The sequence below is a fragment of the Microtus oregoni genome, unplaced genomic scaffold (assembly GCF_018167655.1).
Source record: "Microtus oregoni isolate MIOR12 unplaced genomic scaffold, Mior012 000018F_ref0000195, whole genome shotgun sequence".
Classification (NCBI taxonomy): Eukaryota; Metazoa; Chordata; class Mammalia; order Rodentia; family Cricetidae; genus Microtus; species Microtus oregoni.
The window spans coordinates 2,001,224-2,145,402 of NW_024543077.1; the positions used below are offsets into that span (position 1 = coordinate 2,001,224).

Below are 144,179 nucleotides of genomic sequence, written 5' to 3' on the forward strand. Positions count from 1 at the left end.
GTCTTTAACCCCAGCACCGGGGAAGCGGAGACAGGCAGCTCCTGGGACTGTAGACTGCCAATCTAGACTAGCCAGCTAGCTCCAGATCCCTGCTTCAGAAAATAAGGTGGGGGCCAGTCTCAGTGGGTAGAGCCACCTGCTGCCAGGCCTGGCTGCCTGAGTCAGATTCCCAGGACCTAGATGGTAGGAGGAGAGCCGACTCCCACAAGCTGCCCTCCAGACATGTAACATACATAGACATAATAAATACACATATACACATAAATAAAATACATAAAATGTAATTTTTTAAAAAAAAAAAAAACAAGAACCAGGAAAATGGCTTCTGAGCAACAACCTCAAGGTTGATCTCTGCCCTCCACATACACAGACAAAACCACAAATACACACACTGAATATGTGCCAACGAGAGAGAGAGAGAGAGAGAGAGAGAGAGAGAAAGAGAGGACCCCAGAATCATTCCTGCTTCTTCTCCCCTTCCTTCACAAGCAGGAAGCCCTGTTTGTAAGCTCCAGATGGGTAGGATTTTCCATTTGCTCACTGCAGTATCCTTGGTGGTTAGAGCCATACCTGGCACTGAAAAGGGAATGAATATTAGCTCATAAATTCATGCTCTAGTTGAAATTAGAACTATTAAAAGAAAAATAATTAATTCGTGTGTGTGTGTGTGTGTGTGTGTGTACACATGTGACTTTTTAAATGTAGACTTATTTGGCATTTCAGTTGCTGGAACACAGTAAGAATAAATTCTCAGAGGGACACTGGTATGCTATGCTCACAGACGATATGAAACATAACTTGTTCAAGTTTGCTCTTCTTTCCTGATCCACGTGAATTCAAAAGGCATTTTATTTTATAAAAACTTACACCTGTAAGCAATGGATTGACTATAACAGAGGGTTGAACCTGGAATACACGGATGCTCTTGGGAGCCCACAAGCCCCGAAAATTGTATGCAAAATCTAACGTGTGTACTGGCATGTGCATATTTTTGGTGACTGAGTTCATAGTTTAGTCACATTCTTAAAGATGCCTATGACCCGAGAGAGGTTAGATTCTGTCTCAGCTAGAAACAGCCACAGTGGCTGAAACCAATCTGTACAATAATACGCTACCCAACAGCTCCATCACCTGGCAGAAGAGCAGGCGTGTCTCAGGGACGGATGCCCTCGCTCTGGTGTGAGTCATTCACTGCGGCTTCCACAGCCTCTGCTTCCCAGGTGGAGACGCGAAGATGAGGAGGCAGTTGGTAACTTCGACTTACAGTACTTCAGCACCAAAATAACCTGGGCAGTTACGCTGATAAATGTATATACAGTTCAACATCTGTCAGTCTTAAAATGCTTATTTATAGTGAAATTCATATAAAACCGTTAAAAACTTTTCTATTTACACTTTTTAAAAATGAAAAGTATAGTTTCTTTTTCCACAGCTTGTCAAAATTCTTTCCCTCCCATCCCTTACCCTTCACTCAACTTGTGATAGACAGCAATCACAAGACCAAAAAACAGCACGTAAACAAACTGCTCCCTAGAAAAGTAAAAACTTAAAAACATTACATTTAGATCTGCGAGTGAACTTTTCCATACACTTTCAAAGGGGCTTAAACAAAAGTAGTAAAAGTTGTTCTCAAAGTCTCAGTCCAACATGGGTGTGCAACTTGGGTGTCAAGAGAGCATGAACGACAGAGTTCGTTCTCCTCGACACTGCTCAACATTTCCTTTGGGCTAGACACGTCTTTTCCTTTGCTTTGCGACCAAACCTCCTCTAATCCATCTTCTTAAAGGGGGGAAGGGAGGTAGGAAAGCCAGGTGATCTGGCTTCCTAGGACATGTAGGAGAAGGGATTCCGCCTGCTTGGAAACATTTACATTAAATAAATAGGCAAGTGTGGAATACCACAATAAATTAGTATACAACCAAGGAGCATATACAAGCTACCCCAAACACTTCCCAGTCAGCGGTCTGATGTCCACCCTCTGGCAAGGACTCGTCAATGCCAGAACTTCCCTAGGTCTCCATAAACTAACCATGAACTGACCAAATGTAAAATGTTAATCAAATCAATACCTCCAGGGATATGCAAAAACAAATACAATTTTGAAAGAATGTTCAGATACATCATTTCAAAAATACAAACGCTCCACATTTTCCTCCTTTTCCTTTTCATATCCTCTGGTGGCATCTGCCCAGTGGAAGGCAGCTGGGACCCACTCACAGGAAGTCTCTTTCCACTCCCAGCTTCAGCAGGACACCAGGGCTCCATGGGTGTGCACCTTTTCCTTTTTTTTTTTTCTTTTTCTCTATTTCTTAAAAAGTACATTCCTCCGTGAGTTTTATCTTGTTAAAATGCTGCTCCTGCAGCAACGTCTTATTGGAACGCTGTGTTTCTAAGTCCACAGCCTAAACGAGCAAAGTGCTTTTCTAAGTTTCCCTGGACACTTGGTAACCAAGCAGGCTTTAAAGTGCACTCGGGTGTCTGAAGACTAGGAGCGGTCGGCAGAGTTCTGGGAGGGGCTGGGCTCAGTCCCATCCTCCGTGCTACTGTCCACGTCCTGCTCCATGGCCGTCTCGTCGTCATCCAGCTGCTGACTGGTGAAGTTGTTTAGCTCAAGAAGCCCACTGGGCTCTACGACCACGTTGGAGCTGGAGTGACAAGGAATAGCATACTGGGGAATGGCCTGGAAAAGAAGATGCGGGACAGTGTGCTTACAGTGGAGAAAGGTAGCGGGGAATGCACCCCCTCCCCGCCCCGAAATAGGCACAGAAAACAGAAAGCTGGCATGGACCAGACAACTTCCACATGGAGCACTGTGCTAGATCTCACATAGGGCATTCTACTACATTCCGTGGCAATGTTGTATGAATGAGATTATCATTTTCATGTTATAAGTGAGCAACCGTGAGGTGAAAGATGTCCTTCAGGTCACACAGCTGTCAAGGTTAATGCTGGATTCCACCTCAAATCCCATACAACCAATGTGGCCTTTGTACTCCTTTATTGGGGCCTCTTCTAACAAAGAAGGCTAACGGCTCCTGCACATTTAAAAGCTAGGCCTTTTGCTTTGTTTTTTCCATCTTATCTGAATTTTATCAGTTTTGTTTTTTGAGACAGGATCTCACTATGAAATCCTGGCTGGCTTAAAACTCACAGAGATCCACCTGCCTCTGCCTCTCAAGTTATGGGAATAAAAACATGCACCATCGCACCCAGCCTGAATGATACAATATTTTGTTCTTCATCTTCAAGATGAATGACTTGTTGCTGACACACAATCGGTTTTAAGCCTCTTCGGTGGTTCAAAGAGGAAACCAACTTGTTTAGTCACAGCAAAACACTTTTATCGCAACTAAGTAATAAAGGTATGCCAAAAATCTGCCATTTAAATAACAACAACTACAACAACAACAAAAATTACTACGTTAACACTGGCTGGAGCCCCTTGGTAAGCACTTATTGGTGACTTATGGTCCTACCAGAATCTTTTATCTTCAAAGTTGGAGCGGGGGTCTCAAGTATCCCAAACTGGCCTTGAACAGACTATGTAGCTGGGATGACCTTAAACTTCCCATCCTCCTGCCTCTACTCTCCACGTGTGGGGATTATAAGCATGCACTACCACGCCTGGAATATCAGCTATATCACACTTCTGCTCTTAATCCTGGACATGAATAAATTGCATTTTCATTCCTGCTAATACAATGCAGAAAAACATTTCAACTACGCCACCCCAAATGAGTATGGCCATCTAAGCCCCCAGATGTTACAATCCATTTTAGTAAAACCAGCAAGAGTTACCATCTGTTGGTCACACACTGAGGCAGTCACTGTGCTAGGTGTCCCTTACACACACTCTACAAACGAGGCATGACTATTCCCACGCCCGACGAGGAGACTGAGATGAGAGTGACGTCAGTAGTGCAGGCCACAGTCGTGAGTGGCAAAGACCAGCAATCACAACAAAACCTTTTGTTAAGAAATATGTAATTCACTAAATTATTTTTATAGATGGGAAAAATAATTGAATAATTTAACAGCTACTTTTGACACATCTTAATTATCAGCCCTCGTATTATGTCTCATTTGGTTTAATTATGGTTAATCTGCATTCTCGCAAATGGGAAGTTTATTTATGAACTTTGAAGCACACAGCAGTGGCTCTACGCCAATTCTAGATTCTCCACAGGTCCGTAAGTGGGAACTCTCAGTGAACTGAAATGGGCTGCTCTCATACTGTGCAAACTATGTACCAGTTTGGAACAAATAAAAACTGCCAATAACAAGGAAAATTAAGTCTGAAAATCTTGCATTTAGAGACTGAAATAAAACACAACCCCTAAGGGCTAGTCTGACTCAGTCTGAGTCATCAACCTTAACCTACAACACAGAATGGCGGACGGCTTTTAGGACAGACGATAAAGGCAGAGAAGGAGGCTGCCGATGAACTGCCCACGGTGGCGACAACACCTCAACAAGGTGATCAAATGACACTGACATAAGAAGCAATGGTTATGGTTATGCCAAGTTAGACACACACATGGGGAGCGTGTTTCTGCAGACATTCCAGCCGGCTGAAGTTGACTATTCTGGGAACCACAAATTCAGATGAGGAACAAGCAATGTTTACAAAGTGTCCCTGAAATCCAAACACTTATATTCCAGTTTGTCAGACCACGCAGCCCAAAATGTGAGCCTCGGAAAGCAATGACCTTGTGAGTGACATGAAATCGGGGTGACACAAAGACACATGGTCCCTAAATCACACAGTGAGCTGTGTGATCTTATCTACCAAGTTTCTGTGATTGCTCTCAAAACAAACAACAATAAAAAAAAGCTAAATATAAATTAGTATATTGTAATAGTCTCTAAACCAACTCAAAAAAAAAAACCTATCTCTGCTTTTTGTTACCACCTTAGAGTGGCTGGTCTGGTGACACCCCAAAATGTATCAAGCCCACAACCTCCCATCTGCCCAAGGCGTCTGTTTTCCTTCCGGGTCTTACCTGGATGATAATTTCTGTTGGGCTCTCTTCAGCTTTCTTTTGGCCTACATTCTGAATACGCATGAACTGGCCTGTCGCAGGCACTCCTGCTGCTTCCAGCTTTCTGGTCGTTAGGGAAGGGCCAACAGCAGATGGACTTGAACAGGACTCTCTACATTTCGCCATCCCTGCCACCACCATGTGGGTGGAGGGCAAAGCTCCTGCCTCACCAGCGAGCACACTGGTGGCTAGAGCCTTCTTTGGGGGATCCACTACCATATGTTCTACATTTGTATCAATCTGAGCTTCCATCAAAGACATTTGCAAAATGTCTGACACTGCTGTCTTCTCAGAGGCCTGAATGGGAGGTATGCTTGTAACTGGTGACGTCAGCTTAGGAACAGAACTGCCACCAGATATCTTTGTAACTGTGGGAGGCTGGCGCCCCTCAAATGTTATCTTTGTAACAGAGGATCCTTGGGTTATAATTGGCTGCTCCACCTGAAAACAAATTGGGGTTGTGTGTATTATAGCTACATCTCTTTGAGGAAAAACTAATCAAACACTCCAGAAAATATGGTAAAAGAAACATTTGTGCAGTATACTAGAAGACATTTTGAAGCTCCATGTTTTAGTAAGAGGGCTGGATGGGAAGGATCTGTTTTCTTTTAAGGAACCTAGGGAAAGAGGAGGGGTTGAAAGAACCTTTGTTCAGCCAGCCAAGCTTTGAGGCAGTAAAGGAAAAAAAAAAATCACAGCAGCCTAGTTTTTCTGAGATTTACATCCCGAGATACCTTCGACCCGCTCAAATGATTTCACATAATCTACTTTTAAAATTAAAAGTGAGTTGGATTTTTCAATCTTTTCCTTCAAAGTACAACTGTACAAACATATTCTATATATGTATTTGCAATATATAAATATATACATATATATACACACACACATCAGTCCAGAATTATCAATTAGTGCTAATAAAATTTTTCTTTTGATTATCCACGTATTTCTTCTGCTATCTAGGTGATAAATCTAGAGGGTAAATTCATCAACTAGACGAAAGGAAGACAGATGGTCAATTTTGTTCCTTAAAAGCCTGCGGTTTACTTAGCTGACGTGATTCTTTAGAAACGGCCTAGGAAAGCTCAGCTCTCAGAGTGCTTTTCCCCCAACACCAACACCAGCACAATGAGGCTTTGGGGTTCCCTTGCTTGGAGGAAGCACTGCTGGCTGTGATGACAACCTTAAAAAACAAAACAAAAAACCTCACCTATGCCCAAACCCCCACAAACAGAGAAGTAATTTTGCAAGCTATCAAAATTCTGTTACCTGGCTTGCCGGTTGTTTCTCTGATGACGTTGAGAGCGCCATTTGGCTCTGAGGAGTTTGGGGTTGTACGTAGATTTTTGGTTGGTTTGGAGCTTGCTGTAGTTTAGGGAGCTGCTGCGTGGTTTTCACAGCAAGCACCTGTACTACAGTTTGCGGGGGCTGTGCCATTAAGGTAGGAAGCTGCCTGTCTTTGGCCACCACGGGATGCTGTGTGTGCGGTGCATCTGGCTTGGGCTGTGCTTGTTCCTGCTGGAGAGGACTCAGTTTCTGATGTCTGATGGAGAGCTGGGGCATCTGCGTGAGCTTGTGCTGGAGCTGGTCTGCCTGCAGGTGGAGGGTCTGTTTCTGCTTGGTCTGGAAGCACTGCAGAGTCTTCACTTGCAGCTGAGTTTGCTCCAGCTGGGGGCTAAGTTTCTGCTGTTTAGCTGACTGAGACTGAGTCAGGGCAGATCGGTAAAACAGACCTGTCTGAGGATCCAATGTGTCCATCTCTTCAACCTCACCCTCCTCAGTTCCAAGTTCCTCACTGTGTTTGGTAAAAGCAGTGTGACTGCTTAATGCCTAAGTAAAAGAGACACAAAATAAGAATGAAATAAGAAAAAACAAACTAACAAACAAAAACCACCTACAGTGTCACATTTTTCTTGAACTGGAAAATATTAGAGATTCATTCCGATATTTTTAGAGGAGCCTAAAGAGACTACAAAGCTTCATGGGCTTTTAATCAAAACCCATATTTTGAACTCTCAAACAGTAATTACTTCAAAATCCAGTCCACTCATTATTACACAGGAAGTCCTGGAGAACCCCAAATCTATAGATTAGGGGAATGAGGTGCCCTGAAGAACAGGTGGCTCCCCGGGTCAGGAGCCACACTTCAGCCTGTGCTTGAGGGACACTCACCTGTCTAAAGGCTGCAAAACCAAGGCTTGGGAAAGCCCTCTTTAGCCACATGCAAGCCCTTAACCCCAAAGGTCAGCTAGACTGTCTTGGAGATACGTCCACCCCAATCTCCACAGCAGGTCTCTCTGAGGAGAGGTTATGTCACCTCAGAGTCCAGACTCACTAGGCCACAGCTTCCTAGAGACCTGTTTGCTAGAAGGGAGTGAGCCAGGGGACAAGGCATTCCTCTTCGTGGGCAAGGAGACTGACTGCCCAGGGTCAGTTCATCTTAACTGTGCTCTAGCTATCTAACACTGAGGGCAACTGTTAGAGCCAGGCTCTCTGGCCTCTCTGTATATAAGAAAGATCAATGTCAGGACAGACTAAGAGCTCCCACCCAGTGAAATCTTGAGACGGGTGGCTTTCCTTCGGGACACAACAAAATCCACCTTATCCTAGCTTTCCTGCTGCCTTGTCATACAGTACACCATTACTCTAACTTCAAAAGTGGAACGTGCCCTTGGATCAGACTTGATACACACACAGTTGTGGTTCAGCGCCTCTTCACTGTCTTTCGGGTTTGCTGGCAGCCAAGTCACTAAGGAGAGTCACAGCGAATCTGATACCCACAATGAAGCTATGAGGCAGAAATGCCACTATAGGTTTAAATCATGGTTCTGCCACCTGGAGCAAGTTACACGATTTTGGCTAGAAAGAGGTACGATATACCTACCTTTCAGAATCATAATGAGGTGTACTTACAGCTCAAAACATGTCGTCACACAAAAATCAACTTAACAGCATAGCTTTCTTTTTCCTCACTATTTCCTCACTGAATACCAGGTTCCTATCTGATATCAATTCATTTCCTTCCTGTTGAATCTTCTTTTACTGGTCACACATAATTAAAGGAGTAAAATATTTCTTTCCCTTCTTGTTCATAATGGCCTCATGAGGACTCATTATAAAGTATAAAATAAAAGCAAAAACAAACTTAGCAAACAGCCGAACAAGTCAAATGCTACTTCGTTTTGAAAAATCTTACTTATACCATTAGTAAATTCGTCTGCAATAGTAAGAGACACAGTGACCAACTCTGAAGTTAGGAGACTCACCCAGACAGCCCAACCCTTCTGAAATGCCAAGAGTCTCTGCAACGTTAAAAACAAGAAAATACTGCTTTCTAATTATTTCCTGGTGTCCAGACCCCAATTCAGACTATTCGTTCCTCACAGATGGATGAGTTACACATACATTCTACAATTCAGATAGAAAATAAATGAACCTTATTTCGGGAATAAAGAGGTTACAGAACAAAAGAAGAAAAAGAAGAGATACAACCTGTTGCATAATGTGGGTGATTGCTCCAGGGGAAGACGCTGGGATGGACTTTACCACAACTGAAGTCTGTGTCGCAGTCTGTGACTGAGCCACATGTTGGAGCAGGGTCCGCTGGGGCTGGGAAGGCTGTTGGGGCTGGGAGCGATGGCTGACTGAAAATAGAGGAGGTGGGTGATGTTTCCTCAGAAATCACCACAGCAACAGTAAGCAGTGACCATCATTTTAAACACACGCATGAACTTGTATCTAGGAACTCTGTAAACCCTAAGATCTTATGAAACCACTTCCTCATCTGCAAAATGGGAACAGAGCCACTGTATGTGGAGGGGATGTGCAGAGAGGCACCATGAGAACTTGCCTTTAAAGCAGCGCCCTCTTGTGAACTGTTGGGTTTTCTCTAGAGACTTTAGCCCACTGAGCTCACAGGGAAACAAAGCGTTTCCACAGCCCGACACGCACTGCTCCTCTAGTGGAGAGAACGTCACAGGACAAAACGACGCTGCACAAAGGTCCCGTCTCTCTCCTGTGAATCTGGAGCCACTTGGTTTCTATTAAAGCACCAAAACTCAGAGCCTGGCTGCTTACCTGTGTTTCAGTGGAATAATAAAAATTTGCTTTTTTTCTTACAAAAGGCAAATGAAAAAAAAAATGGGTCGAAATTGGTCCTTAAACAAAGGATCAACAGGAAAAAAAGGTTGCTCTGCCTGCCACTTCAGTTTTAGCTCAAACAGACCAGCAAGAGTGAAGCTGTAGGGATCAACCCCACTTCCTCCTCTCCCACCACAGGGCTCATTCACACTACTCATCTTTATAGATGTCATCATTTACCAGCCGCATTTCCTTCTTTTTTAAAATTTATTTATTTTTATTTATGTGCATTGGTGTTTTGCCATGGGTGTTAGGTCTCCTGGAACCAGTTTCACACAGGTTAAGTGGCCATGTGGGTGCTGGGAATTGAACTTAGGTCCTCTGGAAGAACAAGTATTCTTAACTGCTGAGCCATCTCTCCAGCCCCACATTGGTCTCAACTTCAAGTTTTAACAGTATAGACACTTGCCACATCCAAACCCATAGAATACTCAAATGCCTTTAGTTACTGGGAAGGAAACCCTTGAATCAAGAACAGGTAAAAAACAAATCTGTAAATGAGCTAAGAGTTTTGAGAGTATGAAAACTCCTCCAATAACCCATAACTGTAAGGTTATATAGCTTAGCTTCAATTTCAAGGAGCACTGCTCCACGCTTAGAAAGAGTGAGCTGCACCTAAGATCAAAGCGTGTGTGTGGTGGTCTAAGGACTAGAGTCCAGCTGTGACTGGTCACAATGCTCTTCTTTATACACTCACAAATGCCGCGGATGCGCCATGAGGTTACAGACAGCATCCCCTGGACTCCTCTTATGCTGCAGTGGACTACCTCACTGCATTTCACAGTATGCTTTTATGTGTATTTTAGATTATATGACTTAATAATCTTCCACATAGTCTCAGCTAAACTGAAAATAAAGACCCAGGATTTAAAGTACTACTGAAATCATTCACAATAGAACTAAATAGGAAAAAAATTATGACATTAAACTCAAGCAAGCAAATCAATGAAAATTTTAAATGAAAGCAATATAAAAAATGAATGACATCTGAAGCATAACAATAAATTTCTGATGAAAATGTTTAATTATATAGACCATTTTGATACCCATACTAGCTTTCATAATTATTACAGTAAGCTTTTTTTTTTTTAAAGATTTAGTCATTCATTAATTTATTTATTTTGGAGTGTGTGTGTGTGTGTGTGTGTGTGTGTGTGCGCGCGCGTGTGCACCACATATATCTGGGTGCCTACAGGGACTAAAGGAAGGTATTTGATAACGTGGATCTTAAGTTATTACAGGGGATTGTGAACCACTGAATATGGGTACTGGGAACCAAACTCAGGACCTCTGGAAAAGCAGTATCCATACTTAACTGCTGAGCCATCTCTCCAGTCCCAGTAGTAAGACTTTTTAAATTAAAGAAACAAATTAGACTTAACAAAATATCAAAAAATACTATGTAAAAATAATTCTCCTTCAAGTTTCTATTAGTATTTTCTTACCAAATGCTCATATGTAGGTCACTAAAGTTCAGTGACCCCAACACTAGCACTCACAGGGCACAGAGCAGCTAGCTGCCCGACACTGCTGTAGGCGTGAGTGGTGGGGACAAGGGATGGAGGCCGCGGAAAGGCCTTTACGAAACAGATGGCGCGACCTTAGCTGGCCCACAGAGGCCCCACACAGTCATCCATTTCTCTAGACAATTCTTTTTTTTTCCTTCAGCAAAGAGTTCGTTTTCCCTCTACTTTGCAAAATAACCTTTCTTTCCCTTCGCTAAGTGGAGCTTACCTTCCCTCTACCAGAGCAGAGCAGAGCAGAGCGCATCCATTTAAGTAGTTCCCCATAACTAATCATCCTCTACCTTTCATTATGTTACAAATGGATGCACACCACTTACCTAGAAGGGGAAAAGTAATCTCTGTCCCCTCATCAGTGCGTTCTGAAAAGGATAAGTAAGGGAAGAAATCATAGGTCTTTCATCTATTCACTACGTGTTTGTCTAGACTTCTGGAGGCGCCAACATTCAGTGCTCCAGCACACCGGCCTCTGCACCAATGGCTTTCTGCTAAGTATCTGTGAAGTTCATCGTTTTCTATTATCGTCACTGGATTTTCTTTCTGGGCAGTTTCACCCATGAGTCGCAGTATCTGCTCAATAACACTAAAGAACTCCCGTTTCCCTATGGCCTCTAGAATCTTCAGATACCGGAAACTTTACCTTCTCCCTTAACCACTGCTTAAACAAACCCCGGGTGTCTGCTCTCTTTTACCCTGGGTTACTCACATCATGAGCTTCACCAGTTCTCAAGCTAAGTAAGTGTGCAATATTCCAGGTGTGACCTCACCTGAATGCAAGACAAAGAATTTCACTTCTCCATGAGTACCATCCCCAAAATCTCATTAGTATTCGGTTGCTGGACCATAGGTAAATATCTAATCTGCTTCCCATGTGTGTGTGTGGGGTGGGGGGGGAAGAGAGAGAGAATGATTGAGATTAAAAGGTCAGGAAAACCCCCAAAGATGCCGATCTGCTCTGAAAACAAACAGAAGAGCTAAGATATAAAGCTATGACCTCCCCCACATGAGCACCCAGGAGATCCACAAAGGCAGCACTACCTTAATACTACGTTGCAAGAGGACACCTACCAGTGGTGATGTATTCAGCAACTAGTTCTGACTCTACCACAGCAATGGATGGACTCTCAGGAGAATGTCTCTTTTCCTGGGTCATCTGAATAGGTACTGCCATTTGACTCAAGTCAATAGTGGGTTGTCTTGGTTTAGATTCCAATTTTTCCTTTACTGCATAAAAAAGTCGGGGAAAAGTTAACTTTTATTATAAACAAACACTAAAACCAGAGTTGTCTATGGGAATAATGAACCAGACCTCTGGGGTGCCACAATGCAGTGACTAGAAAGACAATGAACTGAAAACTGCAGACTGCTCAGTGTGGTTGGATAGCCTGCAGCCTGCATAACCACGCCCAGCAGCCTACAATACTTCCTAGTCAGTCACACTCAAGTCCCCCTGTTACTCCAGACAGCCAGTTGTTTCTCTTTACATACTCCTCCCAGGATGCTATTCCTTTGTATCCCCAGTACACAACAGCACTGGGGTATACTGCTCTGGGGTACACCCCAGAATAGCACCTCCCATTGATTGATTACTTCATCTGATCTACTCAAAATCTAAGGGCCGGGAATGGCACCCAGAGGTCAGGTGCTTGTCCAGCACACACATGGTCTTGAGTTTGATCCTCAGCACAAGGGGGAAATTCATATAGCCTTTACTGAGGGAGGACTGCAGAGTTCAGTGTTGACCTGGGCAATATCCAAGCCAGCTTGAGCTATAGAGTGAGACCGTGTGTGTGTGTGTGTGTGTGTGTGTGTGTGTGTGTGTGTGTGTAATTTAAGGTATGGCCAAAAAAGTGTTATAAGTCTTTAATGACTTTTAAAGAATAAAACAAAGTTTTTCACTGTTAGGATAAAAACAGGTTCTCTGCTTATGTGTCTGATAAAACAGCCTCTAATTAATACAGATAGTGCACATGTATAAATGTATTTAATTTATACATATAGTAGTATATGTATAGATATATTTTTTAACTTCTTACCACTTTTTCAACAAAATCTCTTTACTCAACATTCCTATCTATATAAATGATTGATGGAAATGGTTGAATCTGTCAAAGACAAGCAGCTACAAAATGTACCCAAGGCTAAAAAATAATATTACTAGAAGGAATCATCTACAATTTATATCAAATATAAGTATACAGTTTAGCATAGAATTTACAATACACAGTTTTCAGTAACTAAGTCCACTAAAAGACAGCTCCCACCAAGAGCAGAATCAGAAAAAAGAGAACAATCATTTTAAACAAAGAAGCCAAACCCTGCTGTGATCCTGGCCCTGGCCAGGATCCTGCCACTGAACAAGTGGGTAACCTTTCTCAATGTCAGCTAGCTTCTCCAAAACATGAAAGGGTTAGATGAGATCATCAATACAACCCCCAAAATATTCACATAAATGTCCTATTATAGCAGAAAACTCAGTGTAACTTACATAGGGGTGTCCTAGAAGATATCAAAGATATTTAGTAACTACAAATATCGACAGACTCTTACTACACACAGACACTCTAGTGGATAACCTACACAAGAAGTAAATAAATCAATCAATCTGAAAATAAGGTGAGAACATGAGCATGTTTACAATCAAGTCTAATGGCATTTTATGGTGCAAAATTGCTCCGGCAGCGTCAATGAGGACAGCAGGGACCCTTCGATCTGTGTCCCACTTGTGCTTACAAGTGACAAGCCCATCCCTCCTGCTGGCAAGAGGACTGTCCATCTGAAACAGAAGTCAGCCCTGTCTGTCTGTCTGTCTTCTAATGACAACTCTCCATCTATACATCGTACTCCGACGTGTATCTTAAGGAACAGTGATTACAAACAAGTCCAGAAGGGGAGAAACTATGCAACAGTGGTGTATTCCAGCACAACCCATCTCTAGAGAAAACATGCTTCATCAGCTGAGCATGTGAGTTCATACCTGTTGTCTGTTGGAGTTCTAACAGAGCTTTGATTGTTGAAGTAGCTGATTGTGATTCACTGGATACATCCTGATATATTATGGTAGGGCTAGTCTCCATTGCAATCTCATGTTCTGACCAATCCTGACGCCGGGAAGCAATTACATGAACTACAGGCTGGGAATCTGTTTTATATTAGTTAAAAAAAAACAAACCCTATAAACAAAGTTTCTCTTAAAATAAAGCATTTTTTTTTATCTTCGTATTTAATGTAAACGTCACACTTGACTTCTCTAAGAAGACTGCAGCTATCAGAAGGCACACTGTCTCTCACTTCTGAGCTCACTTACTCATTCACTCACTTAGCTTACACTGGACACCTAAATATCAGGATCCACATTTAAAAGTTCAAGAAACCCACAGAATAATCCAAGAATGCTCAAAAAGCACACAGTCTATTTGAGGAGACGAACATGTAAAAAGACAGTACAATTCAATATGCTAACTGCTGCCTACACAGGTGTGCATCTATAAAGGTGAATGCTTGTTTGTGTTTACCAAAAGCAAAACATTCTAGGAGACTAGCTTTCCCCAGTGCACATGAAAACATTTCTATACACAGCCTGAGTACTTGGGACAGTAAGGAAAGAGAGTCAGTCTAGAAAGATCATGACGTAACACAAGTCTAACAGGTCAAAGCCAGGTGAAAAGCTTCAACCCTGTCAGTTACTAGCAAGATGATTCTTCGGGTCTTAGCTCTACTGTTGAATAAGAACAAGACTGGTGGGTATAACACATTGATAGTCTGTGATGCTAATGCCATTCCGAGGAATACCTTAGGCAATGGTGTCACTGTGAGAACACACTTCCATACTGAGAAGAAACAGCTTGCTACATGTCAGCGACACAGCACCCCAAACTGTCATCATATATTTACAGTCCACTGCAGAGCAAAACATTATTATAAGGTGTATGATGATATATAAATAACCTTAATGAACTATAAAGGTCAGCAGAAATGTGGTTGTTGGGAGGTGACTGAAAACTCGATTTTATTTAAGTTGGTTGGAAAATAAATTTCAGCACTAGAAGTTCTTTATGTCCAAGCTGTGGAGGCACACATAGAAATACAGAATGTGCATCAGATTAAGCAACACATACTTAAGAGCTCTCTATAAACCAAATAAGCCAGAGCACTATGTCTAAGACACTGCATAAAGAAATGCAGAGAACACAAAGATAAGACCCCTAAGGCTCAGATCTGGACATCGCAATGGGGGAAACAGAAATGGAGAGATAGCTTCACGTCCTGGGGTAAACATCAAATGATTAGAACAAGGAAAGAGACTGCTTTTCCTTGTGCTGCTTAGTTAAAGCATCAGAAAGTCTTCTGGTTGCTCAAAAATACAAGAAAAAACATGGAAGTCCACCCTCTGAAAACATTACATCTGAAAGTCAGGAGGATGCCCAAAAATACTGGAGCAAGGGAATAATTCTTATAATGAAACAATTTTCCTGAAGAAAATATACAAAAGGTTCAGAATGCGTAATCACCATTAGACAGGTCAGGGGTGGTGGCACAGGCTTGGAAGCCAGAATATGGGAGGTGAAATAAGAGGAGCAGGAGTTTGAGATCAAACTGGACTATCTGAGACCCTGTCTTTAAGAAACAAAACCCCTGAGTAGAAAACATCACACCAGAGACACACCAGTTCTATTAAGCTTCCTACCACATGTGCAAGACCAGCTGTTGTTGCCTATAATACCAAAGGCCATGTGAAAAATACTGTAATTTTTCTTCACATAATAGAAGAAGAAATACAGGAAATTGTGTTTGTTTGATTAGAGACAAGGTCTCTAGCAGTCAAAATGGCCTTGACCTCATGAACCTCCTACTTCCACCTCTCAAGTGCTGGGATTTGCAGGCATATATATATGCTGTTTATATAGAACTGGGGATTGAACCCAGGCCTTCATGTATACCAAACAAGCACTTTTTCAACTGAAACACATCCCTAGTATCCCAATAATCAAAATTTTAACTTGAAACTGATTATACTAAGAAAACACTATTTTATATAACTTAAGTTCTTAAAAATAAGAATGATGAGCACAAGCCCTTTGTGGAACAATGTATTTGTACACTGTGAAGTTGTGTTGCTCTTATTAATTTAATAAAGTGCTAAATGGCCAACAGCTAGGCAGGAAGAAGTATAGACAGGAACTCTGGGTCCAGGGGGAACTCTGGGAAAAAGAAGGGAGGAGTGGCCAGCCAGATGGAGAGGCAGGAAAATGTCATGTGGCAGCATGTAAACGGGTAAGTATGGGTTAAGTTGTAAGAAGCAGTTAGTAACAAGTCTGAGCTATTGGACCAGCTTTTTTTATAATTAGTAAGTCTCTGTGTGGGTATTTGGGAGCTGGCAGGTGGGAGAGAAAATTCAGCTACAAATGGCACCCCATGGGGGTCCACATACATCCACATAAAGCCTGAGAGAGTTTGAAACAGTAAAATGTGTCTTTCTGATGACCACACACTCTGGGGTAGGCTCAGTGCTATCAACAAGCAGAGGCATGGCTCTTTTTAGAGGCTCAAGCACCTGCGTGGGGTTTATGAGCAGCGGTCGGCACACTACTCAATGGCACGCGACTAGGCAGAAACACCTACAGCACCGTGGACCCAGAAACTTCCCAAAGCTGGAGCGAGAAACATGGCTCCTGTCAGTACCTCCACCATGCGGTCAGGTTCTCAGGAAACAAAGGCACCCGGGTGGAGCCAGCAGCCAGCAGCCATTAGCTAAGCTGCATAGCAGTTTATAGTCTTTAAAGAAAGAGTAGCTATTTAAAAAAAAAGCCATGTAAAGATGAAAATTACAGGGAGTCAGCATCCTGTAACGTAATAAACCTTTTGATGGCTGATGAATGGGTGACAGTTGCTGAGACACACTTGGTTATGGATGCTGCTGGATCAAACCAACCTCTATGTTTTAAGAGTCTTGACTTCAAAATGCAAAAAGTTATAGTTTTGTCCCCACAGAAAACAAAAGGCTGAGGATTCATTCAGGGTTGAAGAAGATCAGGTTTGAGCAAGGAAGATCCCCTGGAAATCCTGGCTACAGACATAAAACATAAACCTAAAAAAACTACAGGAAAGGTGATGTATATTTTATCTGCTCAAATATAAAACAAAAAATCATCTTTGGCTGACTTGTGTACATTTGAAAGTTTATGTGTTTTCAGAGCAAGGAGATGAGACAGCAATAAAAACGAAGGCCAGGTGGTCCAACAGCTCAGATTTCCTCAGTTGCAGTTCCACCTCCAGTCAGGACTTGACCATTATCCTGATCTCCCAGAGTTTCCCCCAAAGATGTTAGTGGCCCCTGACAACAGAAAGCAGTCTAGAGAAAACAATGTCCACATTCCCAAGAAATGGGTTATGGATGTTTGTCATCATTTGGGGAAGTTAGATAAGTTATCATTGGTCATGGTCAGAAAAAGACCTAAACAAAAGAGTTAGATACACAGATCTCATTCTAAAGGAAAAAGGGGGGATATAGTATAGAAATGATGGGTTTATTATTAAAGGCTTTATTAAACATTCTTTAATCCAAAAAGCAACTACTAATCTCAAAATATTTTACACTGGTATTGGTTTTGGTTTATTGGTACAAGTTTAAAGTTATTTTTGTTATATTGTATGGACATACTCTACTCTTGTTTGGGGTATTGTGTTTATGCTGCTCATTTAAATTGCAATGTATAATTAAGAAATACATCTCTAATAATAAAACTTGTAGTCATATTAGGTATGCTTTCAAGGTTAAACAGATATTAGATGACAGATGGTCTTCAAATACTTCAAAGACATACAGATTATGGTATTAATGATGTTTAATAACCTGAGGCTTTTCATGACAATGAGACAAATCTGCTACTGACAGCACCAATCTACTTCAGAGAAGATGATGGGCATTGAAGAACCTCTATATGGAGTTTACTTTCTTTGTGGCAAACCTAGCCACTTGGGCAAGAAACTTCTCTTTCCAAATTGGACAAATAGAACACAAAAGAAAGTGACTGCTGAACTTTACCAAGACAAGGTAGGTCAGGCCTTCAAATTTTCCTCCTTCTCAGAAAAGCCTGTCAGATATTCCAGGCCTGTATATCAAAGATGGATGCCCCAACATTGCAGAAGAACTTTAGGTGACTGTTCAGGTAGTCAGATGCCCCTGCCATTAGGTAATATTATTTCCTTTTGGCGTCTTTGATGGAGTTAAAGACTAAATAGTTAAACTTATAGTTTTCTTTAGTTATGATAAAAAGTAAATTAGGTATGAAACTTTAGATCCACAAAGACAAGATAGATAATACAGAATTTTTTCTAAATTTGCCAAAAACAAATGGACTGAATATTGTAACTCTAACTCTTGATAACTGTTTTTGTTGTATAAAGTTTTACTATGTTAAAGTTAAAACCTTCCTTTTTATAATTAGACAAAAAGGGGCAAATGTTGTGGAACAATCTTTTGGTACACTGTGAAGATATGTTGTTCTCATTGGTTTAATGAACAGCTAAATGGCCAATGGCTAAGCAGGCAGAGGTCCAGGTGGGAGGGCCAGACAGAGAGCACTCTGGCTCCTTGAAAACTATGAAAGTCTAGTTCTAGACTAGGGCAGAGGTAAATGTCATGAGTTATGTGCCAACACGTAAACTGATAAATATGGGCTAATTTAAGTTGCATGAGCTAATTAGTAACAAGCCTAAGGTATCAGCAAAGCTTTCCTAGTTAATAAGAAGTCTCGGTGTGGTTATTTGGGAGCTGGCAGGCAGGACAGAATAATGTGCCTACAAGCCTATAATCTGAGCACCCAGGAGGAACATCAATTGGATGTCATATAATCTGAGCCATATAGTTTCAGACTAGTCTGGGTTTCTGTCTTCTCATTGGTGATATAGGCAAAGAGAGTCTCTTCAACCCAACTCTGAGATACACTGAATATTGAAAGTAGGGACAGTGTAAAAATACGGTGGAAAAGATAGAAAAAGTAACAAATTTCTATACAGGAGTGCTAACCACGTAACATCTCCTCAAATACAACCATTCCATAGGGACTGGGAGACTGTGCTATCTCTTTCTGTCTACATGGAACAACCCCAACCATTACGATACAAAATGAGAATGTGACCCTAGGAGAAAACCCTTCACAGTCTCCCCCTCTTGTGCTCTTTTGGCTTAGGCTCAGACCTAGTGATGATTTGATCACAGGACACTTGGAGGCTGATCTGACTGCTACTACTTGTTTCTGCAATGTGCACTCAGGTGTCCAGCCTTCCGACACTTTAACATGACAATGTGGTACTGGCATGCCTAGAACTAGCCCTCCATACTTCTCAAGGATGGTGGCCTGCTGCGGATTTCCCTTACATGTTATAACAATTATTTATTGAATGTCTTCTATGTTAGGTACCAGAAATACATACTTTAGTGTTACATTCAAAGGCAAACCCAGGCATCTCTATGCCTTTGTCATAAACTGTCTATATCACACTTCCATAGTCTCAAGACCTCTCGGTCAGAAGGGACTTAAAGGTCAATGTTACCATCCATTCACCCTACAGTCCCACAGGACCCACGGCTCTCTAACAGTTCCTTCATTTCTCTTGTGCTGCTGTGATATAAAGATCTCCCTGTGGTTTCTACAATAGTACTATTGTCTCTCCACTTACCCACAGAGACCCAAACACTTCCTTCATCTATATCACAGATTGCAACATGACTAACGGTTCCCAGACTACTCCCAACTAATCTATCCCCCCCAATCCTTCCTCACAGAAAATGATTACCAGATGTTTACCTCCCTAAGCCAGCTCTTCTAAGCTAAGCCCAAGTTGGTCTATATTCCTTCTATGTGACAATATAAACCTTCCCTCTGAAGTATTACCCTAATGTTCTAGAGAACATCAATTCCACAAATTTTCTGCAAAAGAGGGTTCTGTTGTCAAAAACACTGGGAAACATTTTATATTATGTAATTATATATCCTAGTTTTCATCCTTAACAATATAAATTACCAAATAAATTAGCTAATGAAGTTCTGGGCGGGGAGGGGGGCGTTTTTTTTAAATTGTCTTCACTCTAAATGCCTAAGATGATGGCTCTCCAGGGACTGAGTTCTGACGTAAAACAATGTCTTTATGACACTTATTCTGCCTCATGCCCAGTTCCTTCTCAACTCTGAATTCTCAACTCTGAATTCATCTCCCTGTTTTCTTCTGGTTTGCTTAATATAATCTTGCATTTAATCCACTTTAAAACCTTTTAGATGGACGGTGGTGGTGCACACCTTTAATCCCAGCAATCGGGAGAGAGAGGCATAGAGATCTCTCATGTCAGTTTGGTCTATAAAGCAACTTCCAGGACAGCTAGGGGTACATAAAGAAACCTTGTCTTAAAAAACAAAAAACAAACACACACACACCCCAAAAAAAGAAAGAAAAAAACCTTTAGAGATAAAACTGGATATAAATGAACAAACCAGTACTTTTTAAAAATCTGGAAACCAGTAAGGATATCCTTTATAAATATAAGAAAGAAAAAACAGAAGAAATGTTTAGGAATGGGAAAAAAGCACTGAAAACAAAAATATATGGTCTGATTTCCAGTGAGTGACCTAGGCAAAAGTGTCTTTGATCTAAGAGTCTTGGTTAACTCACTGTCTGTTGGTATCCAAGCAACAGTCAAGAGCTCCTGCAAGGTTAGGAGAAACTGCAAAGGGGATACAATGGTTTGGAATGAGGGAATTAAAATGAGTTTATAAGCATGAAGCTTACTCATTCCCTGGCTATTATTATCCTTGAGACAATAACAGAGAAGGAAATAATAAAAGTACAAAACAAAGTGATTAACATTTAAAAAGAAGTATCAGAAGCATAATGTGGTATGATGAGCCCTGCCAGGGTGGTCAAGTCTCACATCAGGAGGACGTCCATGGTGTCTACCCTACCTATGAAGACACCGTTCAGGATTCAGCTATGGGGCTGAGATGTCTCCTTGTGGGGGTGGATATACTAAGAAGGAACCTTAGGACTTTTGAAGCAAAAAAGAAAAAAGAAAAAAAAAAAGACTGATTCTTCCTTAGAATAGAACAAAGAATAATGAACTTTAAAGAATCATCTACAGATGTTACATCTGTGGATAAGTGATTAATGAGGAACCCTGTGGGTACAGCCTCAGAGTAACTCCTCCCAGAGAGGGATGCGCTAACTTCACAGTGGGGAAAACCAGAAGCAGGCGTCCTAACCAAGTGTTCATCTTATCAGTGTGGCAAATGACTAATCAGGGTCACACAGTGACAAGAAGAGGGGCAAACGGAAGAGGATGGCTGCATGCAATACAGCGGAGCATAATGTGTGACCCTGGCTGGACGTGACTAGGAGACACACCATAGGAGCATCACTTAGCAACTGGTAGTATGGCAACATGAATTATAAATTAGATAATAGTACTATTAATGACATTAAATTTCTTGACTTTGATAATGGTGATTTAGTAGCAAAAAGGATAGCCTATAACAAACAGAGACCTAAAAATGTAATTTAGAGGTAAAAGGATTTGGTACCTATAACTACTCTCAACTGGCTGAAAGAAAACTTTAAAATTGTACACACATGCAATGGACACAACAGAAAAGAAACTAGAGACAGAAGCAGTAATGCAATGGTGTGGATATTGTTCACTGGGAGAGCATATGTTTAGCCAGGTATAAGGCTATAGGTTTCATCCTCAGAACCAAAAAATAAAATACAAAAAAAAAAAAAAAAAAAAACTGGAGAGATAGCTCAGTGGTTAAGAACACTGGCTGCTCACAACTGTGTATAACTCTAGTCCCTGAAGAATGAATGCTCTATTCTGACCTCTTCCAGAACCAGGCAGGCACATCAGTACATAAACATACATGCAGGCAAAACACTCATACACATATAGAATAAATTAAAAAAAAAATAAAGCCTCCAATCAAGCAAACAAAACAAAATATAAGTAAATAGAAATCAGTGGTAATAAGAGCTACACATAACTAGTTTACATACAGATTCACACTCAGCAGGAAGATAAAACAGATATCAGTAAAGGACGTTGCAAGTTATTATAATCCCTGATGACAGGCTGAAGAAAACTATCTACTTTCTAAAATCGGTGTTGTGGTGTTTACTGAAATCAGCAGCTTCTTCTGTAATTAACAAGCTTTCAAAGATCATCTTAAAGTCGACTTGTTTTGTGAATGAACGTTTCTCATTTTCTTGGAGTGTGGACTTATAGCCTTCGGAATAATTTTGTTCGTCACTAACAAAAACTTGTATGCTGCAATTGTAGGTAAATCTTTTTAAATCTCCTGGTGTGGTGGTACCCCTGTCCGTCCAGCACTAGGAAAACAAAAGCTGGAGGAGCACAAGGCCAAGGTCACTACAGAGAGGAAAGGCAGGTTGGGCTGTGTGGAACCTTTTCTCTAAGGTAGGAGCAGGAATGAGGCAAGAACTGTATTTTACTCAACATTTATAGGGTCTAACACAGTTCTTAGTGCATAGTACAAACCAACAAATAATTTTCAACAAACATCAAACTATGTAAAACAAATATGAAGGCATCGTTAAAGAATTAAAAATAACGAAGGGTATGATATCAAAAAAATGTGCTTTCTAACAGTGTTTAAAAAAATAAAAAAGCAGCAGGCATGCCAGCAAGGCTGATGCAGAGGAAGAGAGGAACAAGGACTAGGAGGAAAAAAAGAGTGTATAAGCACAGACATAAACATAAGCAGAAAAACTCTAATCCAAAATGCTCCATGAACTGAAACTTTCTGAGCTAAGTGACACGACCAGCAGAAAATCCCACACCCGACCTCACATGACGGTCAGTCAGAACATGTGCAGGAAAAAACCTGGAAACTTACCCTCTGACTAAGTGTATAAGGTTTATAGGAAACATATATGAATATCATGTTTAGACTCGAATCCCATCTGTAAGATCTCTCCACTCTCTCTCTCATGCATGCATGCACACACACGCATACACAAACACTAACACACAAATACAAAATCTGAAATCAAGACACTTGTTATCCCAAGTATTTCAGACAGGATCCTCAGTTTGTAGCACCCAATAAGGGCAGTCAGGATAATTGAGTCATATGAACAGAAGACAATGTCTCAGAGCTTCAGAGTAGAGACTTCCTAGATAAACGTCATAATGATGGTAATACTGAAAATTATCTCCTACTGTGATATTCAGTTTCTAATAACTTTGAGGGTTAAAGGAAATGTTACTCATAATTAGGCAGAATAACAAACATAAACTAGGACTCCATACAAACAGGATGCACAGCTACCCACCTACTGCTCACCTCTGGCCACCCTGACTCTTTCTCAAGGTTCAGCAATAATCAATTCTAAAAGCATATTCCTTTCTTATATACTTCTTCTACTTACCCAAACCAAAGAGTAGAACATAAACATTACCATCTGGAAACTACAGCTCTGCCCAGATCAATACTACCTACCTGATAAAAACATCACCTTTAATCTATCAACAATTTGATAAACATTTGACACGAGGTAAGAATGGTAAGCTATATCAAAATGAAACATCAACTCACTTATTAAACAGGCAAAATCAAATCAAATCAAAAGAACTACGAGCATACAAGTTTGGTCTGGAGTCCCTAGAGGAAACTGAGGCACAGTGTTATCAGGGTTTGTGCAATCAGAAGTACAATAAGTCTTACCTTGGGAACTCTGGGAGGACTCCGTGGAAGAGGAACTACTGTCTGTGTAACCCTGTGGTTCTTCTTTTCCTTCCTGAGCAGATGAATTACCGGCCTCTGCGACCCTGGATGCTTGCTGTAATGTTTCTGTTACCAGCTGCCTTGTTTGTTCACTAACAACTGTAGCTTGAAATGTCACTGGTTTGGGTTTAATGAGAACCTAGAAGAAAATCAGAAACATGCCCAGATGAAATGTCAGAGCACCATTTAAATACTAAACTAGCCAGGCACAGTGCTTTATGTCTATTACCCCAGCACTCGGGACGGGCTAGAAGACTGTCACTAAGTCCAAGACAGCTTTGGCTAGAACGAAATTTCAAAAAGAAACAAAGAACAACAGAAGCTAAACTTGTAGGCCATTTCCAGATAAAGAAATTATCATCATGCATATTTATTATTAGGTTTTGGGTCCGGTATTGCTTACCAAAGACTATTTCACTCCACAGATGAACAAGAAGCTAAGCTATGCACAATATTTTAAATGGGACATGCTAAACTGCAACAGATATGGTTCTTTTTATTTTTTTGTGTGTCTGTGTATGTATATGGATGCCCTCAGGGGCCAGAAGAGGGTTTTGAATCCTCTAGAGCTGGAGTTCCCAATGTGAGTACACAGAATAAAACTCTGATTTTCTGGAGAAAAGGAAAGAAAATTTCTACCTGAGAATTTTAAATATTCAAAAGGTTACCACATCTTACAACATACCTGCGTTTTTCCTTGTTGTCCATAGACAATTTTTGTGGGGATGATTTTAGCTGCTGGCTGGACTGTGGAACCTAGTCCTTTGGGCTGTGTTACAATCATCTTGGTGATGGGTCTTGTGGCAGTAATGATAGCTGGTTTTGCTCCAGCTGGCACTGTCTGCAGAGTCTTTTCTCCCTAGATTGAAGCCAATCATTATTCAGTAGATTTATATGCATTTAAATTATTAAAACAAACAACTGCCATTTTACTGAAAAAGGACAGAAAGATTTTGCCAGGATGGGAAAAGGACTGTAGATTATGCAACAAAGTACACAAAAGTGATTAAAAAATCCTGGACTTAGTTAAATATTGTAAGTCATCTGACCAACTTTCTAGCCAGAAGGGAAAAAAAAAAAATTAGGTAAGTTTTTAAAAATCACCACATCTGAGAACATCTAAGAACTTATACTGCCCTACTCATAGAATACCTATATTAAAACAGAAATTTCTGGAAGAACATACACTAAAACCTTAACAACTGTTATATCTGAGAGTTGAAACTGTAAGTCATCTCCCACACTAATTTTTACTTTTTAATAACCTGAAGTGAATTATTTATGTAACAAAAAAATGGTGCAGTATACCACAGATAAACATACACAGACAAATAAGGAGCACAGAGCAGGATGCTGTAGAAAGAACTATGGAGAGATAGAAAGACAAACGATATTGACATTCTTTCCAAGGCTCCATGGAGGGAAGGGGGAAGAAACTTACAGCACTTCTCATGTCTTACCAGTACGTATGAATACCACTTTAGTCTATTACAGATTCAAGCCCATTAACCTTTCACCGTCTTCTGAATTTTCACCTGCTTTATTCTGTCTGTCTCTCTTTCTGTGTGTGCGTGTGTGTGTGTGTGTGTGTGTGTGTGTGTGCACATGTGCTGCTAGAGCCTGAACCCAGGGCTTCAGAGATGCTAGGTAAATGCTCTACCACTAATCCTTACCCTCAGCCCTTTGTTTTCTTCTGAAGTACCAGTTTCTGGTCACAGTTTTAATATCAGCACAGTTTTATTTTATAATTTTCAAATTAAATTTCATAAAAGTTAGCAGTTTTCACAGTAGCAGTTTTTTAATTTTAGCTATCATCATCATAGATGTGTAGCTTTCAAACTTAGCAGGTGGTAAGCTGAAAGCAACCGGTGAGCTGTCTAAAGAGTAGCCATTCAGAACTCATATCTACATCTGGGCCTAAGAATTATAAACCTAACTATCAGCTACAATTATCTAAAGGAAACAATGTGTCTTATTTCAGCTCACATCCTGACTGCAGCAGTGTTCCCAGAAAGAGCTGTGATTTTTCCTCCAATGGCCACTAGTTTGCAAGTATGCAGCCTGTCCAAGCACGGTGCACGGTGACCCACATAGAACCCACGTGCAGCTTGCAGGATGTCATGTGGGAACGCTCCTCTGATGTAAGTGGGCCTGCATTGGATGCAGGTGGGGAGTAGGAGCATGTGCTGTGTGCTCCGTGTGCTGATGACAAAGGTCCCATAGACCGATACACTTACTTACTGGCATTTCCTGCCAAATTACTGCTCAGTATCTACTAGACAAAATTCAGACATGACTCTTAGATCTCCAATAGCAGACAAAATACCCTGCGGGAGGGAGGCAGTTTCAAGACAGGGTTTCTCTGGTAACAGCTCTGGCTGTCCTGGATCTCACAGAGATCTGCCTGCCTCTGCCTCCCAAGTGCTGGGATTACAGGTGTACATCACTACCACATGGCTATACCCTTTTTTGTCTTATAAATTCAAATACTACAGAATCCTGGCTTTCCTACTGAATTGCTATGTAAATTCAAAAAGGCCTAATGCGGACCATTTTCAACATTACAAAAGATGTGGTGCATAAGCTTTTAGGATCGACTTCTAGTGAGGTCAGAAAAGGTAAAGATGCTTCTGAGCCTGAGTGCTTAAATACCAACAACAGTAAGAAGCCAGTGACTGAGAACTTCCCATGTGTTGTTAGACACTGTTCTAAGCACTTTCAAAACACCCATCATCACCCCACTGTAGACATGAAGAAATAAAAGATTGCAGTGGCTAATAAGCCACCCAAAGTCAAAGAACAGCGAGACAACAAAGCCTAAATGTGTCTAAGTCCAACCTCTTGACAACTGCCTTCAGAGTTTAAAATGGGAAAAACGCAACAAATCCCCATCTATCAATTTTATCTTAAACTCAAATATTTCTGTTTGTCCAGAGTAAATCAAACACTAATCTACTGGCCATAAGCAGGAATAAAATTGTTCCAAGTCTCCCTGCAGTTAAGCATGAAACTGAGCACGCAAGCCATGGTCACAAGCCACCTTCGCTATGAGCAGTTATGAACAACATGCTTTCAGACTACTGTGAAAATGGCATCAGAAGACAGATAGAGGTGATTCTATCACAGCACTAGAGACTCAAGCTGGTCCACCCACTATGGGGTTCTGACATTGGATGGCCTTTAAAATATTTAGTGGAGGGAGCTGGAGAGATGGCTCAGAGGTTAAGAGCATTGCCTGCTCTTCCAAAGGTCCTGAGTTCAATTCCCAGCAACCACATGGTGGCTCACAACCATCTGGAATGAGATCTGGTGCCCTCTTCTGGCCTGCAGTCATACACACAGACAGAATATTGTATACAAAATAAATAAATATTTAAAAAAAAATATTTAGTGGAGTGATGGAGGAATGGCTCAGAGGTTAAGAGCACTGGCTGCTCTTCCATGGGACCCAGGTTCAATTCCCAGCACCCACAGAGCAGCTCATAACTCTCTGTAACTCTGGTTCCAGGGGATCCAATACCCTCACACAGACATACATGTAGGCAACACACCAATGTACATAAAATAAAAATAAATTATTTTTTTTAAAAAATGTTTATTGGACTACTGAGTGTGTTCAAGGTCTTACTTACTCCAGCATTTAGCAATGTTGTGACAACGTTTTTGCCAGGGAGGCCTTGAATGGTCGTTCCTTTTCCTGTGGTCTTTTGAACAACAATCACATTGGGCTTGGAAGTCATTGGGATTGTAGTGATTTTGGTAGTCGTTCCTTAGAGAGTGGGAAGAAAAGGAGGCCTGAGTTAAGGACTAGTGATACTTGGCTGTTCCTATTCATGATGTATACAAGTAATACAAGACTACATAATGTCATCGTTAGGTGATGTGCGTGTGATCCTAAGGACAAAAATGAAGGCTTGGAATAGTAAATTCTAAATCACCCCAGAATAATAAATATTAAGAATTAACTTTTTTTTTTAAAGGTTTCTAAGACAGTTTAACTATGTAGCCATAGCTGGGCTGGAATTCACTATGTAGACCAAGCTGGCCTCAAACTCAAAGAGATCTATCCTGCCTACCTCTGCCTCTGCCTCCCAAGTGCTGGGATTAAAGGCGTGCACCACCACAGCCCAGCAAGAAGTGAGTCTTAAAGCAACCCTCTTCTGAAAATCTGAGGACCTACACCAAATTCCAAGTCTACAACTATCGCTGTCCATTTCTCCATCAGCACTCTTTCCTGACTGGTTTAAAATTAAGCAGAAATCTTATGACACGTGTTCCCCTCAAATCTAATACTAAATTTATGTGGTCAGCATGATGGAAAAACTCTTCAAAAAAGGAACATTAGAGGCATATATAGAAATTCAATAAATTGTAGAAAGGATTTATGGAAAGACATAAAACAGTTGTGTGTAGTAGTCAAGTATAATCCCAGCATCTGAGAGGTGAGGGCAGGAGGATTGTGAGTTTTAAACCAGCTTGCACTAGAATGAGACTCTACATTAGAAAAACCAAAAACAAGAAAAAGCGAACACAGATACGCAGATCAAGTGACAGTCAGTTTGAGCATCTAAGTGTGCACAGCTCTAGAGACCGAAAGGAGGAAGTAGACTTCCAGGGCAAATTGTTTTCAGCCATTAAGATCTACTTTCTTATTATACTAAGAGAGATAATTCAACCTCAGGAAAACAAGCACCTCGCGCTCTCCCTCATATTTGGATCCTTTACGCATGAAAATAAGGGAATGTGAGGGTCAACAGGTGTCAGCAAAGGAAGGAGAGCAGTGGTGGTGCACGCTTTAAACCCAGCACTCAGAGGCAGAGGCAGGTGGATCTCTGTGAGTTTGAAGACAGCCTGATCTACAAGAGTGAGTTCCAGGACAGGCTCCAATACTACAGGGAACCCTGTCTTGAAAAACCATTTAAAAAAAAAAAAAAGGAAGGCGAATGAGCAAAAGGGACATCAAAGTGGAAAGGGGGCTACTAGTGGAAGCAGAAGGGAAGAAGGGAAGGACAGGGATGGGGCACAAGAGGGTAAAGAAACAACAAAATAATAGTTGTTTGAAAACAGCATAATGAGCCGAATCTTCTATAAGACAGATAAAAGATCTAATTTCTAAGTGTATATGTAACTCTACTGACAGAAATACAGTGTCCTTCCCTCTAGAATCTGCTTCTCTCCCACCTATCAAATTTGTGCTCTATATTCTAACTGTCCAAGTTAAAGGCCAGGTACAGACTTTGGATTCCTGCCTTGAGTCCCTGTACCTGCCAAAAAAAATATGACCTTTTCATGTCACTGATGGCTCGGTGTGTAGCTGAGGGTTCACCAGCAACTCGGCTCTAAACATAACAGCCACACAAGCGCACTCAACACTGCTCTCCTCTGCTTCACTACTGCTCCTCCGTTTCACGCTTCTCCATCTCCCAGTTTTGATATTCTACACCAAACCCAGCATCCTAAATTAAACCTTTACACCAAGACTCTAACAGGTTAACTTGGTTTTAAAGAGTATTCCTAATCTCCCACTCTTCCCTCTTGAAAGTCACAACCCTACGTGCGGGCTAACAGGGTGGCACAGCAGGTAAAGCTACTTGCTCACCACGCCTGATGACTGAATTCAATCCTTAGGCCCACAGGGTAGAAGGAGAGAACCAACTCCTGCAAGTTGTCCTCTGACCGCGGCACCTCCATTCCCCAAAATAAATATCAAAACCAACCAACAAAAATAGCAGCTTACATAACCATATTAGTTCCTCCTGTTCAGGAACACAAACGGACGACAAACTATGAGGCTTCCCAGCACTGATCCACTAGGTCCACACTCCTGTGCAGAGCTTCCGAAGTTCCCACACTGATCCACTAGGTCCACACTCCTGTGCGGAGCTTCCGAAGTTCCCACACTGATCCACTAGGTCCACACTCCTGCGTGGAGCTTCCGAAGTTCCCACACTGATCCACTAGGTCCACACTCCTGTGCGGAGCTTCCGAAGTTCCCACACTGATCCACTAGGTCCACACTCCTGCGTGGAGCTTCCGAAGTTCCCACACTGATCCACTAGGTCCACACTCCTGCGTGGAGCTTCCGAAGTTCCCACACTGATCCACTAGGTCCACACTCCTGTGCGGAGCTTCCGAAGTTCCCACACTGATCCACTAGGTCCACACTCCTGCGTGGAGCTTCCGAAGTTCCCACACTGATCCACTAGGTCCACACTCCTGCGTGGAGCTTCCGAAGTTCCCACACTGATCCACTAGGTCCACACTCCTGCGTGGAGCTTCCGAAGTTCCGAAAGATTTTAAGATTCCTCCATCTACCTCTTTCCCTCAGTGTGCTGATCTCATACTGAGCATATTAGGCCCAATTCTACTTTTGCTCCTTAAATTTTCTGTGCCTAAGGAAGCAGGCAGATTCTACTTTTCTACAGGCCTGTGCAGTGAATGTTTAAATACAGAATGGGCACTCAACAAAAACACAACTTATTTGCAAAAATATTACATAAAGTTATATTATTTTCCACTGGAAAAATACTAACATTCCTTACTAGAATTTCAAATGAACATATTTATAGGAAGTAATTTTACACCAAGAATAATAGGGTTCTAGTTCTAAGATTTATTCAGAAGGGGCCTGGGAGATGCTGTTCTTGCCAAGAACCTGAGGTCAGCTCCCAGCACCCACACGGGGCCTCATTACCATCCATAATTCCAGGTCCAAGGGATCCAGTACCCTCTTATGACCTCCATGGGTCAGCCCAGGTCCAAGGGATCCAATACCCTCTTATGACCTCCACGGGCACCAGGCACATACATGGTGAACAAATGAACACAAACACACACACACGGGCACACAGACAAAACACTCATACACATAAAATAAAGCTAAAAAATGTTTAAAGAATTACGAAGCAATCTGCTACACTGGGGCAATCCTGTTATAATTCTTCACAATATACTTGCTGTTGTGTAGGAATATTCAATACCCAAAGCCTCATCTGGGCGTATGGGAAAAATCGTTTTCTTCCTTCAACTACACTGTTAATACATGAGCCACTATAAATCACAGGAACCAAGCTGCTCATCGTTCAGTTAAGGCAACTTTAACTCTTGATTAATTCTAATCTGTCACATATGATATGTAGGCCTTTTTAGACACTGGGAAATTATCAAATATTTGGTAATGGAAAAGTGGGTTTATAAAAATGATCTCAAACAATCATAAACTATGCTTTTAAATTAACACCAAAATATAAGGGTCTTTTGGTTTTAAGATAAAATTTGCTTAACAACTGGTTTTATTTACATGTACTAAAACATCTACTGAGTCCTTATAAAGGTTTTGCAACTTAGGAGACAGTCATAAATCAAGTCTACCAGTTTAACAAGGGGGATGGGAGGGGGTGTCAATAATACCAAATGGGAGGAGGAGGACTAAGAGGAAACAACAAGTATAACATTGCTTTAGTCTGGAACATCAATCTTTTCTAGAATGACCAGTATTAAATGCCTGAAATTCCAGTGTACATGTCTGACCTACGGAGAAGTCTATGCGAAAAAAGTTACACATCCAAAAAGAAAAGAAGGCCATGGCTGGGCTTTTGCAGTAGAGGATCTGCAGTTCTCATAATACAACAGAACCCGCACAAGCGGGCTAGCACCTTGTTTTGCTTTAGTTTGGTTTTTAAGATTTGTTTCTTTTGCAGTTCCAGGAATCAACTCCAGGACCTTGCTCACTCACACTCGGCAACTATTCAGGTACCCGAGCTTCACTGCAGTCAATTTAGGATTCTTTTTTTTCTCCTAGTTTTTTGAGGCAGGGGTTTCTCTGTGTAGCCCTGGCTATCCTGAAACTCTCACTCTGTAGATCAGGCTGGCCTTGAAGTCGGAGGGTTGCCTGCCTCTGCCTCCCAAGTGCTGGGATTAAAGGTATGTGCCACCACAACTGCCTTATGTGGATATTAAAAATGAAGCACATAAATCTTTTTCATGTGCACTGGTGTTTTGCCCACATGTATGTCTGTATGAGGGTGATGGATTCCCTGGAACTAGAGTTACAGAAAGGTGTGAAAAGCCATGTGGATGCTGGGAATTAAACCTGAGTCCTCTGGAAGAGGTTAAGAGCCAGTGCACTTAACCTCTGAGCCATCTCTCCAGTCTCAAATCTTTTTGTTGTTTTTTAAGATAGGGTGTCTGTGTAACAGCCCTGGCTGTCCTGGAACTCACTCTGCAGACCAGGCTGGCCTCAAACTCACAGAGATTCACCTGCCTCCCCCTCCAAAGTGCTGGGATTAAAGGCGTGTCCCACAACCTCCCGACCCATTTACCATTTTTTTTTTTGGCACATGCTAAATCCTGTACATGTTTATATATCATAGCAGAATCCTGTACATGTTTATATATCATAGCACGACATACAGATTCTGGCACTTCAGAGAACTACCAACAGAGACAATACTTAAGGGTAAAAACAATGGAATCAAATAACAATTACATTACGATCACAATGGGTTCTCCGATAATGATGATGAATTCCAAAAATCTTTACTTTGGGGGTGTATGGGATGCTTAAACTGGAGAGGCAAAAGAACTGCAGGCTATATAGTTGTAGGTTAGGCCATATAGCTGGTGTGAGGCTAGCCTAGAATACACAGTGAGATCCTGTCTCCAACAGTAACAACAAACTATGAAACAAATCAAAACTATTACAGCCAGGTTTGGTGGTATGAGCCTACAATACTCTGAAGACTAAAGCCAAAGAATCACAAGTTCTAGGTCAGCCTGAGTAACTTGGGAAAAGCCTGGTTCAAAATCTGAGGCTGAAAGGGGTGAGGATAGGGGCACTGAGAGGTGTGCTCAGCTGGAAGCCAGGGCTGGGGGTGGGGAGTGGAGTGTGAATATTATGGAATGCTGTCTTAAATTTATTGGCTTAGATCCTACTATCCACAGACTCTTTTTGTTTGTTTGATTTGGTTTTTCGAGACAGGTTTTCTCTGCATAACAGCCCTGGCTGTCCTGGAACTTGCTTTGTAGACTAGGTTGGCCTCAAACTCACTGTCTCCTGAGCGCTGGGATTAAAGGCCTGCACCACCATAGTCCAGCTCCACAGATTTTTAAACCACTCTACCTTGGTTTCTGTGTAATATTTTATGCAGCTTTCCCCAAAACTAATTCAATAAATAAGCAGAAAAAACACGCAAGCAACAGTTCCTTGTTAGACACTGGGAAGATAAAGAGCCATGGCCAAGTCTTGCCCCAGGCCTGCAAAATGCCCTGAGAGTTAGGACAATTAATTCAACCCAGAAGGAGCCAAACTTCTGCATAAAAGGAGCATTTTTCTACAGTCAAAATTCAACAACATTCACAATATATATATAATCTAAAAGTTTTGTGATACATATGCATATAAATAACATGATTTCCATTTGTTTCTTCCAATAAAAATGAAAATACAACTTTTCTAAAAGGTACCATGGAAAATTTAACCTGCCTTCTAAGGTGTTATACAAAGGAAGCAAGAGCTTCACAAATAATATATATGTCCACCACAGGATTATTTATAATAACCAAACAATAAAAACATCTAAAAGCCAAAAATTCCACATCTGTAAACAATTAAATCACTCAATAGTAAGAATATGATTAAATTATGGCACACAAGAGAATATTACATAACCATGGGGTAATCAAAATACATTTACTGATATGGGAAAATATCTAAATTGTTAACTAAAAATTGAATTTTAAATTACACAAAACATTATAGATTCTTAATTTTGCTTGTACCTTTCTAAATTCTCCCACAATTAGAGGAAGATTTTTTTTTTGTTTTTGTTTCAAAGTCTTACAGCTCAGTGTCTGAGAATATTTTATCAAAAATGATTCTTTTGTATGGAGGACACAGGAATCAGAACCCACCACCTGCTCATAAATGAGGGCAGAAATTACTCAAATTTGTTCAATCAGGCTACCAGCTGATGCTGAGATTTTTTTTAATTACTATACTATAATCTCACTGTCATAGGACAGCAAGAATATAAAGTAAAAAAAGCACTAATTTTTTTTAAAATAAAGATTGTGAAATGGGAGCCAGAAAAATGGCTCACTAGGTAAAAGTACTTGCCACCAAGTTAGACTGTTTTAACTCGAAGTGAATATATCCTACAATGCTGGAACCACCCACTCACTTCAAATAGCAACTAACCTTGAACAGTTTCCTCTTGAACACAAAGATGGTGTGTGTGTGTGTGTGTGTGTGTGTGTGTGCAGATAGATAGGTATCAGATCAAACCTCTGCTTCTAGGATGTGTGTACAATCTAATCTAGTAGAGAGCAGCAATGCCATAAATAAGGTCCCAAAAGAGACCTCCTGACATCTAGACACACCCGCAAGCTATACAGTACTATGAACTCAGACACAAGTAAGAAAGCTGCTCTGGGTCATAAAAAGCTACCTTCCACAGAAGTCAACTCTCTGAAATGTGTTTGAGTGAGAGCTTTATACTGTTGAAAGGCACTATCAAGTGATACATTAGAGTATTAACTGTTTTACTTATATATCCACTTAGAAGCTACAGCACAATGATCCCGTCCTCCTCGGGTTGGCAAGCACTGGGTTTTCTCACTCACACTCAAGAGTGGAGCCAAAATTAACAGCTTTGAATAGAGAGCTCTGTGCCAACGCCATGCTCTGTTCTGCTTTTTTCCATTCTCTGAGTTATCAGCGACATCAAATTACTGCCAGGAACTTTATTCCTCTCATTTTAAAAGTTAGAACAACTCACCTGGGGCAGACAAAACATGACTTGTCTACAAAAATAGTAGACAGCCAAAATCCATAAGGCTTGCTTAATCACATCATTTACATAATTTTAATTAAAAATAATAATCAATGAAAACAAATGCCACATTAACATTCCACTTCAGAATCTGTAACCCATATACTGTAAAGATTAATGTGCCAATAAAAACCAGGTACTGTTACAGCATACCAACAAATAGGCAGAGGCAGTTCTACTATCTCAGTAAAATATTTCTAAAAAGCAAATGGTACAAATGGTGCAGAAACAAAGATGTTCACTAAGCTAAAGTGGTATTAATGACTGAGACATTCAGATGCACATACAAGCTCTTCCACCGTCCTCTCTGCAGGCACTGGACACTATGTTACCTCTAAATCCTCAGGTCTCCTCTTATAAAGCTGCCACAACACCTCACGTTATACAGAGTCTAAAGGGGGTGACAAATGTGAGACTATTCTTTAAGTGAAAAACACTATGCAAACATAAATCATAGCTCTGCACTGTGACTTACAACTAAACGCTCTTCCAACTTGAGACTTACCAACAGCTATATTTAATCACTACATATACGGTCTGAAAAGTGTCAAATTTTGAAGCAAAATCTGGTGTTAATAAAGTCCTGCTGTAGAGAAACATGGCCTTTTTAAAGATTTATTTATTTATTATGTATACAGTGTTCTGCCTATATGTATGCCTGAGTGCCAGAAGAGGGCACTAGATCTCATTACAGATGGTTGTGAGCCACCATGTGGTTGCTGGGAATTGAACTCAGAACCTCTGGAAGAACAGCCTGTGCTCTTAACCTCTGAGCCATCTCTCCAGCTCCCAAACATGGCTTTTCTTCTAAATGAAAATCACCATTTTAGAGTGTGCTTTTAACACACTCTAGACATACCTACCAGAAACAATATTGCTGCTAATCATCTTTAACACACTCTAGACATACCTACCAGAAACAATATTGCTGCTAATCATCTTTAACACACTCTAGACATACCTACCAGAAACAATATTGCTGCTAATTATCTTGCCTCCCAAGGTAGCTAATGATTTGGGTACTACAGTAATGATGCTCCCACTGGTAGTTTTCACATAGGTTGCAGCTCCAGGGGTTGTGGCTACTCGACCTAAGGATGGGCTCACTGTTGGCCGGGTGTAGGTTGCCTGAGTACCTATAGGAAGCAGTGAAAAGAAAAACTGATCAAACTTTTCATCTAATAAAAAGAACTGTAACTGTAAATTTCACCATAGTTCAATGTCATATGTCACTAATAAAAAGAACTGTAACTGTACACTTTCACCATAGTTCAATGTCATATGTATCACTTTAACTTGAAAATGGAACCGCAAGGCGTCAAGATGTCCATTTACAACTTTATAGCCAGTTTTCAATGTGAACAGCAAGGACCAATGCCAAGTCTATGCTAATTAGTTCTACACATAAAATTTTGTGACGTGTTGCATCAAATTACCAGCCCAAGGAAAGGTAGAGCATTCCCTTCCCTTCTCCTGCTATCATTCTTCCACTAGTTTTTACCTCAAAGCTTAAATGTAACCGCCTTCCTGTCAAAGCCCTGTAGGTGTCTCTGTTACAGATATCTACGGTCCCTGAGTCTGTCTGATGCTGTCCCAGAGCTAAACTCAGTGACACCATTTGGCCAATTAAGGCAATATCTGTCTTATACCCTGCTATTCTCTAAAGAGATTTTCATCTTTTCAAGGACCAACCCATCATTCTACTAGAAATACAGCTGAAACTGCCAAGAACTGTCAGGAAGTTAAAAGGTTAAAATCACCTCTATTTGAGCATTTCCTCCACTTCAACTGGCCAGTTAGAAAATCTGTCTTTACATCTCTCTCCAAAGATTTTACACCTCTCCTACTATTTCTACTTTTCTCTTTCCCAGAGGATTGAAAACTCATCAGATGAGCATGATGCCCTTTCATATAAACACAGGAACTCTGAACAACTACTCCTACAAGAAGGATCAGCCTCAGGGAAAGTGAAGAGGAAAAGGAGAAAGACTAAGATGGCATTTGCTTAACCTGAAGTGAGATTCGGAAAACACTGTAACAGTTATTTCCAAAATATCCCACCTTGAAAACAATACTTTTAGGGCAGGAAGTCACATGCTGTAAAAACTTAGAACCACTACAACCACAAAAGGAACAGTAAGAAGAATTAGTCTGATCACAGAATACATTCGAACCAGGAAAAAAAAAAGTCTAGTGCAAAATAAACATGGTACAGGGCTATAAAGTTTGAATGTTTTGAATTATAACAACAACAACAAGCAAACAAAACAAAACAACTCTAGCTTCTGTTCAAAACAATTAAAGACAGAGAGACAGAGAGATAGAGAGACAGAGAGAGAGAGAGAGAGAGAGAGAGAGAGAGAGAGAGAGAAGGAAACAATGTTGTACTATAAACACAGAAACATGACCCGGTTTTGCTATGTATGGGTCTGGCTTTTATGTAGGTCTGGCTGGGTATTTGAACTCAGGTCCTTACACTTGCGCCTTAACAAGTTCTTTTACATACTGAGTTATCGCCTTAGCCCCTGACTTGATATCATTTAACATGTATAAGGTTCACAAAGGGTAGTTATTGAAAATGTGCTTCCCTGCTCCCCCTCAAGCACGGGAACAACGGCATGCTCCTCCAGTCTAGGCGGTCCCCACTACTCTGTGATGTGCAGACTCTTGTGAGTGACATCCTTGATGGTGGGCACGTTTTCAGCTACTCAACAAGTGCTGGCTGAGGACCTACATGTGGGGAATAAGATTTGTCCCTTATCCCATGAAGCTTGCTGTCTATGTGGATGCCACTCAACCAACAACTACATGAGTAGAAACTGGAATAACTCACCGCAATGAAGAGAACAGAGGACTATGAGGAAAAAAATCAAAGAGGGCTAACTAACTTCAGGGCCGGGACAGAGTTCAGAGTCAGAAAGACCTGAAAACTGGGAGAGTGAGTGCTTCGCGTGCACCAGGCCCCTGGTCTGACCCCCAGCACCCAGGAGGTGGGGACTGGAGGATCAAGAATGTGTTCAAGGTCATCCTCAGCTTCACACAGAGTTCTAGGCTAGAGACCCTGTCTCAAAGCAAAATAAAAAGGACTTCTTTGTAGAACTATCTCATCCCTTTCTCGATGTGCAAGTCATAACGCTGGCCTGGGGCTTGTTTGATGACATGAACGGATGGCCTGATGCTTGTGAGACTTACCAGTAGGAGTAGTTACCAGCTTGGTTGTCATGATTGCACCGTTACTGCTAACCACCATAATAGGGGAGTTGCTACTGGTGGGTAGAGTTGCAGTCACTGGTTTGGGTAAGATTTTACTTGGTTGAACCTGCTGTGTGATGATTTTAACACCTTTGAAAGAAAAAAGATAAATCTCAGTACAGATAATTGTAAAAGAGCCGGGCGGTGGTGGCGCACGCCTTTAATCCCAGTACTCCGGAGGCAGAGGCAGGCGGATCTCTGTGAGTTCGAGACCAGCCTGGTCTACAAGAGCTAGTTCCAGGACAGGCTCCAAAGCCACAGAGAAACCCTGTCTCAAAAAAACCAAAAAAAAAAGAAAAAGATAATTGTAAAAGAATGCCACTTAGCCCAATAGGGCAACAGTTACACACGTCTACTGAGCCTCACTCTAGAGATGCTTCTTTAACACTGATGAAACTCTAAGCTTTTGTTGCTCAAATTTCTCTCCTAAATCCTCCCAATGCAAGAATGCAGCTATATTATTTTAACAGATTTCTTAAAACTAAACCTGAACTTTTATCTATAATACGAGTTTTCAAACGAGTTAGCGAAAGCAAATAATCTGTTTCATCCAAGTACTTGAGAAGAAAGGACTAGCATGAGGCATCACGAGCAGTCCACACAGCCCTTCCAGCAGCAACAAAGACGTTTCGTGACTCGGAACTGACGTGATAAGCTGATAAACAGTTAACAGGATAAGCACAGTTTTTGTTTGATTTGTTAAACGGCTGACTGATCTCTCATTTGTTTTATATTGAAATAGGATCTTATTATATAGCCATGGATGGCCTGAAACTCACTGACTAGTCCAGCCGGGCCTGGAACTACAGATCTTACTGCCTTTGCCTCCTGGGTGCTGGGATTACAGATGTGTGCCACTATGCCCAGCTTAAAAATCTTTTCATGCTTTTGTTTTTGTTGTTAGAACTGTTGAACCCAGGGATTCACACATGCTAGCCAAGTGCTCTTCACTAAGCTATATCCTGAAGTCCTAAAACAGCCTTCTGAAAAAAAAAATATTTTGTTTGTTCGGCTTTTTTCAAGACAGGGTTTCTCTTTAGCTTTGGGGTCTGTCCTGGAACTAGCTCTTGTAGACCAGGCTGGTCTCAACTCACAGAGATCCACCTGTCTCTGCCTTCTGAGTGCTGGAATTAAGGTGTGCTCCACTACTGCCAGGCTCTAAAAAAAAGTATTTTAATAACTCACTTTATCAAATGCAAAATGCCAAAAGAGGCCACACCAGTACTGCACCTATATAAAACATGCATGTGAAAAAGAATTCAAAGGCGATATGCAATAAAAACAATAAAAATGTTAAAGAAGCTATACTGGGACTTTTTAATTTTTTTAATTTTTATATTTACAATGTTATGATGTTTACACTGGCTTTCCAAACATAAAGTATTCATTAAAATGCATGAGATCTAGCTACATTTCTAAATCAGTGGTAACTAAAGAAGGAAAATTTAGTACCATTTCTCAATTGCCAATCTTTTAAAGAAAATACAGAAAAAAATATTCTCAACACAGAAAATTAAGAACTGCATTATTTCTGGTGTAGTGTGATAATTTATCTTGACTGTCAATTTGACAGAATTTAGAATCACCATGGGAGCAAACCTCCGGGCTTGCCTGGAGGAACTTTCTGGATTAGATTAAGAAGGACGACCTACACTTCCTTGGCTCATCCTGGACTGAATAAAAAGGAGACAAGAACCGACCAGCAGCACCGCCCACTCTGCTGCTTCTCTGAGGACGCAATGTCAAGCTCCGGCCACCACCACTTCCCCACCACAGTCTCACTTCAAGTAAGTAAGCCCTTCCTTTCCTAAATGGCCTCTGTCACAGCATCAAGGAAGCAACCAATGCAGGCGGTAGCTTAAACTGAGAAATTACAAAACAGGTCTACCTATTTAGTAGCTTTAAGTAATTCTAAACTTCTACTAGCTAAGAAAGACATTAAAATTACAGTATCTGGGCATAATTAGGTAAGTAACAACTCTTGTGACTATTTTTTTAATCTACAAAATAAAAATCAATTAGTATATACCTCAAGGCTATTATTGTAAGGATCAAACAAACTTGTAAAGTTTCTAATACATGTTGAATTCAGTAAGTATTATGGAAACAGTTCTGAATATAATGAACCATAAGCAGTAAGGTCATCCAAGGAAAATTATTTCTAATATTTCTTACTAATGAACAATAATCCTGTATAATGTCCATGCAGAAAGAGGCTCCAAGAAATAACCACACACACAAAAATTCACAAAATCAAAAGGCAATTCTACTCAGTCCTATGCAAACCAACTGACCATGAAAGAGAAAGCCAACCACATAAACACATTTCCAAAGAGGATCTTAAGAACTCTGACCCTCTCAGAAAGTGGCAGGCCTGGGAAGCCACCCTCTAAAGGACTAAGTCACTCTGGAGCGCTACGTCTAGTGGGATGGCGTCAGGAGCTCTTCAGTCCACACAATGGACTAATGGAGTTACAAAGCAACCACCACTGAAAGGCTCTGGGGACCACAGGGCAGCCCCATGGGTCAGAGAACTGACATCAAGCCTGATCATCTAAGTTCCATCCCAAAGACTCACATGGCGGAAAAAGAGAACCTGTTCATGCAAGGGATACTCTGACTTCCACATGCACACCACTGGCACACATGTAGGCACAAACACATGTTCTTACTCAGAACATGTGCACATACACACATGTACACACCAAATATAAATAAAATGCAATTAAAAAGAATGTTCTGTGTGGTGGTTTGAAAGAAAATGGCCCCCAAAGAGAGTGGCACTATTAGGTGTGGCCTTCCTGGAGGAAGTGTGTCACTGTGGGCTTTGAAGTCTCATAAACGCTCAAGCCACGTCCAGAGAGGAAAAACCACTTTCTGTAGCCTGCATATCAAGGTGTAAAACTCTCGGCTTCTCCGCCACGTGAGCCTGTATGCTGCCATGTTCCACCGTGATGATAATTTACTAAACTTCTGAACTGTAAGTCACCTCATGAAACGTTTTCTTTTATCAAAGTTGCCATGGCCATGGTGTCTCTTCACAGCAACAGACACCCTGACTAAAACACTCTGGAAAGGGGTTTTACGGCAAATAGCAAACAAAGAAACGTCTACCCAACCAAACCCAATAGTTAAAATCACGTTCCGTGACATCTGAGACAAGACTGTTTCTCTTTCCCCTCCCTCAGCTCTGCAGTTACAAAGAGCATGGTCCCTTCTGCACAGCTCTTAGCCAGAGGACATTCTTTTCAGGAGAAACAGGACTTCAGCTTATCCTCCTCACAGCTGCTTAACGCCAACTGAAATACCACAGAGAATTTCCAATCCATAGTAGAATCCAATAGAAACAAATACCAAAAAAAGGACCACAAAACCCTCTAAACATCTGGTAATAAAACAGCAGCCCTCGTGCATTTTTCCAGTTACCTGACTCCTGTTTGATCTGAATGGTAGGCTTGATGCCAGGTGGCAACGGTGACTGCTGTGGCTGCTGCTGCTGAGACCCTGAGGAAGGCTGGGCCACGGGCTGCTGTGTCTGCTGCTGCACTTGCTGCAGCTGCTGCTTAGGAGACTGCTGATGCTGTTTAGGAAACTGTGCGAGAATCTGGGTAGGGGCACTCACTAAGCTTTTGGGGGAAGGAAGTCTTGTCGATGCCATTTTGATTGCTGATGTGGATACACCTACAGAAAAGTAAAGAAGATTTAGGGCTTTTGGGATTTTCGGATTTCGGCTCAGAGGAAGCCACGGTACAACTTTCTTCAGTCATTCCAAATTGGGTTCACCCGACACCAGCCGCCTCCACCATGCAACCCAAGTATGACCCCTGACAAGATCAAAGTCATGCACCTGATGTGCACTGGAGGTGAGGTCAGCGCCATCCACCTGGGTGCCAAAATTGTCCCTCTGGGTCTGTCTCCAAAAAAGGTTGGTGATGAAATTGCCAAGGCAACTGGTGACTGGAAAGGTCTGAGGATTACACTGAAACTGACCATCCAGAACACAGAGGCCCAGGTTGAGGTGGTACCCTCTGCCTCTGCCCTGATCAAGAAGCCTCCAAGAGACAGACGCAGAAGAACATTAAACACAGTGGAAATATCATGTTCCACAAGATCGCCCACATTGTCAGAGATCTTTCTGGAACTATTAAAGAGATCCTGGGTACTGCACAGTCTGTGGGCTGCAATGTGGATGGCCGCCACCCTCATGGCATCAACAGTGGAATGCCAGCTAGTTAAGAAGCAACAAGAGAAAATATTTCAATAAAAAACTATCTGATAAAAAAACAAAAACATCAGCCAACTAATGTCTTGGGAACACGAAGGATCAAATGTAAAGTCAACTATTATTAAAAAAAAAAAAAAAAAACATTTACTAAGTAGACTACCTACAGTGCCCACTCTTGGTTATATTACAGTCTTGCTTCATTGACAAGCTTCTAGTTTTTCTGTAACCACCTTACTTATTTTCATTGTAGTCTAATTCTAGTATCACTGCTGGCTGCTATTCTAACTCTTTCTTCCCTTTCTAACAAAGCAGCATCTTTCCCCTTGAGAACCCACAGTCCTGGGCATTGGCATACACTTCCAGGGAAGCCTGTCCCTAAGTCAGCTCTAGAGGATAATTCTCAATTGACCTAAGCTTGCCATGGTACTCCATTACTTTTCCAGCAATAAGGTAAAACTAGTTATAACCAACATGCTATGAGAGGAATCTTCCTGGAGAACATCTAGGTAAGGTATTCTCTCTTTTCTAGGATTTTTTTGTTTTCCCTTGGTATTTTCATGGCTATGGTGCCTACAATGTATGCATCTAACCAACAGCAGAGTTACCCAAGGGAAAAAAAAATTCCTTACTGGCCCAATGATTCACCCAACTTAACTGAAGACTTCTGTCTTATGAACTTCTGAAATAGTAAAGCTTCTTAGAACACCAATCAGTCAATCGGCGCTTACTTATGTGCAGTCATTCATTCAATCACTCTTCACATTTTGCAAATAAATTTAGACATTAATCCAGTCAGACTCAGAATAAGTAATTTATTATACATTTGGATGCACAATAGAATGAAGGGAATACTACTAAATCAAACATGTTAGTCTACCTTTGGAAGAATTATGAATGAAGCTACATTAATAATAATTTTGGTTAAATATGTGTTATGGTTTAAGTATATACCAGAGTCCACGTATTAAAATTCAACCCCAATGTAAAGTCTTAAAAAGCTGGAAAAGTCAACTGACTTAGTGACTACAGTTTAGAACAGAGCCTTTAGAACACCATAAAACTAAGCACGGTAGTCTGGACTACTGACTGAGGATCAGTGGCTTTTTAAGAGAAGGCACACACATGCACTCCTTTCCTCTTGCCATGTGACCGCTGTGTACGCTCCTGAAGCTCTGAAAGTACATCACTAGATGCAAGTTCCTGAGCTTAGATTTTCAAACCATAAGCCAAAATAAACCATTTTCCATTATAAAGTTACCCAGCCTGAAATACTCCATTACACCAAACACAATATAAAATAGTTGAAAGCTGCAACAGGAACTTTAGGGATAGAATGACACCCCAAAACCGTTTTTATGTAAGAAATTGTAAAGTTGGGCCAAAGAGACAGCTCAAAGAAGTATTTGCTGTGTAAGCTTGATGCTCTGATCTGATCCCCAAAGCCCACATAGAGGCGGAAGAAGAGCAGCAACTCCACAAAGCTGTCTTCCTCCTGATGTTAAATGTGGACAGTCATAAAATTGGGAGGACAGGGAATCTGACAAGGACAGAACCCTATGGAGTAAGAGAGGAGAACAGAGATTTCTTCAGAGCTGGTCTAAATATAATGAAAGAAACAATACCAGCAGGTACAACATAATTGGAAGCAACGTACGGCATAAGCTGAAACAGGCTCGAGATAGGAGATCTAAGGTCAGCAGAAGACTGTCACACCATTGTGAAAGGAATTCATGAAATCCATAGAAAACATGAGGAAAACCACAAAATGAAAGAAAAAGAACTTCTTACTACGTAAGAGAAGGTAGCAACAGAATAAAAAATGCAACCAACCTAACTAATTTGCAACGGCCCATTCTTTGGTCTTTGGAGAGCAAAAGAACATACCTGAGATGACCAAAACGTTAGTTACAGCTTGGGATCTTGAGCAAAAATCCAGAAGAACCAAATAAGGAGCAATCCTCTAACAATAAACTGTTTTCAAACACACAGAAAACATACCAATTCACACCTCTCTCTATGATACCAGCACCAGACTTTCAAATACCAAATCACACATGCACAACAGCATGTACAATACGCTGTGAACCTTCCCCTAAGGAAAAGCCTAAGCGTGTGTCTATCTGCTTCCATGTTATAAATGGAAGAACTTAGAAAGGACAGAACAAGGTGCAGGAGGTCAGAGAAGAGAAAACTGTAAACACTTCATTCTCAGGCTAAGGGAGGGCGAGCAGGGAAGTCTTCGCTGACCTAATACACTTTGTCTGTCTCTCTCTCTCTCTCTCTCTCTCTCTCTCTCCCTCTCTCTCTCTCTCTCCCCTCTCCCCCCTTCCCTCCCTCCCTGTTGTCTTCAAACGTCCCCCAACACAGGGACAGAACTAAACAGTGGCTCTCCACTCACCTTGTGCTACTGTTGACATGACCACAGACGGTGTGGAAGACACCACAGCTGTCACTGCAACTGTACTAGAAACAGGTGATGGCGTGGAACTGCTGTTGCCACTGCTGCTACTGGTGACCAGAGAGGACTGTGATGCAGTTATAACAACAGGTGGCTTCTGAGTTGTGGACGCAATGACTGATGTTGGTACAAGCTTAGTGACTGCTGCATAGTTATGGGATTTGGAGAGAATGTTGGGCACGAAGGTTGAACTTGGTGATGTGGTCACTATGATAACCTAAAGGATGAAAGATAAGTTATTTTCATGTACCTACTATATACTATCAGTGTATTTAATCTCATATAATTTAAAACTAGTTTTGCAATAGGAAAAACAATTCAACAGAGAGGAATATACAGTTAATTGAACTTATATGAACACTTTCCTTTACTGGCAATCATCAAAACTACACCAATCTCCAGCAAGTAATTTAAGAGGCACTGTTCAGTATTGTGCAGGATGTGGCTGGCTCTGGGAACATCCCAGTACACCATTCGGGGAATGAACCCACACCATCACATGAGCAAGTAATCTGGAGATGTGTTCACCTGTAAATACTTATTGAGCATCTACTATGTGCCAGGCATGGTCCTAGACGCTGAGAAAACAAGAATGAACAAGACTCACTTGCATGGAGTATACATTCTAGTGCAGAGAGAGAAATAAAAACATACATGACATGTAGAAACAAATGGAAGAGACAATCAGCCAGGGTAAAGAAAGAAGGACGGTTAGAGTGTATAAACTTCTCAGTGAAGAGCTCTCTGTGAGGTGACATTTCAGCAGAAACCAGAACGAGGTATGAACCATGTGCTAGTCATACTTAGACAGACGCTCAGTGGCATGGGGAGTGGGAAACAATAGCTCTGAAGACAAAAGCAAGCTTTGGATCCTCTATGGGACACACTGGCGTTGATAAGGCACACAACCATGGAGAAGTGATGGAGGACCAGACAATGGAAAGTCCTGACAGCTCACGCCATGCCAGCAGCAATACTTCTCTGTCATCTTCCTCCATAACGTTCATAACCTTATTACCTAATAAGGAGAAGAACATCAAGCAAAGTCTAGGAGTGAGGCTAACTAAAACACCTGGCCTGTCAAAGTTATTTAAAAAAAAAAAAAAAAAAAAACTAGGAAAATCTGAGAAAGCTTCACAGTGAGAAGTGTCTAAGGAGACAGGCAAACAGAATGTGGCATCCTGGGGGGGATCCTGGAACAAAGGACAGGAAGGAAAACCCAAGGAAATCCAAATAAACTATGGTCTTAGGTTAATATTAATAATGCATTATTACTGTAAGTTAAAACAATGCATCATACAAATAAAAATATTAACAGGGAAAGAGGTGTAAAATATGCAACTTCTACAAATTTTCTGTAAATCTAAAACTTCTCAAAACTGAATCTATTTTTTAAACGTATCTGTCTGCGGATGGAAGCTACAGCAGGCAGTAACAGCAGACATAGACAAACGAGGACTTCCTATGACAACCAGCAGACACAGTGGCGACCACCGTTACTTACACCTTCTAAGTGGACCTGGAAGGCCAGGTTTAGCCAGTAAGGCTGAGAGACCATAGAGTAAGCAGCAGTGCAACTCAGAGAACAGCATGGAATAAAAGACCCATGGCCAGAACCACCCGGTGTGCTGAAGACAGAGAGGAAAGCAGTGCAGAAAGCCTACAGTAAAGAGGGTTATAAGCAGAAGCTGATCAACATGAAAGCCAGACTAAAGTATCTGGATGTCATATTAAGAACAATTAAGCCATGGGAAGATTTTAAGCACAGAAACAAGGTGTGATATCTATTTAAAAAGATCATTCCCATTGCCATGAAGTGAGAGGCAAGGTAGAAGCAACTCCAGCAGGCCAGAAGAGAAGTGGCAGCAGTCTCCTGGGCTGGGGGTTATCAGAAAGGAAGGGAAGTGATCAGATTCAAACTATTCTGACAAGCAGAGAAACTGAAACTTGTGGAGTTCCTAGAGCAGAACCAAGAAAAGCTCCCAGAGCTGATATGTGCACATTTTATTTAGTTGTCCCCGATCCCATGACACAGACACTATTATTATCCCCATTTCACAATAAAGAACATAAAAACTACTTATGCTTTGGTGGTACACATCGCAGCTTTATTTTGGGGTGAGTAAGCAGTGTAATAGTAATACCCAGTTTTTTCACTATAATCATTTGTGCCTACCTAGACAGAACAAATTGTTTTGAAAAAATCCAAAGAAGTTATGGGAGAAATTCTTTTAGTTTTACATTGGTCCTAAAGAAAATCTGAAGTTAAATCAGTCAAAAATTTTCTGAGTGAGTCTGTATTTGGTATCTACATCAAGGAAACATAAACCATACCATCCCTGCATATTTTCAGTGTAACAAAGAACTTAAGACATGAGCACTTGTCCAGTACGTTAAGGAGTCTGCTGTTTAAGCAGACATGTGGAGAAAGCTGGTGAGTGTAAGCACACGCAGGCTGGAGTAGCAAACAGTATGCCGTACTATTATACAAACTGACAAGTGTACCAATACGCCAATAGGTCATACGCTTCAGAGTCAAATGAGCCTGCACTTAGAGCATCCTGCCTCTGCCACTTTCAAATGACAGGCCCCAGACGTGTTAAAATCTTTAGGCTCCAATTTATTTTTTCTATAAAACAGGGATAATAATTCCAACCTTACAAAGTCAAGACAAGGATTGGATGATACAATCACTGAAGCATCTACTAGGCACATAGCAGGTGGTCAATACGACAGCTAACAAATGGTGCTTACTAGACGCTCACTGTCCCTATTTAATGTAGATGGATACGAATAAAGCATTGTAGACCACTTCTATCCAGAAACAATATGGAATATTCTGTGTTTGTTTTATTAGAAACATGTTCTTTCCTTCCCTGCCTAAGTCTGATATCCCTGAGTATGCAAAGAATCCACAGCTACCAGACCCACAATAATAGGGTATTAAAGGCAATTTGGTTTCACTTTTGCCAATCCTGAAGCACTAGCCACAGCTTCCAAGAGGCACAATGCTGATGGCTGCGGTACAAGAGGATTCTCCAGGTCTGGCAGGAAAGGGAGAAGGAAGTATGTACAGCTCAAGTATCTGAAACTTCAGAAGAAAGGCAGGATTCTAACTTAAGAAGGAATAAATCAGCTGGAGAGATGGCTCAGCACTTGAAAACACTGGCAGCTCTTCCAGAGGTCCTGAGTTCAATTCCCAGCAACCACATGGTGGCTCACAACCATCTATGAGATCTGGTGCCCTCTTCTGGTGGGCAGGCACACATGCAGCCAGAACATTGTATACAAAATAAATAAATAAATAAATTTAAAAAAAAAGAAAGAATAAATCTAGGGTCTCCAGAAGCACATGTAGATTACAGATACAAATGATAAAACATACTTTGAGATTTCAATACACAAATGATTTCTGATCTGTATAGGGCTTTGCTTCCCGAACTTGAGTTCCACCCTGGAGAAATCACTTACACTTTAAAGTTGCTTATTACAACAGGGGAGATTAAAAGGTTTTGAAGCCAAGTGAACCAGACAGTGTTTCTTCAGGCCATAATTCAAATTACTGACCTTCTAGCACTCACAAAAACTCCTTAAGAGTGCTGGGACTTGCACCCTAAGGACAGAATGAAAAATATCAATCAAGCACATGAAAGCATAAAGCTATATTCTGTTGCTGTTTGCATCTGTGCCGCATCAATGTTGTTTTAAATGAGGCATAGTCACATACGTGGAAATGTACCTATGCTGAAAATGCACAACCTATTTATTTAAATGTGAATACCGTTTACAAAATCAGAAACAATTATACTTAATGTAAAGTCACTTTACTATATAATTAATTGTTAAGTTGACTTAAATACAAAGTGTAAGAAATCCAAGGTAAATACAATTAGGACAACAGCCTTGGATAAAAATATTTTTTTTAAATCCAATTACCCAGAAAAAAAACAAAATAAAGCATGGAAAGTGTATTTCTTAGTCCTCGCCACTCTCTAGTTGTCCAGAAGGCTTTAAAGCAGATGTCAGAGGAGGAGTGACGTAGGAGAGCACAGCAGATGCTCAGCAGTTATCTGTGGAATAAATGAGTCCTAGTTTTTATTTAATTTGCCTTAAATGATTATTTTGTTTAAAACACAAGTAAATCTAAATCTCTAAATCTGAAGATTCATGGTATGACCTATACATGAATTTGGAAAGAAATGAGCCTTCTTAAAAGCATGAGTCCGACAACCTGAAATACTCATCCTCCCCTCAAAATCCTGACGACACAAAAAAGTCAGTAAGGAGAAAGAAGAAGAGAAAGTGAAAACAAAGCACCCAGACTCCACTTACAGGGAGCCCCATCTGTTACAAACCTTTCTCAAGTAAAATCTACCAAAGAAGATTAGAAAGTTAATGATGTGAAGCCATGTTTATTAAGCACTCACTGTGTAGGCTATAATTATTTTAGGTGAATAATCTCACCTAGTTCTCCTGGCAACTCTTAAGAAGAACTAATGTAACTTTTGTTTTAAAAGGAAACAGGTTCAAGGAGTTGTTAGCAGAGGGCCAGTGATACAGCTCTGGGGAAAATGACCAAACAGTACTGGGTCAGATCTACTTATGTGTGGACTGATTTGCTCATTTATTAATTCATTCATTCATTCAACAAATATTAACTAGCATCCAGCATAGCTAAAACACTGTTCAAAATACTAGGGAATATTGTAATGAATAAAACAGAAATCTAAGCTATTCTCAGTAGTTTATGGGAGAAATAGAAAATAAACTTGTAATTTATAACATCAACTACTTAACAAACTTCATAAATAAAAATGAAGTAAGATTTAACAACCTGAAGCACAGTCGTATAATAGTCAGTTGGTGTCAAGGACAGCTTAAGATGGAGCTAGGGATGATACAGCTCAGAGGTAGAATACTTGTCCAGTATATACAAGTCCCTGCGTTCACACACATGGGTGCGCACGCGCACACACACACACACACACACACACACACACACACACCTACAAAAAGAAAAGGGATTCCATACCACCATATAAAAAGTGGCCTTCAGAAATGCTTCCTTGAAACCAAGAAAAAATGCAAACATGTTCAATAAACACTGAAACCATCAAAGACAGTTAATTTCAACGTATTAGTGGATAAGTTTCAGTGAACCAGTAGATTCAGACATCTGAAATAGTTCGTTATTATTAGTGAAATGTTGACTTCCAAAAACAATTTGCAAAGCAAAAGAGCTCGCATTTTTAGGTACGTGTCCTGTGGCACATCTTAAATATTCAACCTCACGTAACTCTTGTAATAGTCTCTGACTTGGCATTACTCTTGTCCCTGAGAGAAGACTCAGAAACGTTTACTATCTCATGTAACACAGCTACTTCCACATTGACTCTAGAGTACTGGGAGTCAAGTTTATAATACTCAAAGCAGGAAACTGGAAGATTCTTGCCGATGAACCTGACCACCCTAAGGACAAGTAGCAGAGGGACAGGGTAGTTAATGTCAGTTTCATATATAAGCTGACTGCCAGATGCTTAAGGAAATTCTGAAAAGAAAAACATCAAGTAATACAATGAACTAGTCAAGATAAAGAACATGAGGGCTGGAGAGATGACTCAGAGGTTAAGAGCATTGCCTGCTCTTCCAAAGGTCCTGAGTTCAATTCCCAGCAACCACATGGTGGCTCACAACCATCTGGAATGAGGTCTGGTGCCCTCTTCTGGCCTGCAGGCATACACACAAACAGAATATTGTATACATAATAAGTAAATAAATAAATATTTAAAAAAAAAAGATAAAGAACATGAAAAAAGAAAAGCAAACCAAAAGACTTATAAATATAATCAAATAAAAGAATACAATCATCCTACCAAAAAGCAGGCTATTATTTTTAAAAAGAAAAATAAGGGCCATCTAACAGAAGAAGGAAGAGTTATTAGAAATTTCAAGTATGATGGTTGCCAAGGATGTTAATGCAATCAGGCATTCAGATCAGCCGCGCTACATAGTGAGTCACAAGTCAGACTGAACTAAATAGTGAGATCATTTCACCAAGAAAAACAGAATATTATAGCAAAAATGAACAATTCCATGCAAGTATTACAGGATACTAATCAAGGGTACAGGAAGTGGCGATACACATTCACCACGCTAGGGCCTCTTCTAACATCTTCACATATATTACTTGCTATATCCAAAGCTCTTATAGACACACTGGGCTCTCCCCCTCTATTTCACAGAGAAAGCCTAGGTAATAGAGTTTAGTTTCCCCATGGTCAAAAAAGCTAATGGCAAGCTGGATGAAAATCAAGGAAATCTAGATTTCAAAACCCCTACACCAAGCCACTGTTACAGTGGGGGGAGGGGGAACGGACGGACATGGAAAATAGGAATGAATAGTAAGAGCAAATCAGAAGATCAATTCAGAAAGTTCCACATTCTCAGTAAGTGGCCCACAGAGGAAATGTAGAACATCAAAGAGTTAGCCTAAGAACTTGTGAGGACTGAAGGCAGGCGTGTGCAGCATAAAAGCTCTGGTGACAACCTGAGGGCAACTCCACAGAGTCTCCAAAGGTGAAAGTAGAAGCTAAACAACAGAATGGCGCTGGGCATCTCAAGAACACTGGTGGAAGCTGGAAGCCAAGTGAACAATGTCTTTAAAACTCTCAGGGGAAGCTTCCCTTTGTACACACAGGGTCTCAAAAAACTTCACAGTCACTAACATACTGGGAACCTCCTAAAGGACATGCTTCAGTAAAATAAATAATCTAATAAAAAGGGAAGAACAGAAAGATGCTCAAAAGGAAACCAGAGAAACACAGGTGTAAAATAAGTGTCAGGTCACCAGAATCCACACTAGCGTGTGAAGACTGGGGACTGCAAGAACATGGAATTGACAGAGCACCAGCAACAAGGTTGGAAGTGGACGCATGGCAGCACACACAGAATAAAAGGGAGAATACATTTACTCACTTACCCATACCCCTTCTCTTCCCTAACTCTATTGGCAAAGCAAAAGTGTCCTAAACACAAGACCACATAAACAAAGACTTTAAAACTTTTCTAGTTTGTTTCAAAACAGCATTATAATTATCAAATACAACGTAAGTCTAGAAGCAGACGTGACAGCTGTCACCTTGAGCAAGCCATCTGGCAACTAAGCCTCATCTTTAAAAAGGGGATGGTAATACCTATCGCAATGCCTTCTGTGCAGATTAAACGAGAGACACGAGCGCCCATCAACTCTAAAGCACACTACGGGAAAGAGACAGCGACTGGGAGCCCCTCCACCACATACCTTCTGTGTGGTTGTGTTTGTCGTCTGTGTGGATGGTTTGGTGAAAGTTATTTTCACAGGTGACATGTGGGGCGGTAAGGAGTTGGCAATGCTCTGCATAATGTTGCTCATCTTGGGACTGCCACTCACAGGCACAGTGATAGTCTTCGAGACCGGAACGACAGCCTTTGGAACTTCCTTCAGAACCACAGGAGAAGAACCAGAAGAGTTTGTCCGCCTGCGTTTTCTGGGTTTTTCATCTTCATCTGAACAGCTGACACCTGAAAGACAACGATAATATTCCTACTTACACAAAACTAGCACTGCCTCTTACACATTAATTGTTAAATATGTCTATGCCAATCTTTGCCTCTCCCTTTCCTTTAATTATTTTAATGTTTATTTGATGTGCATTGGTGTTTTGCCTACATTTGTATCTGTGTGAGGGTGTCAGATCTGGGAGTTACAGACAGTTGTCAGCTGCCATGGGAGTGCTGGGAATTGAACCTGGGTCCTCTGGAAGAGCAGTCAGGGCTCTTAAGCACTGAGTCATCTCTGCAGTCCCACCTCTCCCTTTCTTTTACGCCCAATCTACCATTAAGTTCTACAACTTTCCCTCAGAAAAGTTGTTTATCTGAACATGCACCATCTTCTCCTTAAACTACTCCTCCACTGGGAGCTTCTTGTCTCTTTTCTGTATTTTATCGAAAAACCTCCTAAAAGATGCTCCTGCATCTTCACACTTCTATTCTACACTTGTCTATGCTACAGCAAATCAGGAAATTTCGCAACCTAAAATTCCCTAAGTTTGTATTTATTTCCCTATCCTCCAAAATCCCTGCCAGACCAAACTTCAAGGAACCCTATCTTTTCAGGCACACAATACCAACATCCTAACCCAGTGACCCCTAAAATTGTGACCAACTAAGCTTCTCACCATTGCCCAAAACTGCTTCAGCACCCTCTTATCTGAGTCTGTCTATCAAAGACCTCTTCTTCATCCTGCTAACCTCACCGGGTAAGCCTCCCCTTTCTCCTCTGAGTAAGCACATAGAGCACTTTGTCCACCCTCTCCTGTGCCACTTACCACGTGACAATCTGACTGTCTAACGAGCTCTCAGACAAGAAAGACAACAACTATTTGGTCTCTCTGGTACAGTGACTTGCACAAAGACGGTGAATGAATAATAAAAACTAACATTGCTTTTGAGTATAAAATGTAATTTGAAAGTGCATTACTTTGTGAGATAGTTTCTTCATGTTTGAGATTCACTAAGTGTAGCTTTAAAAATGATTTTTAAAAACTAGGCCCTGACAGTCATTTCTAAGACCACATTGGACAGCTGGATGATATGTGGAGTAAGTCAAGAAGACAACGCAAAGACTGGAATTCAGGGAAACACCGAATAGGCACATAAGCACATGCCTGCAGTCCCTACTCATGTCTGTGTTCCGCAGCCGTCAAAGATGAGGATGGCTAGGACAGTACTGTGCAAAGGCAGATTTCCCACAGAGCAAAAAATGATGGCATTTCTCAAATTCCAGAACTGAGGAAAGAGCCAATACCTAGTCATATATACAGAAAAGAAGTCTTTAGAACCTTCAAAAACTAACCACTGAAAACAGTTTGTGACCTGTGACTGATTCCAGAAAAGCAGGTCTAACCAAAGCTTAGACTGCAGCATTTTGTCCAGAGGGCCTGGTAACACTGAGACATCACCTACTTTTGACAGATACAGTACTTCCACTTGGCAAGACAACTACATGGAGGCAGGACTGGCAGGACTTGGAGACTTAACCACTGCTATGCTGCCACTTGGAACAGGGTAGAGGTTGGGTTTGACGTGGTACTTGTGTAGGAATAGCAAACCACTACTGAAGAAATTATTTTTAAAAAAAAAGAAAAGAAAGTTTGCTGTTAACTTTCACCACAACTGTCCAGACATACAGAGAAACTGCTTTTCTTGTAGGCCAACTTTACCATTCTCATGTGCTCAGAAGCTAGATGCTAGTACAAGGTACCAGACTCAAAGGCTAAAGACTATTTTGAAAATCACTGGGTAAGTGTTCTCGAGTATTAGCAGCCTGTCAAGAGGTAACAGAGAATGGCGGAGAGTGGGAGTACAAAGCAGTCAAGTTTAACCTTGTTGAGAAAAAGGAAAACCATTCCTCATAACAGCAAGACGTGGACAGACACAAACCTGAGGTACTCCTTATTACCAACAGCAGCACCAACGAGGCTAACTCTCCCTAACCACAGCAATTCCCAAAGCCCGTACAGGAGGAGAAACAAGTGACTCTTCTGTCATCTGCCAACCAAGTGCAAGAATAACTTAAACTAATCAAATTCCAACCTCCTTCTCACTCAGAACACCAACAACAGCCTGGAGCTACCATGCCCCGAGTGCTTTCCGTCACCATCACCGTTACGGACTCTCACACTCCACCCCCCTTTAAAGATGAGGAGCCCAGACATAAGACTTGCTGAAAGTCACAGAGCTAGAAAATGACAAACTCAGATCCAAACACCAATTTTACTATTAAAAATCCAACTTTCTTCCCATTCTACCAACTAGCAAAAGAAAAAGGTCAAAGTGGGAAGAGAAGAAATATAACTACAACAACGAAGAAAACAGGAACCCAGCAGAGCTGAGTTTGCACAGATAACTGCCTCCCTGAAAAATGCAGCTTTCTCTGGCACAGAGCCAAGCCGGGCCGAGAATGACAACTGTCTCACTCAACACAAAACTTGTCTCACCACTAGACAAGACAAACCATGTCTCAAAGGAATCTGGCAAACACACTGACTTTAGAGTAGCTTCTGATCCAAGCACACTCTCAAATTTAGTGCCATCTTGGTGAGAAAATGCAAAGATTGGTTAAAGCATCTCAATCACACAAGTAAGGGACAGTAAGAAAGTGCTCACTGACTGGAACAGCGAACCTACATGTACCATTGATTCCAAAGACAAAAACAGTTTTATTTTTCTAGAGCTATCAGCATCCAAACCAAAACAAATAAACAAAATAAGACAAATACCAGAAATTCCATCGGAGAAAACTTTTTCTGTGATTAAGATAATTTTCCCTTTGAAGTAAAGAAATCTGATTTTGATGGAGATTGAAAACCTGGCAGTTTCTAGCTTCAGATAAAGATACAACAATCTCATAATTTTTAGCACTTACTAAAAAGACAGAAAGCCCTGCAAAGAGCCACCCCCAGCAGCAGTGCTCCTACTTACCTTCTTTGCTGGCTGTCTCTGCAGGCACAGGAAGGGACGCATTGTGCTGGACAGCTGCGTTGGCCACAGCATTTGCTGTTACAGTGAAGGCAGTCTGGGGAACCAGCCGGGGCATCAGTGGTACCAATCTACGCCCTTCAATGGACCATTCTGAAGAGCTATTAGGTCCAGACATACTAAACAAAAGAGAAAATGCTGCTACAAGGGTGCGCACTTGCTAAAAATGAGTCAAACACACAATTTTTAAATGATTAAAAAGTGCCCTGAATTCTGGAGAGGCTTCATTTTAAGCAAGCAAAATCAAACTTAGGTACAATTAAATTCAAGGAATGCCACACACTGAGGTTCTTACATACTTTATTCTTTAGTCTGAATATAACTATGAAAAATTTTTCTATGCTTTGAAAATAAAAATTGGTATTAGTTTTATGAAATTGGGTTTTGCAAATGAAAACAAATATTTCTACTAATAAAATTAACTTTTAGAGCTTAATTTTGTAATTATACATGAAAGCAAAAGCACTGATAGTGTTAAGAATCAGACTTTCTTTTACAGTTAAAGGTGGAAGTCAATGAATCTTTGCAAAATTTCCTAACTGCCCGCATGGCCAGAGATTCTAAAGGCTTTCAAACACAGAAAACTGAGGCAGTAAACGAGAGGAGTTAGTAGGAGGGAAGCGACTGTACACGAAGGCAGGTGTCGCTGATTAATATTCACTGTATTTTTATATTATCACCCTTCCTGCTTCCTGCTATAACAAGAGAGCGGAACTGAGGCTGTTGAAAGAGATCCACCACTGTTCACCTTTATTTGTATGGTGTACCCTGTACCCTAAAAGGCACTTGAGACAACTGGACCTTCTCTCTCTTTCTAAGACATTCTTAAGTCTCCCTGCTTTAGACTTCTTGAGTAAGTTTTGTTCCAGAAATCAGACAAGAGGCTAAGATATCAAAAGACAGCTGCCATATCGCTAACTTGGCTTCATGAAACACCCTAATGATTAGTGTCAAGGTTTAAAAGTAATCCAGACACAACTAATTTTCTTCACTAAATCAGAAATATTTCTTCAAGATTCCACAACAGATTCTACAGGCCAGTTTAGTGCTTACAACTCTATACTCAACGATTCTTCAGAGTTAGAAAGAGTACCCCAAAGCCTTAGACAGTGGACAGATGTTGACAGTGATGGTGTCATTAAAACCAGCTAAGGGCATGTCACATAGCAGGCATTGCTCTGCGTATCTCCCGTCTGTTAACTCAGTTCTCTCAACAATCCTATCAAGTTGACAGTATCAGCATCTCCATTTTCTAGAATAAGAAACTGAGTCACAGAGAAATTAGATAACTTGCCTCCGGCTACACAACTAATGAATGTCTCTTTCAACAAATATGTATCATGCTCCTAATTATCTGTCGAATAAACACAAGGAATAAAAGCTTTCTAGTAGATTTTATGGGCAATTAATACCAATTGAGCAATTATTGTCTAATTGCTGCAGGAAACAAGCGACAGCTTAAGGTATGCAAGACAGGAAGGAGTGCTAACACAGGCTTCAGCTGACACAGGCTTAGCCGTTAGCCCCCGTGCCCCTTGGCAAGAGGGAGTGAACTGAATCAAGTGTCTCAAAACACTGAAAGGAAACAAAACAGTGTCTCAAAAAAGGGAGGGGGGGAAGGAAAGAAGGAAGGAAGAAGGAAGGGAGGAGAAAAAGGATTTAGGCTGAAGAATTTCTAGAAGCTGGCAAATCCGGTTAGGTTACTGTGAAAAATATATTAAATTCTTTTGTGATTTAAAGCAGTCCTACATAAGACAAGGGAAGGCAGACTTCCCAAGGTCCCCGTAACCTCGTGAATATTTAAGTTCCATGTTAACACTGGTTCAGAAACAGAATAGTCCAAACAAGAAAAAGACAGAAAAGAGATTACTGATTGTTAGAAGAAAACTTTCCAAAAGCTAGCATTTTCTATAATAGCATTCCTATTCTGATATTACTTTATTAGACTGTCACTGATAAACTTGTTTAGTGTGAATTTACCACACAAAGTGACTCCTCTACACTTACCTGGCACACTGTTTAAGTGGTGGCAGAAATTATGGAAGATTAATACTATGAAGGAACATGGACATAGCTACTGAAAGATGGGGCTTGCAGTCAAAAAGGCACAACTGCAACCTTTAGGAAGAACTGTAAGTCTGCCAAATGTCCCCTCGCGGAAGCATGAGAAATGAGGTCAAGAGCTCCTATCCTTAGTGGTGAGGCTGTAAACATGTGTTAGCTGCACAGGTCCTCTAAGAGACCTCAGAAATTAAATATTGTACCTGCGGGTTCACAGGCCCCCCCAGTTTGTACACTCGCCTGTCTCTAGTCGTCCAAGGACCACAAGGAAGGTGCAAACCCTGCACCGAGAAAGCCACACTCTAATGAGCTACAGCTGGCAGCACTGAGAACGCTGCACCGTCACAGAAACACAGTATCTTGGGGATGTCTGACAGCGGGCAGAAGTGCAGAGATCTGTTACTCCAAACTATCATTTTAGTCTAACTGTAGAGACAATGAGGGCAAAGAGTGGCCTGAGCAAAACACGTGAAGCATTAGTGCTGTTGTAACTAAGACCTCAGTTTCCCAGTCAAGCCTTGGCGCAGAGGCCTCTACAGTTTCTCGTGCGTCCAGGACCCTTCCTTCCTGCTCAGTCTTCTCAGCTTTCCCATCACCTTTCAAGAACATTCCTTCTGGGCTACACAGCAATTTCAAGTGGGGGAGGGAGAAGGATGAGGAAATGCAGTCAGCTCACACGCATTCCTCTTGTTGTTTTAGACTAAAGCCCTCACAGGCCATCTCTGGGTCTCCACTGCTTACCCAAGAGAAGAAAGTGTTACCATCCTCATTCCTGACTACTGCGCTCAACAAGTAAATGGAGTACCCAGTCAAACCAAAACCACAGTATAAAACATCAGAGTCTGAGCACAGAAAAGCCCGAGGTTTTTCTTTCATTATATACTGAAGAAACTCTTTTCAAAAAAAGAAATTCATTTATTAAAGAAATCAGAAAGAAAGGAAGGGGCGGAGAAACACAGGTAGAAAGAAGCCAACTCTCAATTATCCATGCTAATGGAGAGAGGAAGGAAAGGGAGAGGTCAAATAGGTTAAAGAAATTCGCATATTATCCAAAAATTATTTTAGCAAACACTAGTAAATTCTTGCACCAATTGTTTTTCAGGCCAACTAACAAGCAGTAAAATGTGTTATAAAAATTTTCACCTCCTCTCCCTTCCCATCCTCTGACTAGAGATATTCCCAAGCAGCAAAAATGGCTAAAGGTTGGGCAGTATTAGGAAGGTGAGGAGGAAAAAGAAGGAGAAGCAAGGGGCATGGTTAATTCATAATGGAGTATGTGCCCCTGAATAATTGAGAGCGTCAATTTGGAAATAAATACAATAAAAAGCCTGAAATAATAATAACCTATTTGCATACCTGTAACTTGGTCTTTCACCCAAATATAAGGATAAATTCATTCTTAAAAGGGGAAAAAAGGAAAAGGAGACTAAATAAATGTTATCCTTTAAGAATGACACCGAGCATCAACTTACAACTCATTGACCCACAATACCATTTGAACACTTCCAATGTATTAATTTTCTACTTCAGTATCGAGCACAGGTTCCTATTACCAGTTCCCCAGTTAGAATTCAGACTCCATTTAAAGCATTCCAATTCAAAAGTCTGAAGTAAACTCAAAGAGGGACACATTGAATTTGAGTGTTTCAGCTGTGTCAGCCTAACTACTAAATGCTACTGTCTCTACAGGGATTTCTACATTCCTACAGTGCATACCTACCATGGAAGAAATCTCAGACTTACAGAACAAACAGCAAAACAGTCAAACTACACTGTTAAAGAGGTGAGTACCCCATTCTAAGTGTTAAGTAAAATGAGGGACAGTCAAGTACAAGAAGCCAACAGAGCTGTGTAATCAATGCAAATGCTGCCAAATGCCCTACGTCATCACATTGTGGTAACTCACTAAGCTCCTTTCTCCTTTAGCTCTATGTCATATTAAAACATAAAAATCAGAACAAACGGATTATACTTGAAATTTCTATTATCACTGAGAGGATTCCTTTCTGTCCTTTCTGTTCTTCAGGAGGCACTATCTCTGCAACTAATGGTGGATTCTGCTCTGCCACCCTCTACCCAATCTGTCAGGTATGACAATCTGAAGACAATTTGGTAAGAAACCTTCATAATTTTAGTATGTTTGCTTTTTAAAGTACATTAAGTTATATTTTATCTCTTAAAAGAACATATATTTTATTTATTTTTCTGAAGCTCAAAATATCTGAAATAATTAGAGCCATATAAAAATTATAATGCCTATTTATAAAGCAATATACATATCAAATACCAATACAAGAAACCTCTAAGCACCTTTCAATTTAAGGAGGCATGCTACTTGGTATTGAGCTGAGCTTCCAGTGGTCTTTGATTATACAGAGATTGCCTTGTAATAGGATTTGACCTAAGTACTTTAAGCTTCCCTCACAAAATGCAAAACAAAACAAAAAGTAACCAACGGAGTAAACAGTAATCACTACGGGCAGAGTCTCTGAGTATAGAGATATTATTAAGATAAAAGACTCAGGGGCCTGCCACACCAAAGGAAGACTGTCTCAGAGCTACTTTATACTACATCATTTAAAAACCAGGGTGGTAGACTAATGGCTTACTTATGTGCAATTGTTGTTAACCGTTCATCGTTTACTGCTCTCCGAACTTCAGCACGGTGGCGTTCTGTTGAGATGCTATGAAAAAAAATAGCCATTATAGAACTCTGCCAAGCAGGCAGCTCTTCTCTACACTTTTATTAAGGTTTACGTCAACATCTTCTGGGGCTGAGGGTTACTTTGCCTAATGTGTATCTTCAAATGTTTCAAGGTCACAGGAAAGGTTTCATACTGATTCTGTGTAACTGCGGATTATTTATCTGGAGATCTCAGGAAGACAAACTCAGCCTGGACTGCAGGTTCCCCACCTGTAAACAGCAGGCCATGGTAACTAGCAATGCTTCCTGTTAATAGACAAGGAAACAGGTGCTCAGAGCCTCCTCATTTCATGGCTGCTGGCAGGAGGACTGGGCACTTAGAAGAAAGTCTTCTAAGGTCTTTTCTAAGGCGTAAGAGTCCAATGAATATAATAAAATCAGTAAGAGTGGCAAGATAACATGTTTCTTGTGAGTTCATGCTATGACACGTGACTCAACTTCAGCTAGGTGCCTTCTACATTATGTCACCAACGGTAAGAATGTACATACATTAAACACTGATAAATGAAACAGTTTTTAAAGACTACATCCATTCCATTCATAAATACCCAATAAGGTGAATACCACTCTTCTTATTTTCTTTAGTACTTAACACTAAATTTATAGCATGGATCACAACACTTAAAGACTAAAAGCAGACTTTACGAAGAAACGTAAACAAAAAAATAAGACTAAGAATCTGCTTAAAAACATTCTTATATTAATGCTAATTAATAAGAGACTCTTCCACTTCTCACTTCTAAAAAAAGAACAAAATGACTTTAAATGTAGAAAGCAAACAAGTCAAGGCCGAACATTTTTTGAGAAAGCAGACATAAAAATGAATCAAGATAAAGCACCGAGGAGCCCCTCTCACTGAGTTGTTGGACGGATCCAAGCGGCATTCTAGCTCAGGTGAAGGAGTCAGCTGGAGTTAAGGCCACGACTGTGTGGCCAGCACCCACTGCCATGTTGAGTCATCTTTCCCCTCCAGTAAATACCACTCTACGTCCTGTTCAGTTGCACCAGCTCTTCTTTCCTTCACCTCTGTCAAAGGACCTCCCACTCCAGGAGCCCAAAAACACCTGACTCAAACCCTCTCACTGGGTTACACGACAGAGACTAAGTTTCCCCATTTCTGCAGCAGAAAGCACACAATGGAACAGGGCCACTAAGCACCCAACACACTGAACACCTCGGCTCTTCAATTTGAGAATGAGCAGAAATCAAACTTTTATTCACATCACCAAAACTTTCATGACAAATTACCTAAGGACTTTTGAGAGCTCTCCAAGAAGATCTTTCTTTTCCTTGGTGAGATCCCCCTGTGCACGAAGTGCACTGATAACTCCAGCATATGCCTCCAATTCTAGAAAATAAAATTATTTTATCACAATAAGCCTTCAATTTTGAAAAATGTAGTTATGCAATATTAAATGTCATGGCAAGAAATCCAAAATCAACCAAATGCAAAATTTTTAATTCCTTTCAAAAATGTTATTGAATAAAAAGATTTAAGTGTTACTTTCATCATTCATATTGCTTTACTATACAATGTCTCACAGAAATCAAGGGTATAAAATGCTTAGGAAAGAAAATCTCTAACATATTACTGAAGAGCAGGTAATGTAGCCAGACATGGTGGCCATACCTTTAATCTAAGATCTTTACATTTACAAAAACTATCATCCAAGGAATTAAACATAAAAACCTACCATAGAAATGACTAGTTAGTCTGGGTGGTACATGCCTGTAATTCCAGCACTCATAGGTTTGAGCAGAAAGATGGAGAGTTCAAAGACAGCCTAGGATATGTAGCAAGACACTAACTCAAAAAAAATACAAGCAGGAGAGGTGACTAGTGCTTGGCATAGATGTATCAGCACTTGAGTTTAATCCACAAAAATCTACTTTAAAAAAGGAAAGAAGAGGAGAGGAGAAAAATGGAAATGAAAAGCAGATATGGCAGTATACAGCTGTCATCCCAGTGTTGAGGAAGACAGAGAGAGATAGGAGGATGCCCCAGGCTTGCCGGCCATTAAGCCAACCTAGACTACTGAACAAGTTCTAGGTGAAAGACCCTACCTAAAAAAATTTTTAATTAAAAAAAAAAAAAAAGATGGGGATGCCTAAGGAACAATAGTTGAGGTTGTTGTTTTCCACATACATGTGAAGAAATATACAAATACCCACACACACACATGTGCACACAAAGATACAAACACACAAGTCAGACATGAAAAGGCATGCCTGTAGTCTTGGTACTCAGAAAGTGAAGCAGGAAGATCATAACTTTTTGAGGCTAACTTAGGCTAAACTAGAACCTGTCTCAAAAAACAAAATAAACAAACAAACAGAACAAAAAAGCAAAAACATATATATAAATCAAAAGTCCTCAAGCCTTTCCCCCAAAATATGCAGGCCTCTCACGACCACCCAGTGTGATCTCTGTGTAGTCTCCTCCCACACCAATTCTAGGTTCTATGCTACTTTTGGACAATGAAGCATCAAAAATAGGATGCAGACACGTGCTAAGTCCTTGTGCTTGTGACCTTGCTCTCTAGGAACATAACATCTGCAAGCTGTCAAGAAACCCAGAAAGAAAGGTCACAAAGAAAGAGGTTCAGCCACCTCAGCTATACCTAGTTCCCTGGAGCTGCAAGAGAGGTCAGACAAGGCTGAGGGAGCTCCTTCAGCCAATAGCCTTTATGATTCCAGCCCACTTGGGTGTGGTCTCTTTTGCTTTAAAAAGCAGCAGTAGCCCTGCTCTCGCTCTTGCTTCTGGCTCCAGCTTCAGCTGCCAGACTCTGTTCCTGGTCGCTCAGAGGGCTGCTGTCTAGGACCGTGATCTGTAAGTTTTCCCCTTAAATAAATAACCTTTCTATTAATCATAATTCCAACCTGGTGTGGGATTGTTTTGTGACTTACACCTTCAAGACAACACCAACAAGAGAATGGAAAAAAAAAAAAAAAATGTGTTTTAGTCGTTAATACTATGAAACAGAGACATAGGAGCAAACCAGAATGGTAGAAAAAACATCCAAATTAGAAGTATTTTCACACTCACATTGTGATAAATATCTTCTGTCTGCCTACAGAAACCCAGTAAATGTGGGTTAAGTAATAATAGATGTAAGCCTGCAGACTCAAAACTAGCCAATAAGTCAACTGTGGTCTCACTTTGTTCACTGCATTCTCAACTCTGCCAGGGGGAGACATTAGGGGCTAAAGAGATGGCCCAACAGTTAAAGAGCACTTACTCTTCCAGAGGGCATGGGTTCAAATACCAACACCCACATGGTGACTCAGAACCGTCTATCATTCCACTTCCCGAGAACCCAACACCCTCTTCTGGTTTCCCCAGACACCATGCAGACACAGTGCACAAACAGACATGCAGGCAAAACATCCACATATAAAATAAAAATAAATTTTTTTAAAGGAAGCCTTATATAAAGGAATGGGCTGAGTAAAAGCAGCAAAAATGTCTAGTTCCACTGATATCCAACTGTGATCAGCCTGCACGTGCTGAGTATGTACTGCACACCATGCAGACACGGAAGGGGGTGCGTTCAAAAGCACAGACCTGCCCTCCAAAGGCGAAAAGCAAATACTAAGTCCAAGAAATATATTTCAGCTCTGACAAGAGCTGGAAGAGATTTTAAAAAATGGCATTAGGAATCGCCAGCTGAAAACTCACTATACTAAATGTTTATGTCCCATTAAAATACTTATGGAATATTCTAGTCAAGAAATCAATGTTGAGTCCTAATATATAGACACTAAAGAGTGTTGGGTCCTGCCCTCAAATATTTAACTGCAATCACCACAGTTGCACACAGTGGTGAAGGCGTCTGGTTTGGAAACAAGCTCTCACCAGGATGAGAGAGAGCAGTCCTTGTGCAGAGTGGGGAACGAATGCCTGCAAAAGGAACAGAGAGCAAAAGAACTGAGACTGCTTCATGTTACTGCAGTAACTTCCAGGAACAAGAACTATTTGAAAAGTTTTACATTAAAGGAAGTAAAACTGTCTGTAGTTGAAGAGTCACTAATTCAAACCAAATTACTAAAGGAATATAAGACAGAATACCAGGGAAAATATTTAAATATTTGTAGGGTATAAAACAAAGTCCTTATTCTCAAAATGACTAAAATCAAGGTCTAATGTATGTGTTAGATAGATGACTGATAAATAGACAGATAAATTGTTAGAAAGGTTTTATTTCACATATATAAGAGAACAGAGAAAAAGGGAAACAGAAGTAATTTGTGGTTAGACTAAGCAAATCCTTTAATCCCACCTTAAAGAATTATTTGATAGAACTCAGTAACTGATTGTAGATAGGACAGAAGAAAATGAGTAATAGTTTAGATTTTGCCAATGTTTAAGACAATAACAATGCCATAAAGAAACAAATTGCAAAGCAGGCAAACTTGATTCCTGAAGGTTGTAGCCTAATCTCCACACATACCCCACAGCATGTGTGCAAGATCTCACGTGTACACACACACACACACACACACATAAAACAAAAACATAATTTAAAATGTAATATATATATTTTTTTCTTTCTAGACAGGGTTTTATAATGTACAATGTAGCTCTGGTTGACCTGGAACTCACTATGTAGACTAGGCTGGTCCTGAATTCAGAAAACCTGCCTCTGCCTCCCAAGTGCTGGGATTAAAGGTAGATGCCATACCTGGCTAAAATGCAATGAAATCTTTTAATATGGAAAATTTTATGATATTTCCAGCTTCATTTGAAGCCAACTAAGAAGTCATGCACAAAATTAGGACGTGGCAATATCCAACACACAAAACTGTGGCTCTGAAACATTTCCTCAGCTACAAAAACTCACAGCATCCCGGTAAGCAGTCCGGTCACCATTAGAATCTTTACTAACTCACAAGCTTCCTTCATATTTAATGACAAGCATGCTTATAGGATACTGAGGTCATTCCATTACAGGGCCATTCTGGTGACCAACAAAAAAAAAGTATATGTGTGTATATATATATACAAAATGAAGCTGGGCAGGGTGGTGCATACCTCTAATCCCAACACTTGGGAGGCAGAGGCAAGCAGATCTCTGAGTTCAAGGCCGGCCTGGTCTACAGAGAGAGTTCTAGGAAATCCAGAGTTATATAGTGACACCCTGTCTCAAAAAAACCAATAGATAGATAGATAGATAGATAGATAGATGATAGATAGACAGACACACAGATAATAAATATGCCTCAAAAACAAAAGATGTGCTACACTACTTTTATAAAATCCTAAACCATCCTAAACCATGTCATTTAAAGCAATCGGCCACTTCAATTTATACTTTAGTCATAAAGCCCCAAGTCAGTTAAGTTACAACTCAAGAGTTATAAAGATAAGGAAGGAGAGGCAGTCAAAAAGTAGCAAGCATTTACCTGCTACTGGTGCCATGAGTGTATCGTAAATTGTCTAGCCTGACTTCTTTCTTTTTAATGTGTATGAATATTTTGATTATATGTATATATGTTTATGTGTATGTCTGATGCCAGAGAGAGCATGGATCCCCAGAAATGGAATTACAGATGGTTGTGAGCTGCCATGTCAGTGCTGGGAACCGAACCCTCTCTAAGAGTAGCCAAATGCTCCAAGTTCTGAGCCATCTCTCCAGCACTCCCCACCCCAATTTCTTGATAATTAAAATGTTTGGCATCCCACATTGAAACCATTTATAGCTGCTTCTAAAAGAACAAAGTTTTAAGCTAAAAACACTTTTTAAAAATTTTGTGGCTGAGCAGTGGTGGCACACGCCTTTAATCCCAGCACTCAGGAGGCAGAGGAAGGTGGATCTCTGAGTCTGAGGCCAGCCTGGCCTACAGAGTAAATTCCAGGACAGTCAGAGCTATACAGAGAAACCCTGTCTCAAAAAACCAAAAGCCAAAAATTTGTGTGTGTGTGTGTGTGTGTGTGTGTGTGTGTGTGTGTGAGAGAGAGAGAGAGAGAGAGAGAGAGAGAGCAAGAGAGCGAGCGAGCAAGAGAGAGACAAAGACAGAGACTGAGAAAGGGAGGGAGGGAGAGAGAGAGAAAGTATGCCGTGTGAGTGCAGGTGCCCAAAGAGGCCAGAGGAGCTCAGAAGAGGGCATGAGATCCTTGGAGCTGGAGCTAGAAGCAGTGGTAAGCATCCTGACATGACATGACTGCCAAGCTCTCTCCAGCCCTTAACCTAACAATTCTCAGAGACAGTGTGTATCTCTCCTAGACTTAGGACTTGGAACTAGGGTTTGAAAGCAATCCAAAGGTTCATGGTCAAGACAGCAACCCGGGGAGGAAAGCCCACCTTCCTAAGGGTCACTGGGGCCAGAAGTGCCATGGTAACGGCCGCTCCCTTCAGCACAGAAGCAGCACCCAGCAGCATCTCCCACACATCTGCCTAAAACCACAGACACGTTCATTGTTTTTATTTTTACTTGAATTTTTTTTCTAATGCTGATTTTTTTTATTGCACCCTAAAGTCTATTTCCTTAGTTTGTTCTGAGATAACTCTTTTTTTTCTGCGCTACCTCTTCTTCTAGCTGAAGAACAATTTGATCCTCTTCAGTGATGATCAATCTGATGTGGCAGGAGGGGCCGCCAAAATAGGTCAATCTGACCCTAAGCTCTCTAAGTCCACCAACACATCTTGGGTGATTTGTTCATGGGATATACTCAGGAACGGAGAATCTGTATATTAACCCAAGAGCAAAGCATCGCTCTCTGCATTTTAGACGATGTGCAGAAAACAGAAGAAAGCATCCCCCCACCTTGAGATCCTGAGACTGTAGCAGGACAGACGTAAGAGCCCCATCATGCTAAGACACAATGGTACACATTACTTTTATAAAGTGGCATCTTCCTGGTACCTAACAGCCTTCCGCCTACCTGTAACCTTGACAGCGTGGGCTGTTTCAGGGGTGTTCATTCTTTAACACCGAAACATTAACCCCTTGATGTCATGATTTTATAGGGTGCTATCATCAAGTCATTTTCATACATCACCTCACGTCATTTATGGAAAAAACTAACAGCAAACTTAAAGATTACTAACTTTATGTTGCTCTCAAAACCCAGAAATCTCAGTCCAATTTACTGTCCTCGTGATCTTTTCATCTTGCATTTTTTTTAACTATGAAAGAAATGGAGTTCAATTTCATAATCAACAGCAAGTTATATTAGTGCCTGTGTATAGCCAAGTATCTTCAAAATAGTGATAAAAGTTTGCATGGAAGTTTAAAAGACTGGCCCCCGGAAAAGAGCCCTCTTCCAACTGCTAAAACAATGTCAAGCAGTTTATAATCTGGGGGGGGGGGGGGGATAGAGAAGGGAAAGACAGAAAAGGGCAGAAGTTATTAGCAGTAGGTCTACAGTAGCTACAATTTCATCTGACCTACATATAGAATTTTCAACAAAGAGTTCCCCTGAAGGAAAACTTTAGTAGCCTACAAGTACATTCAAAAGTAGCTGCTTTAAGCTCTATATTCTCACATGCCAGTCACAATGATGGGCTTTTTATTTAATTGATAGTCACTGCTCATTTTCAAATTATTCCATCACTTATTTTATTTAGTGCACTAGCCTCAGGCTACAATGGTAAATGAGACAAGGGCCTTATCTAAAACAGCATTTTTCACAGATTTTCACTCTAAACCAAAGATCAAATGATTAGGCAGCTTTTCTCTCAATATTCACAAGAATGGGACGTGACTAACACCATTTTGCACACAAGGGTAAAGTCAGTTCACTCACACAAAACACGTGCCTTAGCATTAGGGCTTGCTTCTCTCCCTAAATGCTGGTTGAAAAGGGTTGTTACAAATGTAGAAAGGAGAAACATTAAATAGTCAACTTTAAGCATAAAGTGTGTTTTATCAATTACAGTAATTAAGTAATTGGGAAAATAGGCAGCTTGCATTTAGCTTACGATTCAGAAAAGGCATGATTCACACAGACACATCTACTAAAGTTAGTAGTATGCTTACATGAAACCAAAAAAAAAGAAAATTAAAAGTTAATTTTAAAAAAAGGAACACACAACAGCCAGGTTTCCCATTTATCATGGCTCCTTGACATTATGACTCCTGTATCTCATTTACAAAAAAAAAAAAAAAAAAAAGGTCTTTTCAGGCCCTGAGAAAACAGTGAGAAAGATGAGGGCGCTAGCCACCAACAGCCATGGCCCACACAGAAAAGAAAAAGGGTTACAGAGAAATAGAAAACAACAAGACTAACACCGTTAGGTAGGCTGGTGGAGCACAGCTGTGGTCCAGCACTTGGAAAGCTGAGGCAGGAGTGCTGTGCTACTCAGTGAGACCCTGCTCGGGACGGTAACAACAAAATCCATACCCAATTTTCGAAGAATTCGTTTGCATTCATCCCTGCTGAGATCCAAAAGGGTTGGCCACACAACAGGCATTGCTGCTTCTGTCTGGTAGCCCCAAAGAGCTTGTCCTCCCTATCAGAAGAAAAACAAGTCAAAATCACCAAAGGATATGCAACAGGCCATTCACTTGGAGATCCCTCCACGGGCTACCAAGCAAAACTGAAACGATACCTCATAACCATGTTTTGCGGCTGCTGAGAAATGACCAAACCACCACCAGAGCACCCTGATCCAGCTAACAGGGGAAGAGCATGGGTTCTGGAGTCAAACACTTGGTTCCAGGTCCAGCTTTTCATCCTGGTGAACTGGCCTGTCTGAACCCACTTCATACAGGTTTATGAAAATAAAAGCAATTCCAACCGGGTTGCAGTGGTAAGTAGGAAACAGGGCATGCAAAGTTCTTTCATGGGGGCTGGCATAGAACTTGCCAGATAGTTTGTTCCGCACGTGCAACCTTGGGCAAGCGACTTGACCTCTGCCACTTTCCTTACTAACAAGTTATAAGATAAAATAAGCCAAGGGTAGAGCATGTTATTTGGGTAAATGGAACTTAGTAAAGAACTCTTTTCTCACATTTTGGCAGTAAAACAGTCATGAGTCCACTAGTTATCCAAAGTTGAGATGCCCGGAATTTCGCACTGAGAATCCCCTAGCCTGGAGGACAAAAAGACTCAGAGCCGGTAGGTTCACATACTACTGGTTGAATACACAGCAGACCTTCCTTAAACATCTGCTAAACTGATAAATGGATGGTTAGCGGGCGAGAAGAGCGAACGAATGAATGAATGAACCAGTTTAAGAGTCGAACACTAAACCGAGATAACTCCTCTGGGCTGCTAAGCCTAACTCTTGGCCTCAAGTGGAGTCCCCCTTCCCCCTACTTCCCATCGTCCTCCGAGCTCAGAACCAACCCCAAGCGAGCCGAACTGGACGGCGCGCCCCAGCTGGCAGGATGACATAAAGAAAGGGGGTGGAGAGGAGGAAGGGGCAGAGCCAAAGGAATCCGCTTCGCTCCCCGAGCCAGTCCCCGCCTCCCGACAGGACCTCGGAGGCGGCAGGCGACCGCCCGAAATCAGGCACCACGTCACGGCATCCCAAAGCATCCCCCTGCGGCGAAGCGCACGGCGGGGCCGCACAAGCCAGGCGAGCCGGGCGGCGGCAGCCGGTGCGCGCTCGAGGAACCGGGGGACGGGAGGCGGGGGTCGCACCGACTCGGTCGCCCCCATGCCCAGCTCGGGTGTCAGCGGGCAGCCCGCCCCGCCCCCTCTCCAAACACGCACTCCCTCCGCAGCACCACAACAAGGGCAACCCGCCCGGGCTCCCCGCCTGCGCCGCTCCGCGCCCGTCCCCAATGTCAAGCCCGCGCCCCCGCGGCCGGCAGCCGGGTCTCGGCAACGCTGGCCAGCTCCTCTGGGGAAGGCGGACAGCCGGCCGGCCGGCCCCCGGAATCACCACGGGGACCCTAGACCTCCACCTCCGCTGTCCCATCACTAGGCGTGCCGGAGCGCCCCTCGGTCCACTTGAGGGAGCCCCGCGATCCCGTTAGGAAACAACGGAGGATGGGGCTGAGCGTCCCCGAGCCGGGCTCCCCACGGCTGGCCCGGCGCCCCCAGACCCTGGATAAGCTGCCAGCTCTTCCCCGGACCCTGCCTGAGAGACACCCACCTGCCCGGCCTTTCGGGGCTCATCTAAAAGGCTCCTCCGCCAAGACTAGGGGACACCAGGAATTAGGTTTGTTTGCGGTGCCTCAGAAGGGGCAAGATGGCGACAGAGGCCAGAGCGCAGGCGCAGCCGCGCGCGGCTCGTCGGGAGGTGTAGTTCGCCTTTCCCGCCTTTTGCGAAACGAGCCCTCAAAAGCCTCTATTCGTCCCGTCCTGCTTTTTTTTTTTTTTTTTTTTTTGCCCAACCCCTTCCCCCCCCCCCGCGTTTTGAAAGGGAAGGACGGGTGTCGCGGAGCCTGCTGGGAGTTGTAGTCCGAGCTCCAACTCCGTCCTCTTTCTCTCGCTGCTCGCCGGTCGTGTGCGCAAGGAAGTCTGGGAGTGTAGTTCCTTTTGGCTTCGCGCGCCCTAGCCTCCCGGCCGTTCCCAGCCAATCGGCTGCCCTTTTCAGCTGAACGTGTGGCGTCACACGTACCGTCCAAAATGGCGTCGGCAGTCGGAGCCGCGCTTCGACCTTTACTCTAGCGAGGTGAGGGATGAAAAGAGCGCGGCTTGGTCTCTGATGAACGCTGGGGGATGAAGATCTGGTTCCCCAGACTCTTGGGAGCCATCGTCAGCGTCCTCCACCACTCCGACGACTCGAGAGATTCTTCACGCCACAAGAACGGAGAGAGAGGACCTCACAGTGGCCCGCACCCCGTTCTCGGTGTTGAGAGTTGCAAATCGAGGAAGGGAATCCGAGCGTTCTCGGCTTGGGGCAATGCCGTGTGCGAAATAGGAAAGCTAGTGATATCTTGTGCTATGTCTGTCCAAGGGAAGAAGGGATTTGCTTGTGGCACTCACTACAGCATGGTAGGTTCACCTGCAGCCTTTGTTACTTAACCGCACCATGTTGTCAAAGTCTTGTCCCCCTGCTTTACAGATGGAAAGAGGCCCGATGTGTTGTTACAACGATCCGAAAAAAATCAAAATTAGTTTCTAGGATTGTAAATTCCATAAAGTTTTGTGATGTCCTCCCTCTAAACTCTGGTAACATCGGATGTGGTGAAAGTGCACACATCTGAAGGAATTGTTAGTATGCATCCTGCAGTTAAGCAAATTCCCTGGCAAACCAGGGTTACCACAGGAAGGACTTCTAGCTCAGTGGTAGATTGCTTTAAGGGTATGCGTAGGGGGAGGGGCAAAATCTACTCTGTGGAAATATTCAGATACACGGCGTGGGTGAAAGTTCTTTTCTAAGTGGGACGCTATGAATTACATTTCTAATCCCTGCACTGGGGAAGTGGAAGAAGCAGGTCAGCCTGTACTGCAGGAGGCCCTGTGACCAAAAACCGTTTGGGGTTTTTGTAGTTTTGTGAACCACTGCATAAATGTGAGTCTGTTCGTGCTCTTGAATGGAGATGTAGGTTAGTCAGAAATAAAAAGGACCATTTGAGTTTACTCCACGCCTTTCTTGACCTTCCTGTGCACACTGTGAGGTCAATTGCTTAAGAACACCTTATAAGGTGGTTAATTAAATCTTAATAGGAGACTTTGTAATTTAACAAACATTCCTTTATTTGACCCTTGCAGCATCTACACGAGGTGGGTGTAATTAAGTTTGCCCGTCCTATGGATGGAAAGGCACAGTTGTCCAGGAACTGGTGAACCAAGAACTATATAATAGAACCCTGTCTCGAAAGGCAGCAATAGGGGGCTGGTTAAGAGCACTGGCCTCTCTTCCATCCCATATGGTGGCCAACAACCATATATAAGTCCAGCCATATGTAATTCAGGAGTTCCTTAGGTGCCGCACGAATGTACTGCACAGCACAAATGTAGTGCACAAACACATACAAGCAAAACACCCATACACAGAAAATAAAGTTTTAAGAAGGCAACAACAAAACCTGACTCTTGGCCAGGCGGTGATGGTGCACGCCTTTAATCCCAGCACTTGGGAGGCAGAGGCAGGTGGTTCGCTGAATTTGAGGCCAGCCTGGTCTATAGAACTAATTCAAGGCAGCCAAGACTGTTACATAGTGAAACCCTGTCCTGAAAAACAAGCAAACAAACCTGACTCTTATTGTAAGTCAAATAAGAGTAACAATTGGGGTTGATCCTCCATCTTCTATATAACTTCTTACAATTAGTAGGGATGTCCGTAGCTAAAAATAAGTCCCTGATACAGGTTAAAAACCACCCCTAAGGTCCACATAAGTAAAGGACAAAGGAAGGTTTTAAATTTAGGCAGCCTAGGCTGTCGAGAAGATTCAGCAAGTAAAGACACTTATCTTGCCAGCCTGCTGACCTGAACTCAGTCTCCAGAACCCGCTCATGTGGTAGTGGAAGAACTGAGTACACAAAATCGTCCTCTGACCTCCCGCATGTATACACACACAAATGATACAAACTTATTTGTCATAAATTTAGGCAGCTCGGTCCCAGAGTCTACACCTTCCGCCAGTAGTAGCTCTCAAGCTTTCGTGTTCAGTGGGAACACATGATGGTCCTGGTAAAAATGCGAACTTTTGGGTTGTATAGTTAGGGCCAGATCCTGTTTCCAACAAACTCCCAAGTAATAATGCTGGCACTACATAGCATTTTACATCTTCCCCTTTCTCCTGTCGTGAGTTTTTGTCTAGAAACATATCTCCCCATGTATTCTAGGCTAGCCTCAAGCTTGAGATGCTGCCTCTGCCTCCCGAGTGCTGGGATCACAGGTACATGCCACTGCACCTAGGTCTTAAACATATTTATTTTGCGGCTTAGAAGCTGTAATAGCCTTTGTGTGCTATCTCTGACTGCTTTGTACATCCAAATGATCCTATATCCTTTCTCTTAAGGATCATATTCAAACTACCCTTCTCCCTTACATCTCATGAAACTCCTCCTGGCCCTACCAGTCCCTCTACCGCGAGACAGACATTTCGGTGTCTTTTCTCACACGTACCATGTTACAGAGCTAAATACATAGAGTTATGGTCATTTGAAAAGTCCTGACGAGAACGAACTCTATGGAAAGGGACCAACCAGGTATATGCACTCTTGTGCCTAGCACATAATGAAAATAATAAATATACTCACAGCTTTCTCCGTTTCAGCTGCTGTTCCATATGTTAGCTTTCTTAATCCATGCAATAGCCTGATAGTGACTGTATTACTCATAGTTCTCTAGAGGAACAGAACTGATAGAATAAATGAGTAAATAAATATATGGAATGTATTAGAGTGGCTTATAGGCTGTGGTCCAACTAATCCAACAATGGCTGTCTTCCCAGGGAAGGTCCAAGAATCCAGTAGTTGTTCAGTCCATAAAACTGGGTGTCCCAGCTGGTCTTCAGCACACACTGGAGTCCTGAGGAAGTAGGCTCTATGCCAGTGAAGGAACAGACTTGCCAGAAAAAGCAAGCAAGGCAAAAAGCAAGCTTCCTTTTTCCATGCCGTTCGTACAGGCTGCAGGCAGAAGCTGTGGCCCAGATTAATGATGGATTTACTCACCTCAAAAGATCCAGATTAATGCTGGTTTGTTCTCCTATTTGCTGCGTCTTGGGCTCCGTGTGGGTAGAGCGTGGTTGAGCTGTGCAGCTAGGCCATGGTGAGCTATGCACATCTGTCATCAAACAGGGAAGACTGGCAGGCCATAAATGCAGTGACCTATGACGACGTGCATGTGAACTTCACTCCGGAAGAGTGGGCTTTGCTGGACCCTTCCCAGAAGAATCTCTACAATGATGTGATGCTGCAGACCTTCAGGAACCTCACTGCCATTGGCTACAATTGGGAAGGTCATGACACTGAAGAGCATTCTCAAAGTTCTAGGAGTTGTGGAAGTCCTCTTAAACGGCATGAGAGAATTCACATGGAAGAGAAGCCCTGTGAAGTTATTCAAGATGATGGACCCATTGCATATCATAGTCAACTACGACTATATAAAAGAGCACATACCAGAGAAAGGCCCTACAAATGTGACCAGTGTGGTAAAGCTTTTACATCTCCCAGTGGTCTTCAGATGCATAAAAAAACACATACAGGAGAGAAACCTTACAAATGTAAGCAGTGTGATAAAGCTTTTGCATATCATAGTTATATTATAATTCATGAAAGAACACACACTGGAGAGAAACCCTATAAATGTAATCACTGTGTTAAAGCTTTTACATCTCCAAGTGAGCTTCAAAAGCATAAAAGAAAACATACAGGAGAGAAACCTTACAAATGTAAGCAGTGTGATAAAGCTTTTGCATATCATAGTAATGTGATAATTCATGAAAGAACACACACTGGAGAGAAACCCTACAAATGTAATCACTGTGTCAAAGCTTTTACATCTCCCAGTGATCTTCAAAAGCATAAAAGAACACATACAAGAGAGAAACCTTACAAATGTAAGCAGTGTGATAAAGCTTTTGCACGTCATAATTATGTTCTAATTCATGAAAGAACACATACTGGAGAGAAACCCTATGAATGTAATCAGTGTGGTAAATCCTTTATACATTCCAGTCATCTTCACAGGCATGCAAGGATACATACTGGAGAGAAACCTTACAAATGTAATCAGTGTGGTAAAGCTTTTGCATATCATCATAATGTACTAACTCATGAAAGAACACACACTGGAAAGAAACCCTTATGAAGGCAGTCAGTGTGGTATAAAGCCTTTTAATATCAGAAGCATCTCTAAATACATAAAAGAACACATAGGGGAGAGAAAAATTATTGATGTGATCAATGTGATAAAGACTTTACATATCACAGTAGTCTTCCAAGGCATAAAAGAGCACATAGCGGAGAGAAACCTATGAATGAAATCAGTGAAGTAACACCTTTGCAATTAATAGTAATTTTCAAAAATACAAAGGAACACATACGGGAAAGAAACCCTATGAATGTGACTAATGTTGAAAAGCCTTTGCATGTATCAAGTCTTCAAATTCATGAGAAAATACACTATACAGACACTTGATAGTCAGTGTGGTGGGTTTTTTTATTTTATGGTGGTTTTTCTACAAGAATAAGGTTTTAGTGCAAAATTGGTTAAAGCCTTTTCATATTAAAGTTCTCTTTGAGGAAGTGCAAAATAAATACTGAAAAGATTCTAGGGCTGGAGAGATGGTTCAGAGGTTAAGAGCATTGCCTGCTCTTCCAAAGGTCCTGAGTTCAATTCCCAGCAACCACATGGTGGCTCACAACCCTCTGTAATGGGGTCTGGTGCCCTCTTCTGGCCTGCAGGCATACACACAGAATGTTGCATACATAATAAAAAAATAAATATTTTTTTTTTAAAAAAAAGATTCTAATTAAAAAGAATTTGGCACCATCTTCAGCAAACATCCATTATTAAGTTACACAGGAGTGTTGATTTTGGAGAAGAAATGCTAGCAATATCAGCAATCTGTCTGTAGATTATGCTGTCCTTTATTTTGTTTGCCCCTGCAAACAAAATATGAAAGAAAGCCCTACAATTCAAATAATGATGTAAGCCTTTTAGATTTCACACCGCTCCTCAATTACATTAAATATCTAATCCAGTTGAAACATTTATGGATGTGAATTTGTCTCTTTCCTGTTATTGTGATATAACATGTTTTAATGACAGTAATGTGAAAATACTTAGTAGAGAATCTAAGAAACAGTAAATACATCATATGCATATTCAAAGCAGGATTTTCTTTGGTTGATATGTAATAAAATAGAATAATCAGCGATCAACTCTATATCTCATAGCTTGATTGCTATAGATATGTATATATTACTTATTGTTCTATTTTCTTCTTGCTGTCCCCATGAATTTTCCATCTGTCACTTCATCGTTAGTTACTGCCTTATAAAAAGATTATCCATTGATGCCAGATAATATAATATTTTAAAAAAAAGATCCAGATTAAAAGTGAATCTTCCCACTTCAAACAGTTTAGTTAAGAAAAAAATCCCTCACGGGTATACCCAGCCACATGGGTTTTAATTAATTCCAGATGTAGTCCAGTTCCAGTTGGCAACCAAAGATAGCCATCACAGTAGCCATCTTTTAGTGGATGAAGAAAAAAAAAAAAACAAGACACAGGTTAAATGCCATGCATAAGATACCAGATTAATAAAGTAGCAAAAATATGATTTGAAATGGATAAACTTCTGGGGAAGAAGTAAACTCACCCTGCTAGACCGTAATGAACACAATTGCCCAGTCTGGGGTAGTGCTTAGAAGCAGATAGAATACCTGCCTTAACTATTCCTTGCTTAACTAAGCAGCTAAGTATTAAAACGGAGTTCTATTAGTTTATATTTTACCATGAGGCTCATAGCTTGTTACACAATACCTCACTTCTCCTGCAACTTCTGGTGTCTCTCTAACTTCACCTTCTTTCTCCCTGTATCTCTGCTTGGATTTCCCCCCTAGCTTTATTCTGCCCTTCCATAGGCCAAAGCAGATTTATTCATCAACCAATAAAGCAATGCATATTCACAGCTATAGAAGGAATCACCTATCAGTCCTCAACCTTACATAATTTTCGCCTGTGTTTGTTAGCCATTCGTGCTTAATAAATTATCCCAAACCCTAATGGCTTGAAACAATGAATATTTTGTTTTAATTCAGTTTGTAGTTTCTGACAAAATCACAAGTAGCTTAGCTGGGTGATTTGGAGGGGAAGGCAAGGTTGGGAAAGGGCCTTCTTCCTATAATTCAGGCTGGCCTGGAACTCGCTACATTAGCTAGGCTGGCCTGGAACTCACTACATAGCCATGCTGGCCAGGAACTTTTGGCAATCCTCTTACTTCAACCTCAGGTGCAATGCTGGCAGCTGGGCGATTACTGAACATTTTTTGAAATATCAACTTCCATAGTCCATAATAACTATTTATATCCTGGTTTCCGGCCAAAACAACTCACCTCCCTCCTACAACTCCCTCACACCCTTCACTCGACATTCCCAGTCTGTCCTCATGATAGAAATAGGTTTCTTGTTTCTTCTCCTTTTTTTTTATAACTACATAAATAAGTGAACTGTGTGTGTGCATGTGTGTGTGTATGCGTGTGTGTGTGCGTGTGTGTGCATGTGTGTGCGCGTGTGTGTGTGTGTGTGTGTGCACTGATGTGTTCATGCACATGGAGAGCTCCATGTCAGAGGACAACTTTTGGGAATAACCTCTTCACCCTGGGTTCTGGGGTCAAAGGAAGGTCACCAGCCATAGGTAGAATGTGTTTTTACCCACTGAGCCATCTTGCCAGCCCCACCATACTCTTGAGGACGACAGTTTTGTTATCCTGCTCTGGTCTAGCTGAGTTTCATCAGATGCATTTACACTCAGTGTAGCAAACGCTTTTCCCTGTGTATCTAACATCCAATAACAGAAACTGGCACAGAATGGCCACCATAAACTTCTGTTCCCCATGGGAAAGAAAGAGAGGGGTAGAGCCATAATGAAAGCACCGGCAAGCTAACCTAGGATGTCATGCATCTAAGGCTGGCCGAGCACTTCAGCCCTGACACTGTTTCTCTGACTGAGGCTCAGGTTGTGGCGCATGCGTGATTCTTCACAGTCCCTGACCCCACCTTCAATACTTGCTGAATTCTGAATGAAAAAGAAAGAATAAAAAGCCTCTTTATTTTAAAACTTAGCCAGTCCTTGTCTCTTGTTCTTGGTGGGTTATTCTTTACTTCCTTGAGAAGCCAGGTAGCACTTGTAACACTGCTTGGAAAGCATCAGTTAGATTCACTAACTTGTTAGGTACCTTTTACAGTTACCTGCTGTCCCCGGCAGCAGCTCCATTAATGTTTCCTCTACATTAAAGACTCACTTTCCTCCTCCTGCTTCCAGGAAGGTTTTCCTCACTCTCCTTTCATCTCTCACAGATGGTTTTCTCTCAAAACCTCAGGCTTCTGCTGAAAGTTTTTTGAAACTTGTTAGGTCAGCCCTAACACCAGCACTGAAACCACCCTTCAGTTCTGGTATAGCATCCTACTCCGGGTCCCAAAATTTGACCTGCGGATCGACTACCACATAACATTACCACAAAAAATTTCCAGTGGAAAACAGTAAGATTTATTTTTCCCTCGTGAATCTGCCATGGGAGTAGGCCGGAAAGTACAAATTGCGGACAATCACGCCCAAATTTAAACCCAGCTCCAACTCCTAACATACATGACTTTCCTACTGCATCAATATGATACAACTGTCTTGCATGGATGGATATTAAAATTTAAAACCAAAAAGATCTGTTGCCGAAGAAGAGTTAAAAGACAAGGGGTTACTATGAAAACAAGCCACATAACAGAATAGCCACAGGCTCCACAAAAAAAATTCTGCAGAGTCGGGCGGTGGTGGCACACACCTTTAATGCCAGCACTCAGGAGGCAGTGACAGGCAGATCTCTGTGAGTTCGAGACCAGCCTGGTTTACAGAGTGAGTTACAGGACGGGCTCCAAAGCTATAGAAAAACTCTGTCTTGAAAAACTAAAAGATAGATAGATAAATAGATAGATAGATAAAATTCTGCAGAGGCCATATCTGGAGGCTGAGGCGTGTGGATCTCTGAGTTCAAGGCTAGCCTGGTCTATGTGGTTCCAGTTCAACAAGTTTAGCCTCAAACTAAATATGTAGCTGAGGATAACTTTGACCTCTTGCTCCTCCTGCCTCAGCCTCTTGAGTGCTGAGACTACATGCTTGAGGCCCATGGTTTGAAGTCACATGGTTTCATTTTGTTTTGAACTTGAGAGAAGATCTCTTTTAACCCAGTCTAATGCAGTGCTTTCTCCATGGGTGAAGATGACCTTGAGGGTGACCTTGAACCTCTGCTTCTGAGTGCTGAGATTATCTCTGCACCACCATGCCCATCATTATGCCATGCTGGGGATCCCACTCTGTATGCCATGCACGCTAGGCAAGCGCTCTACCATCTAAACTACAAGCCAGCCACAAAATAGCCAGGATCTCGAGGCAAAGAACGCAAAGATTAGCAACCTCAAATGGTAAAACGAGGGATGTTAGAGCCTTAAAAGTCCTCAGCTTGGAGTGCCAGTCAGACAAATGCAGGGAGCACTCTGGAACGTCCAAAGACAGGTGTCCAACCGTGGGTCAAAGTCGTAGGTGGTCCTTGAGGTGGTGTCTCTGCCCTAACAATTCCTGAGTCTGTGATTTCCACTGTACCTCATGACAGCGTTCCAGACTCATTGCCTGTTTAAGCCACAGTGGACCCCAAGTGGCAAAAGCATTGCCTGTGCTCTCGACCATGACTTGACACTGATTAATGGCTCAATCACCAGACAGCCCAGGAGAGCTGCAGATGAGAATGGGAACAAAGACACAGTCTCACACATTTGAGTTTACTTCTCTACTTCCTGGGAAGGGGGGGTGGCTAGGCATTTTTGAGGTTCACACAAGTGCCAAAACGCCTCAGGTGAGGGACTGATGATAATCTGTAATTATCCAAGGCAGGGTCTAAGGTAGTTCCTAAAGATGGAAATAATAACCCTGTCAGAAGTGGAAATCAGCTACTACGGGGGAGGGGATGATAAATCCAAACATGAGATCCAGCTTGTCTTCACCTCAGAGAGTTTGCAGCTGCGTGTGATGTTGTGCTGTGATTTGCCAGAGATGAAATGCAAAAAGAAAAAAAAAAGAAAAGAAAGAAAAAGAAAAAAGCAGTACATCCTCTCCTCTCCAGCCAGCTGGAGGAAAGACTTGGAGGCATGTTCTCTTTCAAGAAGTGCTGAGAACTCGTGAAGTCTGCAGAGAAATGGCAGAAGGTGTCCTTTTCCTTGTCAGTTCCAATCAAGGTCTTCCCCTGAGCAACCCCAGCGTGTCTCGTAGTTTCCCGCATGAGCTAGGCAAGACACCTCTTGGCTTGAAAGGGCTTTGTTGTGATGCTGTGGGCTTCAAATTTGTCACCCTGAGGTCAGTGGTTCAAATCCACGCCTCACTAAAAGTTAAAGAGATAAAGGAACACATGCCTATGGAGAGCCCAGGAAGCGTGTAGTGAAACTCCGTTGGGGGAAGGGAATGCACTCATGTTTACATGAACATATGCAAACACACGCACACACGTGCGTACACACATGACCTGCATGGAAGCATCACAAGGCAATCAGTGTTAACAGCGGTTAATTCAGCAGATCACAGTCAGACTGAGAGTGGAGCCTAAGGCTTTGAGAACACAGGGTCCTGCTCAGATTAGAATCGTTGCGTTGATGAGTGTGGAGCTGAATCTGAGAGGGCATTTCCAGTCACAGCACTCTGCCAGGTTTCCTGGAACAAGGCTTGCACCTTCCCTGTGCCTGTGACTGAACCCCTGCACCCGGCCATCCTTACTCCATCAGCGATGCCTTTACCCCTCCCCTGTGCCCATGGCTGCACCCCTGCACCCGGCCATCCTCACTCCACTAGCAACGCCATTCCCTACTCCCAAGTCTTTATCTTTTTAAGTGTAGGAATCATTAAATATCAGTCTTTTCTGTCTAACACTGAAAAACTTCTACGACATGGCATTCAAATCTTTTTCAATTTTTTTTTTTTGTTTGTTTGTTTGAGACAGGGTTTCTCTGTGTAGCAGTCCTGGCTGTCCTAGAACTCACTTTGTAGATCCGGCCCGAGTACTGGGTTTAAAGGCCTGTGCCACCACCACCCAGTTTGCGTTTCAATCTTTTCGTCTCCCCAACCCTTTAAGACTTTCATGCAAATGTTTAATTCCCCACCCCCCAGTGAAACTTCATTTCCTATGATTCTTTTAAAATGAACTTTAGGGAAAGACTTCAAGGTCAGATCCCAGCTAGTGGAGGGAAAGACAGTCCTCTGTGTTAGATAAAAGCCAGGTGAACTTCCTGTCTAGGTTTGCTTGCTGGCCTGGTATGTGCTCTGGTATACTCTTTTTGCAAAAAGAATTGCCCTGGTGAGCTACTTTTTCTTTGTGTATTCCTTTCCATGACACTGAAACTAGCCTGTGCTTCTAACAACTGTATGAAAAAAAAAAAATCCTGCTGTCCAACTCACTGTCTTTTGAAAATAATTTTTTTTTTTAAAAAAAGGGAACGAACAGGTGGGTCAGTGGTTAAGAGCACTCACTTCTATCCCAATGGCCCAGAGTTCAGTTCCTAGCACCCCAAGGAGGCTCACCACCAGCTATAACTCAAGTGCCAAAGGCTCTAACTTCCTTTTCTGGCCTCTGCAAGGCACTGCACACCACGTGATGCAGACACACACACCAGCAAAACACTCAGACACGTAAAATAAAAATAAATCTCAAAAAAATTATTTTAAATGTAGAGCTCAATAAAAAAAATCAATTAAAAAATATTTTAACCTACGAGTATGAATGTGTTCCTGCTTGTCTCTGTATGTGCACCGCATGCAGGCAATCCTGACGGTCAAAAAGAGGGCAGCAGATCCCCCTGGAACTAGAGTTCAGGCAGCTGTGAGCTATCCAGCGTGGGCACTGAGAACCAAACTCAAGAACCACTGGGCCATCTCTCCAGCCACTGAACACTATTTTCTAAGCACAAATGGGAATAGAAGATGTTCATGGAAATCAGAAGAGATCTGAACTTGAATCCAAAGTCTTCTACTTTGAAGGGTTTTGTTTTGCTTAACGAGCTACATCACTTCTCTCATACCTTACAGAATTTTCTGTGCTGGGGATTGAACCTACAGTCTCACACACCAGGCTAGCACTAGACCACTGAATTATACAGTGTCTGCCCTTCCAGTGTGTAGCTGTTTCTTCCCAAATTAAAACCTTCCATTTTAGAGGCGATTTCTTAGGACATAGGATGTAAAGACAAGCAAAACAAGCATATTTCAGGACGCAATGTTTGTAAGACGGGACAACAATGGGATGTCCTAAGGGAAATAAAATATTCCATCCTACAGAGAAGATCACTGAGACAGGAAGCAACAACTCCAAATCATTTCAGGAAGTCCCTGAAACTAGCCAGAGTCATCTCCCTCCCTAAGAGTATAGAAATAGTAAAGACTGCTGAGAGGGCGGAGCTCCAAACAGACTCGAGACCTGCCCAGCAAGACCCTGGAAGGTGCAGAGACCAGCAGAGTTGCCTAGAAGAAACAAAGACAGCCAAGCTGTCTAGAAGAGGCTCGCACGAGCTGAACCTCCATGAAAGGACACCCTCCGACCTGTGGAGCTGCCGGCAGGCTGTGCCATGCAAACCAGGTTTCCAGTTTTGTGAACTGTCACCCATGCTGGGTAGGATGTTGGTAATTCAGCTGTCTGAGTCACTTCTGCTTCTGTAAGTACCCATCACCCATATACCCCAATGAAACTCATTGGTCCACGAAGCTGGACTTTGGTGTTATCCTTACCTTGGTCTGTCTTCCACTCCTTATCTGAGGTAACTAGACATTTGTTCGTGTCTCCCAAGGAATAATGTCACACAATACCTCCAAATGGGATTTTTTTTTAAAAAAAAAAAAACAACTATCCTGTGATGAACCATGTAAAGTGCCTAGCTCAGTGATTGGTAAAGTTAGCTCTGTTCACTGATTTGTGAAACCAGCTTCGTGCTTGGTAAAGTCAGTCCCTGACTGTCCATTATTCATACCTGTTACCACCTTTTCTCCATTCCATAATTTTTTGGCTTTAATTACCTCATCTTGCATTTCATGCTGCCCTGTGTTTTTTCTCCTTAGGAATTTAAGTATGTGTGCCAGAAGTTGACACCATTTGTCTTCCCGTATGCCTCCCCACCTTCATTGAAACAGGATCTGTCACTGAGCCTGGAGCCACAGATTCGGGTAGATAGACTAGTCAGCAAGCCCCAGAGATCCCCGTCTATCTCCCCAGTCTCAGGACTACACGCATGTGCCGTCATGCCTGGTGTTTTAATGTGCACACTAGGGACAGAACTGAGTTATCCCCAGACCCTCCTAGGTCTTCTCAAGGGCTGGTTGGTCCTGTAACTCATCCCCTTTAGTAAGCTGAACATGTCTCAAGGGATGATCTTGAACAACCAGCATAGGATTATTTTAGGGAAGGCATCTCCTGAATGATGGTCTAATTGAAACAACACGTAATCCTGCTCTCCAGGAGACAAATGAACATGTCTATCTTCCCCCCAACAAGTGCTGAATGGTACACGCAGCAAGGAAGAAATTTCCCTACAATTAAGTGGTTCACCGTTGATTGCTGTCCATCCAGCCCAAATTTACTCAGAGCCTCTATTTCCAGATGTCTTTGTTTCTTCCACTTCCAGCCTAGCCAGACTAGAGAACATTCCCATAATTCCCACGAGGACATTCTTATTCCCGAAAGGGTAACCTGATATATCTTTTTCTGCTGATCTGATTACAGAATGAAATACATTTCTTGGAAAAAATGCACAAGAGTGAAGTTTTCTTTCTCTCTGTCTTTCTTCCCTGCCTCCCCCAGTATAGAAGGCTCTTGAAAGTGAGAAAAACTGGACCCAGAAGGGAAAAAAATCTGTTGTACTGCAAGCAATTAAGACCACATGTAGTTAATATAACAGATGTCCTGTGTTAAAAACCTCAGACCCTAAGCCATAAAGGACGCTTCCTATATATACCCTTGAGTTGATTTTAGGGAAAGAAACGGAACCAAGAAACAGATTAGGAACTAGGGAGGTGGCTGGGTGGGAAATTTGCTGTGCAAGCATGGAGACCTGAATTCAGATTCCCAGAATCTGTAATCCCAATACCCTTATGAAAAGCTTAGAGACAGGAGAATCCTCCAAAGATGGTGGGCCAGTCATCATGTGCCGCAGTAAGCAACAGGGACACCTGCCTCAAACAAGGTAGGAGAGGAGTGATACCAGAGATTGTATTCTGATGTGCTGTAACACACACACATACTTGAAAATATAAAAATAAAGTAAATCCCAGAATCCCCGGCGCCTGTGTTCTTTGTAACAATGAAGAACTAGAAGTAATCTACAGTCTCGATCCAATTCCACCAGCATTTTGTGAAACCCTAAATCCAGGGCACTGGCGTTAAGGGGGTACTAGTGAAGCTCGACTTCTAATCTCAGTCTATCGCTCTGTGCACTAAGTTGTTTTCCTCATTGGGAAAATTGTCGCGCACCGCGCCCCCGTGCCTGCGCTCTGTGCTCTGGCACCCAGTTACCGAGCTTCGGGCAAGAGGCTGGAGGTTAAAATACAGACAGACAGAGACAGCGACACGGGTCGTCCTTGAATTCCCCAAGAATGCCCCCTTTATTGTGTTCAGGGGCAGATTATATAGAGATAGCCACGCCCCAGCCAAACCCACCAGAAACCACTCTCCTGCCATCAGGAACTCCTGAAGGTCTCGTGCTCAGAGCAGCTGTAGGCACTCAGATCAGGGGATTACAAGAAATTCAGGATCTGGGGTCTCACTGCTCCCAACAGAAAATCACAGTGTTCAGCTGTGGGCTCAGAACAACCACGAGCTACGAGGTATGGAGCTTTAAGAATTGAGACTTTGGGGCTGGAGAATGGCTTAGCAGATAGAGGCATGTAGTGTTCTTACGGAGGCCCCAGTTTGGTCTCCGGCACCCACGCTGGATGGCTCACGACCGTCTTAGCTCTAGTTCTATTGGATCCAGCACCCTCCTCTGGCCTCCAAAAGCACCTGTTTCACAGGAACAAGCCCACACACGATACACACGAAATCTCACCCACAAAGAATTCAGATATCTACAGTCTGGGGAAACCCTGCTCCAACGGCAGAAGCAGAGATCAATGGAGTTCCCAGCCAGCCATACCAGCAGAACTCAGTACTCCGATTTCATAAGGGTTTCAAGAGACAAACTGGTGGAGATGGGGGCAGAAATCTGTGAATTGACAGCTCAGTGTCCAACAGTTGGCTGGAAGCCGGGACTGACCAGGAGAGTCCCCCAGTAGCCCTGTTATCTGTGTTTGTGGAGAGTGGGCCTCAACCATGTGGCCCAGGCCAGTCTCTTGGGTGAGAGCTGGGATTACAGAGCTGGGGTTCCCCTAAACTGAGCAAGACCTAGCTTCTAACCCAGCTTCTGTTCCCAGCTGCCTGACCACACAGAAGTTGCCGCTTCTGGGCCATGGGAGATCAGGAGGAGCACTTGTTTGAGAGCCTCCATGCCTCTCTAGTGTAGCTAGTGTCTACCAATCTTTCACAGATCCGAAACTTGTGGTTTCCTTCTCATTCACCAACCCGAGATTCTCCGAGAGGAGTGACTTTCATAGTATCTTACCTGAAGACTTAGGGAATATGCCAAAAAAGCAAAACTATGGGCTGGAGAGATGGTTTAGTTGTTAAGAGCACTGACTGCTCTTCCAGAGGGCCTGGGTTCAATTCCCAGCACCCACATGGCAGCTCACAACTATCTGGATCCAACACCCTCACACAGATACACAAGATAAGCAAAATACCAATAACAGAATAATAAAAAAATAATAAAAAACAAAGTAAAAATATTTAATCAGAGGGGGAAATGGCAGTACAAACAAGATAGCATTGGAGCTTGAGCATTTGAAGCAGTAGGATTGAGGGCAGCTGGTGAATTACCACAGAAGCCCTGCAGCCAAGGTGATTCAAACAGGCTCAAATAGCATAGGGTGAGCGGTTCGTGACAGAAGCTGAGGATGAGCCCTGGGTGTTCTGGCTGAAGCAGATCCAGAGTGATGTGTGAGCAGAGAAGTCGTGACGAGGACCTCTGGCATTACAGAGGGTCGAGTGTGCAGCAGAAGGAAGTGTCCAGCCTGGGTGCGTGAGACTGCAGGAGGTTCCGGGCAGAGAGAAGTTCTGCTGCAGATAAAGACCAGCCTTGCGGAAGGAAAAGATAGCAGCAGACAGAGTCCAGAGGGCTGCAGGCAGGTTGGTGAAGTGAGAAGGGCTTAACAAGACAGGGAATCAAACAAGGGAAAAGACGTGAGGTCAGAATGAAAGAAAGCCTTAGCTCCAAGCTAAGAGCTTAGATTAACTCAGCAGAACAGGCTGCAAACCACCCTCACGGTTTCTCCAGTGCGCTTCACTTGCCCCCTAGTACAGGTTGAAAATGATTTGTTTTGTGGCTGTTTCAAATCCAGGTCTGGCCACCCTCAGCTGTCATTCTGGTTGTCCTGAGGGTTGTTTGTGGTAGGTGACACACCCAAGTGTTTTGGAACTCTGCAGATGTGCCACACCCTTTTGGTCACGTGCTTGGGTACTCGGTTCTTTTAAGAAGAAAAATATTTCCTAGTATCAGTGACTCGCTAAAAATTAGGCCACAGAGGTCAAACCGCCACGGCAGGCATTTCAGGAAACGGGGAACAGCGGGCCTCTGTGAAGCAGAAACAAAGCCTGTCCTCAGGGAGACAGCACCTTTCTCCTTTTCCTGTCCCCTTCCCTTTTTTGTTGTCTGCAGGGTCTGCCCGGTAGAGCGATGACTTCACAGGGCCGCCTCCCTTTCATTAAATCTCACAGTACTGGATGCTCACAGACCAGCAGGAAGGAATGTGCAGGGTGGGCTGGTCTTAAAGGTGTAGGAGACGTGCTTGGCCAGAGCCTGCGGAAGAGAGGCCAACGCTGACTCTCTAGCCCCAAAGGCTGCTGCTAATGGCCGAAGTTCTCTGAGGCCAGTAATAATACTATGGGGGAGATGCTAGTGCGGATCCATCCACACCCTTATCTACGGCCAAAAGACTGAGGTACACTTTATATGCAGGGACTTGAGAGCTGGCCGAGCTGCTCAGGAAGAAGGTGCTAGATCGAGCCACTTGCCTGCTAGCCACCTCTCCTCATGCCCTAGCACTGCTCTTCCGTTCTAAGCGTCTGCACCCTCCAGCTCTCCTAGAGTCTGGGACGCGCTTCTCGGCTCTAACAGCTGTGGGTCGGTGAGGCTGCCTTGGTCCCCGCGGGGACCTCCTGTCTTCAGCAATGATTCTCTGCAGCTCAGCTCTGGCACTCTGGCCTCCTCTCCCTGTGTAACTGATCCCGGTCCTCTGGTTCTGTCAGCACCTCTTCTGTGTGCACGATGACATGTGTGAGCCCCCAGCTGGGTGGCAACCCTCAATGAAGTGTGAGTCTCCTCCCAGCTCACACAGGCTGCCTTTCTGCAGTAAGCCAGCCGCCTGGGACCCACTCGTCTTAGAAACAGGGCTTTCGCTGGGGGATCAGGGAGAAGAGATCCCCTAAGCCTTCAGATTGACATCCCTGCTCTCCATCTTCCCCTACAACCATTCTGCTTACGTCTGCAGAACAACGTACATCGCAGCACGATGCTGCGTGTCCTGTTTCAAAACCCTTCCCCTTTTCTACCAAATTCAAAGCAAGTTATCTGTGTTGGCATCTGTATCTCCCCCAAGAAGACACCCAGATACTTTTTATTGGCTTCCCTCCCTCTATCAACAACAAAAGCTCCAGCTGGAATGTGCACATGATGGTTTTCTAAGAATCCCGCTTGCCCCACCTCCCTCCTCCCTTGTCAGGTAAAGCACTTGTGAGCCTGTAATCCCAGGGCTAGAGAGGCAGAGACAGGTGGATTTCTGGGGCCAGGTTGCCAGCCAGTCTAGCTGAATCCATGAGTTCCAGGTTCAGTGAGAGACTCGTAAGTAATGTGGAGATCGATAGAGACAGACATTTAAGGTTGAACTATGGCTTCCACCTGCACTCATAACCATGCACACATATAAGCATGAATGCACGCATGCATGCACACACATACGCATGCATGCGCACACTCCTGGGTATCATCTATTTATAATTTATTAAGGTTTGGTTTGTTGAGACAGGGTTTCTCTGTGTAGCCCAGGCTGTCCTGGAACTCGCTTTGTAGACCAGGCTGGACTCATTCTCACAGAGATCCACCTGCCTCTGCCTCCCGCGTGCTGGGATTAAAGGTGCACGCCATCACCACCTGGCTTCATGTATTTATTTAATTATTTGGTCATGTGCTTTAGAGCCTAGACCACAGAGGTTAGATATCATCTGTCTATAACACCAGGGTCTGGTAAATGCAAGGTGTTCGGGAATATTTATATGGATGGATTGTTCCCTCCGTCCTGCCGTTTTATTTGGTAGACTCAGAAAAGGCTTCCTGTTATCTCTCACGCCGTCTGAGCCTCTTGGCAGAGGGATGGCTTTTAAGTGTCCTTTCGTCCTTTCTTGTGTCTGATGATAAGAATCTCTTTAGAACATCTCTAATGAGGACATGGTGCCAAGGCAGTTCCCACTAGACAGGTGGAAAAGCAGCAAGGCTCATCCAGGTGGAACAAAGTACCTGTACCGAGAGAGGGATTTCCTGTGCCCGGGGACAAAGCCAGCGGGTGCGTCACTTGCTGTCATTTCTGCTCTGCATCCTGTTGCTGTTCCTTTTCGCTCTCATAGGGGAAGGACATCATATTTTAAGTATCATACGTCAAAGATCCAGGAATCTGGAAGTTTACCCCAGAGATTGGGAGTCAACGAAATGTAAACAAAAGATCCTGGTCTTTGGAGCAAAGTGAGTGCGGCTCAGTTGTCATCAGGTGAGAGCTGGCAGGGGGTGGCTAAGGAGGCTCGAGTGGCAGTCTGCGATTTCCTATCTTTGTTGCTTTGGATAAATTGCCCAACTTCTCTGAGGCTTTGTTTTATAGTACGTAAAAGGCGGGAATAACGCTGGGTGGTGGAGGTGGCACACACCTTTAATCCCAGCACTCCAGAGACAGAGGCAGGTGGATCTCTGTGAGTTTGAGGACAGCCTGGTCTACAGAGTGAATTCCAGGATAGCCAGAGCTACACAGGGAAACCCTGTCTTAGAAAAAAACAAAAAGGGAATACTACTGTTCTCACTGGTTTGCAACAAAGAAAATGTATGTGCACCAGACAGAATGTCTTTAGCTTCCAGGCATAAACAAGGACCCAAAGTGCCTAAAACCATAAAGGAAATTTTATGATCTCACATAACAAGAAGTCCAAAAATAGTGGAGTTTCAGGACTGGTGAGCTCACCAAGGACTCAGGTTTGCTCCTTGTGCTCTGCTAACCTCAGCAGAAAGCTTGCTTAGGACAGTCAGGATTGCATAGGGAGCCCCTGTCTCAAAAATCAATCAATCAATCAATCAATCAATCATTAAAAACGAGAAAATCTTTCCCAGATGCCCCTCACTGTCTCTCGCCCCCATATCTTTGGCCAGAGCTAACTAACATCTCATGCTTTAACCCAACAACTGACAAGGGAAATTAGCGTTGCCGTCATAGCTTGGCTGTCATACTGGAGACTGAAGGGGTAGGACAGTTGCTGGGAGAGCCCCCAGCAGTGCCTGTTACACGTGTGGCTTTGTGATAAACACTATTTGTTAGCTACGTACTATGAACTCTTATTATGTGAACTTATTGATGATGCATCTTCCGAGGCCTCCATTTCTTCATCTGAAAGATGAGGATAAGATATTCTGGTTTGGTAGTATTGGTGCCTACCTGTGATCCAAGAGCTTGAAGAGTGAAAACAGGAGGAACAGAAGTTCAAGGTCATCCTCAGCTGCGGGCTGAGCTCAAGGACAATCTGGACTTCGGGAGATCCTGTCTCAAAACACAAAAATGAGGACCAAGGAGATGGCTCAGCAGTTCAGAGTGTGCACTCCTGCAGAGGACTGCAGCTGGGCCCCCAGCACCCATGCTGAGTAGCTCACAATCGCCTACAAATCTGGTGGGTTGGAGGCCATGGAGGCCTCCTCCAGGCTGCACACAAACATACACATAGATATAAATAAATTTTAAAAAAATTTTGGTTTTTCAAGACAGGGTTTCTCTGTGCAGCCTTGGCTGTCCTGGAACTAACTCTGTAGACCAGGCTGGCCCAAATTCAGAGATCCATTTGCCCCTGTCATCTAAGTACTGGGAATAAGTGTGTGCCACCACCACCTGACTTAAAAAAAATTCAAAACGGGGAAGAAAGGATACCTGGTTTTGGGGGAGGTTACAAGATTAAGTTGGATAACACTTAAAATCACTGGTGCTTAATAAATAGCTACTTAACATAGCTGTATCTAATTATTGCCTGAGTGCTTAAACTGCGGGAATCCTACAGAGATTTCTAGGGATGACCCCTGAGTGTGGAACTCAGAAGATAATCACTAGAAACAATTCTCTAATTGCGATTCTGTGTGTTAATTTGCAGGTCTGCAACCCTGTGAAGTGCAGTTCTGTATCCCTTCCTGAGAGGGGCGCAGTGAGAAGGTGGGCTCTACAAGGCAGACCTCTGTCACGACGCCCTTGCCGGTAGAGGGCACGAGGGGCCGCCCTGCTTTCCCTGTGGAAGCCTCTGATAACACAAGACTGATGCTTCCAGCCATCTTAGGAGGAGTTCTCAGTTTTGGGTGGGCAGGAAGAATCTTTGGTTTCCCTTGCTCCTTTGCAGCCGCCGCCACTGTGCCTGGGTCAAGATCCTGCAGCCGTCCCGTCTCCACCGCCACTTATGAGCAGTGTGACACTAGGCTAAGCCTCACCGTCCCTCACTGTCCCCTCGCACTCCTGCTCACAGTGACTGGGAAGGATCAGTGACAGCCCCTGGACAGCCCTCTACCCCTCCCTGCAGCACGAGGACCCTAAAACGCCATGCACTGGTGTCTAACGAGGTTGCCATCGTCTCCCAGGATTGGGATTCTACTGAACTCTTCTGTCTTCACCACTAGGTAGAGAAATCTCGAAGTAAGAACAAGGTCACCGCTTCGCCCTCAGGTTGCTCCGGAGTCACTGCACTGAGCTCTTCTCGGTGAAAGGAGGCTCAGCCGTCACTCGTGAAGTTGCTGCGTGTGTTGTGTGGGGCCCCCAGGGTCACCCCTGGAATCCCAACCTTAGTAAAATTGCATGATGGCCCACTTCCTGGAGAGACTATCCCAGCCAGTGGAGCGTTTCAGTAAACAAACAGTAAAAGCAGAGAATGAGAGCGGGGGAAACGTGGGGTCCCAGGAGGAACGCGGGAATCAGACTTGGCAAGAAGCGGGGAAGACATTCAAAGCCAGAGATTTACGACTGGGAATTTTGTGTTTCCACACGGACCTGCCTGATCCAGAAGAGTTAGCAGACAGCACAGGACGCAGTGCCAGAACGATTTGGAGAAGGCAGGACACCTTAGATTCATTTCACTTGGAAAGAATTCTGAGTTTATACGTTCCAACAGCCTTTCAGGGTTGCAGTTACTGGAACGTATACATGCCCGCTGCTCCACACCTATGCCCCACTGCCATATACAGGGACTCATCTTTTGAGGATCAGTGGGAAAGGGGCTTGCTTTTCAAGTGTGAGGGCTTCAGTTTCATCCCTCGAACCCATGGCTAAAGCCCAGCATCGTGGTGTGCGCCTGTAATCCTAGCAATGGTGGAGACAGCAACTCTGGCTTACATGGTGAAGTTCCAGGTCAGAGAGACTGTCTCAAACGGTTTCAGGTACCTGAGGACCAACACCCGAGATTGTCCTCTCACTTGCACACATCCTGTACACACATGCACACCCCACCTCATGACTGCCTGCATACACACATAATATTTTTAAAAGATCATACTTTCTTGTTTCCGCCTCCTTCTGATGTTTATGCTCCCCCTTCCCCCCAGGATTAGTCTTCCTGGATTCTTGTGTTTGACTGAGTGGTACTAAATACCTTCATTTCAAAATTTTGGGTCCCATTCTTTCCTATTTCGCATCCTTTCACATGAGAAACCTGGGGCATCAGTGGCTCTGCTAGTCTTAATGATTCTGTGCCAGCAGGGTCAAAGTTAGGGTCTGAGTATCAATTGCCTTAGTCCTAATGATGGTCTATGTTTTTAAAAATAATGTGTTAGTTGGGGCTAGGTTTGTAGCTTGTCTACTATGTGCAAGGCCCTGATTCAACCACAGTACCACACCAACACACACACACACACACACACACACACACAAAGCAAAGCGTTCTTAGAGCCATTAACAAAGCTTTGGGTCTCTGAATATGCCTAGAAGTGGGATTTTAGAACGCTAAGCTTGTAGTTTTATTTTGGTGAAACCTTCAACAGTCAGAAGTAAGTTCACCTTAAAAATCCTATCTTAAAAGTCCATTCCAGGGACTGAAGAGATGGCTCAGTGGTTAAGCACTGATTCCTCTTCCAGAGGTCCGAGTTCAAGTCCCAGCAACATTATGGTAGCTTATAACCATCCATAATGAGATCTAGTGCCTTCTTCTGACCTACAGGAATCATGCAGGCAGAGCATATATATATAATAAATCTTTTTTAAAAAGTAACTTCCAGCATGTGGTGGCACACACCTTTAGTTCCAGCACCTGGGAGGCAGAGGCAGGCAGATCTCTGTGAGATCCAGGCCAGCTTGGTCTACAGAGCAAGTTCCAGAACAGCCAGAGCTACACAAAGAAACCCTGTCTTAAAAAAAAAAAAAAAAACTAAAAAATAAAGTCCCTTCCAACCATCACTTGGTCTCCCAAAGCCTTGTCTCCCACAGTCATCTTGTCCCGGGTTCTCATAAGTGGTATTTAAGCAAAGTCTTTCTCCTTGCATGCCATAAACCATTAGCTGCTGAGACATGTCATCCAGCAGAGCTCCAGGTTTGTGTCCGCGGCAGATGTGCCAAATGGGTAAGACTTAACTATAGTCTACGCCTGAGTCATTTCTTTAATTAGTCACAAAGGAATTAGGTAGTCAAAGAGCCTAGAGCATGACTTCTGTGCCAACAGTTCATTCCCCTAAGGGAAGGAAATAGGCTGACTGCCTGCTTGCCATAAAAGCATCGAAGCTCTCGGCTCGGGCTTTCTAGGCAGAGCACTCCCATACGACATGGAAAGCTGCCATCCCAGCGATTTGCATCGACCTCTCGGACTTGCAGACAATGGAACTGCTGAAAATTTTCTCTATCTGCTGAGCTGGGCCAAGCTTCTGGTGCCCTGGGGCTCCCTGATGTCATCACGAGGTGGAGAGCAACCCCTCTGGCGTCGCCAGTGACGTCATCGCTGGACGCGCCCAGTCAGGTACTCCGTCGGAGTCCTGTCTTTGTGGGTCAGATCGCCACAACGACTCAACCCACCCAGTGTCTTTCTGTGTTGTCTCATGAGGCGGCCATTGTAACGGCCCACATTTAAAGTACTAGAGGAATCTGAAATGTCAGTTCCTGACACTAACCGCTTCATCCAAGAGGTCTGGCTAAGATGCACTGTTAAGTCATTTCTGTCACCATAGAGTATTCTATCGGATAGCGCTGCTGTAGATGAATGAATTCAGGAACTTGTTTTCAAAGACGTCGGATGTTTGGGAAGAGTACAAAAAAGGCTCAGCGGGGCTAGAAAAGAGTGGCAAGCGGTGGTTGCTGCCAGTGCGCATCCGCCCACTCATTCATCCACCTCTCCAGTCAGCTAGCCTCCAGTTACTCTGGTCCATTGGGCCCCGCTGCTAAGAACACACTGTTTTAGGAGGAACCGGGGCTGTGCTGCAGCTGCTGTTTCCAGAGGGGCCTCCAAAAAGCAGGACAAAAAAAGAACCTTCTCTCTCCACACATTTTCCAGTCTCCTGTCAACATTGCCATCTAGCAAGGGGATGCGGGAAGAAAAAAAAACCTAATTTGCAAGTTTTCTATATTGCCTGTAATACAGAGGAGGGCATAGAAAGTGGGACTCTCCATTACCCTTTCTCATTCCTCTCCCACTTCCAGTGAACCCCTTCTTCCCAGCCTCTCCCTCCCCTCCCCTCTCTCTCTCTGATCCATGAGTTTACTTAGGGTTACTTGCATGAATGTAAACAACGGGTTATACCAGTAGAGAAAATGACTCCCACCCCCAGAAACCATTAGCCTAGAGTAGAGGGGGTGGGGCCTTGTGAGCTGCCGGGGATGGATCTTATAATAAACAGACTACAGAAGAGGGGTTTTATCGGTGATGATATTGTTAGGATAGGCAACCTAGAGCTCATGTCCCTTCCCTCAGTGCTAACCACCCTCTGTGTCCCTAATGTTCTTACCTTTTCACTGGCTTCTACTACCCAAGGATCTTGCATTCCTGGTCCCTCTCTCTTCACGTGGCTAGCCGATTTCATGCTTCAGATACCACGTTCAGCATTTTCTCCTCAGAGAGACATTCCATGAAATGACCTTGCCGAAGTGCCTAAACTGGCCTCAACCCCACTTCCTGCTCAGCCACCCCCCCCCCATCCCGCCCCTGTTAATCTGACTGGTTTTGTTTCTATTGAAAACCATCCTCTATGCTTATTCTCCCATTGCCGGAATGCAAGCTCCAGGGAGGTGGGCAACTCACTGCCTTGTATCAAGTGCGGTGTTCACAGTGGCAGAGTGGTACTTGGTAATTGTATCACCCGAATAAACTGTTTCAACCCATTCTTCAACTATGTACTCTTTCCTGCCTCCCTGGGTGAGGTGTTTCTGCTACGTGTCCCCAGAGGACCCACACAGTCTCTCATTATAACGCTTAATTACAATTACAGTTGGCCCTTTGACAGAGCAACAGATGACTGAAGCTGTTGGGCAATCTATCATCTCCAGTCCTACGCAAGGCTGGCTGGCATTAGGGATTCAGCTATGAGCAAGGCAGACGCGGTCTCTGTTTTCGCTCACGTTATAGGTTTATAAATTCCACCCCTACAGGTTCAGCCAATCAAGGACTGAAAATAGACAGGGAACAAAGCTACCTCCACACTGAAAATGTACAGACACGGTTTCCTTGTCATTAGTCCCTAAGCAATACAGTACAACTGTTTACACAGTCCTTCCATTGAGGTAGGCATTGCAAGCACTCTAGATACGATTTGAAGTATGTGGGAGGATGTGTGTGAATTGTATGTAAATATTATTTCATATTAAGTCAATGATCTTAGCATCTGTGGGTTTGAATGTCTGCTGAAGACCGGGGTGGGGGTTCTAGAACCAATCTCTCACAGCTACCAAGGGATGCTATACTTTATACTTCTCCCCTTGCTACACCATAAACTCAGGGAAAGCAGGGACCATGTAGGTCTTGCTCCTAGGTGAATCCCCAGAGCCAGCATGGCACAGCGCTTGTAGTATAACTGGACATAATAAATTACCTGACAGAGTCAGTCAGCAGATTGTTCTGGCAAAGGGTCTAGAAAAAGATTAAGTGATGGGCACAAAGAAACTAGGCAAAAGAAAACAAGATATGACTACCTCCAAGAAAAGCTAAACTCCAAACAAGAATAGAACTGAAATCCCAGAGCCCTACACAGCTCAACTAAGAAGTGCATTTATATATAAAGACATGATCAATGCCCACACAACTGCTAATAGGTTACCAGTTGGTTTTATGTCCCTTGCATCCCTGTGTGTTCTAGGAGAAGGAAGGAAAGGGTTAAAGGTCTCTGTGGATCCACATTCCAGAGTCCAGCCAGAGCTCCTGAGAGAGGGCAATAATGTGATAGGAACTAACGCATGACTCTGCCAAGTTTCACAGGGCTCTAGGAAGTAGCCCGGTGAGCAGTATTTGGCTGTTCCAGCTGAGGAAACCGAAGCTAGGAAAACCGAAGTGATCTGCTGAAGATGAAGCTGGCCCAAACCCAGCTCTGTTGACTCCACAGGCCTTTCTCTGGAACTACGAGGGGTGACGGGGCTCTGCCTACCTTACCCTTGTCAATACTTTGCTGAGGAAGGAAGGCAGGCCAGAGTGGAGCCCTTCGTAAGGTGTATTAACACGGCACCGCAGTCATTAACACCATACATGTTTATCTGTGTCGACGGCCGCTGCAAGCCCCTCACTTTTCCTGGATCTTAGTTCTCATTTCTCTAAGTGGAGGCTGAGCTAGTTTAACTGGGTCACATACACTGTGGGGCCTAGCACAGAACCTAGCACAAATTTCTCTCACCCTTCTGCTAGTCAACTCCCAGCTCCAACGCTAGAGGCCTCCCAGACTCCAGCTGGAATGATGGAGTGTATGTACAGCCCAGGGCGCAGCCTCTTCCCAGGCTGGCTGCGGAACCCAGCCTCCTCTAGACGGCAGGGCCGCTCGGCACAGATCAAATCCGGAGCCTCATTAGTCATGTCGGATGACATTGCTAACTTTGGGGCAGCATAGCCAGTTCATCAAAAGCCGCTATGTGCTGGCCCACCCGCTGCAGCCGAGGAACCGCTGTGTGTGAAGCCGGCAGCATATCCGAGCAGCGCCAGAGGGCTTCCACATCGGTTTTTGATTAATCACGCAGACATGTCTTTAATCGGTGCCAGGGTAGCAGCCGGGGAACTTATGGGAAAGCAGGATGTTATGCTTTGGTTCCCCGCAGTCCCATAAAGCAATGAAAGATGAGGGACAGAATCACTGCTCCTTGGACGTTTATCGACCATGCAGACCCAGAAAACACAAATAACTATCTGAATCCAAACCTGACCTTATTTTCCCAACTCGCCGGAAACCATGCGTGTTCCCCTCTGCCTGACCTGCCTGTGTGCCTGTCTATCGAGATGGAGAGCTGAGCAAAAGGTATGAGTTCTAAAAGTGCTTTAGCAATGAGTGTATCCTCGGTTTTCCCCAACCTTTCTGAGAAAGATGCCTGGAGGTAACCGGCATCAAAAGGTGCCTGCCTCCTGCCTATCACTTCTTATGACCTGATGTTAGAAGTGCTCATTCTTGTCAGTGGTGGTCAGAGGCTGGGATTAAAGGTTTGGTGGCACACCCCTTTAGTCCCAGGACTCAGGAGGCAGAGGCAGACAGATCTCTGTGAGTTCGAGGCCAGCCTGGTCTACAGAAGAAGTTCTTACTCTTTTCCAGTCCTTGGAGATTTAAGTAAGACATGTGGAGTGAGCTGGGCATGGTGGTACATGCCTTTAATCTCAGTACCCAGAGAGACATTGTCTTAAAAATATATGTGTCTGTTTTGTTGTTGTTGTTGTTTTTAAGGCGAGGTCTTACCATGTATCACTGACTGTCCTGGAACCCACTATGTAGACCAGGCTGGCCTCCAACTCACAGAAACCTGCTTGCATCCTGATATGGTAGAACATGACTTTAATTCCAACACTCCGGAATGCAGAAGCAGGGAGACCTCTGTGAATTTAAGGACAGCCTGGTCTACAAAGTCAGTTCCACCTCATCCAAGGCTACACAGTGAGACTGTTTCTCAAAAGAAGACTCATACTTAGTGTAGTCAATGGCAAGCCCTGCTCTGTTGCCATAGGAAACAGGGAATGGAGTCAAATACAGAGCTTTCCCACAAGGATTGGTGATCCAGGAGAAAGGGGGTGGGTCTACAACATGAACTGGCGTGGGACTGGTGACATCACATGACAGAGAAGATCAAGTATCTAGGTATGGTATCAGGAGGACTTGGTTTCATAGCTGCAGAGGCTGGAGAGATGGCTCACACTTAAGTGCCCTTGCTGGAGCACTTGCTGGGCGGTGATTGCACTCGCCTTTACTCCCAGCACTTGTGAGGAAGAGCCAGATATCTGTGAGCTTGAGAACAGCCTGGTCTGCAAAGTAAGTTCCAAGATAGCCAGGACTACACTGAGAAACTGTCTTTAAAAAGCCAATAAGCCAATAAATAAATGAATAAAGCACTTGCTACTTGCTGCTTTTGCAGAGGACCTGAGTTCCATGTCCAGAACCCACCCTGGGAAGCTCACAACCACCTTGGCTCCAGTTCCAGGGGATGCTGCTCTCTTCTGGCTTCCTTGGGCACCTGCACATATGTGTGCACACAAAGACAGATACTCCTATATATACATAATTAAAAATAAAATACATCTTAAAGTTGTTTACTTGTTAAAAGAAAAAAATCTCAGGGGGCTGGAGAGATGGCATAGCAGTTAAGAGCACCATTGCTTTTCCAGAAGAGCGCCCACATGGTAGCTCACAACCACCTGTTCTAGGGGGTCTGATTCTCTCTGCAGACACAACACATGTGTGGTGCAGACATCCATGCGGGCACACACCCACAATTCATAGATGTAAAATAAAAATAAAAACAGAGAAAGAAAAGTATCTGAACTCTCATTTGTATTCCTGGCCTCCCTTGGTCTGAGTTTTAATTGTAGGATATTATATGGCCCTGCACAGGGCCGTTGTGAAGCCCATGCAAGCTAGCAGGCTGAAAAGTTCACAACACAAGGCTGAGCACTGAGCAACAGATCTGCCAGGTCTAAATAAGCACTCTCAGGGGGCTAGAGAGATGGCTTACTAGTCAAGAACACTTGCCGCTCTTGCAAAGAGCCTGGGTTCAGTTCCCAGGATCCACACGATGGCTCACAGACATCTATAGCTCAAGTTTCAGAAGGTCTGGTACTCTCTTTTGACCTCTGTGGGTGCCTGGCACTCATGTGGTATATATGCAAGAGGCAAAACGCTCATGCACATAAAACAAAACCAATAAATCTAAAAAAGTGCCAACAGTAAAGTTCTGATAAGAGTAGAATGCCGGGCGGTGGTGGCGCATGCCTTTAATCCCAGCACTTGGGAGGCAGAGGCAGGCGGATCTCTGTGAGTTCGAGACCATTCTGGTCTACAAGAGCTAGTTCCAGGACAGGCTCCAAAACCACAGAGAAACCCTGTCTTGAAAAAACAAAACAAAACAAACAAACAAAAAAAAAAGAGTAGAATGAGAGGAATCTCACGCTCCTGAAACAAATGAGCACTGACCACAGTCTCTGTTCTTTTTTTTTTTTTTTTTTTTTTTTTTTTTTTGGTTTTTCGAGACAGGGTTTCTCTGTGGTTTTGGAGCCTGTCCTGGAACTAGCTCTTGTAGACCAGGCTGGTCTCGAACTCACAGAGATCCGCCTGCCTCTGCTTCCCGAGTGCTGGGATTAAAGGCGTGCACCACCACCGCCCGTCCCACAGTCTCTGTTCTTGATGCCAGAGATTAATACGGGCAGCTCAGGCCACCCTTGGATGAGGCTGCTGCCTCTCAGAGAGTAATGGTGATCCAATGTGGTAAGGACAGAAAGGAGGCTGAGCATGGTGGTGGTGCCTGTAATTCCAGCACCGAGAAACGAAGATTCAAGTTCAAGGCCAGCATGAAGCAGGCTTGAGACCTGTCTAGGTTAAAGACTGAGACTCTGTCTCAAAATCAGCCAACCGGCAAAAACAACAGCAAACCAGAGGTCTACCGGGGGTTAACAAGGAGGAAGAGAGACAGTGGCCATTTCACCTGGGAGACCAGGGCAGACTTTCCTGAAGAGGTGATGCTTTAGCTAAGCCTGTTATATGAGAATATTTTATTTCAGAGAAAGAAAGAAAGAAAGAAAGAAAGAAAGAAAGAAAGAAAGGAAGGAAGGAACCTCAAGCAGGGCAGCATGATTTCCTTCTGCTATGGCTGGATGTTTTGGGTCCCCAAAGGCTCCTGTGCTAGAAGCTTAGGCCTCAGTGTGGTGGTGTTTAGATGTGGTACACCTTGAAGAGGTGGGACTAGAGACTCAAATGCCAAGAGTATTTATCTGTCTAGCATGCCCTAAAGTCCGGGGTTTGAACCCTAGCACAGAAATAAGGAAATACCTTCTTGGTATTTATGAGCTGGTATTTTCTTTTTAACCTTTATTTTTCTCTCATATATTACATCCCAGTCAAGGTTTTTTCCCCTCCACTCTTCCCAGTCTCTCCCCATCCCTTCTTCCCTAGATAAACTCCTTCTTAGTTTCCCCTCAAAAGAAAAAAAAAAGAGCAGTCCTCCCATGGACATCCACCAAATGGGACCTAACAAGATACAGTAAGAGTGGGCACAAGCCCTCGTATCACGGCTGTACGTAGCAACCCAGTAGGAGAAAACAGTCCCAAGTGCAGACAAAAGAGTCAGAGACACTCCCATTTCCATTGTTGTGAGTCCCACAAGAATACCAAGCTAACAACCATAGCGTAAATGCAGAAGACCTAGCTCAGATACATTCAGGGTTCCTGTGAGTTGCTTCCTATTCTTTTTTCTTTTCCTTCTTTCCTTCTTTCCATCCTTCCTTCCTTCCTTTCTTTTCTTTTTTCTTCTTGAGATAGGATTTCTCTGTGTAGCTTTGGCTGTCCTGGAACTTGCTCTGTAGACCAGGCTGGACTCAAACTCACAGAGATCTGCCTGCCTCTGTGTCCCAAATGCTGGAATTAAAGGCGTGCACCCACAACCACCTGACTCAAGATGATACTTTCTTATGTTTAAATTTAATTCTGTTTCCCATAACAAAATAATTGATCTATCTAGGCTTAGTGGTGCATGTCTATAATCCCAGAACTTGAGAGGCAGAGGCAGGAGTACCAAGAGATCAGTAGTTGGGGAGCTGAAGAGATGGCTCAGCAGTTAACCTACATGGTAGCTCACGACCATCTGTAACCCTAGTTCTGGGGGATCTGATGCCTTCTTCTGGCTTCTGCAATACCAGACAAGCACACGGTACATGTACATGCACACAAGCAAATATATACATAAAATAAAAAAAATTAATTGGAAAAAATAAGTTAAAGATCAGCCTCAGCTATTCAGCAAGTTTGAGGCCATCCCGGGCAACATGAGACTCTGTTTCAAAACAACAAACAAAGCTGGGCATGGTGGAGCACACCTGCTGTGGAATAATTCTTCTGTACATTGTAAAACTGTGTTGTTCTCATTGTTAATAAACAGTTGACTGGCAGATAGCTAGGCAGGGTTTTGGGGGGTAGAGGGAATGCTGGGAAGAAGGGCGGAGCCAGAGGAGTCGCCACCCAGAAGGAAAGGAAGCAGGATCTGCAGGAGAGGTAAAAGCCATGAGCCTCAGGGCAGCACATAGATTAGTAAAAATGGGTTGATTTAGGCTGTAAGAGCTAGTTAGTAATAAGCCTGAGCTATAGGTTGTGCTTTTATAATTAATAAGAAGTTTCTGTGTGGTTATTTGGGGAGCAGTTGGTGGGACAAAAAGTATGCCTATACACACCTTTAATCTCAGTACTGGGGAGGCAGAGGCAGACACATCTCTCGAGTTTGAAGTCAGCCTGGTCTACAGAGTGAGTTCCAGGATAGCCAGGGCTACATAGAAAAATCACATCTTGGAAAAAAAAACACAAATAAAATAAAACACTCCATCCACAGGAGTCTGAAGTCTTGTCTGTCTTTTCCTCCATTAGTTTACGTATAGAACATATGGTGAGTGTCCAGTATACTTTTGTTAAGGGAGTAAATAAGAGCAGGCATAGGAGGACATTGCGACCAACACAAGTCCTTTGCTGGCCCAGAGCAAGCTTTGACTAATTTTTCCACAGAGGTATTAGAAGGACTCTAACCCCAACCCTGAAGGGGTGCGACACCGTGATGGGGACTCCAGGGAGGGGACCAGGAGAATTAAATCAGAAGACATTAATAAAGAACAGATCATCTGTTGCCACCCAGCCTGCCCTCTGCCTCACACCCCGCTCTCTACTCCGCCCTGTCTGCAGACCGTAAGACAGCTAACGTGTCATTTCCTGTCGGGGTCAATCAGACCGATGTGTGATGCTTGCTCTAAGTTCTTACCCCCCCACCCCCCTCAGGTAGAGACATCTACACCAGTCAGGGTGGAGGCCCATGAAAAGTTCCTTTCCACAAAGTGGCAACAGGGTGCTTCCCGCTCCAACCTTCCGGGCTCAGCTCCTGGGTGATTTTATGTCTCTGGTCCTGAATCTGCGTCTTGTGCATGCACCGTAGTCCACTGGCTGCAGTACTGACGTGGGACTGTTTAACTGCGGCTGCTTCCTGGCCCAGAGATCCTGGCCTTTGGAGAGCATGGGAAAGAGACAAGAAAGAGAGCTTTATACGGGGGAAGCCTTGACAGCGGTAACGACGGCCAAAGACTAACTTAGACTTGCACAGAGCCTAACGATTTACAAAGCCCTGGAGACCTCTATTCATCTTTATGACCCTGTGCAAATGTCACCTCTTTTTACTGAAAGACCGCTCTCCCAGGCAGAGTTGATCCTTCCACCCACACTTGGTGAAATTTCCATTATCCTCCTTATTGCCTTGTAAGAAAGGTATGTGTGTATGTATCCCATGCCTCCCATGAAGTCATCAGCTCCTTGGGGACAGATCGCTTTCAGGCCATAAAATGTGTATTTTTTCTTCCTTATTAAAAAAGTAATCTTAGTGTTCATTATGCATAAATTTATAATTATGAAAGCAGTGTTTACATAAAATAAAAATAAAAACAAATAGTATACCTAGGGCCAGCTAGCTGGCCGGCTCTGTGGGTAGAGGTGCTTGTTGTCAAACCTGATGCCGTGTTCAGTCTCCCGGACTCACACGGTGAAGGAAGAAACCCTACCTCTGCAAGCTGACCTCTGGCTTTCATGTGCACACTGTGGGATATGCACACTATAAATGAATTTCAAAAACAGTATGCAAGCCAGGAATGGGGGTACACACCTTCAAGCCCAGCACTCAGGGGAAGAAGCGGGCAGATCTCTGTGAGTTCAAGGCCAGCCTGCTCTACGTAGTGAGCTCCAGGACAGTCAAGGCAAGAGCCAATCAGCCACCTTCAGGTTCAGTGAGAGACCCTGTCTCATACAACTTGGCAGCGATGGAGAAAGACGCCCAATGTTGACCTCTGCACCCGGCCTTCCTGTGGTAAGCAGGCAGGCCACTCCACTCAGGAGACTTTTAGCTGGACAGAGTATTCGGCGTGCCCCTCATAACACCTTGTGTGTTCTACCACATCGAATGATTTTGTCTCTCTGTCTCCTATTCCCCCCTTTCTCTGCTTGAAACCATCTTTCCTCCTCGGGCTTCCTGTTTATCTGTTTGAAACATGTTACTATGGAAACACCGTAGCATGATACAGTGGGGTTTACAAGTGAAGTGTTGAGAATTTTGAGAACCTGTAGAAACGCAAGTCTGAATTATGTGACAGGATTCATGACTTCATACACCGTGTCATAAATACAAACACGGAAATACGAGCCAGCGGCGAGGAGATAGCTGGGCGCTTTATCAGGATTTATGTGTCCAGGTTTTCATCTTCTTCGTGAGAAACTCTAAAAACGCAAAAGTGCAATGTACAACTTGGGAAGAACATCTGGAAAAGGCGAAAGGCAGAATGACCAGCAGGTGTGAGTGGACACCCCAGGGGATGTGGGGAACCTCTGTACCACGGTCTGTGCCTTGACCATACTCCTCAGAGCTCTGCACCATGGTCTGTGCCTTGACCGTATTCCTTATAACTCTGCACCACGGTCTGTGCCTTGACCATACTCCTCAGAGCTCTGCACCACTGTCTGTGCCTTGACCGTATTCCTCAGAGTCCTCAGAGTTCTGCACCATGGTCAAATGCAAGACACCTTAAGGACAAACATTTTAGTAAAAGAAATGATTATGAAGGACATCATGGAAAAAAAAAACCCATCTGACTGGCTTAGATAAGCTCAGGGTCCCTTGTTCCTGTCCCAGCTCTGCCATCAAGCAGATGTGTAACTCAAGAAGCTTCAGACCTCCCTGGACCTATTCTTCATCTAATTTGGGCTTTAATTCTGATTTGTTACTTATTAGGTTCTCTTTATTACAGTTTTATTCTCTCTCTCTCTCTCTCTCTCTCTCTCTCTCTCTCTGTGTGTGTGTGTGTGTGTGTGTGTGTGTGTGTGTGTGTGTAGGGACATGCTTGTGCCATGGCACACATGTAGCAGTCATGGGATAAGTTGTGGGAATTGTCTCCTCCATCATGGAGGTACCAGGGATTGAACTCAGGTCATCAGGCTTGGCAACAGACCCCTTTACCTAATAAGCCCCACTTACGAAGTTCGTAAGGTGAGGGCGATGTCCAGTCTCCTCCAGGAGATAGGGTTTCAAACCAGCTCCTGAGGCCAATGCTCTGGGGCCTTTCTCCTTAAGAGGACCTAGTGATAGCATGAGCTTCACAGCGACCATCCCACTGCACGTGTTGCCTCTCCACTGCCTTTTGCTCATTTATACAATGATTGTAAAGGCAACAATTCCAACCTTCTGTTTTCTTTATAGGAGTTGGGTCCTTACAACCGTGTTCTGGGGAAATTAGTCTTGAAAGGCAAGAGCCCACAGAGGGTACATCTCTCCACATCTGGTCCTTTCCCTCCGTCCCACAGAGCAAGGCAGCAGTTAAGGACAAGGGCTATACCTTCGGTCTAGAACAGAGCAGGCCCAGAGAAAGTCAGTCAATGGTTCTTTGTTAGATAATTTGGAGGAGGAGGCTGAGGCAGGGATGGAGCTGGTAAAGGCTTCCAGTGCCAGGGGTAAACTTCTGGCTGCTTCCGTAAGCATTTCTCAACTTCCTAAATTCTCAACAAGTAAAAATATGAACAAACCGCACATGAGAGCGTCTTTTCTGACTTTTTGTCAGCACCCCCCTTGTCTCTCATAAATAACACAGTAGCCAATTCTAACGCTGTAAGCCCTGCTTGCTTCTCCAGTGTCTGGTGTGGACGCAGAGTGCAGCTTTCCTTGGAGAGGAGCAACCGTGAAAACGATTGTGTGTGTTGTACTTAGAGGGCAACAGCCCTGTGTCTGTGGACCTCACACCTGCCATCTCGTCCCCTGCAAGGACACCCAACAGCAGCTCCAGGAAAGGTCACTTTGAATTGATCTGTCACTCTGGAAACACACTGTAAGACTCACAGGACATGGAAGAATCTGTCTGAAGCCAGAACTGGCTGAGGGAGTGACTAGTCAGAGACAGACTGAAGCAGCGAGCGGGGTCCACTTTCTGCTGCTCCCCCCCCCCCCCCCACTGTGTACAGTATCTAGGAGTCCTCAGGAAGACAACGGGGGCACTTAACTGCATGCCAGGTCTCCTGCCCTGCGCCTCCTCTTATTCGGTGTTAGAGCCACGTCTATGATCACGGAGATGCTACATTTCCCTCACTCAGATGTATGCCCACAGATTTTTTTTTTTGTCTTGCATATTACCATACGCTCTGCCTAGCACAGTGTCAGGCACATATAAGCCCGAGTATTTGTTGAGTTAGAGAAATGAACAATGCCGTAGGATACGTGGTATTCTTCCCCTCTGTAGTAATAAGAGTGGCTGCGGGGCTGCGTCCCCAACACCCCAGCCGCCTGCCCGGCTAGCTTATGCCCCGAAATAATTACACGGACACTGTATTCTTTTAATCACTGCTTGGTCCATTTCTCTTCTAGGCTAATTCTCACATATTAATTTAGCCCATTTCTAATCTCTGTGTGTAGCACCCCAAGGTGCGCTTACCGGGAAGATTCTAGCCTATGTCCATCCTGGGTCGGAGCTTCATCCCGGGAGCGGGGCATGGCGTCTCTCTCAGGCGTCTGCTCCCGAGAGGAGAGCTGTCGAGACTGAGCTCACTTCCTCTTCCTCCCAGCGTTCTGTTCTGTTTACTCCACCTACCTATGTCCTAACCAATAAAATGGGCCAAGGCAGTTCCTTTATTAGCCAATGACCTTCCTCCATCACCCCTCTTACAGACAAATGATGGAGGCACTCGGGGTATAGATGAACCGCCCAGTCCCACAGCCGGCTGAGAAGCCAGAACCAAAGCCTGAGCCCCATTAGTATTCTTTCCACACACAGAGGGATGAACACGTAGGTGTTGAGGAACTCACGCAGTTCAGGGCATCTATAACCTGTATAACACTTAAATGCAACTTTTTACTTTGTGTGCTTGTTCTGAGGCTGGAAATTTTACCAAGGTGATAACGTTTTCGTATTGAAGTGTGCGTTTTAGTTTCATCTGGGGTAGACATTAGCTACAGTTTTTCATTTAAAATCCTACAGCATAGGGGCTAAAGAGATGGCTCACTGGGGGCTGGAGAGATGGCTCATTGGTTAAGAGCACCGGCTGCTCTTCCAGAGGTCTTGAGTTCAATTCCCAGCAACCACATGGTGGCTCACAACCATCTGTAATGAGATCTGGTGCCCTCTTCTAGTGTGTGGGCATACATGGAGGCAGAATGTTGTATACACAATAAATAAATGAATTTTGAAAAAAAAAGAGTTACCATGTTAAATATCTTATGATTTGCATGTGGCTTTCCCCATGTAGAATAAATATTACTGCCCACAGCCATGTTGCTTGTGTGCCCTGCTATGGGAGAAGACAGTGTATTAGTGCATTGAAAACTATTTTTAGCACTCAAGAAATTCTCTGGGAGACTCAAGGACTTTCCAGAAAGCTTTCGTGTCTTCATAACCACTTTGAAGGCATTTTGGGGGCTTCTGGTCACATTCCTTCATGGGTGGAAGAGGGTGGGGATCCTTTTCCTTTCTGTCCCACTGTGGCTACCAACACAAGATCCTGCAGCCTCCGTGTGACCAAGTCAGTTAATGTTCACGGATCAAAGTGAGAGAGCTGCAACCTCTCCACTGCCAACTTTTGATGCTATTTCTTAAAATGTTGTGCTAATTTTAAAGAAATATCCTTTTTGTGGTTTTTCAAGATAGGGTTTCTCTGTAGCTTTGCAGCCTGTCCTGGAACTAGCTCTTGTAGACCAGGCTGGCCTCAAACTCACAGAGATCCACCTGCCTCTGCCTCCTGAGTACTGGGATTAAAGGTGTGTGCCACCACTGCCCGGCAAGAAATATCTTTTAAAGGCATACAAACCAAAAAAAAAAAATTTAAAGTTCAACAACTCAAAAGTTAACAAATCCTTCTAGGTATTTGAATCTTTTTGGATGTATGCGTTGAATTCTTTATTTCTTTTAAAACATCACAAGCTTTTCCAGTCTGCTGCTAAGTGTTCTCTGTTAGCATGACTGCATACTGCCAGCCTATCATAGTCAGACTACAATTTATTTAACCAATTTCTACCATTAGACTTTCAGATTATTAAGCATAAATTCTGCCCATATTTTAGACTATTTCCTTAGGACAGATTCCCAGAAGTGGACTTGGAGGATCGGGGGATACAAGCATTTGCGAAACTCCCCACAGATACTGCCAAGCTGCCTTACAGAAAGCTGTTGCCAATTTACACTTTCAACATTGCCAGTGTGTTTTTTCTACCAATATGGATCTGTGCAAAAGGATAATAAAATTAAGTGGAACATACAGTCCGTGGGTTCCTAATGACGCTGGAGAGACACAGTGACTTCTGGCGCAGAGGCCTATGGCAAAGGTCATCCCTATTTCCAGGGCTGCTGTTACTAGTGAGTTAGTGTGAGCACACGTGACCGCAGTCTTCAGCAGAGGGGCCAAACCCAAGGCTGGGCTCACTTTTGTCTGTTGCTGTATTCCAGCTCACAGGACGGTACCTGGCATGGGAGCCACTCAGTAACATCTGTTGAGTGAATTAACACAGAATCTTCTTTCAGACGGCTGCTGGAGGGTTTGGTCACTACCAGTTCCTGGGAAACACTGATGGAGCAGTCTTGTAAAGGTCTGCTCCATCTGAAATTCTACCAAAGCCCTGGGAAAGCCGTTCCAATGAAGACAAGAGAGATCTGTTTAGGCTAAATAAAAACGGATTCACCTAAAAGGACACACCCCAGCATTGGTCACAAGTACCATACACAGAGTTTTGTTTTTTAGTATTTCGAGAAAGGCTCTCTGTGCATCAGTCCTGGCTGTCCTGGGACTCACTCTGTTGACCAGGTTGGCTTTGAACTCACAGAGATCCCCCTGCCTCTGCCTCTGAATCCAACTGCTGGGATTAAAGGTGTGTGCCAATATTGCCTGGTTGTTTGTTTCTTCAAATCAAAGATTTGGTAAACATTTGACCAAAAACGCTATAAAAAATGCTGTTTAAAAATGTTATTAAAAAAATAAACTGTGGCCGGTTGTGGTGGCGCACGCCGGTAGGATTTGCTGAAGGAGGCAGAGGCAGGAGGATCATGAGTTCGAGGCCAGCCTGGGCTACACATTAAAAAAAATAAATAAATAAACTGTGCAGCGGAGGCGCATGCCTTTAATCCCAGCAGCTGGGAGGCAGAGGCAGGCGGATCTCTGAATTTGAGGTCAGCCTAGTTTGTAAAGCCAGGGCTGTTACAGAGAAACCAACCACCAACAACAAAAATAAAGCAATAAAATGTTGCCCCCCCAAAAAAGATGATTTATTTCATTACTTTGGGTGGGACAGGAAGCAAGATGAGGTGATTGGGACAGAGAAAAGTAGACAAAAATCAGTGACGGAATGGTACCTTCCTAGAAGGTATCTGGCGGTAACACGGAATACAGTAGCATGGAACTGACTCAGAATCAGAGGGGTGAAGGTGAGAGCCGGGAGTAAGATGACGGGAGAGTCAGCTGACGAAGCCTGAGAATGACTCAAGGCGTGCTGATGGCCAGCTCTCTCGACGTCACAAGACGCCAGGCTTGACCTTCTGCCAGGGAGAAGGGGACTAGCTACAGCTCTGAAAAGGCTTCCTGACTCTAGGGCCCAGAGGTAAGCAATCCTTGTGATTGCTAAGGGAGGGCTTGGCCACTAGCCCCTCCCCATCCCACTCCACGGATGCAGGAAGACAGTTTGGAACCAGGGCTGAAGCAGAAACGGCCTGCTTCAGTGGGACCACAGCTTAAGTCGGGGGGCAGGAAGACGGTCCAAAGACCAGGAAGGAAAATCACACCACACCAAAGGCCCAAGGCAGCCACACCTCCAGGTGTGGCCCAGAATCATAGCTGGATCTCAGTCTACAGGACCAGGAACTCAGGAAGCCTGTGCAGTGAGGTGCAGGCCATCAGCGACTTCAGGCACTCAGTAAGTGCCGCTGGGCTAGAGCTCTCCGGTCACCCAGGAGCCCAGGCTCTACCGCTGGGTTCAGTGATGTTGCAGTCATATGAAAGTGGACTAAAAGTCGGGGCGGTAATTTTGCCTCCCCCAAATCTGAGACATCCTGCCACTGCTGAGTATGTCTGGGAAAGCCTTGCAAAGGAGTAATGGACTGAAATGGCACTTCAATCTGACTGCTACATGGGACTTGGCTTCGGATAATAAATTAAGTCCCTTTTTGGAAACCACTTAGAACAATCTGAGTCCACACTCCTAACACCTGCTTCTTAGTATTCTGTGTTTAAACCCTAACCCAGACCATTTTACTTCTGGGGCCTTGTATTTCAATATGGGTCTCAGTCCAGCATCACGGCTGGGTTCACACTAACTCTGTTTACAGGATGAAATAAACCCAGAAACCACTTCTCTCAGGATCTGTGCTATAAGTGAGAGCCAGGAGTGGTGGCTCACGCCTCTAATCCCAGCACTTGGGAGGCCAAGGCAGGTGGACCTCTGTGAGACCCTGTCTCAAAAAAACAAAATAAAGTAACATGGAGATAAGACCTGAAAATAGTGGTGTGGGATCCTTGTCTGTGCCCATGGACACACTATTATGTAATGATTACAAGACCAGAGAAAAGATCAATGAATTCATCAAAATTATTGCAGTAGTGGGGACTTCATCCTAAGATGTACTGTCCTGAGTGGCAAGCATGGAGGAACCAGAACTTCATCTCACAGGACGACCTAGAAGTGGGATGTCTTGGAACTACTAAGCAGGGAGAAGTCTATAAGGTGCTGCTTGTATTTAAGAGTTTTTTTTTTAATATATACTTTTTTAAAATTAGTTTTTATTTTATGCGCACTGGTGTTTTGCCATGGGTGTTAGGTCCTCTGGAACTGGAATTAAAGACAGTTGTGAGCTGCCATGTGGGTGCTGGGAAATGAGCCCCGTTTCTCTACAAGAACCACTCTTAACCACTGAGCCATCTCTCCAGCTCCCAGATATTATGTCATGCGAACTGAATTGGTGTTACGACTGCATGTATCTTTGTGTGAGCTTCCACGTGGGTGCTGGGATTTGAACCGGGGTCCTCTGGAAGAAGTTGGTGCTCTGAATATGCTGAGCCATTTCTCCACCCCTCTTCAAGAGCTTTGCTAGACGACAAGATCTAGCTTTCAAGGAACTTCACAACTGAAGGTCCACCTGCTTCTGCCTGCCAAGTCTGGGTGTGTGCTGCCACACCCGGCCTTGAGACCTTTTGAAAGCAGGAGAGACAGTAAAGTGAATTATGCTGTGAGGATTACGAACCAGTATTATTTCTTAGCAAGTGAGTCACTAAGTGTCAGAACCCCTGGGTAAGGCAGACACTGGCCAGCGCTGAGATGCTGTTGCTTCCCTTCCCTCTGCACCCCCTTAGGCATTCTGAGATGCTTTCTCAGATGTGGAGTACTTGCAACCCTCTTGAGACAAGTTTCATTCTGTGAACTCTGACAGGGAGGTACGAAGAGACTGTTTAAATTTGTATAGCCTGCTTTTGGGGGCGGGGAGGTCCAATTAGCTGCTTTAACAAGGGAGTTTGTCATAAACATACCTGCAGATAGGGGTAGCAATGTATAAACTACTAGCATAAAATTAAGGGCAGAAGAGAGGAAGCCCAAAGTTTTCAAATTCCTCGTCTGCAACACTACTACCTGCCCCCCGCCTGACCTAAGTATTTTAACACTAAAAGGGCATTTTCTTTTTACCCCGCCTCATGCTGTACCACCTCCAATCTCACTGTCCTTTCTCTCACCCTTCTTCACGGATATAGTTAAAAACCGCCTCCTCCGTCAACCCCACCTATCCTTAGCAATCTCACTACAGAGCTCAACACCATCCAAAACACACTTGACCTCAGTAACTAAATAAATGTCGTGTGTGAATCGGCACCGCATCCCAGACTCCCTTAACGTGAAACCCGAGGAATCACCTAGTCTCTTCATGGGACATCACGGCCTTCACCTGGGTCTCATGGCTTAAATGTTCTAGGGCCAACCCTTCTCTTCTAGCAGAAGGTACCCAAAAGAATGGTGGTCCAAAGTACAGGAGAATGAGACACACCTAACTCTCCTGTCGGAGGAAGGGAGTTCTGTGAGGTAACTATTGTAGGCCAACCGTGAGTCATTCGGGTTAGATCACACTGCCTTCTGTACCACACCTCTCAGGCCCTGACTGTGAAGCAGGCTGAAACTGCAGGCCTTCTTTTGGGGTCCCCTCAGAAAATTATGTCTCCCCAGACACAGAAATAGACTTAGACCCGCACTTCTCACTGGCATGATCCCCTGGGACAGCAGGATGTGCAGGGTAGCCCCAAGCCGAGCTACAGGCACTGAAGAGAGCCACACTTGCTGAAATAAAAAACAAACTATCACCAGAAGTCAACAGCCACAAGCCCTCCAAGAAGGTTGGGAACAGCAAGGAAGAGAACCCCATAGATCAGTATTATATGTAGCTGGATCCTGCCCAGCGTGAAGGAGGAGCCAGAGAGGAAAAGCAGATGAGGACAGCTCCCTGGTCAGGTTCTGGCGACCTCAGGCTCATTTCAGCAGGATGTGAACCAATGCTGAGCCACCCTAGGCGGAATGCTTGCTGACTGAGGCTGGCCCTGCAGAAGCTGGCTGGCGGGAGTGGGGGTGGGGACGTGGATTCTGGGATTCAACACAGGCAGAGACATTTGCCCACCAGCTTTCTGCTGCAAAGGACTCCACATCTCAGAACTTGTTGCCCTTTCCCTCACTATAAAATGGTTTTTCGTAATTTCCTTTGAATGAATCAGAGGGAATTCAAATTTCTCGGGTTCAGGCTCATCCTTTAGAATACTCGCTGGAACTTTGGCAGACATTTTTCTCATGTTCAGGTTTTCTTTCAGAATGAGTCTAACATTCTGCAGCATTCTCACCGTTAACTGTCTGTTTGAAAAAACCGAGTCCTTGACTTTCTGGGTGTTTTCATCCGTCCTGTGCGTGACTGGACGAACTTTTTATGCATCATTTAGGCCATCTTCCCGCCCTACCTAAACCCTTTCAAAAGACGGTGGGTCTCACTGGCAGACTTGTTCAATTTCACGCAAAACTTGATACTAATCCTTTGCTCTAAACAGCGACCACTCATTTCGGCATTAAGTCACACAGGAACATGATCAGGCCACGACGGTGAGAAGCCCCGAGGTATCAGTCTCTAGGGTGCTGCTGGCCTAATCATTTCGCTATTCCTGCTCTTCAAGAAGCCACCAGGGAAGTTTCTGCTTTTTCTGAATTTTCGCCCTTAGCGTCTAGTCGAGGTGTGGGGCTGGCAAACTCGCACTAACCGGGTTATAAAAGTAACCGAGAGGCAACACTGGGAAAAATTAAAGCCTCTACAACCCCCACGTTTGCGTCCAATCCGTGCACGGAGTTTGCAAAGCAGTCACCAAAGTCGTGCGGATTCTGTGGTCCTAAGAGTCTATGGCATCCATGCAACGGACGCCTAAGCGCGGCTACTCAAAAAGCAGGATGACGCGGCCGTGGCGGTAACGTCAGAACTCGCCCCGGGGACCTGAAGGACGACAAACCTACCAGAGAAGCCCTGGCTTCTGCTGGCTCCGGAGTCCCGGGAGGCTAGGCCGCATGCGCAATGCCTCCCTCGCGCGGGTTGGGCTGTGCGCGTGCGCACTGAGGCAGAGGCGCCGAGCTCTGCCGCCACCAGCCCACGCCCGGTCGGAAGCGCTCGGCTCGTGTGCGCATGCTCGCCCGCGGGAAAGGTCGCCGGCGAGGAGAGGAGGAGGAGGCTGAGAGGAGAGAGGGCACCCCCGAGCACCAGGGTGCATTGTGGGAAGGAGGCGGCAGCGTCCCGGGCGGGCTGGAGGTGCAGCAGCGGCGGCGGCGGCGGTAAATCCTCCCGGCCGCTCACAGCACTGTGGAGCCGCGGCCCCAGCCCGGCCTCGGCCCGCGCGCCCCTCCTGTCCCTCGCGGCTTCGCCTGCCAGCCCCTCCTCCGCGCGCGCGGCCTGGCGTAGCCGGCCGGCTGGCCGGCCCAGCTCCCCTCCCCGGCCCCGCGGGGCGGCCGTGCTGCTGCCCTGACGAGGCGGGGAGGGGAGGGCTGGACCGGCCGGTGGCCGGACGACCATGCCGAACTTCTGCGCCGCCCCGAACTGCACACGGAAGAGCACGCAGTCCGACCTGGCCTTCTTCAGGTTCCCTCGGGACCCGGCCAGGTAGGTGAGCGGGGCGCGGAGTCGGGTGCACGTGCGCTGCTGCGCCCTCGGGGACCCGGCCGAGAGGGTGCCACCCCGGGGGCGCCGAGCGGCTTCCGTCGTCCGGCTCATTTTCCTAGCTGTCAAGGGAAGGGTGGGACTCCCGGGTTGCTGTCCCGGCGGCCCTGCCTCTGCTCCTGGGACGGTGTTTCTGTTTGGAGTCGGGCCGCTTGCTTTGATCTTCAATCGGGTCACAACTGCTGCCTCCTTCGGGGTTGTCATCGTTCTCGGCGTTCAGAGGCGGACCGTTACTCATTGTCTCCCTCGGTTATTGTGGGGAGCTCCGAGGACGCGTGTGAGGGCGTGGGAATAGGTATTGAAACTTCACTCTTCCCTTGGGGCAGCTCATCCTCCGGGTCGTGCTCTGAGAGGCGTAGGGACTGAGTGTGATTGATAGGGTTTCACGGGGCTCTCTTGTTGGTCCATTCATTTAAAAGTCAGTGCTTAGCCGTGTTTGGAGTACTCGTGTCAGGTGCTGGGGACCCTGGGAATGCTGTCAGGAACCGCAGAAAGCGCCTAATCCGTGGAGGGAGCAGATCTATCAACAGGCGTTGTAATGTAGCATGCTATTTATTAGTTGGACAAATATTTATCGAAAGCCTACAATTGGTAGAAATTGGTTTGAGCGCAGGGTAACAGATGAGCCATTGAAAAGTCCCTGCTCTCAGAGGTTACGTTCAAGTGGTGGGAAATTGGAAGTAAAATATTTACAGTAGTGTGCCCCCCAAATGAGAAATACCCTAAAGAAAAATACAGCAGGGGTTGGAAGAGTTTAAAGGTAGCCAGGGAGCAGCTGCAAAGACGGCTCAGCGCTGAAGAGCACTTGCTGCGCTTGCAGAAGACCTGGGTTCTGAGCCCACCTCGGGTGACTTAACCCCCTGTAACTCCGTTTCCAGGGGATCTCATGAACAACCTCCTCTGGCCTTTGTGTGTACCAGGCTCAAAGTGTAATACACTCATGCATATAAATAAGTAGACTTTTTTTTTCTTTTGCTTTTTCGAGACAGGGTTTCTCTGTGGTTTTGGAGCCTGTCCTGGAACTAGCTCTTGTAGACCAGGCTGGTCTCGAACTCACAGAGATCCGCCTGCCTCTGCCTACCAAGTGCTGCGATTAAAGGCGTGCGCCACCACCGCCCGGCAATAAGTAGACTTTAAAGAAAAAAAAAACCATAGCCAGGGAGCTGCGTTTGGTGACGTGCACTGTAATCCTAGCTCTGAGGAGGCAGGAGAATTAGCTTGAGTTTTGAAGCCAGCCTGAGTTAAAGCAAGTTCCAGGACATTTAGGGCTACAGTTGTGAGATCTTGTCTCACTTACCCATTTAAAGAAAAAAAAATGATAATAAGAGAGGCACAATTGCTATTTTAAACAGAGGGAGTAATAAAAGTCTCACCGCAGTGAATTTGAGCAAAGAGTTGAATTAGGGCAGGGGACATCCATGAAATACCTTAGGAAGTCTGGAGACAGGAAGAGTGCAGTCAAGGCATGCTTGCTGATGAGGTGTGTATGGGAGTCACAAGCTGTTCAGGAAGTTGTCTGTGGAAACACTCCGGGGTTTATTCTGAGTGAAGCAGGAGAACTTAGAGCTGAGAGAGGTTCTCCCAGGGATTTCTGGCTGCTTGTTCATTGTAGGGGAGCAAAAGTGAAAGCAGGAAGACCAGGGATCGACTGTTGCAATAGTCCAGATCAGAAGAGGAGGAAGAGGTACATTGTGCGTTTTAGATAAAGTTTGGTGATGAAGCCAACTTAATTTGCCAATAGTTTGGGTGTGGGTTATAAGAGAAAACAGTCAAGGGTAACTCCCGAGATTATGTATGTGTTATGAGGGTAGTGTGGGTACTGAACCTGTAGCCGGGCTAGTGGCCAGCAAACCCCGGCAAGCCTCCTGTCTCTGCTCCCATAGGGTTAGAGCTGCAGACACAGCTTTTCGTGTGGGCGTAGTGATCTGAACTCAGATCCCCAGGCTTGCACGGCTTCCACCCACTGAGCCATCTCTCTCAGACTCCTGAGGCTTTTAACATAAAACAGTTACTGACATAAGGAAGATTGGGAATTACAGTTTGTTGGGGAATAGTAAAAGTTTGATTTGTAATGCGGCATCTGACAGCAGGCTTGGTAGAAATTCCAAAGGTGTCTTCAGCCAGGGGATGGAGTTCAGGACTAAAGACCTTGATTAGCATAAGTGAGGTTCCAGGTTCTATCCCCTGTGCTGGGGGGAAAATAGTTATCTTTATACTACATACAGAAATTAATTTCAAATGACTGATTTCTCTTTCTCTACATTGTCGATACTTGTTTTTTGTTTTTTTTTTTTCTTTCTGTTTTTCAAGGCAGGGTTTCTCTTGTAACCCTGACTTGCTCTGCTTAAGCAGACCTTAAACTTAGAAATCTGCCTGCTTCTTCTTCCTGAGTGCTGGGATCAAAGTCATGTGCCACACTTGGCACTGATTTCTGTTTTAAGTCTATTTATAAATATGTTTATATATTTTTAACTAAACTTTTATGTATGGTCTGTGGCCCTTTAAAAGAGATAATTGCCTGCTCCAAATATATTTATTTATTTGTTTAATCCCAGCACCTGGGATTAAAGGTGTGTATATCAGGCCAGGCCGTGGTGGCGCACGCCTTTAATCCCAGCACTTGCAACACAGAGGCAGGTGAATCCCTGTGAGTTTAAGGGCAGCCTGGACTACAAGAGCTAGTTCTAGAACAGCTAGGACTGTTACACAGGGAAACCCTGTCTTGAAAGACCCCCCCCCCCAAAAAAAAACATATATATGTACCATGCCTGACTCAGATTAAATATGTTTTGAGATGAGGTTTCCTATGTAGTTTAGGCTGGTCTCAGACTCAGAATCTTCCTGCCTCAACCTCCCAAGTACTGAGATTATAGGTGTGTGCTCCTATGCCCAGCCCAAACGCTAAAATTTAAACTTTGACTTTATATTTCATAATTATACTTTGGTTTTGTTTATAGATGCCAGAAGTGGGTTGAAAATTGTAGGAGAGCAGACTTAGAAGACAAAACCCCCGATCAGCTAAATAAGCATTATCGACTATGCGCCAAACACTTCGAGACCTCTATGATCTGTCGAACTGTAAGTAAGAGCGTGGCCTCTCCTCCCTTGCTGTCTGGTTTGCAATGTCAGTTTTTATTGAATGTCTGCCTATACAATTTGAGTTGAAGATAGGTCTGGAGTCTAGTAGTAGTATCTGCTTGCTCTCAAAAACTTGACTTTTGCCGGGCGATGGTGGCGCACGCCTTTAATCCCAGCACTCGGGAGGCAGAGGCAGAGGCAGGCGGATCTCTGTGAGTTCGAGACCAGCCTGGTCTACAGAGCTAATTCCAGGACAGGCTCCAAAGCCACAGAGAAACCCTGTCTCAAAAAACCAAAAAAAAAAAAAAAAAAACCTTGACTTTTTAAACCCCTCTTTTCTTGATGCCCCCTCCCCACCTCACTAGAGGTAATAACTTTTAAACTTACAGAAATGTACATGTGTAATACTGTGGCTGTTCATTTCAAGCTACTTTTCTAGAGTTTTTTTGTTTTGTTTTAATGTGGTTCTAGGGATAGAACCCGGAGCCTTCTGTACCACTACCACTCTACCACTGAGTTAACCCCAGCTCTTCTAGAGCATTCTTGTGAATGGCAGTCTCACCTAGGAATGATGCTCTTACCTCGTTCCCACTGTGTAATTTTAAGGACTAGCTAGAACAAGAATCTGTATCACATGGGTAACATGAAGCTGTTCTTACACCCAGACCTTTCCCTTCTGGGCCTGAACAAAATCTTAGGGTTTCTAATGTTCTAAGATTCTCTAGTAAGAGAATGTGATTCATAAAAGAAACAGGCAGATTTGATTGACATGTGTGGACCAGAAACCAACAAGAAAAAGTTTGGTAAATCCATAGCATTCTTAGGTATAACTAACGTTCTGATTAGGCTTGGATAGACGTGAACTTGACTTGAAGGTACACTATATATTATTATGAAGCAATTTATTTTGATATTTTTTTCAGATACATTTTGCAGAGGCATCAGAAAACTAAAGAATGATTGGGTTATTTTATTTCTCAATATTAATTGAAGCAGATACTTGTGAAGTCATTGGGAGGTGAGCCAATTCCGGTTCAACAATTTAATCACAAATATTTGAGGGATTTTTTTTTTTAACCTTGCTTTGTTACAAGCGTTATACTGATCAGCCGTGTGTTTTAAAGGCAAACTACTTTTGTGTTCATTTTAAAATACACAAACCATGCATTTTTACTTTTAGTATAGTGAATATCATCTTTTAACTGTGTAATTCTAGCCTGATTAATCTGAAAAATTTAAAATATAGCTCACTAATGTAGCTGACTTTAGTCAGAGCATAGAGTAGAAATAGAATAGCTAGTTTTGCTTTTTGTAATTCCCAATGCTTCTTTCATCTTTAGTAAATTAACTTAAATGGGAGACATGTTCTTTCTGTGTGTGCAGAACAAGCATCTTGAAGACTGGCTCGCATGATAACTGTATGGAAACATGTGAGCCTGCTGGCTTCATTAGCTTGGCATTTAAGAGCTTTTTAGCATACATGAGCAGTTCTGCCAAAGCCAAAACCTCTATTATCAAAAAAAACCAAACAAACAAACAAAAAAAAAAACAAAAAAACAAAACCTGTTATCTTTGGTGCTAGAGTAAGATAAGCGTGGTTCCTTTAAATTGCGAAGAGTAAACTGTGATGTGGAATTAGCATTGTTCATGTGAGTTAGATTTAATCTTTTGACATGTGTATTTATAAATGAATATAGAATATATCATTTTCATTCATATTCCAGTTTTTCTGGTCTTTGCTTTGTCTGCTAAATTTGAATTTTGAAAATTCTCTAGACTATCTCCTCCCTCCTCTAATCCCCCCAATCACCCAACTATTTGATGTTGATTATGTTTAATTTTGAGACTTTGGCTTAGTGAGAAAGATGAAAAGCCCAGGGTATCATAGGTGAACTTTCCTCTGTAGCTTTGTCCATACCAATCCCAACTCAGACTTCCTGGTAGACTCAGAGTTCTTAGTCCACCTTAGGAGCCAAGTATTGAGAAATTGCATTTTGTGCCCTGTGGTGGTGGTGCACTCTTTAATCTCAGCACTCGGGAGGCAGAGGCAGGAGGATCTCTGAGTTCGAGGCCAGCCTAGTCTACAGAGTGAGTTCCAAGACAGGCTCCAAAGCTACTCAGAAAACCCTGGAGAAAGAGAGTGAGCGCCTGGCATGGTGGCTCATAGCTGTCATTCCAACAGTAAAGAGGCAGAGGTAGATTGGATCATGAGTTGAAGGCCACTTGAGCAATATGGTGAGACCATGTCTCAACTTATCAAAAAATTAAATATAATAATTAATAATAATAAATTAGACTTTTTGTTTTCTGTGATGTGTGGGATTGAATTAGAAAACACTGACTAACTAGTAATTCTCCCTGAGTGCTCACAGCACCTCTGGATGGAATCCAAGCAGATTGTTTCATTTGGATACATTTTTCTGTCCTGTCTTCCCAACCTCCCTTACCAAGGTGAAAAAGTTCAGAGAAGTCAGCTTTGAAATATCACTACCACCAAGAAAGTTCCTCAAATGAAGTATGCTTTGTGTTTTCCTATAACTGGAGAGAGAAATAAATGTCACTCTCTCCTTGAACTAACTAGTGGGAATGATAGTGATTTATCAGCTACTCTCCTTAATTAAGTTCTTGTTGTCCCAGCTTCCTCTTGGCTCACTATGGAAGACTGTCACTATGCAGGTTTAGGTCCAGCTTCTGGTGAGACAGCAGGGCAGAGAAAGGTGCCTTTTTAGTGATCAGATCATTGAGACAAGAAGGGAGTTTAGAAATACCTAGTTGAGTGTTGGTAGACTTGTGATTATGTATTTTGTTATCCTTAGTATGTGAATAATTTCATTTTGGAAGACGTGAACTACTTGACACCTGACTCCTATTTAGATCAAGGAACTGGAGTCTAAAAAGGCATTGGTCAAGTTCATGTTTTTACTGCCTTGATATTTCCCAGTGCTAGCAACAGTGGAGGGAATGGCAGGGAAGGGGGAGCATTGTAATTGCACATTAAAGGGCATAGAAAATTCCGGAGACCTGTGATTCCTATAGACTTGGTAGCTAATGGAGGACAGAACAGAAGGGCATCGGAATTTGCGTGTCTGTACTTTAGAGACAGGTAAAGAAGCTCTAGAGAAGTCATTAATGGAGGATTTTATTTACTTTTTTTTTTTTTTTTAGGGACCTTTTCTGAATTGATACATTTTCTTTTTCAGAGTCCTTACCGTACAGTTCTTCGAGATAATGCAATACCAACAATATTTGACCTCACCAGTCATTTGAACAACCCACATAGCAGACACAGAAAACGAATAAAAGAGTTGGTATGTCTCTGGCTCCTCAGCTTTGCTCTCTCTGCACATCCTGTTACATCAAGCACGGAAGCACTTGTTAGCAGCTCTCCTGTGGTATTCTGTGTCTCCCAGGTAGCGTGCTAGGAAGTGAGCCGTGTTTATTGAGATGGTTAGTCTGTCGTAGTGCTGTTTAAGTTGGAAAAGCTCCTCCAGATAGAGCCCAGCTGATAGTTGTTGGCTTGGGACAAGGCCGGGTGTTGATTACAGGTTACTAGCTCATTGCTTTCCTGGACTGGTGGCAAGGAGATCTAGACTGTTTTAGAGTGGAGAATTTTGCTATTATTGGTGACAGGATCTAGAAAAAGTTTATAATGTCGTATAAATTATATGTGCTTTTATAATCCTTTGCCACCTTTCAGATAGCTAAAACCTACCTGTCTTTGTTGACCTTGGGTGAACACCCTTATATACACGTTACCCCGGTTCATTTTTATTTTCAGTTACGTAATTAATTATTCATTAGGCACACATTCATGGCAGCAGGCATGTGGACACCTGAGGAGCCCGGGGTAGGCTTGTGAGGCACACACCGTTGCCCTATTGTGGGAGCCCGGGGTAGGCTTGTGAGGCACACACCGTTGCCCTATTGTGGGAGCCCGGGGTAGGCTTGTGAGGCACACACCGTTGCCCTATTGTGGGAGCCCGGGGTAGGCTTGGGAGGCACACACCGTTGCCCTATTGTGGGAGCCCGGGGTAGGCTTGGGAGGCACACACCGTTGCCCTATCGTGGGAGCCCGGGGTAGGCTTGGGAGGCACACACCCTTGCCCTATCATGGGAGCCCGGGGTAGGTTTGGGAGGCACACACTGTTGCCTGCTAAGCCGTTTTACTGACTCAGCTCCCCCTCACCTAGTTTTGAAGACAAGTTAGCTCTTCAATGTTGTGTGATGTTTTACTCTTTTGGCTTTTTGTCGGGGGAGGTCCACCACCCAGCTCCCAAATAAAACGCTCGGAGGCTTATTCTTAGTTATGAATACTAGTCCTTGACTTGTTTCTTGCCAGCTTTTCTTAAATTATCCCAACCACTTTTTGCCTTTGGGCTTTTTCCTTTTCTTCTTTATACCTTACCTTCACTCTTATTCTGTGGCTGTCTGGGTGACTGCGTGCCTGGCCCCTGACATCTTCCTCCCTCTCCCAGATTTCTCCTTCTGTTTATACTCTGCATACAACCCTGCCTATTTCTCTCTCCTGCCTTGCTATTGGCCGTTCAGCTCTTTATTAGACCATCAGGTGTTTTACACAGGCGCAGTAACATAACTTCACAGAGTTAAACAAAGGCAACATATTAGCTGCAGCCTTTTGTAGTCTCCCGTAGTTCTCAAAGGTGTTTTTTTAAGGCTCTTCATGTTGTTTATTTCAAATGTTAGGTAGCACACAGGGGGTACCTATAGACCACAGGATCTTGTATGTGTGTCTCCATTGTCCCTGAATTCTGGTGCTTCCTCAAGTGGTCCACTATTCTTCCTGAGAATTTTCTTTCTTTCTTTCTTTTTTTTTTTTTTTTTTTTGAGACAGGGTTTCTCTGTGGTTTTGGAGCCTGTCCTGGAACTAGCTCTTGTAGACCAGGCTGGTCTCGAACTCACAGAGAGCCCCCTGCCTCTGCCTCCTGAATGCTGGGATTAAAGGCGTGTACCACCACTGTCCAGCTTTTCTGAAGTTTTTTATTGTGGACATTTAAATTTTATTGAACAGGGTCAGGCATACAGCCAGGTGTTACAGTGTTTGCCTGGCATTTGCGGGGCACGGGGTTCAGTCCCAAGCACCACCAATTATAAAAACAAGTGCCATAGTGTATTTTCAGTTCCTGTATTGAGTAGTCTGATGACGTGTTTACATCTCAGGACTTAATCTCTCGTCTTTTCCCTTCTGCTTCTCTGGGATTTGTCCTGGATGAGTGCTCACACTTACTCACATGGCCGTCCTTTGCATCAGCTGTCGCTTCCCTGTGCCCGCCTTTCATGACAGGCACACTTCCACACTTGCCATTCCTTAACTGCGCCCTCTGGGCTAGGGGAGGGCTGTCAACTTAGCCAGCATGCTAATGGTTCTGTTAGTGCAGTGTCCTGAGAGCCCATCGGGTGCCCTGCTGTCTCTGGCTTTCGTTGGCACTGCTTTCCTGCCACAGATAGTGGTGGAGTGTATACAAACACTAGAGAGTGTTGGTGGGAGAATGCAAGACTGATCTGGAAAGTTCTACCTCTGATGGTTTGGGGTACAGAAAAACTCTACTGCTTTTTCTTCTGAGCTGGTGCCTCACTTTGTACTTCCTAGGCCTTCTCATGAAGTTCTGTGGTCAGCAGCCTCCTGGTTTTGTGACATTTAGGGTTAGATTGGGAAGAGGAGTCATCGTGTCCTCGTGAATATGATGCTAAGTGCTGTGGTCTATCTTCATCTCAATTATCACTCAGTATGCATTTGTCCGGTTAGGATACATTAGGGAGAAAGTAGGTCAATAATACGTCGTTTTTCTTCTAGTACTTCAGTATAAGCTTGGAATCAAGAGCATGTCACATGGTTTTGGTTTCCTATTATGTGTCTTAAGAATGTATTCAGTGTGAAGAATTGATTCTCTCTGGAGCTAGGGATGTAGTCTTGCTGATCAGAATACTTGTGTAGCATGAATGATGGCCTGGGTTCAATTCCTAGTACCACATAAACCAGTACTTGGGAGGTAAAGGCAAAGTGTCAGAAGTTCAAGGTCATCCACAGCTACTTAGTTCAAGACCACTCTGGAGTACATGAGACACTTTCTTTAAAAACAAAGCCCCTTAAACTCTCAAATGAGATTTTTTTTTTGCTCTGAACAGGCTTAAGTCTAGATGATTTACTAAAGATGATTGTCTTAAATTTTTTCTTTCTTAGAGTGAAGATGAAATCAGAACACTGAAGCAGAAAAAAAGTAAGTGATAATGTTGATGACGCTTTTGAATTCCTTTTTAAAAGGGTTGACCTGGTAAGAACAAATAAATGTGTTTCATATCCGAAACCTTCCTTGAGCGTGAGTGTAAAACTGTGGTTAACATTGTCCTGCAGCCTGGAGGATCCCCTGTGTGCAGAGTTGTTGTGCTGCCCACATTGTCATGTGCAGAGCACAGCGCCTTCTCCCCTCGAGGCCCTCGGAGTGGTTAGGGGTCCCTGTAGGGAAGGAGTGCTCCAGAAAAGCCAGCCACGCACATCGTGGAACATAATTAGTTCCTGGCTGTAAGGCAGTGGGTATTTTGGGTGTAGTGGTTACAGTCTCTGTAGGTGCTGATGTTGATGTGTAAGCTGTGTCGTCAAATGATGGGACTAGAAATTGCTTCTTTTCTTACCAGTGGACACCATCTCTCCTCCTTTATCTTCTTTTGCTGCTATAGACATAGCTTTGGCTGATACCATTTATCATCCTGGTGCTTTGTTTAATTCCCACAGTAGCTGCATGATAAATAATATTTTCCTTCTTTATAGATAAAGAAACATGCTCAGCAAAGAAAGGCAGGAAAGATAGAAACAGAGTAGAACAAAACAAGCTGCTAGATTGAAGTAAACACCCTCACTTAGATGTTGTTAGCATCTCTGATAGCCTATGGCGCTTAACAGATGAACCCAGAGGAGAGAGCAGAGTTCAGAACTTGCAGCGTTGTGAGTTGCTAGCAGTTGGAACCACTGAGGGCAGAGTTTGTAATTAGAGACAACATGGCCTGGCTTACATGGAGCACTCTGGACTAGGAAAGACAACTGTGCAGTCAAGTGGGGTTGATGGCATCCGCCTGAAGAAAGTAGTGTGATACATGTAAGATACCTGTGGAAACACTGTCCTCTTCTCATGGTGTAATGTTATTAAAAATTGTCCCTACTTCATAACAGCATTTGTGTTTATTAAAGTCTGTCCACAGCATTTGTGTCTTCATTTTACTAATTTAATTTGGGTCCTATCCTGTCAGTGTTCTTTTAGTGGTGAATGAATGAGTTTGTAGATTTTAGATATTTAGCCAATCAAAACTGTGATCTATTTTGTCTTTTGTGGTTCCTTTGTTTTCCAGTTGAGGAAGCTTGTGAACAAGAACAGGAAACTAACAACACTGCTCAGAACCCCAGTGCCGAAACAGGGAACCAGCAGGATGGAAACGTGTTGCCTCTCACTCTCGAAGAGAAGGAGAACAAAGAGTACCTCAAGTCGCTGTTTGAGATCCTGATTCTCATGGGGAAGCAGAACATACCCTTGGATGGGCACGAGGCTGATGAGGTCCCAGAAGGCCTCTTCGCTCCAGACAACTTTCAGGCCTTGCTGGAGTGCCGGATCAATTCTGGAGAAGAGGTCCTGCGGAAGCGATTTGAGACTACAGCGGTGAACACGCTCTTCTGCTCTAAAGCTCAGCAGAGACAGATGCTGGAGATCTGCGAGAGCTGCATCCGGGAGGAGACGCTCAGGGAAGTGAGGGACTCACACTTCTTCTCTATCATCACGGATGACGTGGTGGACATAGCAGGAGAGGAGCAGCTGCCCGTGCTGGTGAGGTTTGTCGATGAAGCTCACAACCTGAGAGAGGAGTTTGTGGGCTTCCTGCCATACGAAGCCGATGCAGAGATTTTGGCTGTGAAATTTCACACTACGATAACTGAGAAGTGGGGGTTGAATATGGAGTATTGCCGTGGTCAGGCCTACATTGTGTCCAGTGGGTTTTCTTCCAAGATGAAAGTTGTTGCCTCGAGACTTTTAGAAAAATACCCCCAGGCCGTCTACACCCTCTGCTCCTCCTGTGCCTTGAATGCCTGGCTGGCGAAGTCTGTCCCTGTGGTCGGGGTGTCCATGGCGTTAGGGACGATCGAGGAAGTCTGTTCTTTTTTCCACCGGTCACCACAGCTGCTCTTAGAACTTGACAATGTGATCTCTGTTCTTTTCCAGAACAGTGAAGAGCGAGGGAAAGAACTGAAGGAGATCTGCCATTCCCAGTGGACAGGCAGGCACGACGCCTTTGAGGTCTTGGTGGATCTCCTGCAAGCGCTTGTTCTGTGTTTAGACGGCATAAACAGCGACACGAGTGTCAGGTGGAATAACTGCGTAGCGGGGCGAGCATTTGTCCTCTGTAGCGCAGTGACAGACTTCGATTTCATCGTTACCATTGTTGTTCTTAAGAATGTGTTATCTTTTACGAGAGCCTTTGGGAAGAATCTCCAGGGACAAACCTCGGATGTCTTCTTTGCAGCCAGCAGTCTGACTGCAGTACTGCATTCGCTTAACGAGGTGATGGAGAACATCGAAGTTTATCACGAGTTTTGGTTTGAGGAAGCCACAAACTTAGCAACCAAACTTGACGTTCAAATGAAACTCCCGGGGAAATTCCGGAGGGCCCAGCAAGGTAACGTGGAATCTCAGCTGACCTCGGAGAGTTACTATAAAGACACCCTCAGTGTTCCCACGGTGGAGCACATTATTCAGGAGCTGAAAGATATATTTTCTGAGCAGCACCTCAAAGCTCTGAAATGCCTGTCCCTGGTCCCCTCGGTGATGGGGCAGCTCAAGTTCAACACCTCAGAGGAGCACCATGCCGACATGTACAGAAGTGACCTGCCCAACCCTGACACGCTCTCAGCCGAGCTGCACTGTTGGAGAATCAAGTGGAAGCACAGGGGGAAAGACATCGAGCTCCCGTCCACCATCTACGAAGCCCTGCATCTTCCAGACATCAAGTTTTTCCCCAATGTGTATGCCTTGCTGAAGGTCCTGTGTATTCTCCCTGTGATGAAAGTTGAGAATGAGCGTTATGAAAACGGACGGAAGCGTCTCAAGGCGTATCTGCGGAACACTTTGACAGACCAGAGGTCAAGTAATTTGGCTTTACTTAACATAAATTTTGATATAAAACATGATCTGGATTTAATGGTGGACACATACATCAAACTCTATACAAATAAACCAGAGCTTCCTACGAATAATTCGGAAACCATTGAAAATGCCTAAAAGATTTCTGAAATGATTGTCGTCTTTGTGTTTGCCGTTTGGAAGAAAAGCGTAAGGTATAGTGGGTCAGTTAACTGCGCCTACCGCAAGACCTCCAGTCAAGTGCGTCATTAACTGTTGGTAACCCACGTATTGGCTCCTGTTTGAACTCTCATGCTCTCTGTACCTGTCTGTTGTAGGAGTTGGCACCAGGAATGTCAGAATGCCTCCCTGCTGTGGGACTCGGGAACTGTTTTAAAGTTATTCTAGACGTAACATTATCATTATGGATTCAGTTGTCAGGTGGTGCGTTATCAGGCCTTTGAAAAATGAATTTGTGAGAGATACATTTTATAATGTATTACGATGAAGTGTACACCATTGACTTTTGACCTGTAGGAGTTATGGGTGCTTAAAATTTGTGGTAGCAGCACTTGGAAGGCAGAGGCATGAGGATCACAAGTTTTAGTCCAGCCTGGGCTACATAGTGGGACTGTCTCAAAAAAGAAAAAGAGCAAGGGCCGGGGATAGCTCAGTGGAGCACTTGCTGAGCACGTGCAAGCCCAAGCCTCAGGACTGCGGAGCAGAGAAGAAAGCAACAGAATCCAACTGCACGATGAGCAGCCCAGGAGTTACAGAGTCTGTGAGCTCAGTAAGCAGCTTTCAGTAGTCTGTGCAGGACAGAAGGACCTCAGAGGAGCAAGTGAACGGCAGAGCCAGGCGCTGTCAACCCACTTGGTTGTTGCTGTTTACATTCCTTTGTCGAGCCCACATTTCCATAGCCCTTTCCACAGGTAAATTCACTTTTGCTCTGCGGTGAAGACAGGCAAAGGCCACCCATACAGGCAATCGACTTGTCTGTTTTCTTGTCTTTCGTGATTATATCTACCACCGTGTCTTGATTTATAAGCAAAACCTTCAAAAATAAATGTTTTGTGGTTTATCTAAAGAGTAATACAGAAAATATTACCGTTATTTTTGGTGAATAAAATCAATTTTGTACAGTTTATTTCAATCTAAATAAAATGTAAATTTTGTTTAAATTTCAAAAATTGAGGTATTTTTTGGCAGATCAAAACACATTCTTGTACATTTTCCTAAAATGATTATTTAATAATCATCCTCATGATTTACAACTCAAGATGAGATACTTTCTACTTCTTTTTCCGTATGTGGCTTAAGGTGTAGGAAAATGCATTTGTCGGATACATTTGCTGAAGCGCTGGGTCAAGCCCTGTGGTGTGTCAAATCAGGACACATTGCCTATGCAGGTTATAGAAGACGAAACGACTTTATGTTGTTGGCATTCTGCACGGTGTTTGTCTTTAACAGAGAACTGACCTATCAGCCCTGGCCTGTCGTTTGTTTCTAGTTCTTGGGACACTTGTTCTTGTGCCTGGCAGGCTGTCCCAACCAAGGTCTGTTTCCTCTACCAGGCGTTGCTGTGAGGATTAGATAATTTATTCTTAATGCCTTGTTGCTGCTCAAACTTAATGGCTTAAAGAAAGCATTTCACTTTTCACACTTTTGAGATTGGTTAAACGATTTCTTTGCAAAGGTCGTGTGGGCTTTCTGTCTTTTGTTTGGAAATTTGTTGGTGTCTAGGTGGGATGGTTGGTCTCTCTGTCATTGTGGTCCTAGAGTACCATGGTACCAAGGGTACTTTCAAAGCCTGACTCAGAAACTCAGGGGTATCACTTGTACCACATATTGTCCAAGCAAGTCACTTGGCTAGCCTAGGTGGAAGGGATGAGCAAATAGATTCCCTTAGACAGCAGTAGCTGCAAAATAGGTCCTGTTTCAGTCCACCGCAGCCATGTAGCCAGAAGCGTGTAAGGTGCCATCTTCTGTGTTTGGGTATCCTCTAGCTTGGGGCTTTGTGGAAGGTGTAATGCGTGCCAGGCAAGCATTCTGCCAGAGCTGCACCCTGGTAAAGCCCTAGTTTGTTAAAAAGGAGCTTTCATGCCAGGTGTGGTATATGATGATCTCAGGCAGGAGAATTGCTGTGAGTTTCAGACCAGCCAAGGTTACAATAGTGAGAACCTGGCCGGGTGGTGGTGACGCACACCTTTAATCCCAGCACTCGGGAGGCAGAGGCACACAGATCTTTGAGTTCGAGGCCAACCTGGTCTACAAGAGCTAGTTACAGAACAGGCTTCAAAGCTACAGAAAAACCCTGCCTCGAAAAATCAAAAAAAAAAAAAAAAAGTGAGAACCCCTTTTCACTAAACAGAAAAAGGATTTTCATAGTCTGTGTAGCTTTGGTGGAGAATTTCTACTTTATAAGATAAGGTAATTAGCTGGGCAGTGGTGGCGCACGCCTTTAATCTCAGCACTTGGGAGGCAGAGGCAGGCGGATCTCTTAGGTTCAAGGCCAGCCGGGTCCACAGGACAGTCGAGGCTACAAGGGGAAACCCTGTCTCAAAAAGCAATAATTAGAAAATGGTGACTGTGGTGGCTATCTATATCACAAATGTGCCAGACTTCTCAGCCAAGTATTGGCAGTAACCAAGTACACTAACCCACAGAACTTACAGCCTAGAGTTGACCCATGGGACTACAACTGTATTTTATTTCTTAAAGATTAATTTGTATTTAAAAATTGTATATATGTAGGGGGGGTATGTGTGTTTGTGGGCACAGGTTGGAGGCCCTGAAGCCGGAGTTAACAGATTGTTGTGAGCTGCCAGACGTGGGTGCTGGGAATTGCCTGCCCTGTCTTCTACAAGAACACTGAACTCTCTTAACCATCTAACCACTTCTCCAGCCCACCCCCATCCGCAACTGTACTTTTAAATAACCATACACACAACACGCACAACTTCAGTAGATTAGATTTATTTAAATTATGGCGAAGGAAAAGTGTCTACAAAAGCCTTGTGTAGTTTGAAGAAGTCTATCTGGACAGCTTGCAAAATGTCATAAGAAATGTATTCAAGGGCTGGAGAGATGGCTCAGTGGTTAAGAACACTGGCTGCTCTTCCAGAGGTCCCCAGTTCAATTCCCAGCAACCACATGGTGGCTCACAACCATCTGTAATGAGATCTGGCGCCCTCTTCTGGCGTGCGGGCATACATGGAGGCAGAATGTTGTATACATAATAAATAAATAAATCTTTAAAAAAAAAAGAAATGTATTCAAGAATTAACATCTAATTTCAGGAATTTTTGCTTTTGGCATTTACTCTCACTTCTGGGGGGAAGTCACACAGTCGAATCCTACTATGGGCTGGTGGCTCTATAAAGCAGATGGGAACAGATCCTCCATTCAAATCCGCATGTAATTTCTTCTGCCTTCTTTGATAGACTCCAGTAAGTTCAGTAGAGGTTTGGGTTGGAAGAGACTTCTGGAGATCAACCCCTCTGTAATAAATGAGCTGGGTCTGGTTTATTTTCATTTCTTCTGGGGGTTGGCCACTTCTTAGCGCTGCGTGAACTGAAGTGATTCATCAGGCACAGGGAAGCTGTCCGTGCAGTGTTTGTTAATATTTACACCATATTTCAGAGCTGACAAAGCACCTTCATTATCTCTTCCGTTTCTCAGTGAAGAAAGCAAGCACACAGAGGTAAATTAATTGTCCCCAATTAAATAGCCAACCAGGACCAGAACCAGGTACTTCAGCCCAGGCATTTGATCTTAAAATTGATTATGAAAGCCACTTCATTCTTCAGGTTTGTAAGGAAACATTTGTCTTGGACACAGACTTCTTTTATCCGTTGCCAGCTTTCAGCACAACGTCGAAAATGCAAAATCTTGGAGCCCGCGACTTCTGAGGCTTTACAAACTGGATGTAGAAATGCTGCCACCTTTGTTCAGCTGCCAAGTCACTACCACAAAGGGCTGTGGGCCCAGGTCCATTTATTTCACCAGTGGGTGCAGCTTTCGCCTCGCCACCGTCAAAGGCTGCTCTGGCCAGGTTTCTGTGCCCAGGAGAAGCAGAGTCGTTTTTAGTATAGATTAGCATAAACCTATCTCCTAGGTCAGCTTCAGGAAATAGTTACTGACTTAGGAACAATAAGTCTGAACTATAGGTTGGCAGTTCCTTCCCAGGCCTGTTTTTATGCCCCTTATTTCCCAACACGCATGCTATATAAATAGAATACAGAACATGCCACTGTGTTTGTGTCCATAAAGTACTTGGACGGAGTGAACAACAGACTTCAAAACTGAGTAGAGGTAGTAAATCTGCCCTCTCTTTAATGAGTTTAAATTTACAGTAGTTGGAACATCTGGAAGTTTAAAGTCCTAATTCGTTCCAAATGTTCGACAGGGATATACTGCAAAAGAGGATATTGTAATTGAGGGATCAAGAAAGCGGTCGGTGCAGTCTGGGGGCTTTTCTATTTTCTCTGTGTGCATTCATCACTACGCACGAGAGGCTGACAGCAAAGAAGAGCTGGACCCAAACGTCCAAGTTGGGTTCCACGAGTAACTTCCACAGGACGAGTCTGGGACACAGTGGGCAGTTGCCTCCTTTCTCATCTGCTTCTTTATTCTTAAGGGCACATGAATGAGGGTGTTTTTTTTTTTAATTATTAAAACTGAACTTAGAAAAGTCAAAGGCTTCTGAGTTCTAAATTGTAACTTTGATTAATGGGTCTTGTAATCCAAGAACCTGGTCTGCAGCCAATACCTAGCAATAGACCAAGCATTCATTGAATGCAGTTAACTGAGCCCCGTGGGATGCTTGTGAGGTGCCGATTGGATTCTCCTGCAGCAGCAGCGGGAGACTTACTGTTCACAGTAGCAGCTTCTGCTAGCCTCTTTGGTGTGTGCCAGGCCTGGGCCGAGGCCGTTCGCCTGGTCTATCTAGTTGAAGCTACCACCCCATAAAGAAGGTATCTGTGCCACCTTTCCAGGTGAGAGCCGAAGACTCAGGAGTCGGACACCTAGCGAGCTGTGGAACCAGGATTCCAGCATGGCGTGAAGGTTTGCTTACCTCTTACCCTAATTTCAAGTTAACATCGGATGGCTGCTGTGTGATCCAGCAGTCTCCCAGATCAAGAATCCAGTAGCTTTTCAATCCTCAGGGCTGGATGTCTCAGCAGTCCCGATCTGGAACTGGAGTCCTAGATGATTCCTGGAGAAATACTGGTTTCAGTCTCTATTGGGACCCTGACGAAGGTGAATTTGACACCGGCTGCAGCAACTAGATAAACTTGCCAGTGAGTGTGAGGGCAAGCGGGCAAAGGCAATGTTTCCTCCTTCCATGTCTTTATCTGTGTGGGTCTTTCTGCTCCAAATAATCTGATGAAGAAAACCCAGCAGCTTGGGATTTAGTTGATTCCAGATGTAGTCAAGTTGACAACCAGGATTGGCCATTAGATAGAGACTGAGAGCATCGGCTTTATAGGTTAAGTGACATCGTGTGATGTGGGGTACCTCCAACCAATGAGAGACAGCCAAGCCCTCCCTCTGGCTGGAGGAGCGTCCACCTAGATTTTGCTGCCTCATCCTCACTCAGTAGCTTTGAGACTATCCTTCAAACTCGAGCCAGGCTTTTCTCTGTCCTGTAGGCCTCGAGGTACAGGCCCTGAGATAATTTTGGCCCAACATTTTCCATAATGCTTCATGTTCTATAATAATACATGTTTTTCTCATCTTAAGCTCCAGTAGCACTCTAAAGGAGACACTTTAATATTATTTATGACAACATTTTTCTTTAAGAATATTTGCTATTTTGGTTCCCTTAGTGCCAGCCATGACTCTGGGTGTGCTGTCTGCAAAGACCGCAGTCTAGAGGCAACATGCTTGTCTGCTCATTCTTCAAGCTCAGATGTCGACTATCGATCGCTCTCCCCAGGTGCCACCCTTCCTGATGCCACCCTGGCCCACCATCTTTTGTTTATCCTGTCTGTCTGAGTTTCTTTTTCCAGTGTGGTTGGAACACAAGTGCTCCTCCCCACAGGGGCCCTGATCATGAGCGAGGGCCCCGTGTGAACTACTCTGTGCCCACCAGCGGCCTCATCTGCAATGATTTTCTCGGGCTTCTCTCTCTCGTTCAGCCTATGCAGAGAAGGATGTTTATGGTGCCCCTTGAAAGCTTCTGGAAGAGCCTGTTCCTAGCATGGGAGAGGCCAAAGTTCAATACCCAGTATCACAAAAAGCCAAACACTGTGTCTGCAGGTTCCAGCCTCTCTCTTAGCTTGCTTTTGGTATCATCCACCGTTTTGCTGAGTTTACCTCCACTAGGTCCCTGGTTTCCGTGGTTCTCAGACCGTGGCCCGCAGCTCCTTTGAGGGTTGCAGATCAGATATTGACGTTACAACTTGTAACTATCAAAATCATAGCTAATGATGCAGCAGTGGAATAATTTTGTGGTTGGGGTCATCACAACACGAGGGACTGTATGAAAGGGTTGCAGCATTGGGAAGGTTGAGAGCCACGGCCATGTGCTCTCCAAACCAGGCTTCCTCCTCTCCAAATGGCTTCTCTACATGGCCTAGACCCACGTCCTGTTCACGGTGGTTGTATTCCCAGCTGTCAGACCAAGCCAGGCAGGTACCAGCTGCCCTGTGCCCTTCTAGTGAACGAACAAAGGGTATTAGTGCCAGTGGGGAAAGCAGAGTGGCTGGAGTTTCAGAAGCCAACCTGCAGCCTTGGAAATTTGCTCAGGTGTTGCCTATCTCTGGTCAAGGGGCTGAGCTTGAAGTCCCACAGTGTGTGAACTGGTCAAGGTCACGAGGTGAACTGGTCAACGTCACAAGGTGAATGGGGAAGCACCTGGCTTGCAGTTTATAGACATATTTAGAAAATGACACAGTCAAGCGTCGCGGTCACTGCTAATCATGATTAGTAATAAAGTCTGTGATTGGTAAAGTCTTTCTCCCAAAATGTTCCAAGATCTTAAGATGAGTCCCCTAGGCCCCGCCACACTAACGGCTCTGACACAGGACTCACCACCCTCCCTGCTATTAAATACTTTCGCATGTACCAACATCTTACCGCTTCCTTTCCGAGTCAAGTAATCCCTGCCTTGGGCTTTTCTTCCCTTCTCAGACCACAGCCCATACACTTTTCATTGCTCTCTTTAGAGCAGGCTGCTGTCTGAGCCTTTTAGCAGGGAAGGGTAACAGACCTAAAGCAGGCAAGTGAAAGCCATGTCCCTCTAAGTTATCTACCACACGGCGGCATTTCTTCCAGGATGGCAGCTCCTGTTCCCGCTTTGGAGTGCCCAGGAAGAGAGGTGATGACATTTGAATCTAAGATCTCTAGCAATGGTTAAATTTCCTCTACAGAGCGTGGGATTTATCCATGTGCTTAAATAAGAGAAACCTGGGATTGAATTTTACATGCCGCTGGTCAGGGAGCCACACCCCCCAACAACTAGAATCTTCTGACCTTGGTATTCGTGTGCTCAATGCTCACATTTAGGAGGGACAGAATGTCCATCAACTGCTTCCTCTCTGCCAGGCAGTGTGAGAGGAGTTGATCATATCAGCTCATTTGTGGCCCACAATTTAATGAGGTGGATATAATATCCCTACAAGTCAACCATTTCAAGAGGTCACTTGCCTCAGGCCAGCATCTGTGCATTGCCAGAGGCCATGATCGGCAGTGTTGTGTGACCAGCCTCAGTCCCATCATGGGCCTTGAAAGTAGCACCTCAGACTTCACGCCTGCTCAGTCCTCATAACAGCTTCTCAGCTGGAGGCACTGTCCCTGGGAGACTTGCCAAATGCAGCACCATGGGCCTGGGCCTCCTGCCTACTGTCCTCTGTCCCTGTGGCTTTCTCGCATGCCACTGTGCTGGTTGGAGGGGTCCAGTCTTAGCTGTGAAGAGCCTGCAGTAACAACAGTGCCATCTGGGAGGAGAGCTGAGGCTCCTCATCCTTGGGGAGGCCAGGAGGAGGCTACCGAGCCTTCCTGCTAAGGAGAGTAGGGGCAGGCCTGGGATTCTGAGCGAGGGGATCAGGGTTAGACAGCAACAGGAGGAAGCAGGCTTTCAGATGAAACCTGGGCTGATTGATAACTCGAGGGGCTGGCTGTTGCTTTTCCTTACCCTGAAAACTACCCGAGGAAAATAAGGGACAGATTCATCTTGACTCTGAGTTTCAAAGATTTTTAGCCTGTGGCTGGCTGGCTCTGCCATTCCTGGGCCCGAGTCAAGGAAGACATTGCAGAAGAGAGTGTGGAGGAGCAAAGCAGGCAGACAGCCAAGGGCTGTGGACACAATGTCCCCTTCAGGGACACGCCCCCAGTGACTTACTTCCTTCAACCACCTAAAGATGTTGCCACTTCCCAGTAGTCTGGTAGGCAATGGCCTAGTCGTGGATGGATCCACTGGGGTTTGTATTCTTTTGCTGGGATCAAATCTGGAGCCCAACCATGCTATATCAGAGACTAGAACCTTGAGAAGAGTCATGCTAGGTGTGGCCAGCCTGACTGCTAACCCCTCTCTGGACCCCCGTCTCCTCATCTGCAAAGCAGGGGTGCATGTGCCGCACAATGAAGGAGAAAATGCCCAGCTGCTCATAATGCTCTAGATAGAAACTTCTAGAAGGAGTTAGAAAAGGTGAGGTTCACAGCACCCGGAAGTCTTCCCGGATGTCTTCAGCAAGTCAGGATGTTGGCCGAGGTGGACAGCATGGTGGATAGGCACCAGAGCTTGGAGCAGGGAAAATATCACTGGTCTCCTCTTCCGTGTCTTCCTCCGTTCATGCCTTCAATCCTCATGGCTTGTGTCCCAACTCTGGATTCTAAGAAACTGTTGAGACATATTTTTGATTGAATAATAGTGTCCAGGGGAACTAGAAAGCAGCTCTGCCACGCATTCACTGGTGTTAAGTTGCATCTCAAATCCAAGACCGTTAAATCAAAGGGGGATGTGTATCTGAGGATGGAGAGAAATCCCGATCTACTGCTTTAGTGCTAGAAATATGGAATCCAAGGCCAGCATTCCAATTCCCATCCTTCCACGGACCAGCTTTGTTATTCCGGGCAGGAAACTGGATTGCTCTGATCAGCTCATTCTCATGATGGTCTGTAAAATGCCTGGGTTCAGGGGTAAGCAGTCAAGGCTGATTTGAATTTCAATAACCGTTCGTTTTGGAAAGAGATCTGCAGAAACGGTATTTATCTAACTAGAAGCTGCTGTGTTTTCCAAATGACTCTGCTTTCTGTCAGGATAGCATGAGAACAAGGATTCTCACCCTGGGGCTTGTTTACCCCTTGTGTTGTATTTGCCAGCGTCTAGGGACATTTTTGGTTCTCACAGCTATGGGGAGGGGAGGACTCCCAGCATCAAGGGACTACGGGCCAGGAGGGAACAGAGGCCAGGAGGGCAGCAATGTATTCTACAATGCAAGGGAGCCACAAATGTACAGGCTGGTATTAAAGCAAGGAGGGTAGACTAGAGCCCAGGTACACGGATTGGAACCCCGGCTGTGTATCTTCGGGCTGTTTCCTTGACCTCTGTTCCTCAGTGGCAATTGTTGAGAAGATTGACAATAGAGTTGTATGTGTTAGGAAAAAGCAAACAAGAGGGCTGTCAAGATGGCTCTGTCTGTGAATGCCCTTCCAGCCCAGCCTGAGAGCCCGAGTGTGATCGCCAGGACCCACATGATGGAAAGAGAGCACCAGCATCCAAATATTGTCCTCTGACTTCGCTAGTATGCTATGGTACATGTAAGTGTTCATGCCCATGCATGCTTCTCCCTTCTGAGCACGCGCGCGCGCGTGCACACAAACACACACACACACACACACACACACAATGTAACTTTAAAATGCTCTGTGAGGGTCCAATGAAATCAAGGGTATGCTAGCACCATGGAAACACTGTATCACTCTGATGGCCACAGACTCAATCCAGTAAGAGAATGTTCTGGGGTGAAGCCATTCTCTCCTGGGCCGGGCTGTAACTCAGCCGCAGGGATGGGAGGGAGAGGTCGGGTTCTCAGCAGCGTGTTCTGCCTCTTAAGTACATCCTCAGCTGTGTGTCGAGGACTCACCCAGGCTGTGCACTGTGTGTGAACTGAGCCTTGCTGTGCACATACCACTTTCCCCAGAGGAGCACTTGGGAAGTCAGAGAGCAGGCCTGCTCTGTAAACTCGGGGAAAAACAGTGCTTTGCTCCGGCCTCGATTTTCTCAAGCATCTGATAAAGATGCTAGATTAGGAGACAGGACCCCAGTGCCTGCTCTAACCATGCAGGGCTGAAAGAGTGTTGTCTTTCACGTTATAGTAATAAGCGTATATCTAGCAAGGACTGTGCCAAAAACGTTATACAAATAAACGCGTGTACTCCTCGGAACAACCTTGTGGAACACTGAATATTATGGCTATGGGTTGATGTCACCAGGGCTCAGAGACCTTAAATAACTTACCCAAGAATGTGCAGAGCCAGACATACAGCGCTTTTAGCTGGGACGCTCAGCAGCGTCCCAAGCCAGAATGCCCCATGATCCTGGCAAGCCTAGGTGCTTAGTGCTTGTGGGGTTTGACGAGTGAATGCCAAGGGGAAATTGAAAGCTAGCGTGTTCATCTGAGCTCCGTGCATCCCTGCCTCTCACCCCTTCTCTCCCTTTGCCCGGCCTCCCAGTGCCCATTCACGCTTGCCAAGAGCTTGACACCCTCTCAGAGGCAAGAGAAGCTGCTCTTCAAGGGCATTTCATCAACAACTACAGATAACACCTGCTCATAACTCTATCAGGCAGACCCACTCTGGGCCAAGCCCTTGAAGGGCTTGATGACACAGAGCTGATACGTTCTGGTGCTTGATGTGAGGGGCTTAGTGTCTGCGGAAGAATTGGGAAATGGCAGACTGGTAGAAATCTGGCTAGTTCCAGGCCATTGAGGGCAAAGCCAACCTCAGAGGGGAAGGGTTAGCAAAGCCAATCTTGGGGTTCAGGCTGCCCTAGAGAGGTGGATCTGGTGGGGTTCAGGCTGCCCTAGAGAGGTGGATCTGGTGGGGTTCAGGCTGCCCTAGAGAGGTGGATCTGGTGGGGTTCAGGCTGCCCTAGAGAGGTGGATCTGGTGGGGTTCAGGCTGCTCTGAAGACAGGTCTAGTGGGCTACTCCGTAGAAGTGGGTCTATGTTTTGTGTGGGCTGGGCCATAGCTTTCCCCCCAGTTCATCCTTCATCCAATGTCCTGATGCCACACGAGAGAAAATGAAGGGATGTTTCCCCTCTAGCAGCTGAGAAAACAGCACTGGGGGGAAAAGGAGACAGGAGAGTGCGGCTGAGTGCCCGCCACATGCCTGTGTAATTTAATTCCACACCCAAGGAAACCAGAAAGTTGGTTCTCTCTCTCTCTCTCTCTCTCTCTCTCTCTCTCTCTCTCTCTCTCTCTCTCGTTGTGGAGTTAAGGAAGAGGGAGGAAATTAGCTGGTAGGAACTGGCTTCTGAGGAAATTGAAGGTCAGGCAGGTCAACTGGCCTCTCGCCAATTCACACCCACCCCACCCTCTAGGGACTGGTGGTGCTGGGTGTCCACTGAGTCTGGGTACAAGCATAGACAGTTCACTTTGCTCAGAGTCCCACCCGTGCCGTGGCCAGGCCAACTCACGTGTTGCTTCCATGCATTGCCCAAGGGGACTATCTAAAAGTTAAGACCAGGAAGGGTACTTCCAGATCCATATCCAGAGGCCAGTGGTCTTCTGGGTGAAGCTTCAGATAGGAATAAGGCCCAATGGAGAGCTTAGGAGAGAAGGACCTTCCCTCTGTCCCTGGGGACTGTCCAAATGCTGGCACCCTCAGACCTGCAAGATTCAGGGTCCACGTGAGCGGAATTGGAGACGTTTTAACATTCCACACACAGCATGAGCAAAGGTGGAGACATGAGGACACGCTCTCATCCTTTGTGGTGGAGCAGCGTTTCTGCCCACCAAGCATCTCTCCGGTCAGGGACCTGAGGCACGCACCACAGGAAGTGACGTAGCATAGGGTGTACGCGTACCGGAGGGAAGGCATTTGTGCTTTCCCCAGAATGCTCCTCCTCAGAGACACTGCCTGCAAAGATGGTTCCAGTAGTAAACTTGAGAAGCACCAATATTTCAGTGCGTTCACAAGGCGGAAGCGCCACGGTAAAGGCCCCTCCACCCCCAGTTGTGCGGCAAGGCACACACCTGTGCTGGCTAATTTTTATGTCAGATTCTTGAGGAGGGGGCTACTGAAACCACTCAGCTGGCCACGGGCGTCAGGAAACCCAAAGAAAGTTCAGGGAAAAGTGGGCTACTAGATGGTAGGGATTTTTGAGCAACTGAGGCTTCGGATGTCATGGAAGCTACATATCCTCCACAGAGTTTTGAGCCCTGGGCTGGGCCAGATTCTCACTCACCAAAGCAACAGCCATCTGACAGCTAAGCTCAGGATGTCAGACTGATCCCCATGGGCCATCCCGGTGACCTCAGCAAGAAGGGCCCTGTCCTAGCCTTGCTTCCCGCTCTGTCAGATGCAGCCTGCTAGAGCGAGACTCTGCTTTGTTGAGGCAATGGCATCTTTGCTTAAGATATCTCTTAAAGGTTTGTTTTTATTGTTACGTATATGAGTTTTGCCTGCTTTATTTATGTGTACCTTATGTATGGCTGGGGCCTGCAGAGGCTAGAAAAGGTGTCAGATCCCCTGGAACTGGAGTTAGGGGTAGTTGTGAGTCACCATATGGGTGCTGGGAACCAAGCCTAGGTCCTAAGCAAGAGCAGCAAGTGTTCTTAACTGCTGAATCGTCTCTCCATTCCCTGGTTAAGATAATACTAAACAGAGATGAGGATGTGATGCCTGGACCTCCTGTGCTACAAAACAAAAATAAAATGATCTTAAGATGAACTTTATTAGCCTTTCACACATTCGCCCAATACCACACCTTTGAGACATCTGGAACCTATAGTTCGCAGATCATCGTCTGGACTTGAGTCAGCTGTGTGTGAGAAGACTTAAAGGTCATTGCCCCTCTGCTCAGGGGAGGAATGGGCCCCTGACAAACTCCCCAGCACTCAGCGTAGGTGCCAGTAGGGCTCCTTGAAGATTATTGCTTATAGAGCTGGAGAGATGGCCCTGCAGTTAAGAACACTTACTGCTCTTCCAGAGGACTCAAGTTCAGTTCCCAGCACCCACTACAGACAGCTCACGAACCCCTCCCTGTAACTCCAGCTTTAGGGACTCTGACACCTGCTTCTGGCCTCTGTGGGCACTGCGTGTGTGCGTGTACACACACACACACACACACACACACACACACTTTAAAATAATAAAAAATTAGTCCTTTTTTAAAAAGATTATCACTTATAACTGGCCATCTTACAGATTGGGTGGAAAAGGCCATAGCCTGAAGCAGCTTCTTCCTGGCCTCATTAATCAAAGAGGCTTTATGCAGTCAGTGGAGACTGGGCATGCCTGAGGAGAGGGAAGCAAGAAAGAGGCCAGCTGAGCAAGGCGCTCCAGATGGAAAGAGATCCGTTTTGTAGAGGCCAAGTATCCCTCCCCAGCCCACCTGGCAGAGCCTCCCTAACCTCCCCTTCTGCCCCCACCCATTCTCTGCCAGAGCCAGGGTGTCAGCCTAAGCTTGGTGACAGCAGCCCTGAAGAGGTTTTGGGCGGCTCCATTGTAGCGGCTTTGGCCTCTTGCAGGAGCCCTGCCCTGCTGAGCTGTGTTCCTGCCAATCAGAGAATGCAGTCTGGCTTCTGAGAGGAAGTCTCCATGCAAGTAACTCAAACCATCCCCTGCAGCCCAGCACCAGCCCTGGGTGTCTGAAGGGCCTCATGGTGGGACCTGTGAGCCACTCTCAGGGCCAGGAGAGTTATAGGTTATAGTTATAACTATAGTTATAGAGTTATAGTTATAGTTATAACTCCAGTGGACCTTCCAGCCCAGGGCTAGGCGGTATAGGGCTGACTGTTCCCAGAGCCCAGGTTCTTTCCCCAGATTGCTGTGTGACTTTGAGTGAGCCACCCCCTCCTGGGTCTCAGTTTTGACCCAAGGGAGGCTGACATTCCCCAAAAACTTGCCAACCGAGGGACTGACTGGGGTCTCCCAGGTCTACAGCATTCTTTTCAGAGTTCTGATCGCTCTGCCACGTGATCAAGGCACAGGGTGACCCAGTCCTCTCTGCGCTGAGGGCCAGGCTGCAGCTTCTGGGGGGCACAGCCTGAGCTGAGTGGCAGGCACAAACGACCAAGACAGCTGAGTCCTCCGCCGTGCTGCTGGACGTACATGCTGAGGTTCTGGGCTGCTGCGCAGTGGGTGTAACTCCGGCAGGACAGGCACAGCCCTCCTGACCCCAGCACTTCGGGACACGTGTCTGTTCTTTCTTCATTCCCTCATCACCCTAGTCAGGCCAAGTCCCCGCCACCCTTGCCTTTTGGGATTAAATTTATTTTGAAATACCGAGGTAGTGGCTGTTAAGATTCACAGCAACCATGTCTAGTTGCTCAAAGCCACCTATAACTCCAGCTCCAGAGGATCTGACAGCCTCTTCTGGCCTCTGCCTGCAAATGGTGCACAAACGCATTTTTTTTTTTAAAGATGAAATCTTCTTGGAATGGTCTTTTTTTTGTTTTTGTTTGTTTGTTTGTTTTGGTTTTTCAAGACAGGGTTTCTCCTTGTAGCCCTGGAACTCACTCTGTAGACCAGGCTGGCCTCAAACTCACAGAGATCCTCCTGCCTCTGCCTCCTGAGTGCTGGGATTAAAGGTGTGTGTCACTACACCCAGCTTGGAATGTTCTTAACAAAATTAAAAAAATTGATGACTTGTCGGTTACCATCTCTTTGGTTCAAATTTGACAAACCCTAAAAGTTGGGAACCTTCTGGGTTAAATGATCTAATGTCCCATTCTTCTGGAGCCCTTGGGCCAGCATTTTCAGTGACACACCAGCCAAGGGACACAGGCCTGGGCTTGGGACCCCACCCACCCCATCCCAGGGCGTGGGAAGAATCTGGCTCAAACATCCTTCCAGATGGAGACCTCTGCAAGCTGGACACGGGAAGCTGGACCATGGGGCAGTGAGTTAGACAGCTCTGAGTGGACAGACCAGGATGAGTCATTCTCTAGACCAGGATGCTCTAGAGCTGTTCCGTGATACCCTGATTTCCTACCTCCTCCTGCTTCCACCCTCCTCCAGCAGACCTCCAAGACACCCATGAAACCTCCAAGGACCCCCATCACTACATCCTGTTTCCCCACACTCAATTCCCAGGTTACACCTCCCATACCCAGAGGTCATTCTCTACCGTATCAGCTCTACTGATACATGGGGACATCTTGGCACTTTGCTAGAAGGTTCTGAGAGTTGTTCAAATCCTACTGCGCACTGGGAGTGTAGGAGCCTCCACCACATGCATAGGGCAATTTCTTGAGCATCTGCTTTGTACCAGAACCACGAGGCAGGGTGAGGCTAAGGCTAGTCATTCTGCTGACTAAGCGGCAAGGGTCATATTGTTCCATAAGTGTGTGCTTGGCACTTAGAAGCTGCTGATCACTCACACATGGGACAAATGAACAGTTAATCTGTGCTGAAGTCCTTAGAAGACTTCAGAGCACAGGATGGGAGGCTGGGAGAGCCCTAAACTGTCACTACACACTGAAACATGCTGAGACTAATGCCCCTGTAGCTGCTATGCAGGGAAGGAAAAATAACCCCGGAATTATTACATGGCTACATTGTTGAAACGCTACATGGCTACATTGTTGGAATGCTACATGGATATATTGTTGGGTTTTTTTTTTTTTTTTTTTTTTTGGTTTTTCGAGGCAGGGTTTCTCCGTGGCTTTGGAGCCTGTCCTGGGACTAGCTCTGTAGACCAGACTGGCCTCGAACTCACAGAGATCCGCCTGCCTCTGCCTCCCGAGTGCTGGGATTAAAGGCGTGCGCCACCATTGCCCGGCTATGGATGGATATATTGTTGGAATACTACATGGCTACATTGTTGGCCGCCGTGACTTGATCTGGTACTGCAAAGAGTTCTTGTAGCCAAAATTGTGATGTGGCAGAGATGAGACCCAATAAATATCTCCTAGACGGTTGAAACAGTACACTCATAGTCCTAACAGTAGCTCCATACCTACCCAGCTTCAGAAGTACTCGGCACAGTGAATTCCAGAAGCATCTAAGGCAGTGTGGTCCTCAACCACTCCCCCTGCCCCAATCTGACCCATCCCAGCTCTAAATGCTCAAGGGACTTCTTGTGATGTCTTCTTGTCTCCCAAGCTCATATCTTTCTTGATCTGATTGGGCCAACCCAGTAGCAGATGTACCTTACCAGGGCCATTTCATTCATACATAGCATTTTCTAGCTACAGGGGTTCAGGGACATTGGTCCACAGACCATTCCCACAGCTCTGACAGAGCTAGAATTTGAGCTCAGCTCTGCCCCCTCCCTCCAGGCCCTCTGCCATCGCTGACCTTGAGGCACTCCGAAGAGGTCACGTTCTGTTGAGAAAAGGACACATGCTGAAGTCAGCCTAGACACAGGGAAGGCCCATAGATTTAGTCCCCACAAAATTGTTGGGTGTGGTATGGAGGAAGAGGGACTTCATTCCTTGTGACTGGCCCAGGGTGGTGTTGCAGAGGGGCTGCTAAGCCCACCAGCCACTCCCAGCCTGGCTTCTCTCATAGAGAACTTGCAGTGACTGGAAAAATAACCAGGGCTGGGGTAAACTTTGTGAGTCACTTTCACCAGATCTCCGGTGTTACAGGAACTGGTTGGTGGGTTGGATGCTATCTCTCTTTGAGGCAAGAGGGAGCCAGGATACAGAGGTTAACCTCACAGCTGCAAAGCTCTGGCTTCGGGACTCAAATCCTTTCCTTCCAAGGCCAGCCTGATTTCATCAAACTCAGCCCTTTACCAACTGAGCTGTTCTCAGGCCTCACCGCAATTGTCATTGGTGTATAAAACAACAGGTTTCATTATGATATCTTCACGTAGACATACCTTCCCATGGCCCTCTCTTATGCTCCTTCCCCAGCTCCCCCGCTTCTCTCATAGACCCGACCCACTTTGATGCTGCATTTTCTAGATTCTCAGTACGAGAGAAGACACTGTACTTGTCTTCCATTGCTGATCATGATGGTTCCCAGGTCCATCCACTTTCCTACAGATAGGCTTCATTTTCCTTTATGGTTGAGTAATACCCCACTGTGCTCATCTGTTCACGGTTTCTTCATCCACCCATCTATGAGAGGCTGAGTTCAGGACTTGGCCGTTGTTACTGGTGTGACAGACACAGAAGTGAGAGGATTTTAATTATGCACCAGCTTTCAGTTCCCTTGGGTGTATACCCAGGAGGGGTAGAAACATCTGGATCCTGTGGCAGTTCTGTCTTTAGTTTTTCTGGAACCCCCATACTGATTTCCGTAGTGGCTACGAGAATTTACATCCCCGTCAGTAGTAGATCACCTCACCCCATCCCCTCCAGTCTTTGTTAGTTGCTTTTTTGACGATAGCCATCTAAGGTGAGACGGATTCTTTGTGTAGTTTTGATTGATATTTTCCTGAGCATGTGTTTATGTATGTATCGATTATCTGTTGTGCTCATCCAAGAGTGAGCTGCCCTCGATCTACAGGGATGTCGAAGACAGAGTGGACACAGCAGGCCCTTTTCTCTGACTTTGGGATGCTTCAGTTTCCCGCCTGGGAAGTGAGCCCAGTTAGGATGTTACAGGCAGGGGTGCCTCTGCAACAGCCACCCACACAGAGAGTGCTACACCTGCCTCCCTGGAAGGCTTCTTCCGACTTTATGGGTCAGCCAGTATAGGTGGGGGCATGAAGAGGGGGGCTCTTTGCTTCCAGGCTGAGTCGGCCATCAAGGCGGGGGAGGGGAGAACCTGGGGAGACTGGGGGGAGGTTGGGTTCCACAAGGGACTAGCTACGCACCCATCTCCCACTAGGTATAACCCAGGTGCAAGGTGTTTCCTGAGCTCCTACAGCCTCCAACCCTCCCCCTCAAGCCCTCGTTAGTGGGTCAGGGCTGAGGGTGGGGCAGTCAGGCCGGAAACCAGCTTTTCCTTGCTCCTTCTGTCCTGACCACCAGAAGGGTGCCTGGGATCCAACAGGGAAGCCAGCCCCTGGGTGGGCAGCAGCGGGAGGCTTCCCCGTTCAACCCAAGCTTCTTGATGACAGTTTCAAAAAGTTCCTAAAGATGGAAGAATTTGGGGGACAGAATATGCCAAGACCTTCTGTCAGATGCATCAGTGAAGTACTGGGCTTAAAAGTGTAGTACGCAAGAAAGAGCCGGACCAGCCTGTGGCCTTGGAAAAGCTGCTGAAGTCTTGCCCTCCAGTCTTCTCTTTTAAAGAAGGCCACTGTGGTGTGGGATGAGAGTGAGGACAGGAGGTGTGGTGTCGGGGCCAAGGTGGCAGCTGGCTTTTGAAGTTGATGGGCTGTAGGGCCAGAGAGAGTGAAATGAACAGAACGGAGACCCTTCCCAGGAGGCAGCAAGGGCAGGTAGGTGGTGCTGTCTTACCCAGTGCCCCTCCTGGAAAGAGCTGATGAGCTTAGAATCTTCGGAGAAGGAAACGTTTTGTGTGCAGTGAGTCACCTGAAGAGGGACCAGAAGTGCTTCAGTCCGCAGGGACTTGGGTCCAAACAAGTGCCTGAACCTGGCGGGCTTTCCCGGATGGACAGTAGGTGGCGCTGGAGTTCTGCAATGGAGCCTCCTGGGCTAGGTTACCTGCCCTCACCTGGGAGTGGGGGAGGCCCCCTAACTCCAGTGCTTAGATTGAGAGGAAGGCTCAATTGTGGGGGCTCAGTGCCCCTACTCCTGAAGCACGAAAAGACTGCTTTAAAGCCTCTCGGGGGTGTGTGTCTTGGGATGGGCCTCTGGGGCTGTTCTGGCCTAGACTCCTATTTCCCAGATGGGGAAACTAAGGCCTGGCGAGGAAGGGGCTGGCTGAGTCGCTGGATAGGTTGGTAAGACACAGAGATTCTAGCGTGCCAGAGGGGTGCTCCCTCTCCCACCCAGCCACTTCCTCCTTCTGAGTCTGTTTGCCTTCTTCCTGCCTTCCCTCCTTCCCTTCCCTAACCTTCTGCCTGGCTAGGGCAGAACTGCCCAGGCTTCTTTCAGGTCTCTGAGCTGTAGGTCTTTTACATGACTGTCCAAGTCCTTCCCCCAACTCCGGGGGACTTTTCTACCCATTGATCTAACCATTAGCCTTCCCTGCTAAAGTCCCTGTCTTGTCCTGGTCACCACAGGTTGTTCAGCCTGTGACAGATACCCGCGTTCTCTTAGCATGCAGATCTGCCTAGGTCCCCTGCCCCTGAAATGTTCCCTGCATGGCCCTCTGGTCAAACTGCGGCTCAGCATCTGTGCCTTGGTGGGGGCCTCAGGGACATGGAAGGCTAGGTGCACCTCCTGGGTTCCTCTGCCTGTGACGCTGTGACTGAGTGCCCTGTGTCTGTCTGTTCTGATGGATGGACTCAGAGCCTGCAGACAGGGGCCCTGATACCTGCTCCACCTCCATCCTCTGTCACAGGGCTCAGCACAGTCATTTTGGATGAGCA

General features: G+C 44.3%; 3 protein-coding genes and 2 pseudogenes across 14 annotated transcripts; 3 read left to right on the forward strand and 2 right to left on the reverse strand.

Moving 5' to 3' along the window:
* Positions 1-825: 825 nt before the first annotated feature.
* LOC121458928 (BRCA2-interacting transcriptional repressor EMSY) lies at positions 826-69,759 on the reverse strand. 11 transcript variants are annotated; one of them, XM_041668341.1, is made up of 21 exons: positions 69,653-69,759; positions 67,951-68,059; positions 60,855-60,954; positions 59,512-59,586; positions 58,259-58,300; positions 54,785-54,960; positions 51,564-51,823; positions 44,204-44,480; positions 41,007-41,261; positions 37,521-37,670; positions 35,294-35,464; positions 27,129-27,265; positions 24,182-24,355; positions 23,437-23,635; positions 13,680-13,844; positions 11,771-11,926; positions 11,023-11,064; positions 8,532-8,683; positions 6,309-6,869; positions 5,004-5,483; positions 826-2,680 (listed from the first exon to the last, which is right to left on the reverse strand). In XM_041668341.1, exons 2-21 carry the CDS (start codon positions 68,018-68,020, stop codon positions 2,486-2,488), a joined length of 3,837 nt encoding a protein of 1,278 aa, XP_041524275.1. In that variant the 5' UTR covers positions 68,021-68,059; positions 69,653-69,759; the 3' UTR covers positions 826-2,485. The 11 variants fall into 11 exon arrangements, with proteins under 11 accessions (XP_041524275.1, XP_041524277.1, XP_041524276.1 ...); XM_041668343.1 differs by lacking the exon at positions 58,259-58,300; XM_041668342.1 differs by lacking the exon at positions 11,023-11,064.
* Positions 41,299-41,816, forward strand: LOC121458914 (annotated as a pseudogene).
* Positions 69,760-69,967: 208 nt separating the features above from the next.
* LOC121458935 (zinc finger protein 431-like) lies at positions 69,968-74,830 on the forward strand. Its single transcript, XM_041668363.1, has 2 exons — positions 69,968-70,497; positions 72,906-74,830. The coding sequence occupies exon 2, from the start codon at positions 73,220-73,222 to the stop codon at positions 74,261-74,263; it is 1,044 nt and encodes a 347-aa protein (XP_041524297.1). The 5' UTR covers positions 69,968-70,497; positions 72,906-73,219; the 3' UTR covers positions 74,264-74,830.
* Positions 74,831-110,705: 35,875 nt separating this feature from the next.
* On the reverse strand, positions 110,706-111,316 carry LOC121458642 (annotated as a pseudogene).
* Positions 111,317-111,917: 601 nt separating this feature from the next.
* LOC121458954 (52 kDa repressor of the inhibitor of the protein kinase) lies at positions 111,918-127,805 on the forward strand. 2 transcript variants are annotated; one of them, XM_041668395.1, is made up of 6 exons: positions 111,918-112,354; positions 115,369-115,489; positions 118,690-118,797; positions 121,689-121,725; positions 122,849-123,318; positions 123,712-127,805. In XM_041668395.1, the coding sequence occupies exons 1-6, from the start codon at positions 112,266-112,268 to the stop codon at positions 124,765-124,767; spliced, it is 1,881 nt and encodes a 626-aa protein (XP_041524329.1). In that variant the 5' UTR covers positions 111,918-112,265; the 3' UTR covers positions 124,768-127,805. The 2 variants fall into 2 exon arrangements, with proteins under 2 accessions (XP_041524329.1, XP_041524328.1); XM_041668394.1 differs by having other exon boundaries at positions 122,849-127,805.
* Positions 127,806-144,179: the final 16,374 nt, after the last annotated feature.

Coding starts and splice junctions, on each gene's coding strand:
- LOC121458928 (XM_041668341.1), bottom strand. CDS start 68,020: ATGCCTGTTGTGTGGCCAACCCTTTTGGATCTCAGCAGGGATGAATGC. Junction 24,356..27,128: donor CAACATTGCTAAATGCTGGA/GTAAGTAAGACC, acceptor GCTTCAATCTAG/GGAGAAAAGACTCTGCAGAC. Junction 2,681..5,003: donor CAACAGAAATTATCATCCAG/GTAAGACCCGGA, acceptor CTTCTTTTCCAG/GCCATTCCCCAGTATGCTAT.
- LOC121458935 (XM_041668363.1), top strand. CDS start 73,220: ATGGTGAGCTATGCACATCTGTCATCAAACAGGGAAGACTGGCAGGCC.
- LOC121458954 (XM_041668394.1), top strand. CDS start 112,266: ATGCCGAACTTCTGCGCCGCCCCGAACTGCACACGGAAGAGCACGCAG. Junction 118,798..121,688: donor GAAAACGAATAAAAGAGTTG/GTATGTCTCTGG, acceptor TTTCTTTCTTAG/AGTGAAGATGAAATCAGAAC. Junction 121,726..122,848: donor AACACTGAAGCAGAAAAAAA/GTAAGTGATAAT, acceptor TTTGTTTTCCAG/TTGAGGAAGCTTGTGAACAA.